This window comes from Ascaphus truei, chromosome 3 (assembly GCF_040206685.1).
Source record: "Ascaphus truei isolate aAscTru1 chromosome 3, aAscTru1.hap1, whole genome shotgun sequence".
NCBI lineage: Eukaryota > Metazoa > Chordata > Amphibia > Anura > Ascaphidae > Ascaphus > Ascaphus truei.
Genome location: NC_134485.1, coordinates 213,498,816 through 213,622,721, shown reverse-complemented (window position 1 = coordinate 213,622,721; position 123,906 = coordinate 213,498,816). Strand labels below are relative to the sequence as shown.

Genomic DNA, 123,906 nt, shown 5'->3' with positions numbered 1-123,906 from the left:
TAAGTGATAGGCTATATAATCTGAGGTAAAATAAAGAGGGGTTATATGTATATAATATATATATATATATTTTTAATTCTCAATATATTTTAATACATAACACAAAAAAAGCACACGCTTCATAGCACGTAACTGTGTACAAAAATGGGTAAATTTAGTAAAAAGAGTGTCCCTAGGAGATACACTTACAAAAGGTTAAAATAACATGTACACTGGAGAGAAACTATATGGGGCGTCATCTACAGGAGGGGGGGGGGCATAGTGATACTGTGCACCGTTGGAAATACAGGCAGAGCAGCTGAAAGGTAACGAGAACACAGGACCTCCTCCCACACGCCCGCCTGAGATGATGTCACCTCGTCTCTACGCGTTTCGTCACGTTGCGTGACTTCCTCAGGAGTTGATTGGTTGATGTGTCATAGCCAGTTTTATAGGGCAAAGTCCACGTAAACACGGCGAAAAAAGCTCAAAGAAGACTGGAATCAGCTCTGCTGATTCAACACACAATCGAAAACGGCTAATAGTATGATATTATTGTTAGAAAAATGATATAAATCAATACTAAAATCGCATAAAATACACTGTGTGCTATACAAAACTAACAAAAACAAACCAGTGTCAATATTAAAAGGTGGATACATTAGTGATAAATATAAAAATAAACACTAGCAATAACAATTGGTGTATATACAATACCCGTAAATATAGCATAAACTAATCTAATCATTAGATCTTCAGTGGTGATAGAAAATAAATGCACTGTGGTATACAGCTACTTGAAGTAAAATTTATAATATTTGCAGTCCACCTACAATCAATGAGAAGCATTGATTTAATTATTATGTCGAGGGAGTTTATGATTTTTCGATTAACTGGGTCAAAGTTACAAGATTATACAAAAATTGTGACAAGTTTTAGAAGTAGATAAAAATGAATCTGTACGTTGCTTTGTATAGGTTTCCTGAAAGATTACGGGTAGATTTGGAACAGATATTAGCACGCATTAAAGAACTGCATCCGTTATAATAAAAAACAAAGAGAATATCCACCCAAATTAATCTTCGTATCTCTGACCAACATTGTGTATATTTGTCAAGAGTTGGAAAACTTCAGAAGAATGTCAAATATCGAAAAGACCCAGAGCTAGATATTTATCCTGATTCCCTTCACCCATGATGTGTTCAATGAAAAGTGTATGACCTAGATCTATATACAGATGAGGCGCGATACAAGTTCCCCGTGCATCACGTGGTGGACCGCGGCTCAAGTGCGGCCAAGCACGATCACAGCCCAGCGCAGAGGGAATTTCCCTAGAATTTTTAACGTTGCTGCCTATATCTATACTGTATATATTTGTTTATTCTCTAATTAAGTTTACGTCATACCACTTATTTTGCTTAGGGAGTGTACAAAATACATATTGGGTGTTATTCATTCAATTGAGATGGAGCCGATAGAGGCACTATGGCACACAAACTCCCATGGATGTCAATGGCAATTTTCACTCGATGGCGCCATTGCAGATGAATTAATAACCCCCATTGTCCCATCTGTAACCCCAGGGGATGCTATGTACAATAATGGTTGTGTTACCACTTATATAGTAATATTCTTTGCAAGTACCTAAGCAACTGAAGGTTCACATATCAACAAAATAACACTGCTGTACTGAAACCATGACGACACAGCACTGGTTGTTCCAAGAACAGTCTGACATTGATTGACCTGCTAAATCTGAAAGGAATTTCAAGATTAACTAAACCCTAGTATCTCTGCCTATGAAAAGTATATGAAAACCAGAAACAGGCACTCAAAACATTAATATTTGACATTTCAGTTACTGTACCAAAGAAATCTTTATCAAGCCTTAATGAATAAGCACAAGCAAAGCTCCCTTCATTACACCTTCTTCAATGTTATGGTTAGAGGTCCAAGAAAAATCAAGGTCTTGGCAATTAAAGATTGAATGCGTAATTGAGAAGACTCCCACCCCCTCATTAAGAGGTCCTTGATGAAAATAAAATTTCACTTAAAAGAAGTTAAAGCAGACACGTTTTAAAGTCTGATTACATTTGTTTAAACAAAGACCATTTCATTGCTACATTTTCATTATACCGCTCAACCCCCTTATAACGCTTTTCTTGGGGCCCAAAGAATCACATCGCGCTATAAGCGGATCGCGTTAGAAATAATGTATAATTGTATGCATTGTACAATAAAGTATTTAAGATATCAATAATCGTGTTAAGTATTCATAAATAAGAAAAGTGGGAGCCACGCTTGCATCGCGGTATAAGCGGATTCGCGTTGTAACGGATCGCATTATAATAGGGTTGAGCTGTATATATGTTTTGGTAAACTGGGATTGTGCATGTAAAGGCAGGCTACAGATTAAAAAAACAATACATTATGAGGCAAAGTAATACATTTTACACCTACGGAAGGGAATGCCAAACCAGTTTACATTCTTGCACCCAATACAAAATCCTTAGAATAATTCAAGGAGAACAAGTTATTGTAAAAAGTATGCCCTCTAACAGCCAGGTATATTTTATGCATCATTCAGTGTTGAATGAACGTGACTTGTTGCTAAATGCTGGCCTTATATATGGTGAGAACGTATAGTAGAGGACTTGCTATACAGGTGTAGTGTGTTAGGATCGTGCAGTAAACGTCAATTTCAGGAAATATAACTTTCTTGCTTTTTTTTGAGAACATGAATATTTTCACAAAATCTGGACATACAAAAACAATAACTATACAAGACGAAGTATTTTATATAGTAAACCACAAAGTTTAATGACAGTTCCACAATATTAACTCACAAAAACATTACATTGAACAAATACTGTATAAAAGTAACCATATACAGGTTTAGTGAACACAACCATACTGTTGAAAATATTTACATCTTTCAGCATAAATGTTGAGATTTCCATAGTATTTGTATAACTGGGCAATCTCTGTTTTAAAATAATAATAAATTTTTTTTAAAAAAAGAGAAAAGAATCGCCACAATATTTAAAATAAGTATGACATTTGGATAAAACGGATCTAAATAGAAATGTTTTTACAATTAAGAAACAGTTTAACTAGACACACTAAGTGGCAGTTAAAATAAAAAAAAACATGTATATTACAGGAATATCCCGTTATCAGTTACACAATTGCCTCGATTAAAAATGTATCCTAACATTAAAACCATGCTTTTCAACTCAACTGAATTTACTTGCTAATTGGAAGTAAAAAAAGGATAAAATGCGGCGAATTCAGATTTCCCCAAATCTGCATTCCAAATCCACTTAACACGTGTTAGTAATATAGCTGGGACTTCCTATCCACACAAAAGGTTTACAGGTTTATTCTCAGTCGGCACACGAAATACGTGTCAAGAATGGAAATGTTGGATTCCGTGATGTTACGGCGCATCTCATGACATGACCAACTGAGTTCTATGACAACATTTTCATGTGCGTATTATAGCTCCTGGGAGATAGGCGATGGAGAGCAATATCCACCTTCACCTACATAAGGGACAATGCAGAAACTGGAGACCTACAGTTGTGGACTCCTGTTGTAAAATGTGCAGATGCTTAATACAGGTGTAGCTAAACTAAATTTACCTATAAGCTAGGAAAGCCACAGGCTTGTGACCACAGCGTTCCCCAGCAGCAGGCATTGATAGTGCGGGGGGACAGATACAAGGAATGAACCATCTCCCACAGGAAGCCGTGGCTTTTACCTTCCCTGGAGCCTAGGGATGTTTGTTTTTTTTCTGCCGTGGCTCCAGGAATGCTAAATTTGCCTACATTTGTAGGCAACCTAAAAGGACTTTAATGATTTACTCTTAGGATAAAATGCAACCAGCAAACGGATTTCTTAAGCATGAATCAGTAAAAAAAATACATATTTCAAAAATGAACTTGCAGTTCTCAGCAGCCGAGTCAATATCTTACTTGTAGCTCAATTTCCTGTAGATGCTAAAAAGAAGAGCAGTATATTAGAAATCTGTAATATCCCATTATTCACAAATACAAAGATATGAAAAAGACAAATACAGGGGGGGTCTCTAATGCTGTCACTTCTTCACCCCCCCCCCCCCCCCCCCCCAGTATCTGGCATTCACTAATCTACCAGGATCTATGGTGCATGTGGTTAACTTAATTTATCATAACTAGAATTTACACAACTTTTACGTTAACCCTTAAGAGAAGTTTCAACAGTTTATACATTGGCAGGTTCTACGTATTCTATTTAAATGTCGTGACTGGAGATAAAAATGTTATACAAATGAGCAAAACTGGCCAATTTTGGGACTTCCGCCACAAACAAATAATTAGTGACAGTGTCAACGTTTTCAAATATTCGCCACGCTTTACAAATGTATTATTTACTACAAGCTCTGGTGAGATGCCATCTTCAGCAAAATGTACGTGAAATTAGTTACAATCTGTAAATTGTAAATACAATCTGTGCGGCACAGAGACAGAAATACACCACATGCCTAACTGGAGTCAGAGTTGGTAGTAATACTGTAGTATTTGTGTATGAATGGGAGTCTTCTGGGCTGCATATTTCCATAAGGGAAACAGTAAAAATCCTGATGAACAATAGGCCTCAGCCCCTAGGAGAGTGCAAGAGAACCTGCCACGCCGTGGCTACTTTTCCCCCACTGCACAACTGCCACTTCAATGTGAGGAGCGGAGGGGGGATGGCAACTGAATGCAGAGGATCTCAGTCTCGCGATCCCTCTGAGCTCAAGCACAGTGCTAGGACATGTCAGTAGGGACCACCACAACCTGTTACAGCCACCAAGAGAACCATATGATGCCTCTAGCACTGATTGACTATATATATCTATATATCTATGTGAACAGGTGGCATTCACGTGTACAAAAGTGATTGTAGGTGCTTGTCCCATAATAAGCAGATAGACAAAAGTATCCTCACCGGGCAGACTTTGTAGCAGGCTTTCCAGAAAGAACGAGACCACACATCAGGCAACCTGAATTCCAAGATGTTTTGCAGGTAAGTGGCACAAACACCCGACGTTTCGGTCCAGTTTGTAGGACCGAAACGTTGGGTGTTTGTGCCACTTACCTGCAATCATCTTGGAATTCAGGTTGCCTGGTGTGTGGTCTCGTTATTTCTGGAAAGCCTGCTACAAAGTCTGCCCCATATAGTTACTGGAGTAATAATTATGATTCAACATTTCATTATTATTCAATTGAATTTATATAGTCACAATATAGTAAATATTGCTTTTGTGTGCGGTATGATGAACACATTTAGTAAGGTTAATACCCTGGTTAAGTTCTGCCTTGCGTCTGTGTCAAAAGCTTAGGTTACAAGTGCAGGCCCATGTACTAAAATATATAAGGGAATGCCGGCTCTCTAATTCTTTATATGAAAATGACAGCTGGGGCGACCAAGACGGATCGCGTGTACTCAGATGTGCTATTCTAAGGGACGTTCTCTCCAAAGGATCCATTAAAACCAGATTTAAATGGAGTTACCATGGGGTTGGTATGTCTTTACAACTACAGGCTAGCAAGAATTAACAAAAAAAAAAAGTGTTTGTTTTGTAGTTTGTGTTGGTGTACAAACCAATGTACGTGGTTGTTATAATGATATTCTACACATTTATACATGTAACAAGTTGCAGATACATTAATTTCACCCTCAAATTACATTTAATATGGATATATCTGAGGGATTATCTGGAATATGATGGTGCTGGTTAAGTACTTGGAGAGACTTATGGAGTCTTTTATACTATGATTAAAGTCGAAATAAATGAAAGTCCTCGATTTCAGGTCATAAATGTGTCCCCGGTCAAGGGATAAACTATCAAGACACACCCCTACAGACTTGTAAAGGTATTTAGAGACCCGTTTTGTGGTTGATCCCTTTCATACACTCAAGCATCTACATGACATTTATCAACATGGCTTTCTTTCTATTGTACTCTTTTTCCATAGGAGAAATTCTCTACCCGCAGATTAGTCAAGTGCTCAGGGACGAGAATGCGGTAAACACTCCCTAATTGGAATGCATGTTATAGGTGTGAAGAGATAATATAATGTGTACAGTTGCATTTATGCTTGTACTGTACTTCTTTTACATCTGACATTCAGCTCTCGTGACATGTTTTACAGGAACATTTATCACGACTCCATATATTAACCAAACTGTGATGGTAATAACAACAGTCAAACCAGGATTTGATACTAAACATTGTGCCTTTAAAAACAAAAAACATAAACAATGCACATTTATGCTTTCAAACAAATAGTTAAGAAATGAATAAACACATGGATTTTTACTGGCTGCTCAACAGCTAAATCAGGTTTCAAATTAAACTAAGGAGTACTGAAGAAAGCTTATGTTACTAAATCCTTTGTTCCATTTTTTAGAAGTTACCGTCATTTCACCATACCTGGTGTTGGTTCTTTGTACTCTTCTAGGTGAGCTCCAGGTATTGGGACTTCTTGGGCTCCAGCTGTATCCCCTCTGAGCCAAAGAACCTTGAAGCAGAATGAAAATTCATATACCGAGATTTGGTCATAGGAATGACAGGCTGTCGTAATTTACTTCTGTTTCAAACATGTTGTTTTCATTGGAATTAGACAGTCAATACACATTTGAAGTGAGATAATATCATAGGTAAGTTGGCAAGAGAAAACTGTGCTGTGATGAGTAGCAAAATAATACCTATAACAGAAAACCTGCTGCACTGCACCTTCCTATATCGATGTTCTCTCTTCGTCATCATATCATAAATATGTCAGTATATCTACTCGTTCCATACTCAAAAATAATTCAAAACGTGTCTGAAGTCTGCTTCTCAACAGGTTAACTACAGATTTGACAATCAATTAGGTAAGATTGTTTTTCTCTGTACCTGTTCCCAAATCTCTGTCACCCAGAGTACACCAAATTATTGTAAAATGAACTTGCACTGCAAATTGATAATGAAATACATTGCTAAGTGTTCTAAACTACTTACCAGAGGCACTTGGACTCAGAGATAATGTACGATTTGAAAGAGCAGGATATTCATTCTGCAAATCAAATAGTTCTATATTAGGCAAAGCACAGACTTATGATTTCTTACCTTAACTACTGAACATTGCTAATAAACATTTGAATTTAAACCGGTCACCAAAAGAACAGGAAATTTGGCATACTTTCTAGGAGCACGTGCCGTCCGACTTAAGAATGTAAACTGGCGATGCAATAAAGATTAAGCAATATAACATTGTCTCTACAACTTTGTTAGCCCTTCACAGTTTAAAGTACAAAATTGAGACAATTGCAACATTAAAAAAAAAAAAAAAAAAAAGTATGCACTCACTATAATCAGTTTTTCTCAACAATCTTCTCAGGACAACTCAAATGTTAGGAATAACAAATTAATTACCAAGCATGTGTGCAATTATATTAAATATGAATGTGTGATGGATATAACCAGCCAATAGCTTAGCTAAGGTGCCCAAGTGAGAAGATTGAGAGAAAGAGTCGCAGACACACACAATTACAAGTTGCTATAAAACTACTTCAGAGCAATTTGCAGTCAGCTCTGAGGTGGAATCCAGCAGAACTTTCTAATGCACTAATTTGCACAGAACGATAGCCTACAAAGTGAAAAAAGATCCCAGCTCTGCAAGCTGAGGCAAAGAGACTAGTAACAGGCACTGGCATTCACAGACCGTTCTACTCCAAAAAGTTCAAATGGCTAAAATTCAACTAAAGCGTATTTTTGGAACAAAGGATCAGAGTTACAGTTTTGATTTGATTCAATAAGGTGGGTGGGGAGGGAGAGAACCCGTACACTGCACTATATCCAGGAGGAAGATTAGAAAACAGACTTTGGCTTAGTCAGTATGCACTCTGTTCTAGAACCATAACAGTAAAATACATTTGCAAGACCAAAAAGGCAGATTGACTTACTGGATAATGACTAGAGTTGCCGTTGTACGAGGCTCCGAAAACACTCTCAGTCATGCCAGTCCTTTCCCACTGGGGACACCGGTTTGCTATATAATAAGATTGTGGCTGCAATGCACCCGACATATGGCTTTCTGGTATACTTCTGTGCCTCTTAAGCTTTGAAAAAGACAGATCATCACTTGCTGCCCTTTTACGTCTGCTTGACACTGGTGAATTGATCAGAGCATTTACAGTTTCTGATACTTGCGTTTCTTGGCTAATTGCGTTTAGGATTCTTCGCCTGGGCAAAAACATCGGATGTGGATCCCCTAAAACTAGTTTCCTGTACACGGTTTTAAAAATAGCTTTAAGTTCTGAACTGGTTTTAGCAGGACTTTTCACTATAGGGAATGTGGAAAAAGAATGCCTTCTTCTTATGGTGCCTTGAATCTCTTTGGGCCACATAATCAGCCCTACATGGTTAGGAGAAGTCTGTGCTGGTGACTTGATCTCACAATTCTCCAGCTTCCTTTGATTCAGCAACGCCGCAGACAACAGTTTTGATGGCGATTCACCAACTTGATAGCTTTCTCTTGGACCCAATAATGAAGAACATGGAAGTACACTTCTGGTAAACCATGCATCACTTTTACGCAAACATTCTGGCCTTGATGCGATGCCGCTCTCGTTACAGATTTTGTTAGTAAAAGTCTGGTCTGTGGGAAGGGTATGTGACAAAAAAGAAACTTGCAGTAGATTCGGCTTGGCAACTTGAAGACTTGGTTCTGTGTAAGGATCTCTGGAGCACAAGCTCCTCTGCCCACGTTCAGCAATACCAGAATTGTTCAAATCGCTTGTATCTTCAGATCTCCAAGGCATGTGGGAATTTGCCTCATAATTAACAGTGCAACACGCTTTCTCTTTCTTAGATCCTGGGCCCAGCAGCGACTTTGAAAGCCTGGATGTGGGAATCTCTCTTTTTACTCTGGTAAGATCTGTCTTGTGCTTGTTAGCGTACCAAACATTGCGTCTGTAGTATTGAAGTACATTAACGGCTGCCCATTTTTTGCTTTGGATTTCCATCAGTCTGCTGAAAAATTGTATCATATTCGGATAAAAGTCAGCAAGAGTGACATCCCCGAATTCAGAGAAATCAGAGTCGTTACAGTCCACAGATTCTGGCTTATCTGTTTCACTGTCCTCCCCTTCCGTAAAACAAAGTGCCTGCTTACATGCTCCTGCTGTACTATCCGACGCCAACTGTCTATTGTGTCTACCAATAAATCCTTTCAGTTGTGTGGCAATGGAGACTTTTAAAGGAGAAGCAAAAGAACGGGAAGCATTGGTACTTTTATGTTCCAGATATCCACGAGAAATATCTTCTCTGTTACCTGGAAATTGAAAATTTATAACGTTATAAATTACATTTTAAAAATCTAAAAAAAGTCAATAATTGTTCAGCTTTAACACTGTGTATTTATTCTGCAGTTGTTTTTGTAACTGGATTGGACGAGTCCCATGACCTGCATTATTTTCAGCTCCGTGACCTCCTAGTTCCAGACATACCTTCGGTGAAGTTACCGCTGTGGAAGCAGGAGATTTAAATGGCCATGATTCCAGCTTCCTATTGGCCTGCGATTTGAACAGACATTTAATTTCCCTGGAGAGGCTTTACACCAGTAATTTGCACCAGCATATAGCAAGATTCAGCTCCGGGGAACTCCCCAAAACTAATAAAAACCAGTCGGGTTTGCCGCGAGATCTTTGATAGATGTACAATGTTCTGTTACGTATGCTGTAGAATAGGGGCTAGTGAATATATTCTGTCATGATGTAACAATGTGACAAAACATTGACATAATGCTAAGTCAGATCACACAAGCTTTCCATCTGCAATGACACACCCTCTGTGAAGTGAAGTAATGCACCATTATAACAGTGACGTCACTTCCATTCACATAAATGAAAGTTAATGCACCATTGATTGTACAGTACAGCACATTGCTTCTGACCATAAAAGAGACCGCAGTTCCTAAACAACCAACTGGACAAGACAGATATCAGATTTTTCAGTGAATGTTTTCCAAATCAACCAATTTCGTCTACAAGGTCCTTGAGCAATCTACCAAACATTACTATACAGATGCAGCCTTGGTCGTATCAGGTAGAATAAACCCACTGAAAGCAGCCATGGTTTTTTCGGTTCGTTCCCCGAGCAGCAGTGTTTTGCTTTTCTTCACACAGCTCTGGCGATAGTAAGACTGGCTACATCTGTATCCAATACAAAGGCAGAGAATGGCGGGGGGAGCGGAGCATTTTTTATTACCGTGTTTATTTTTCATTGGCGAAAATTTTACAGAATAATATTTTTCTCCTGTGCGTTCAACCTACAAAAAAAAAGAAAAGAAAAAGATAATAGATCACGTCCTGACTAAGGCCTCGTCCAGGCTCTTCGCTTGCGTGCTGAGGCGCAGGGAAAGCGTGTGCTTTCCCTGGCCTTGCGGTTGCTTGCCCTGCGCTCCGTCAGGGGGCGGGCCAGTTACGTCACGGAGCTGGTCCGTCCTCATTGGGCGAACCGCTCACTTGACCGGCAAGCGCTTGATTTTTTTTGATTTTTAAAATTGGGTAAGACCTGCGCTTCCGCGAGCTTGCGGAAGCGTAGGCGAGCCCCTACTGAAGCCGCTCTAATTGCGACTGTAGGGGCTCAGTGCTGAACGGGAGCGCGCGTCAGCATGCTTCAGCAAGCAAGTGCTTACCATGGACGAGGCCTAAAGGTGTAATTAGCAGTGACATCTACAAGTCATACTCTACATTTTACTTGCCAATTTCCTATCAAATGGCAGAAAAGCCAATTGGCTACAGATCATAGAATTTAATTAGTAAAAAGTCATTTATTTATAAAGAGATAATATTTAGCAGCGCAGTACAACGGGCTGTGAAAGACCATAACAATAAAATGACATTAACAGACAATAAGCAAGGAGGGCCTTGCTCAAAGGATACAGTCCAAAACGTGAGGGCGTGCAAGTTACAGTGGGGAAGAAAAAAGGAAGGGTGTGTGCCGAGCATGCGCGTTCTAAGTGAAACTTCTTTGTGTTTTGTCACTGACATTGTATTTTGATTGTTATGATTTTGATTGAATTAAAGACTTGAGTATAATTTTTTTTCCTGCAGAAATTTACATAATACCAGTTGGAAAAGATGATACAATTGACTTATAACTAAAGTAAGATATACAGGTAAACCCCGTTATAACGCAGTTTTCACGTGGCTCCCGTTTAAAAAAAAAAAAAATAATAATTTATTTTTAACTTTTTTTTGCACACTGCACGCACGCACGCACGCACGCACGCACGCACGCACGCACGCACGCACGCACGCACAGGACACTGCACACACTCACAGGACACTGCACACACTCACAGGACACTGCACACACTCGCAGGACACTGCACACACTCGCAGGACACTGCACACACTCGCAGGACACTGCACACACTCGCAGGACACGGCACACACTCGCAGGACACGGCACACACTCGCAGGACACTGCACACACTCGCAGGACACTGCACACACTCGCAGGACACTGCACACACTCGCAGGACACTGCACACACTCGCAGGACACTGCACACACTCGCAGGACACTGCACATTGCACACACTCACAGGACACTGCACACACATTCACAGGACACTGCACACACATTCACAGGACACTGCACACTGCACACACACAGGACACTGCACAGGACACTGCACAGTACACACACTCACAGGACACTGCACAGTACACACACTCACAGGACACTGCACAGGACACACACTCACAGGACACTGCACAGCACACACACACTCTCTCCCACTCCCTCCCCCCCCCCCCACACACAGGATAGAATGTCTGTGGTGTAGAGCAGGAGAAGCTATCAGGAACACAGACACACAGACACACAGCTCTCTTCCTAGACAAAGCAGGCTCCCCCGGCGTCCGTGGACATGTGAGTAAAATTGCCATGGAGAGAAGGCTGCAGCCCTGAGCCTCGCACTCTCCAAGCACTGCCTGCAGCTCTCTGACTGCTGGGGAGGAGGGAGGAGTAGCACAGTGCAGCACAGTGCGATGATGCGATCCCAGCTCTCCCCCCTCTGTAGACACGGAACCCCGGGCGCGGCGGCCATTTTAACATTTGTTTAATTAATTAATTTAATTTCATTAGCGCGACCCCGTTTGTAGCGCGGTCGGATCGGGTGGCCCCCGAGGACCGCGCTATAACGGTGTTTACCTGTATACATAATTTGGATTTTAAAGTATCTAAATGCCGATACTTTCAAAAGTCTTTCATTCAATCAAAATCATAAAAATCAAAATACAAATCAGTGACAAAACAAAGAAGTTTCACTTCGAACGCGCGTGATCGGCACACACTTTTTTTTTTAAACTCACTTCTATATTTTGCTTTCATTCAGGATTACCCATGTTGTCCTTAGTTACAGTATGTGATACATTTGTATTTTATTTATTATTCATCCTCATGCTGCTGGTTCTTTTCATTCATAAATTTTCAACACACACACACACACACACACACACACACACACACACACACACACACACACACACACACACACACACACACACACACACACACACACACACACACACACACACACACACACACACACACACACACACACACACACACACACACACACACACACACACACACACACAGTTTTTTCCCCCCCCAATTATCCTTAGACCAGAAGTGTTTGTTTATTTAGACAGTTGCATATATACAATGAATTTAACAGATGGGTGTGTAATATCAATTGTTACTTCTTTATAAGCTCATGTTCTGCTCATTTAGAGGGCTATTGAATCACCTCTGATGAAGCGAGAATTTAACTCACAAAATGCGCCAGGTGAGCCATAAACAGTGGGAACACCATAGCAACGTTTCCCAACATCCAGCACATGTGCAAGCAGCTAAGGCTGTTTCTGCACATGCGTGAAATTGGGAAACCTCTGCTATGCATGCGTGAGGGTGGACGGCCGATTACACGCATGCACAAGCGGCTCTGGCCGTTTCTCCGCATGCGGTGCTGGCCTCTGTTTGTTGTTTCTGCGCATGCACGATAATGGAAAAGTTCTTCAGCACATGCGCGAATGCCATCAGGCGTTTGTACGCATGTGGATGCAACTTTTGCCGCTTCTGCGCATGCACTCTGACTGCTCCTGCACAAGCGGTTCTGATGTCACCTGCGCATGCGGCGACCACCTGCGCATGCGGCGACCTGCGCGGTGCAGCACCAGCAAATTACGTCACTTCCGTTACACATTTTCGCCTCCGTGAAGGAGATTTTGTTCTATGAGAATTTACTAGGGGCCATTAAAGTTTCACTTCAAAAGATGGGTGTGGTTGTAAAGACTACTATGAATCTAGCACAGGGGTGGGCAACTCCAGTCCTCAAGGGCCACCAACAGGTCTGGTATTAATGATATTCCTGCGTCAGCACAGGTGGCTCAGTCAAAAACTGCCACCTGCGCTGAAGCAGGGATATCCTTAATACCGGACCTGTTGGTGGCCCTTGAGGATTGGAGTTGCCCACCCCTGAGCTAATGTGTGTTGTAGTAGAGGCAGGAATAAGCAGAATAACCTAACAGGAGGATGTTGAAAACCATTCTTCGAAGGAAGGCGTTTTTCAGACACCTTATGTGAAGGGTAAGGCAAATTTGATGTTCCAGGGTAGGTAGAAAATGTTTGGACCCGGCAGAGGTTTTGGATGCAGGTGGAGGAATAGGAGACTAAAAAGTGAGATATCATGGAAAATGTGTGTGTGGAAGAGTTGTTTGGAGAGAACTTGCAATGTGTACAGAGCAGGGGTTCTAAAATGTAAGATTCAAAAATATATACTTACGGCCAATGTTTTAGGAATTGCTCTTTCATTCAAGTGAACAATAATATCTACATCTGCAACATATTTTTTCCCAAGCTTCAGATCTGAAAAACGCACTAAAGGAGCATGATCCTGTTAAAAAAAAAAAAAAGATATATATATATATCATTATATATAGTATAGAATAGATCATGAAGCATATTTATATAATTTTTAAAAAAAAGGGAAGAAGGGGAGGATTCAGCACCCACCTTCCGACTTCATTTTGGACAGACCATACTGGGCAGTGATATTTTGTGGATACCTCCCACGGGAAAATAGACCTTAAACTTGATCCAAAAAGTATGGGGTGTCACATAAATGGAATGATTTACTTAAATCTGCAGTTCAGGCTGACGTTTTTTTTTTAATGTATTTATTTTTTCATTCAATATGTGCATCAATACAATCTGCACACTGTCAAGTGATTAGCTAAGCTGCAGATCGATTGTTTCTCCTGTAATCAATCGCTGAAGATTTGGTTTGGGGGTTCTTTACATCACCATTAGGGCAGCAGAAGATTCCCCAAGATGCAAAGTTCTGTGGGAAAGATCATGTGACCAGGCAGGCACTAGATACAATTGGTGCACTGCTAGAGAGGGCAAAAGGGGTATGCCAGAGCGTTTCAGAAGAGGAAGTGTGTGTGACTTTGTAAATGGTTGCTATAGAAACAAAAATGCTTGTTACATTATAATACATTAAAAATGTCTTAAAAAATTGTAAAAAAAAAAAAAAAAGGGCTACAAGTATTTTCTCATTGTACAGAACTGATTTATTAAAACAGACACACACGTAGGATATTGCTTGAACTGCAGCTTTAAACCCGTCCCCTGAGCTAAAATCTCACTTCTTTGTATTAACTAATTGCAACAACAAAATTGAAACAGAAAAAAAGCCCGTCTCTCAAAAACGAATTTTAAATAAAAGGTTACATTGCGCAAACTTGGGAAATTCTGGTGGTCAGTTTGCCTCCAAACTGAAGATGGATCCTGTTTTTGTAAGCAACACATTCCACATCGGACAAAATAGCCACCATCCCTGGTTCAAATCCACGCCTAAGGCTGGGTCCATAGAAGCGGAAGCAGGGCTGGACCGCGCTGACACTGAGGCTCGCCTGCTGAAATCTGCGCGATTTCATGCCCATGCAGGCGAGCCAGCGGGCGCGATCGGAGGCGGGGGGAGACTGAGGGAGGCGGGGCAGTGACGTCGCCGTGACATTGATGCTGCTCCGCGCTGATTGGTTGTTTTCAGCCTACAGCGCTCTGAAAAACAGCTTGGCTGTCGGCTGAAAAATCCAGCGCCTCAGCACGCCTGCGGACTCTCGCGTGAGCCCCCTCTCAAGGCATCCTCATTGAGGATGCAGGGGCTCAGCGCAGAGCGTCCGCACGGCTCAGCGCGGCCTGTCCTTCTATGGACTCGGCCTAAGTCTCTTAATGTCACTGTGGTGCACTGGGCACCAAAATGAGATTGTAACCTCAAACATTCTGGAGAGAGACTGATTGCGCCAACTAAATGTATCTGTAACGCACAGTAGTTTTCTAGCGCTACGTAAAATTATATTTACCTTAAATTCCACCAATTGAGAATTATTTGTGTTTTCAGGCTGGCATTCATTGTAGCTTTCTTCTAATTTGAGAAAAGAGAGTTTTACCAAAATGGACAATGTTTTAACATACTGTACCAAAAAAAATAAAAATCTAATGCCAATAATCTTACCAGAGAAAACATAAGTCTCATTGCAGATGCCTAAATTCACTTCACCATTCGAGATCTAAAAAAAATAAAAAAAAGCATGAATATGTATTAAGAAAATAGATCAGGCAATAAAGCCACCAACAAAACAATGTAATAAGTTAATAATGAATTTCACTGTATCCAATGAGGGAGCAGCAACAACTGAACCCTTTTAGGCACGCTAGATCGTGCGGGTAATCGCTGAGAGTTGTGCATCTTCATCTGCACATGAAAAAGATGCAGGGGTTTGTAAATCTCTGTACACTCAATTATCTCTGAAAAATTCTAGTTGTTGGTTTATTAAAAAATGTATGACAGTCATTGAATCATTTAAAACTATGAAGGAACATTAATACATAGTGACGGAAGAGTAACAGGGTAAGTGCTTTTTGTTTTTGTTTCCTGTCAATATAAATACTAATAGGGATTGGTTCATTGAACTGCTGCAATTAATCCACACTCATTTCACTCCATGTTAGAGTGTTTTTGTCATTGAAGACAGACAGATGTAGTCAGATTGAATGATTAGAAGGACGCTCCCTCCCCATCAGAGGTACACACAAAAGCACCCTAAATAATGTAGTTAATGGGTGAACAATAAAGCAAAACATTCTCATGCAAACAATTTATTAAGCCTTAGGCAGAGGCCAGGCAGGGAGCGGGCGCTCATGCGCGGTGACGTCACTCTCCCTGCTCGGCCGGGAGATTTGTGGCTGGCTAGATGCGCACACTGGGGGCGCGGCCATGACGTCACAGAGCTGGTTCGCCCTCATTGGGCGAACAGCTCACGTGATGTGCGAGGAACAAATTCAATTTTGCTTGCTTTGGCAAGCAGGTAGGCGCCGCTCATGCACTTGCTCACACTGGCCACACACATTGTCGCAATGTGTTTCATCGCGGCCAGCGTGAGCGCCCGCTCAGCGCCACCCTGGCCGAGGCCTTCGTGTTGCATTCATTATCAGGAGCAAATAAATAACAGGCAGTCCTTGGTTATCCAACAGAATCCGTTCTGGAAGTAGCGTTGGATAATGAAAACGTTGTAAAGTGAGTCCCATGTTAATCAGTGGCGGTGAGCGTTGGATAACGCATTCCGGCGTAGAAAAACGGCCCATAGGGTTGCATTGTAAAGCATTGGATATGCCATTCGTTGTAATGTGAAACGTTGGACAGCGAGGACTACCTGTACTTGTGATGGATCCATGTAACTTGGCCACCTATGTAAGGCTTATTTTGGCCAAATGTACTTTAATATCTGGGGGAGAACAGGGAATGTATAATGCACTATGTATGTAAATCAAAGCACTTTATTCCCTGTAAATGCAAGCCCCCAGTTTAGTGAATCAACATTGTTCTGTGATGTGATTTGGGAGTCAGCCCTGTAAAGTGTAAATTGGATTAGGTGACTGTATGTGCTCATTTCTAAGATGACAGACTTGTAATGTGATTTGCATGTGTACATTTCTATAGAGGAGACTCTGATTTAATCAGCCGAGGTTCCTTCAGAGAAATGTATATTGTGACAAAGGCTGGGAACGTGGAGGTGTTAAAGACATTTGGCGAGTGGGAAAGAGTGGTCAATCAGGTCTGCTCTGATTGGCCAGCAACCCGTCCCATGTAAAGGATAGCAACAGAGGGCTATATAAGAGGCACTGCTGATCACACGACCCATCATAGCGCTGACCCTGTGAAACCAACTCAACTGTGGCAAGTAACACAGATCAAGAAGCTTCCTAAAGTGTGCGACAATACACTCAACAAGAGAACTTGGAGTAATGAGGCTCAAGCCTCGGTATCCAATATCACCACTGACAGATTTAATCTGACAGTCAGAACAGAACGGTCAGAGAATCTATCTGAGAGACATTCTGTGAAGGAGTTTGGATCTTGACTGTGACCAGCTGGAGATACATGTTAGAGGGGCTGCTGTGTGATCAGCACTCTGATATCCTGGACGAGAAGCGGACAGGGCAAGCCTTTTTGAAGCAGGCCCCTGCACTTATCGAGGCTAGTCTACTCCCCTGGTCCCCAGTTGGTATTGTATCTTGCTTTGTGCATCTTTGTTTTGTCTGCTGGCGTGCCAGAATAAACCTCATTTTATTCAACAACCTTGTCCTGTTTGGTGCTAGTGATCCCGGTGTAATAGTACTGGTCTCCCGTGACAGTACTTACATTAGAAGATTTCAGTTCGGAATTGCTGGTAATATCTGGATGGCTTCCACTGTCATCTTCACCTTTAACAGAAAGAAAATATATTCTTGCAAACCAATTAATTTAGTATTTTTTTTTTTTAGGGACAGAGTAATATTCTATTCTTCTTACCGGAGGTAACGTAGCTGTCACAGCACACATTAATATTATCTTCAATCGCATGCACCTGACAAGGAGTAAAACGAAAGTATCACACCTTTATTCTAAAAACAGTGAAATAATTACAGAATATGGATGTCTGGTAAATAAAGTCACCCATTAAAACAAATTTCAGGTATCAGCAGTGCATCTTCGTTCGACTTTTTGATAACTCCTATGAACAGCCAGCTGATAAATGCTGGTTAAACCATACTCAAGTTAAAATGATGGAATTGTGAGGCGAGAGAATTTGAGGCCACGCTGGTGAACTGGGAATCTATATTCAGCTACTGTATAAACATGCTTCATAGATAAAATCAATAATCTACTCTACACTCTGTTTTGCCAACACAAAAGGCAAATCACACCTGGCAAAGGGGTCACCCCCTTTATCATTGGAACATGTGAATAACAATCAATAAACCCCACGTATTAAAAAAAAAAAATCTAAATGTAATATCCTCATTACCCGTTAATGAAAATGTTTACGTTTTGAAAACCAGACAACGCATGCATATAATGTAGATATCAAACTTAAGATAAAAAGGATCTATACATTTGTTAAGATATTTCATTCTGAAAGGAGCATTCCATACTAAGGTCACATTTTGTAAATCGGTATGAAGCTGAACCGCATTCGTTTCGGTTCTGCGGACCCCATGCATCCCAAGATACTAACTTCTGTAGTTGCTGTTGGTACTTACTGGATCTAAAACCTCCCATGGCATGTGGGCCAAAAGGATGCAATTTTGTTACCCCAGCAGGGGATGGTACAGAGGGTCACCAGTAGTGGATTTACAAAAACTGCCGGCCATAGTCACTTACCTGGTGCCGCGCCCCTCCTTCTGCAGCATCAAATGAAGCTACAACGTCCCATGGATTCGCGTTACGACGGTAACGTGACGTCATGTTGTCATGATACCGCGATGTGACACGGCAGCACGTTGCCATGGTACCGGACGTCGCTGCGTCATTTGACTCTGCAGAAGAAGGGCGGCATGACGCAGAAGGTAAGACCTTTAGAGGCTCTATTCTCTCCTGCAGCAACCAGTGGGGAAGAGAGAGGGGCCTCTTTATATTGGGGGGGGTAAAGAAATATGCCGCCCTAGGCACAGGCCTAATGGGAAATCCACCACTGGTGGTCAGAGGCAAGTATATCTGCAAGAGATGATTCCCAAAGCTGAAAATAACGCGGTACAGCTCCTGCTTCCAATCTAGGGGGGACAAAAGAAACCCAAGACAGAACAACAACTTCAATGCATGTTGTTGGAAATTCTAGATCTGCTTTGTAAAGCAGTGTAAAAAAAAAAAAAAAAAAAAAAAATTGTGACCACATAGGTAAAATAATAATAATAATAATAATAATAATAATAAATGTACTACTAGAATAAGTATTTATTTGGGCTTTCACTGTGCGTGATATGCTATATATGAATACTTAATATCAGGAAACGCTTGTGATTAAAGTTGTTTGTGTATGGTTATATATATGGACACATTTCAACGTATGCATATGAGAGTATGCATGTGTAAGTCCCTCAGGAGGGTACGGCAGTCCTTGTCACAGCAATTCATTGCTCCAGTTTCATTTTTCTTTTTAGTCAATCCCTAACCGGGTTAGTCTTCAATTTGTAATTGCTGCAGCATTTACTAAAAATGAACATTAACCCATAATGGAAGAAATCACAAGCTTTGGTGGACAGAGCTCTTTTATAGAGAGACACCTAGCTCCACCATTACCTGTACATGTATGTCCTGTTGGAGGGGAAAGGATTACACATTATCTCCATAAAAGACTTTGCACTTATGTTAAAGGGAGTTGAGGATTTATGCATGAAATTTTATGGGAGCATGGAAAACACGGGGCATAATCCAGATGAGGAAGAGCGAGAAGAAACCACCAATGATGTACCATGCGTGTTAGTCCTGGTCTCCCGTGACACATGCTACCGGTAATTATTTGATCTCTGTACCACTCCTGAGCGGTGACGTCACCCTTGAGTGTCTGTGTCGCAGCTGCTCCCTGAAAGGAGGTGATTCCAGCTTAACCTGCTCATCTGAGTGGAGCGTGGGGTGTGGACGCCTTAGGCCTCGGGCATGGTCAGTGCTTAGGCGCTGAGGCGCGCTGCTGCTCGGCAGCGAGCCCCTGCAGCCGCAATGAGAGCGGCTTTAGAAGGGGCTCGCGCACGCTTCCGCATGCGTGTCTTAAGAAAATTTTAGTTTCTGCGCTCGCTGGAGCGCAGAGCCGGTCACGTGAGCGGTTCGCCCAATGACGTCACAGCCCCCCCCCCCTCCCCGACACGCCCCCGGACGGCTAAATTCACTATGGACTTGGCCTTAGACCGGGAGCATGCGATTTTCCAACGGAATGGATGTCCTCGATACTGCAGTGATGGAGTGTATGCTTTGGACCGGGAGAGGGTGCTTTCCCTATCAGAACGGGTATTTCCAATGCTGCAGTGATTGTGTGAATACACCTACCTGCATTGTTACCAATAGCCTGTCTGGGCTTCCTTGTGGGGTCCCTGTCACTTCGGTGTGCCTATGAGGGTCTGGTATTCCGACGACTCCTGATGGTTTTTATACCCAATTGTTTTTATTTTTCCACTGTACCATATGTGTATTCAGTACCTTTTACCCACTAAAATATTTGTTTAGTAATGCTTTATGAGGGTTTGGGCTTGTCTTTTCTATCTATCTTAAGCAAAATAAGACTACAAAGTTGATAAATACCTTTTTCTTTGAACGATTTTTATATTTCGGTTTCTTTTTAATATTTTTATAGCAGCCATTCCATATTTTGGGTCCTAGATTTAAAAAAAAAAAAAGAAAGAAAAGATTGAGTAAAAATGAACACATTAAATAAAGCAGAGAAGGGGAGTCATCCGTTGAGATAATAATTTATTGGATTGCTAGACGTTATAGGTTTGCTTTTTCTTGTCATATTTAATGGGTTAAAAAGTGTCATCACAGTGCTAGGTGAACTACAATGGTAGCACAAATATTGCTGTAGTCTGGATACCCAACCAGGGAATGCTTGCAGTAGCAGCTGTTGGTATCAATATCAGGTCAGAATTAGGCTGTAGCCCGAGATGAGAGAAATGCTGGCAGCTACAGAGACTTGCTCTGAACCAGTGGGCAGAAGTAGATTAAAAGAGCCAAAACATCTGAGAAGACATCTACTGAGATAGGTAGGAGTGTGAAATGAACAACTCAAGGAGCATAACGGAGAGATAAGTGGATGGCTGAATAAAGATGGAAAGTATTGCAGACTTGAGGAGAGAGAAGTGGATCGTGTTCAACTTTCAATTAATGAAAGGAGGTCCCAATATGAACTGACACGAACATCTTCCTACACTTACTAATAGCTACAAAGAAATGATGATCAAATCACGTGCAACCGGAAATTAATTACATGTTCTGTCCAAAACGAAGCCATTGATCTTTGCAACACTGGACACATGTCTAATTTTTTTTTAATATATATATACAGGCATCAACGTATATAATGGGACCAAAGCATGTATGTTATGCGAAAATGTACTTAAAGTGAAGCACTACCTTTTCCCCCCACTTATCGATGCTTCGGTACAGGTAGGGAGCCGGTATTGCTGTTCAGGACGTGCAGACAGGCGCATGCGCGAGCTGCCGTTTGCCTATTGGGCGAGGGGAATCAGCGCATCACTACTACGGCGGTCTGTAGGGCAGAATAAGTGTCCGCACTCGCGAAGCAAGCGTATGGACACAGAGGTATGGTGCTATTGTAAATATGTCTTTACTCGCGAGTGTACTTAAAGTGAGTGTCCTTAAACTGGGGTATGCCTGTAAGCAATTAATTCTTTGACATGATGGTTAATGTAAAAAAATATGAAGCAGTTAGATCTATTCCCACCTTTCTCCAATTTCAGCGATGCCATATTGCAATTATAGAGAGGAGTGCCACCATAAAAAAAGCTGACACGCTTGGCTACTACAGTGTAATCGGGACACCAAAACAGCAGCACTGGTTTAATTGCCTGGGTACTGCAGAATCTGCAACAAACGCCACTCGCAAATGAATGTTCCAAGTGTTTAATTAAATAGATCAATCTCTGGTCCCGATGGGATCTTTAACACTTGCAACATTCATTTGAATGTGAGACACACATTAAAATAATGTTACAAGATATAACAAGCCAGAAAATGAAACCGTACAATTATTATGCATACAATCATACACATCACTTGACATTTCCTGGGGTTTGTTTTTTTTAAAGTAGTAAGTTCATTTGGAAATATAAACACTTTACATGTCCGTGCTATTGGACCAGACTACATTTCTTGGCTCCAACAATTAACCGATTAAAAGAACAATTTACCCACTCACATGAGATTTCCCATGGACTTTTATCGGTTGCAAATACTTCCTTACCATTTGGGGTATCATAAGTTAAACTTGCAATATCTATTAGTAGATCATCTTCAAAAGGCTTGTCGTACTATGTAAAAAAAAAAAAACAGACATGAAAAGGCGTTGCGGCAGTCACTATTTACTTTGTAGCAGACAGAACCATAACAACAAATACTTTCACATTATTCAGCTACACCTCACACTTATCTGATACTAGCTGATATACCCGGCGTTGACCGGGCGTGGAAGGGCAGGGGGCAGGGAGCAAAAGGCAGGGAGGGGGGGGCAAAGGGCAGGGAGGGGGGGACTCAATCCCCCCCCCACACACACACACACACAATCCCCCCCCCCACACACACACACACATAATACCCCCCCACACACACACACACAATCCCCCCCCACACACACACACAATCCCCCCCACACACAATCACACAATCCCCCCCCCACACACACAATCCCCCCCCCCCCCCCCACACACACACACACACACACACTCTCTCAATCCCCCCCACCCCCCACACACACACACTCAATCTCCCCACACACACTCAATCACTCCCCCCCCACCATCACCACCACCACCACACACACTTAATCAGTCCACAATGTCACCTGGGGGGGCGACATGCTCCGATCCCCCAACCCCCCATGCTGCTGAAAAAGAGAAGCAGACAGGAAGAGAAGGAGGGCTTGTCTGTGTGCAGAGAGAAGCCCCGCCCCCTCTGCAAGCACAGACATAGAAGCAGCAGCACGGATCTTCTGGCCCCGCCCCCTCTGCAAGACACAGACATAGAAGCAGCAGCACGGATCTTCTGGCCCCGCCCCCTCTGCAAGACACAGACAGAAGCAGCAGCATGGAGCTTCTGGCCCCGCCCCCTCTGCAAGACACAGACACAGAAGCAGCAGCATGGAGCTTCTGGCCCCGCCCCCTCTGCAAGACACAGACACAGAAGCAGCAGCATGGAGCTTCTGGCCCCGCCCCCTCTGCAAGACACAGACACAGAAGCAGCAGCATGGAGCTTCTGGCCCCGCCCCCTCTGCAAGACACAGACATAGAAGCAGCAGCACGGACCGCCCCCAGGTTTCCCTGCAAGCTGCTCACGCCCCCCCTACATAATCGTGCGCCCCCCAAGCTAATGTATGTAACACCCCCCCCCCACCTAGTGTGTGTGTGTGTGTGTGTGTGGCCCGTCACTCCGTCTCAGGCCAATGAGAGGTGTGCGGGGGCGGGCGGCCCAAGGGACCAATGAGATTTCCCCTAGGGACACCGGACATCCAGACAGGCATACAGTGCTTTCACTAATATAGTATATAAGAAAGATGGAATGTCGTGGTGGTGTGTGTTGGATACAGATATAACATTCACTGCTGGCTGTACTGCAGCACACGATCTGCTTTTTCAGGTGCTCCACTAAAATTATGGTTGAAGCAGCATCCCCCACCAAAATAATATATATAAAAATAAAATAAAAATCAGAACCCAAAACAGTTAGGTTGTATTGTGCAGATTTTTCTTGTTCTATTTAATTTTTTTTCAAAAAAACTGGTTTACACAGTTTTCACCGGTTTATTATTGCACTGTTAAGACATCCCCATGCAAATAGCTGCTTTGAAATGTTTGTGGGTGGCAGCAACCATTTTTATTTCCCTCAGAGGGGAAGAAAAATAAAAATCATTTATCCAGAATGCCCTTACAGAATTTAGAAATGAAATAAACATTTATTTTTATTGCGAGCACAGGAGATTGTCACTTTATATGGAATACCAACTTAAAGTAGCCTGTGAAAACACATGCACAGGTGTACCAGGTGTGTTCTCTGTACTCTTGTACAGGCTTTCAAACCCATGTACTCCTTTCCTCTGACAGACCTGAGAAATGTCTGCGAACCCCCCTGATGCAGATCACATCATAAATAATATATAGCACAGGCATAGGCTTTAAACGGTTAAATGAAAATATCATGTAAGAAACATCATTCCATACATTCATGGTAGAGCGATACGGCTCCTACCTTCATTAAAATCATTGTCATTTTAGCTTGGAAGACCTTCTCATTTCTGTCCAGTTCACTGTTCAAAACGCCGCTTGGGTCCAGAGGCAATTTCCCGGAGGACAGGTCAGTGAAGACCTGGGTAGGGTAAAATTAAACACGAAAAATCAAGTCTTCCGAATTCACCGACAAAGGCACTCAGGGTAGGGCTTTAACTTCTTAAAATGTCTCACTAATGTCATTGTTGTAGTACAGAAGAAGGGGCAACAAACAAGCCAAGTTCACTAACTAACTATCTAGGAGGTCGGTTACCTGATGTTTAACCAGAACCAAGCATAATAGGATGGAAGACTAGTGCAGGAACTTAATTTCAACATTACTGTTTGATACTCAAGACAGGTTAAAAATCAGCAGCTCACGATGCTATACATTTTTGGTTCTTATTTGGTTTATAACTTACTTGGAATTGGGTTCCCCTAGAGCTGATCCATGGTCCTCCGACCTTCAATGGACCATTTAATTCTTGAGATATTTGTTGTTTTTTTGTGTGCTTGTTTTGACACACACAAACCCCCCCCCCCCCCCCCTACAAATAATAGCCATTTTATGTAAACCTGGCAGTAGTTCCTATAAGCTTAGGTATTCTTGCTGGGTTCAGGTAAGCTTTAAATAATCAAAAAGTGAAAATTGTCACTTTTTGGATCTATCACAGAATTTTCAGTTTATATTTTATATTGTTATACAGTATTGAATAATTCTCTAAGCATTTTCTTATTTAAGAATTGCACTTATATTTGGTTTTGAGCACAATTACACTGATAACACTGTTTTCTTCAAGCTTTAAATGATGTTACACTGGTGAGTTCTCTCCTTATAATGGGGCGGTTTATGAATCACTGAACCAAAATATTACACAAGGTTGTCTCTGCACTTCACTAAAAAACAGTATGAACCGGCTCCGGACACGCGCGACAGTGAAGATAACGGGAAGGAGTGTGGGAATAGGCTCGGGTGACATTTCCAGCGCACTCTGCAGTCAGACCACTACTAGAAGCATCCAGTATATACAGCTGCAATGCCTTCGAGGAGAACTACCCACTTTTCTGATGAACCCGCCGATACTTGTGAGTGCATTGATGACTTTACGTTGCCCCACTTAAACTACTGCACAATGCAATCACATTCATGAGTGACCAGATGTTTTGTCCACCAAAATGGTCTCAGGGTCAGCATTGCCTCTGGAGCCGAAATAGAAAGCTCCAACATAATTTCGCTTTTTGTGGGGAGTGAAACATGACCAGTTGTCACGTTTGTAACTATTGTCAACGACATAATATATATACATACATATACATATATATATATGCAAAAACAGAGCTCCTCATACTTCCTTCCAAACCTGGCCCTATTCCCTCCTTCTACATTACTGTTGGAAGTACGATCATTCACCCAGTAGCCCAAGCACGCTGCTTAGGGGTCACACTCGACTCCTCTCTCACATTCTCCTCTCACATTCAAAACGTTTCTAAAACCTTTCGCTTTTTCCTCCGCAATATCACTAAGATACGCCCGTTCCTCTGTTGCTCGACTGCTAAAACTCTGACTCAGTCCCTCATTCTCTCCCGTCTTGATTACTGTAACCTCCTGCTGTCCGGCCTTCCTGCCTCTCACCTGTCTCCCCTACAATCTATCCTAAACGCTGCCAGAATCACTCTACTCTTTCCTAAATCTGTCTCGGCGTCTCCCCTGCTGAAATCACTCTCCTGGCTTCCGATCAAATCCCGTATCACACACTCAAGTCTCCTCACTTTTAAAGCTTTACACTCTTCTGCCCCTCCTTACATCTCAACCCTAATTTCTCGATATGCACCATCCCTACTCTTGCATTCCTCTCAAGGATGTCTTCTTTCTACCCCCTTTGTATCTAAAGCCCTCTCCCACCTTAAACCTTTCTCACTTACTGCCCCGCACCTCTGGAATGCCCTTCCCCTCAATACCCGATTAGCACCCTCTCTATCCACCTTAAGACACATTTGCTTAAAGAAGCATATGAATAGCACTGTGGATTATACTGGACACATGATACATAAAGCTTGGCCCCTTGCAGACGCACTTACCAGAACTCCCTCCTACTGTCTCTGTACGTTCCCCCTACCTAACAATTAGACTGTAAGCTCCTCGGAGCAGGGACTCCTTTTCCTTAATGTTAGTTTTATGTCTGATGCACTTATTCCCATGACCTGTTATTTATATTATCTGTTATTTATTTGATTACCACATGTATTACTACTGTGAAGCGCTATGTACATTAATGGCGCTATATAAATAAAGACATACAATACAATATACCCGAGATACCTGGAGAATATATGAATTTAAATAATTTGCATAAATAAATTAGCATGTTTCCCAGGAATCTCAGGGGTGTTCCTTTATGTGCACGTCTCTTTCCACGTTGTATAAAATGGTGTGTTTTGGGAGGTATGTATAGCACTTGGTCCTCTAGTGCAGGGGAGCGCAAACTTTTTGTGCTGCGCCCCCCTGTCACTCTGCCCCCGGCTCTCGCGCCCCCTGCCTACCTTCATTCGCGTCAGATGACGTCACACGCCCACGCAGCGTCAAGTCACATGGTGCCGCGGCGTCTATTGACGCCGCGTTGCCATGGCGACGCAACACAGACGGCTGAATCCCGGTAAGTAAACAGTTGCAGGGGCCTCACGCGATCCCCCGGCATTTAATTTAAATGCCTGGGGGAAGAGCGCGGGGCCTCTGCAACTGCCCGCGCCCCCCCAGCACAATCTCCCGCCCCCCCTGGGGGTCGCGCCCCCCACTTTGCGCACCGCTGCTCTAGTGATAAAGAGTCTCAGCAAAATGTATGAAGTTTGTCGGTGCGAACTCTAGTGGCGCAAGGTGAAACTGCATGTTTTTGCACAAACTTTTTATATCAAACTCTTTGCACAAACTTCCACGGATTTGCAAAGAAATAGTAATGTGCGTGAGAATTCGCAGACTGAACACGCTCGTCCATCTCTAATAACGTCGAAGCCATACTTTCTCACGTCTACCCTTAGGGACACCAGAGAGACCAGGTTTTTGTGACTAACCAAAGTATGCAATATACAACGCGCTGTGTCAAGGCCCTGGAGTCCAAACCAAGGGGGAAATGCAGGCAACCATAGAAAGCTTTATAAAGAAAACACTGCTGTACTGTATTAACGGACCGACATTAAGATCAACACACAATACACACCTAAACGCAAATGTAAAAAAAGTGTGCAACACACACACCGACCCACTAAAGCGATAGTGAGACATAGGAAAAGTCATAAGTGACCCGGCAGTAGCAAGCCTTATGCTACGTTTATAGTGCCGGCGACGCGACCGTCAGGTGACGGTCGCTGGAAAATCAAATAGAGATGACTTCCAGCGATCGCGACCAATCCGTCGCGCTTACTATAAGCACACACGACGGCGGCAATGTATTTGTTTTGCCGCGACGTCGCCAGCACTATAAGCGCAGCCTTAGGCCTCTCCATGTTGATCAATGTAAATCCATTGGAGTGTCCATACGGTGTGTGCGCGTCTGTAGGCGCGATTCGTGCCGAGACAAAAATTGTCTGTAGCGCGATAGGCCGGTCACGTGCGTGGTTCAGCCAATGAGAGCGAACTGCGCACGTGACATCACAGGCACACCCCGAGCAAGCCGCCCAGTCAGTGCATGCGCGCATATGATCAAGCGCGAGTGGTGACTACATTCTGAGAAGTCAAGAAATTTGACTTATGGTGCGGCCAAGCGATGGCCACGTCACGGTGGCGGTTCAGCCAATGAGGGCGAAGCAAACACATGAGATCATGGCTGCGCCCCCGCCGCCCCAGATCGCTCAGCTGAAGGCCATGAGCGCCACTAGGCACTCCGTTGCTTGTGCACGCTCACTGGCGCTGTAGCTTTAAGCTTAAAACCACGGGAAACTCTTTGTGAGGTTGAGGTAATAATATAGGGACATGGTGATATGATAATATAATATTGTTGCTTATGCATTCCTGTGCTTGGATTGTTTTCAGGCAAAAATCCCTGCACTATTAACCTTATAATGTAACATTATAATAACAGAAGTTGAGGCACAAGGGGACGTAAAGTGACTTTACCCAGGACGTAGGCAGCAGACACTGGGTTTTTAACGGTGTTCACCCACATTACCACTACTGCTCCTGGCGATTGCGTTTCACTCCCCCTCAATATTTGGGTGCCCCGGTCCGTGCCTCGTTTTAGCGCTGGCCTTCCTCTGTGAGTTTCAGTTTCGATAATAAAAAACAAAAAAAATCCTTAAAATAATGCCAACTGATATGGGTTACTTTAAATGTCCAAAAGTAACTGCATTATTGCCCAATGTTTCATTAATGGTTCCTAAAATCTGGTCTGCTTGGGTTAGATTAAAGGCCACTGTTCTACAATAAAACCCAAATCATATGGGAAGCTCATTACCAACACTACAGCGGTAATGTTCCAGCATATAATAGAGGGTTATCCTACGCCCCATACTTGGCGTGGGCCTCTCGTGAAGCAATGTGTTCCAGAGCAATGCCGCGGTATTAATGGCAAAGAAACAACTGGAAAAAGCAATAAGATCATGGCATACATAATCTATAAATAAAAAGATGTCCTTAGAATTCCAGATGAGATTTAACCAAGACATTGTCAGGCAAATAAGGTGCCCCAAATAGCGCTTCTGCAGAAGTAAACAAAATGATGAAATATAGAAAGATGTTGGGGGATTACTCTGCCCATCTGCTTTACTGTAAATCTTACACACCGTTTGATCTCCAGCTTCAGAGCAGACACAATAGGACATGCCTGTTCCTTACAAACCATGTGATCCTGAAAATGTATTTCTTCTACTGTCTAACTGTGTACGATTAACACAAGAGCAACATACTCTACGCTTGGATTTACCTGGAAAACGCTAAAGCCCTCCTGGTCTTATCTAGCACTTAAAAAGGTCGCAATGCAGGTCGAGTGTGCATCGTGCCCTACCATATTTCCTCTATTCCCGTGGTCACTGAAAGATCGCAACCAAAGGGTTAAACATTAAAGTATAGAGTATAGGCAGAACTCTAAAAATAAACACATCTATGCAAAAGCGCAATGGTGGTGCAAGTGGAACAAGCGAGGGACCCTAAAACCCTTGAAAATATCCACATGAAAACCCACTCAAGTTCCCAGCACTGAAAGATAAATGACGAGTGTCAAATGGATATGCCAAAAAAACTTTACTTAATTACAAAATCATAACAAAAAACAAAAAATCAAAACAAAAAACACTAATGAATGAACAATGTAGTGTGTGTATGTGTATGTGTATGTGTATGTGTATGTGTATGTGTATGTGTATGTGTATGTGTATGTGTATGTGTATGTGTATATATATATATATATATATATATATATATATATATATATATATATCAAAAAAATAAATAGATGATACCGTTCTGTGGCTAACGAAATGCTTTTATTTGTGCGAGCTTTCGAGATACACTGATCTCTTCTTCCGGCGATGTTACAATGAATGAAGCAAAAGGTAAACTTAAAAACAGTGTCTCTTGGAATGTTATCTGTGCTGTTCCTTCCCCTGGTGTGGATGTGTTTTATGGCTAGAGGTGTCAAAAGGTTACTGTGAAAGCAAGTTAAGAAAGAGTGTGTATGTGTATCAGTGTGAATAAAAATGAATGGAGAGACCACAGTATATACAGTGCTTTACACAAGGTGTGTGTGGAGTGGGACTGGATATAAATGGTGTGGGTGGGTGTGGAAATGTGAGAGTTAGTAGCACAACTAAAAGTGTGTGTGGATACTTAGTGGTCCCTATTGGTGTATAGGGATGGAAAAACAAGGAGTATTAGTATGTGTGAGAGACAGCTGTGTGTGCAAACATATAGCACAGTATGTACAGACATGGCCTTTAGCGCTTATGGGACGAGCGTTCACTACTGTCAGTAATGACTCATAAAATTTCGATCTCTGTTTAGGCCACTGCTAAGTGTCCCGAACAGTTGCATAAATTTGTATTCATGCAACCGTCTCTCTTTCGGGGTTTTAAGATTACCTTTGAGTATGGCAACCCTCAGATCGTTCATCTGATGGCCAGAGGCAGAGAAATGTTCGCCAACAGGACTGTCTCTTGTACCGCGTGTGATGCTGTGGCGATGCAGGTTCATTCTCTTGTTTAGCCCCTGCCCTGTCTCACCTATGTAGTAGCAGCCCCCTGGGCATTTCATGCACATGATGAGGTACACGACATTGCTGGAAGAACAGGTGAACCTTCCTCTGATTTTGTATTCCCGATTCCTGTGTGGTATTTGTATTGTGTCCGCTGTGTAGAGCATTGCGCAGGTTTTGCATCTTGGGTCCTGGCATGGTTTTGTCCCGCATTCAGTTGTACTGCTGAATACTTTACTCCTCACCATAATATTCTTGAGATTATGGGCTTGTCTGTATGATAATAAGGGTGCTTCAGGGAAGACCTGTATATACCACCATTTATATCCAGTCCCACTCCACACACACCTTGTGTAAAGCACTGTATATACTGTGGTCTCTCCATTCATTTTTATTCACACTGATACACATACACACTCTTTCTTAACTTGCTTTCACAGTAACCTTTTGACACCTCTAGCCATAAAACACATCCACACCAGGGGAAGGAACAGCACAGATAACATTCCAAGAGACACTGTTTTTAAGTTTACCTTTTGCTTCATTCATTGTAACATCGCCGGAAGAAGAGATCAGTGTATCTCGAAAGCTCGCACAAATAAAAGCATTTCGTTAGCCACAGAACGGTATCATCTATTTATTTTTTTGATTATTGAAGCTCGGCTAACACGGTACTGATACCTCTACATATATATATATATATATATATATATATATATATATTGTTCGACAAACCTATACATTTGCACGCCCCGGGCGAGTGGATTTAACATCGTGGCGAGCTCCTATTGGCCCAAGCAGCACACGTGTGGTACTAGGTGGCGAGTAGATTTTTTTTTTTTTTGTTCGGTAGATTTTTTGGCGATTTGTCGACACACACATTACCATCCTTGCGTCCGGCAAATAAGAGACAGCACTCACTTCCAGGGGAAAGAAAATTTGTATTCAGGCATGTGTGAACAGACAACCGATCCCGACGTTTCGGCTCCGGAACGGAACCTTTCTCCAGGGGGGTGCAACATACAACAAACAGACAGGGTATATATACAAGGGAAACATACAAAAATCAACTGTGTATCATTACCTAAGTGTTGTAAGCCCGCGAAAATCAGAAGCAGCTTGATGTGAGTGCCGATCCGCCATCTTGGAGGGGGAAATCGCACTGCGCATGTGCAGTACAAAAGCAGACAACTGGAGATGCCATTTTGGATGTGGCATGTCTATCGCGCCTGTGCAGCTCTGATATACACCATCAGCATACCTAAACGGCACAGGAGTCAGAGGGAGATGTGACTGTTCCCTCTGTCCAAAGCTGATAGTCAGCACATGCGCAGAGCCATTAGTCCCTCCGTGGTGGCTGCATATATTGTAGTGCACTATAATAAATAAAAAGAAGAGCACAATAGTAAGAAAGAAATAATAAAGGCGGAAAGAATAAATATATATATATAGGAGACACTAGCCAATCAGCTTTGGACAGAGGGAACAGTCACATCTCCCTCTGACTCCTGTGCCGTTTAGGTATGCTGATTGTGTATATCAGAGCTGCACAGGCGCGATAGACATGCCACATCCAAAATGGCATCTCCAGTTGTCTGCTTTTGTACTGCACATGCGCAGTGCGATTCCCCCTCCAAGATGGCGGATCGGCACTCACATCAAGCTGCTTCTGATTTTCGCGGGCTTACAACACTTAGGTAATGATACACAGGTGATTTTTGTATGTTTCTCTTGTATATATACCCTGTCTGTTTGTTGTATGTTGCACCCCCCTGGAGAAAGGTTCTGTTCCGGAGCCGAAACGTCAGGATCGGTTGTCTGTTCACACATGCCTGAATACAAATTTTCTTTCCCCTGGAAGTGAGTGCTGTCTCTTATTTGCTGGACGCAAGGATGGTAATATGTTTTGTTTATTTTTATGGGACTAGCACCACCATTGTTTTTCATTATATAGAGTGCCAGCTGCTTATTTTTGTTGAGATATAGATATAGATATAGATATATACAGTGGTTGACAAATCACCAAAAAAATCTACTCGCCACACAAAAAAATCTACTCGCCACCTAGTACCAAACGTGTGCTGCTTGGGCCAATATTTACTCGCCCGGGGGTTAAATCCACTCGCCCGGGGCGAGCAAATGTATAGGTTTGTCGAACACTGGATATATATATATACAAAAATAAGCAGCTGTATATATACACACACACACAGACACACTGATAAAACAGAGTAGTGTGTGAACAAAATATGAACACAAATGATTCCAAAACAAAGTACAGTGCACACAAGGGAAATACTACACAAAAGAACAGATGACCAAAAAAGGGGGCAGGGAGGAAATCTGAATTTGCAGCTATACGGTTCTTCGGTTCCTGCATCACATACCATTAGCCCTACTGGGGAATATTTAGTATTGAGGACGCTTATACTTGGAGCTCTCCAGCGTTTTGAACTTTTGCTTGTACTTAGCTTTTTTTTTTTTTTTTTTTTGCACAAGTTTTGGAGCTCTGTGGGAAAGGGGGAAGGGATGATACTCCCGCATCAGCCTAAGTACCATATTTGCCCAAATATAGTGCGACCTCGTACTTACAGTATAAGGCCGCGCTTATAGTGCTGGCGACGACGACAGAAGACGTCACCAGCGAAAGTTATAATTTGATTTGAAGCGACGTCCCTGATTGGTTTATAGACAGTCACATGTGGCGACTGTCTCTAAAAAATCAAATAGACCCGGCTACAAAATGTTTGGTTGCAATGTCGCTGCGTTGCGCTTACTATAAGCACTTGCGAGGTCGTCAATGTATTTGTTTCGGAGCGACATCACGTCACCGCCGCGGGCATTATAAGCGCAGCCTTAATATATTGATTGATATGTTAACACTGGAGGTGCAATAGGGACAATATAATAATGATAAACAGAACAAGAAAAGTTTCCCTGTTGAACGCACTCACTGTATGAGTGCATTCAACAGGGAAGCTTTTCTTATTTTGTTTATCACTGCTAGAGGACATACCTGTTTCTTGGGCTATTACATAGGCCAGGCATTGTGCAACTGCTTTCCCATCGTTGGGACTACAGTACACATTTTATATCTGTTCTTTGCCAACAAGGGAGGGCCTAACTAAGGCCTCGTCCATAGTGAATGCGTGTGCAACGTCACGCTCGCCTGCAGCAGGAGAGATTTCTCTCCTGCAGGCAGAAGCGACGGGGAAGCGTGGCTGTGATGTCACAGAGCTGGTTCGCATTCAGTGGGCGAACTGCTCACGAGAACCAGCATCGCACAGCAAATTCAATCAAGGTTGTCGCGCGAAGCACCTGTCGCGCTTGTGCACGCGCTCACACTATACACACTTATAATGGCGCCCTAGTGTTTGTTTTCGGCGCAAGCGACGTCACTCACGCCGTCTCCTGCACAATGTACGCAGCCTAAGGGTCTTAAGGGAAGTGCCATGGACCTTTCGGTGGTAACAGATTTTCATTGTGTTCTTTTCCTTTGCATTCCCCCCCCCCCCTTGGTTATCTGTTCTTGTGTGTAGTATTTCCCTTTTGCGCACGGTGTTTTGGACTTGTGTTCACACACTGTGCTCTGTTCTCTCTCTATCCGTGTGTTCTTGCATGTATATATACATACAGTGTCTAAACTGTTCATTCATTCGTGTTTTTTGTTATGATTTTGTAATATGGGTAAAGTTTTTTTTGGCATATCCATTTGACACTTACTCATCATTTATGAGTGCTGGGAACATTTTTTTTCTTCAAAGGGTTAAACATCACCATCAATAGCAAATCAAAGCTTTGCTGTCAAAGTACTCGGATTCCTTCAGTCACAGGGCCAGCAATAAACTTCAGTGTTTCTGCAAGCAGGTTAGGGGTTAAATGAGTTATTTATAAAAATGTTTTACCAGGAAGTAATACATTGAGTTACCTCTCCTTTTCAAGTACTGTATGTCTTGGGCATAGTTACAAAAATTACACATGCAGTGTTGCATGGTTTCACTATGTAAAAAAAATGTTTTAATGAATTTTTCTGCATATTTTCAATACATTAAAATGTGGATGCAATTGCGTAAAACAAAAAAACAAGAAAGCCAATAATAGCTTAATATTAACGCTTTGCTGTTCTGTGCAGTGTTTTTTTTTTTTACTACAGTAAATGCTTTAATCAGGACTGCTGGACACAACAATCGTGTAACGCGTTTTATTGTTAACAAAAAAAACCAACTAGGTGTAAAAGCAGTAAAATCTGAATTCCTATGATAAAAAAAATAATACTTGGGGGGGGGGGGGGGGGGGGTAACACGCAGGCAGTACACATGCAGTAACATTTAGCCAAACCATTGCTAACATGGTGATGCACTCCTGCCCCATCCCAGATGTCACCACAAAAACCTGCAGTGTCCTATGCTGGGAATGAGAGAGGAATTGTATGAACGGATGTGTAAGGCTGGTGAGATAGGGCCAGTGGGTAATCCAACCACAGGGCCCTGCAGAGAGCTGTCACTCCAGGAAGCAGACACTCTTCCCCTTTGCATATTACTGCCTACCCGGCCCAGAGTCCGGGCTCTTTCACCCTAATCACGGACTTCTGAGCACGGCTCTTCGTGCACAAGGCGCTCTTTACCCAATTCTCTGCCCGTGTGTTGCTTGCCACCCTGGCAGCGCGTGGGGTAACCCTGCTCAGTGCCCTGCCGGTGGTTACCTCGTTGCACGGCCGCGGATCTGCAGCCTGCCCGCTCCTTCCTGCCCTCGCGCCCTGCATGATGCCGCCGCAGACACCCCGTTCTATGCCACCAAACCAGCGCCTGCAAGCTATTCAAACTGACTCGCGCGCCACTTCTTCCCGGCTTCCCATTGGCCGGGTGGTGAGGGCAGGCGTAGTGACGTCACTGATAGCCAGCACGCCAGCCCTAGTCACAGTAATAACACTGTGCAGCACTGAGGGGGCTGGGGCAGCAGTCTCCCTAGCTGAGGCTGGGGCAGCAGTCTCCCTAGCTGGGGCAGCAGTCTCCCTAGCTGGGGCAGCAATCTCCCTAGCTGGGGCTGGGGCAGCAATCTACCTAGCTGGGGCTGGGGCAGCAGTCTCCCTAGCTGGGGCTGGGGCAGCAATCTCCCTAGCTGGGGCTGGGGCTGGGGCAGCAATCTCCCTAGCTGAGGTGCGCGTGTTCTTTGTGTTCTTGTAAGAATGTTACTCTTTCTGTTATTAAAGCAGAAATCATGTTGAAGGAAACCCGGATATCAGTCTCCAAGGCCAGAACATGAGTGACATGTGGGTGTTCTGGACCGAAAGTGGCCTTTTCATTTTCATCAAGAAGATCTGATTGTATTCTACAAGCCTTCTTAATTCAATATGCTGTGAAGGTGCTTTTGAGTACTGGACAAGATTGTAGTCACATTAGATTGGAGCTGATCTCATCTCCAGCCAGGGAAAGGGGAACAATTTAACAGCATAGTACTGTATATAATTACAGGCTGTCCTCGGTTATCCAATGGAATCCGTTCTGGAAGTAGCGTTGGATAGTGAAACCGTTGTAAGGGCTGTTCTATTGAGGGCACGCTTGCTACGTGATTGAGTGTGTGTTGTGTCTGTCTGTGTGTGTTGTGTGTGTGTGTCTGTGTTGGTTGTGATATGAGTATGTGTTCTGTGTGTGTTGTGATTATGTGTGCTGTGTCTGTGTTGTGATTGAATGAAGCAGTGCGTAAACGGGGGGGGGGGGCGCAAGATTATCTATGGGGGCGCGTGCAGCGAAACCTGGTGTGCGTGGGCCGGCAGACACTGCATGGGAGGGCCAAGAAGATGTGCGCGGACAGGCAGCCGAAGATGCGCGCGGGGCGAACAGGATAATGCAGGTGGTGGCCACGTGATTGTGTGCGCGCATGCGCGAGGGCTTCGGAGGTACGGGGAGGAGCACGCCCCAGCGCTGTAATGTCAAACGCCCCTCCTTCCGGTGTCTGCCCTGCAATAGCGCTGGGTTCCTGCTCTCCTCCGCTGGCAACCTGCTTCGCTGCGATCCTCTGCAAGTGAAAGGGTAGGCTGCCACTATATCAATCATACTATGAATGTACAGAAATAATTAAAAATAACACAACATTGAAAACGGAAATAAATAATACATAATACTGTAGGTAGGAGTGTGGATGACACTGGGGATAGCAAGCTAAAGAGCAGGGAGAATAAAAAGGCAAATGGGAGAAGGAAAAAAGGGAGGGAAGGAAAAAAAATGGGGGAGAGAGGAAAGGGAGGTAGCAAAGAGATGGATGAATGCCCACCCTAAAGGATTGCCTTTGTGCACGTACGCTCTCCCAAGCTTGGCGCCTGGGGAGACAAACAAAATTGTCTTTGAAGCAGTCAATGCACACAGCCACACACAAAAATAGCCCCGATCCCGGCCCCTCCTCCCTTCCGCTCGTGCTTGCAAAATTATGTGACTCATGCTTGGAGATGTCACCGCTCTCAGCGGCAACGTGGACGCAGCCTAATTTTGCAAGCACGAGCTGTTGAAATATATAAGTATTTAGACATTTGTATTTACATTGTATACCGTTTAATAAAGGTTTTTTTTTTCCATACGATTTTGATTACATCAGGCAGGGGGGACCCGAGAAAGGTCATGGGTGAAAAGGGGGTCTAGGCGTAAAAAGTTTGCTCACCCCTGGCGATATGCCATTCGTTGTATAGTGAAACGTTGAAGAGCGGGGACTACCTGTAATGGTATGATAATGCACTATTCATTTATATAGCACTCTTTACACAGCTTCCAGGCACTAGTCCTCTGCCTGTGTTAGGCCGCGCGTATAGTGACCGCGACAGCGACACGTGACGTCACCCGTCGCCACTAGCGAAAGTTGTATTTCGCTTTGCGGCGGCGGCGCGGGCAACCAGGCCACTGATTGGTTCAGGGGCTGTCACACGAGGCGACAGCCCCTGAAAAATCAAATATTCCCGGCTGCAAAAAATTGCGTCGCCCCATCACGCTTACTATAAGCGCACGCGACGGCGACAATGCATTTGTTTTCGGGCGACGTCGCGTCGCCATCACCGGGACTATAAGCGCGGGCCTAAAGCTCACTGTTTAATTATTGCGCCACTATACAATATGCTGTGAAACTACTTTCCTGCACTGGGGAAGAGAGCAGCTCCATTTAAACAATAGGGACTAAAATATTTTCTTGCACAAAGAAGCGGCTCCACAGCATGTTACATTAGGGCTTTGGAGCTTAAGGACAAAGGAGACAAAGTGACTATCCCACAGTTACAAGGAGCTTGTACTGCTTCAAATCCTGTTTACCCACTTCACAGTTCTAAATGCTTTAAAAGAAATTCTATTCTTCAGCAACCACGCACCAAGCCACAGCTTTTATCAAATGCACTCCCACCACTGTCCATAGTTTGTTACCAATCATAATGCTCATTAACCATTGTAAGATCTAATAGGACATAGCCTTCAACTGAAGCGGAACGCAGGGAAGCAGCTTCATGAGGACAGATTGGGGGCTGACAACAAAGTGAGGGCTGCGGATGCTGATAACTATATCAGACATGTCAATGCCCATTGATTTTCTCCATATCACTGATTCTGAGTTCGTCACTGATTTTTAGCATGAGCGGTTTCATAGACTTCAATATAGTCTGATGAAAGTCAGTCTGGAACAAGTTGGACACTGAACCGAGCCTTCTCCACAATATCTAAGGCCGTGCCTATAGTGCCGTCGATGGCGACTCGACGGGTGACGTCGCCACCGGCGAAAGTTATGTTTCGCCGGGCGGCGGCGTTGCGGGATTCCGGCAATTTGATTTGTTCAAGGGCCGTCACGTGACACAACAGCCCTTGAAAAATCAAAATTTGCCGGCTTCCAGTTTTTGCGACGGCGACGTCACTCCGTTGCTTTGTCGTGCGCACTATAAGCGTACGCGGCAGCAATATTTGTTTTCGGGCGACGTCGCGTCGTCGGCACTATAAGCACGGCCTAAATTGATTGCTGGGGCAGAGCGCGGGGCCTCTGTAACGACCTCTTACCTTCTCTCCGGCTTCTCATAGCGATGACGCATTGCCATGACAACACAGCGGACATCAAATGGTGACACATTTCCATGACAACGTGATGTCGTATGATGCTGCGATGTCACAGAGATTCCGGGGAGCAGGTAACAGAGCAGGGGAGGCGCAACTTTAAAACATTACACACCCCTGATATAGAACAAGACACCATGTTTCTCTTATCGTCAAAGCATTTAATTAACATTAAAAATTGCCAAAAAAATATATATTTGTGTTAGAAATGTGGATACATGCTTTGCTTACCTAATTCCATTTCATTCACTGTCGATATTTCAGTTATACAACTCGCGTAAAAACTGGCAGTTGAGGAGGGTTTTATGCCAGAATTAAAGATGGACGCCGTAAGTGCAAGTCCTCTCACGTTACCATAAGACCTCTGTGGGTTACTGACAGCACTACCAAAAGTATAAACAACAAATCCCTCTGCATGCATTTTACGTTGGGGAAAAAAAAAGGCATGCATTTATTTGCAGAAAGATCACAACAGTTCAGAGAAAGATTCCCTATGTCAGGTGCAGTGAGCAAGTATAGTGCTCCCCACTCTCTTAAATAGTATGGAGGCTGCAAGACCACCACTTAAATTTCCCACCACGCAAATAATGACATTACCGTAAAGCAGGGGTGCGCAAGGTTTTTTTTGGGCCGAAGAAGTCTTCCAGCGATCGCGTCGACCCCATTATGGGCACCCGCGATGGACTGCATGTACTTGCTACGGCACTGCGCAAAATCGCAGTCGCCAGTACTATAAACGCAGCCTTAGGCTGTGCTTATGCCGGCGACGTTGCGGCAAAACAAATGTATTGCCGCCATTGTGTGCGCTTATAGTAAGCGCAATGCGACGTGGCGGCGCGAAATTTGGAGCCGGTCAAATTTGATTTTTCACAGGCTGTCGCCACATGTGACTGCCTCTGAACCAATCAATGGCCAGGTCGCTTGCGACGTCGCTGCAAAGCGAAATACAACTTTCGCTGGTGGCGACGGGTGATGTCATCCGTCGCGTCGCCGTCGCACGCACTATAAGTGCAGCCTTACTCTGACACACACACACACATCTCTCACACTTTGAGAGTTGCCGGCGCATGCACTCTTGACTGATCCTTCCTCTCCCTCCTGTCAACCGGTGGCTGCTGCTGCTGAGCTCGGGAGACGCCGGTCACTGCTATGTGGGGTTCCGCTGGGCCTGGGGCAGCTGGGAGAGTTGTCCCAGCTCTCCCCCCTTGGTGACCGCAGAACCCCCGAGAGGAGCTCGCAGAACCCCGGTTGAAAATCACTGATAAAGTGCTTTGTATTACTTCTATATAAGTTCACATAATGTATACATGATATTTAAAAATATTCAGTTTATCGTTGTATATTTGAATTTGCCTGTATTCACTCATCACTTCTTTGTTTGTTTTATTCCAGTTAATCATTACAGAAGATTTATTACTTTATAGAAATTAAGTGTTTTTTTTTTTCATATTTCTTATACAATTGATATAATCTTTTTTTATATATTAATTTAAAGTACCACTCCTAGGGACAATTTGTTATAATTTTTTTTAAATAGGATGGAAGCAGGAGGTAAGTATCCTGGAAAGGCAGTGGGTCCTCAGAGCTGACCTGGTTCAGCGCTGAAAACATCCCTACTTCAAGCCTATTTTTTTTTTTTTTTTAATTACTAGGATTGCCTCTTTAAGACATACCTTCTGTAAACAATATTCTTTTATGTGCATAAAGAAATATTAAAATATACAGGATATACATATATTTGTATTAGATAGATTTGATGGCTGACATCCAATATATTGGATCGATATTTACTTTATAAGCATAAATGCCCTAAGGGTCTTTGTAAGACAGTAATATATACTAGTGTCACAGTCACTACGATTGTACAAATGAATGAGCTGCTGAAAGATGTAGTACTAATATGTGTTTTCTTTAGTAATTATGCCTAAATTGATTATGGCAGTTTATCTCTGCAATATTATTGCCTGCACAGTAACACGTGCTGCTAGTATCACACTGTCATACATGATGTTCAGTGGATGAGCCTTGTTGCTTAGTTGCTACTTTTATTTGTACAAACACAACTTTATTGCTTTCTCTGTTGTGCTGTCAGCATAACCACGTTAACATATGACCACGAGTGATGTTGCCTAGTTACCATACATACATTTTTTCATTCTTTTGTACAAATGTAACTTTATTGACATTCGAGTCACAATGTGTTTAGTGCTTTACGGTAATGTCATGATGATTTGCGTGGTGGGAAAGTGAAGGGCTGGGCTTGCAGCCTCCATACTGTGGGGAGCACTATACCGGACAGGTTTTTATTTATTATTTATACCTGTTGGATATGTGCTGGGCATTTTCCTGGAGTAGCCCTGATTCCTGACTGGCACTGGAGCAATCTCTTTCAATCTAGAAGTGAGTGCTATTTCTTTCTTAACTCCATTTTCTCTCAACTGACAGCACTATCCTGAATGAGAGGAGCAGTGTTTCCACTTAGCCGAAAGATTCCCGGGAAATGTCACCCCTGGCGCTGAGTGCAGCACAGTGACCATAGAGATGAGGCCAGAGCGCCCCATACCAGCTCCCTTCCTGTCCTACAGATCAGTGACCCCTGGTGGGCTCCCCAGCAAGGTGAGTGTAAGCCATGCTGAGAGTTTCACGTGGAGTGCTGGCTGTGGAGACTGGAAAGCAAAGTCGGGATAATCACCCCATGGACCCCCCCCCCCGAGTCAGTCCCTCACTCTTGTACTATATGTCAGGTTATACTATGTGTTGGTGCAGGGGTGCGCAAACTTTCTGCACTGCGCCCCCCTGCCTGATCTCTCCCAGTGTCGCGCCCCCCCCTCCTTTAATCCTGTGTCAAATGATGTGGCGGGGTCATGTGACATCACATTGCTGTTGCCATGGTGACGCATCACCCGAAGCCAGTTGAATTCAGGTGAGTTAAACAGGCCTCGCCCTGAACAGTGCGGGGTCTCTAACTGCCGCGTCGTCCCCCCCCCCCAAAAAAAAAAATCTTGTGCCCCCGCCCCCAGTTTGCGCACCCCTGTTTGGTGTATAGTGCTGTCAGATTATATTCTTGTCAGTGTATAGTGCAGTGTGGTTATCTACTGTTAGTATGTACATGTACACCGAGTATAACTATACTCCACCACCAAGTCACAATGACCACAGTCCTGGGTACACCTCCGGATTTATTTATTGTAGATCACCATGACAAGATGGGGCTAGAACATGCATGTCACTCACTTTAAGTTAGCCAGCCCCCGGGGTATGGAGACAGACTCGAACACTTACTGCTGCAGAACAGTCAGAGAGAAGGGAATCGAACAGTGCGACGTCTCCTGCTCCTACAAGTTAAAACTGCTGTTAAATCTGCCTATCGCCTTTTGAACACGTTTTTGGACAAAGGCATTTGACCAGGACATTTGATCTGTTGACCCAGGAAATTTAGGTTGAAAGTGGAAACTCTGGTTACGTGGGCAGCAGAGAGTTAAGCAGAGCTCGCGGGCACAGTCTCTGGATCCCTGCAGCAGCATGGCCGGGAGCAGACTGGAGAAACTGGGCACCGTGTTCACCAGGTACCCAGAACAAGATGCAGCTAAATGTCTTTTTGGGGTTCTAAACAAAATACTGTAGAAAGTTGGTTCCCCTGTCAATCGTGACATACAGGATCTTACTAGCAAATGAGCACCACCTATTGGCAATGTAACACGTGCAATGTATTTAAGACAAAGCTCAGTTTATCAATAAAACACGTATTTGGGGGATTTATTTTCATATACTAATATATACATACAAGTACTGATAACCCCCCTGCTGATTACTGATTAAATCAGTAACGGATTTTCAAGCTCCAGTAATTTGCTCAAGGTTCCGAGCATTAAGCTGTAACAGACACTGGAGCTCCACAGCTGACAGGTACAGTTTGAAGGTCTGCATTTGTTTAAGGGGTGATTACAGGCAATGGTTTCCTATGTGAGTTTGTGCCCCTCAGTGTTGCAGGGGGTTGTATCATGTCCAAGTCTATCTCCATTAAAACTACATCCACAAAATGTTGACCTGCTGGATCAAGTTTAAGGGGGAGGTGTAAACAGCTCTTGTGATAATGTCACTAGGTGGGCATCAGCCATCTAGTAACACCCTCAAGGGTAACCTCCTTAGCATTGCATTTATAAAGGCAATTCAATGGTAAATAATTGGGAAGGCTGAATTCTGCCATTTTTAGTCTGCCCAAGCATCATCTGCACTTGTCTAAGGAACAAGATTTGTAGCTATTACAGTATTACCATGGCCTTGTAATAACCTAATGTGGATAAGGCACTCACAAAAAAAGATGCCTCACTGTGTCTGCATCACCCAAAACGAGGTTTGTCGCTCGTGATAGCTTGACTTGGGTGCCTTACTGAAACAACATGTTGCTAATGTCTGAGGAAAGACTGACACGTAAACTTCATATTCATACAGTTTAATGCCATTGTAGTCAGATGTATGTCTTTATTTATATAGCGCCATTAATGTACATAGCGCTTCGCAGTAGTAATACACGTGACAATCATATAAATAACAAATAATACAAATAACAGATCATGGGATTAAGTGCTTCAGGCATAAAAGTAACATTTCGGAAGAGGAGTCCCTGCTTCGAAGAGCTTACAATCTAATTGGTAGGTAGGTGGAACGTACAGAGATAGTAGGAGGGTATTCTGGTAAGTGCGTCTGCAGGAAGCCATGCTTTATGTATCCTGTGTATAGTATTAGCCACAGTGCTACACTCATGCTTCTTTAAGCAAGTGGGTCCTAGAGAGGGTGCTTGTCGGGTATTGAGGGGAAGGGCATTCCAGAAGTGTGGGTCAGTCAGTGGGAGAGGGCTTTATATACAAAGGGGGTAGAGAGAAGACATCCTTGAGTAGAACGCAAGAGTCGGGATGGTGCATAGCGAGAAATTAGGGCTGAGATGTAGGGAGGGGCAGAAGTGTATAATGCTTTAAAAGTGAGGAGAATTGAGTGCGAGATGCAGGATTTGATAGGAAGTCAGGAGAGGGATTTCACCAGGGGAGACGCTGAGACAGATATAAGAAAGAGTAGAGTGATTCTGGCAGCAGCGTTTAGGATAGATTGTAGGGGAGACAGGTGAGCGGCCGGACAGCAGGAGGTTACAGTAATCGAGACGAGAGAGAATGATGGCTTGAGTCGGAGTTTTAGCAGTCGAGCAACAGAGGAAAGGGCGTATCTTTGAAATATTGCACAGAAAAAAAAGCCACAGGTTTTAGATACGTTTTGAATGTGAGAGAGGAGTAGAGTGTGATTCCCTATTCAGTATGCTTGGGCTACTGGGTGAATGATAGTATTTCCAACAGTAATGTGGATGGAGGTAGTAGGGCCAGGTTTGGGAGGAAGTATGAGGAGCTCTGTTTTTGCCATGTTAAGTTTGTCGGCGGAGGGCCTTCCAGGATGATATCGCAGAGAGACATTCAGAAACTTTGGTCTTTACAGCAGCAGGTGTAAGTTATGGGGTTGAAAAGTAAATGTGTGTCGTCAGCATAGAGGTGATATTTAAACCCAAGATATGTGATTAGGTCACCTAGAGAAAGGTGTGTACAGAGAAAAGAGGTACCAGGACAGCCCTGGGGTACCCCACAGAGAGATCGATAGAGGAGGACGTGTTAGCAGGAGATCCAGGATAGAGCTTTGTTACGAATACCAAGAGTATGGAGAATGTGAAGGTCAATAGGGTGGTCCACGGTGTCAAATGCTGCAGAGAGGTCAAGTAATATGAGCAGAGTGTAATGACCTCTGTTTTTGGCAGCATGGAGGTCATTTGTTATTTTAGTGAGGGCTGTTTCAGTGGAGTGAGCAGTGTGAAAGCCAGATTGTCGAGGGTCTAGGAGAGAATAGGTGTTGAGAAAGTGGAGCAAGTGAGAGAATACAAGACGTCCAAGGAGTTCAGAGGCAGGAGGGAGACAGGTCGATAGTTAGAAAGACAGGTAGGGTCAAGCTTGCTGTTTTTGAGTAATTGTCTAACTGTTGCGTGTTTGAAGGAGGAGGAAAAAGTACCAGAGTAGAGGAAGGAGTTAAAAATGTGTGTGAGCATAGGGATTATAGTAGGAGCAAGAGGTTTTAGGAGATGGGAGGGAATACGGTCAAGAGGGCAAGTGGTAGAGGGAAAAGAGGAGATCAGCAGTGGCACATCCTCCTCTGAGACAGCAGAAAAAGAGTCAAGGAAGGCAGGAGGAGAGTTAGGAAGCAGTGTAGGATGGGAGGAGGAAACAGAGGGGATGTTCTGACGTATGGATTCCACTTTTTCCTTAAAATAGTCAGCAAAGTCCTGTGGTGAGATGGAGGAAAAAGAAGAGGCAGCTGAGGGTGGTCCGAGTAGAAAGTCAGAGAAAGAGAAGAGTTGGCATGGACTAGACTTGTGCTTGTTGATTAGTGAAGAAAAGTAGGTTTGTTTAGCCTGAGAGAGGACTGAGTTGAAACAGAATAGCATACATTTGTAGTGAAGGAAGTCTGCAAGAGTGTGAGATTTCCTCCAGAGGCGTTCAGAGGAACGCAGCATGCCCATGTGGGAATTTAGCCAGGGTCTGGCGTTAAAAGGGCGAGGATGTCAGAGAGAAAGCGGGTCATGTAGTTCGAGAGGAGAATAGGGCAGAGTTGTAGTTCCTGATAAGGTTGTCAGGGTCTGGAGCAGAACTGAAAGAGGAGAGGAAGGAGCGTAAAGTGGACTCAATGGCTGGTAGCTTAATAGAGTGCAGGTTTCTGCAGTAACGAGGGGGAGATGGGGAGAAGCGAGAGAGAGAAGATGAGGTGATGGTCAGAGAGGAAAGGGGGAAATGGAGAAATTAGAGAGAGAGGTGTTTAGTGAAAACCAGGTCTAGGTTGTGGCCATCCTTGTGGGTGCTGGCTGCAGTCCATTGTTGGAGGCCAAAAGAAGAGGTTAGAGAAAGTGGTAAGCCCAAGGGTGAGAGGGGTCATCAATGTGGCAGTTGACGTCCCCAAGGAGAAGAACAGGAGTCGGAAGAGAGAAAGAAAGAGAGCCAGGATTCAAAGTGATAAAGGTAGAAGGCGGAGGAGTAGAGGTAGGTGGGTGATATGACTGCCATGTGGACAGGAAGAGAGAAGATCTGGACAGCGTGAGGAGGGAAAAGCAAGAGAGGGAGGAATAGGAAGGGTACAGTAATGGCAGAGGAGAGGAGGAGCCCCACGCCCCCACCCCTGCCATCAGGGCACAGTGTGGGAGAAAGAAAGGCCACCATAAGAGGGCAGCTTCCAGAGATGAGTCAGACTGAGTGAGCCAAGTCTCAGTTTTATAGCAAATAAGAGCAGTGAGTGAGAGAGAAAGAAGTCGTGCACAGAGGGGAACTTGTTAGAGAGGGAGCGAGCATTCCTAAGGGCACAGGAGAAAGGGAGAGAAGGGAGGTTGGCAGGGGATGGGTATGAGGTTGGATGGGTTGACACCAGAATGAGTAGAAGTTGCATTTGGCAGGCGAGGACGAGAGCATGTAGAAATAAGGCAGGGACCAGGATTGGGAGAGATATCCCCAGAAGCAAGGAGGAGAAGGATGCGACAAACATTATTGCACCGATCAAAGAATTAATGTTGTAAAAATAACTTATTAAATGACGCTCAGTGGCGTCAAATCTTGCTTTGACGCACAAGCTTAGACGCAGAGTGCTGCCTTGTATTGCAATACAATGGATTACATTTGTATACTACATGAAATAAGACTATTAAAGTCCATGACCGTGTGAGGTGGTGGTCTTAATAGAATACTTTTGTTGGTTTCAGTTTAGCCTTGGCTCTTTACACTCGGTCTGATTTGGGGAAATTCACTTTACCTGCTTTTAATTAGTAAAGTGATATTTGTCACGTTACTGCAAATATGCATTTGTATCTACGTGACCAAGTGTTTTTAAGTGCCTCCATTACTATACTGTTCTACAGTGCCTGTGATTAATAAAGGATAATGTAATTGTTCATTTTGCCTCCTTTCTCTTAAAGATTCTTTATAGTGAGCAGGGAGACAGAAATGTACTCTTATTATGTAATCGCAAATAAAAAAAATAATCTTTCATATGTATACTACGTACTGTATATACAATATGCTGTAAAATGTAACAATAAAAACTTATTCGCATTATTTAAAGGCAACGGAGCCCATGAGTTCTTTATTGTATTTTGTTTTGAAGTGAACATCTATTGCTCCATTGTCTGTGAGACTATAAGTATATTATAATGAGACGTGTCTGCATGCTGAATGTGTTGTGCACAATTTAGTGTCGTCCTCAGGTGCCACACAAATAATCTTCCAAAAATAATAGTCCAAAAAAAATCTGAAATGTGGATTCCAGGCAGTATAGCGGGTCCCTGAGTACGTAGTAAGGCCCCAAACTGCACCTTGGTGTGGGTGGTATAGCTGTCAATTACAGCAGAAGCTGTCACAGTAGCAAGGCATTTTGGGACGTGACTTTGGAAGCTCCTAGTTACACCCATGCTGTCTGCACACACTGAGGTGCAATTTGGACCATATTGAGCGTGTTTTACAAACCCCCCCCACCCCTTTCCCTAAGCTCAGGACACTATACTGCATGGGATCTGCCAAACAGTTTTGTGGCAATGATGATCTATTAATTAGTGCTTTGTGAAACAAATATTTTCTAGCAGGGGGTGCCCAAAGTAAAGAACCACTGATCTAATGCATTAAGTAGCCGCCTGCCATTCCAATTAATCCATGGATTTACTGCTTTCCTTTCAAATGTTTATGTACTGTATAGTGTCTCTTTAAATTTCTCCCCCTTCCCCCCCCCCCCCCCCTGTTTCTGCTCCCACAGAGTACGAGATCTGTTGCGAGCAGGGGTAATGAAACCTGACCAGAAGCCTGTCTGGTTTGACATATATGCTGCTTTCCCTCCAAAAAGAGAGCCACTCTATGAAAAGCCTGCAAAGCGCATTCTGAATCCACCTGACAATGTGCCTGTCATTCTGTACACTGAGGATGTCATCCGAGCGTGAGTCTTCACGTCTTCTGGTCTTGTATTGATGCCCAAGCACACTTACACAGTCAAACAAATGTTCCCATTGTTACATTTTGTAAAATACAAAACATGAATGCATGTGGATCAACAAAAAAATATGTTCCAGCACACACTGTCTAATAGAAAAATCACAGAAACAAGGAAATAAGCCAAAAATGTAACACTGATTTAATAAAGAACGCACAAGATGTAATCTAAAATTGAAAATCAATGTGAAAACCACAACAGATATAAATGACCCAAAATTGCAAACACAAATGTAAAGAAAAAGGGGGGAAAACACAGGGGAGGGGAAAGGGACAAGGAAAACCCCAACTGGAAAAAGAGGGAGAGGGGGGGAAAAGGGGAGGGGATATAAGGGGGCAACGTTTCTGGGTAACGGCCCATTCCCTCAGGTCTCAGGGGACCAAAGGTACTTCCCTAACCCTGAGCAATACCCGGTTGGAACAGCAGGAGAGGGAGAGAAAGATTTGACATATCACTCATTGAGGACTCTATACAGGTGGATTCAAACTTTTTTTTGCTGTTTCTGGATGTTATTGATCATCTGTGCATTTTGGCACATACATCACTATACCTTCGCTTTACTTTGGGTTTGCATTTTATTTTGGGGTACACAGGGTTAGGGAGGTACCTTTTGGTCCCTTGGGACCTGAGGTAAAGGGTCGTTACCCCGAAACGTTGCCCCCTATATCCCTCCCCCTTTTCCCCTCCCTCCCCGTCTTTTCCCCGTTATGGTTTTCCTTGTCCCTTTCCACTCCCCTGTGTTTTTTCCCCCTTTTTTCTTTACTTTTGTGTTTGCAATTTTGGGTCATTTATATCTGTTGGGGTTTTCACATTGATTTGCAATTTTGGATTACAGATTGTGCTTTTTTTTTTTTTTATTAAATCATTGTTACATTTTTGGCTTATTCCCTTGTTTCTGTGATTTTTCTATTAGACAGTGTGTGCTGGAACATATTTTTTTGTTGATTTATTGTTTAGGAGGAAATAGGGTCCTCCTTGTTCCTTTTGCACCCTGCTTATCGGCTTGCATCATAGTTTTGTTGTGCTGTCTATCCTTTCTGTTCTATGAATGCATGTGGACATACGTCAAACCAATTAAAAGGTCGGAGCACTGGTTGTAGAACCCCAGTTACGAATCCAGCATAATAATCTACTAAAAGAATATACATATATTGGAGGACTTGTAAACCAGAGCTGGATTTACTACCCAGATGGCAGAAAAACAACCACACAATATAAAAGCAAAAACTCCCTTCCAAAATATACATGTAAAAAAGTCCACGGATATTGCAAGATGGGTCACACAACATTTCTGGGCTGAAGTATTCTTTTGACGAATAAACACCTTTTTCAAACAAAGTATGGGTAGAAAAGTCAGGAATAACAACATAATATACTTCAAGCTGCAGTTCAGTCTTTTTTTTTTTTTTTTTTTTTTTTTTTAAATTGATATTTTTTACTTCAATAGTTTCATGTGGGCAATCTCTAATTACCTAAAGAACTGCATAGCTGCCGGTCAATTCGTTCTCCGTCTATTGATCGGCAATGTTTGGCGACATCTTTAAATATGGGGAATGTAAATGGTTGCTATAGGAACAAGCATGCTTGTTAAAATAGAATAGAAGAAAATTGGTCTTTCAAAGTTGTTTTTTTTAAACAGAACTGATTTATTAAAAAAAACACACATGCAGGATATTGACTGAACTGCAGCTTTCAAGGGCCGCATGTACCACCCCATAGCATTGAAAAGGGTAGCATGTTTCAGTTAGATAGGATGTTGCAGCCGTGGGTATGATTTTCTTTTCGCCTTCAGTCAGCTGCTTAGTACAGGTGTGCTGGTGAATAGTGTCCTGCTCCTCTTACACTGAGAACTAGTGATTAGCAGGGGGAAAGCCAGTATTCAATAGCAATCACACTCATTAAGTAGCTGGGAGAAGCTACTGTCCATGCAAACAGCTTCTGTCTGGGGGAGACGGGGATGGGGGGGAGTGCAAGTGAAGTCCTGAGGGACGCCTTTTGCCTATTAATACTTAATATAATGACAAATTGGTATAGTGGGTGGGTCGGAAAATGCATAGGACCCTAGCAAACCTTCCACTTTCATACATGTGTAATTTAAAGCTTCTTTTTATCATTCTCACTACAACATTTCAATGACTTAAGCAGAATACATTTTGTCCAGATACCGAATTAGATTATTCATTATGTTTAAAAATAACACATTCTGTTTCCCACAGCAAATTCTACGAAGCATATGGCAGCGGTCCGAGAGTATTTGATTTGTCCCGAACAAATTTCAAATCCACATCTCAGAGGTAAGACGGTGTATCCGCATACAGTACTACAGTCTATGTGGGTGTGGAAAGAGAAATCAGTATGTAGTGTATGTGATTAACATTTCCAGGTGAACGAAAAATACTAAAAGCTGACTGTGTTATGTGCTATAAACCACCAAATGGATGTTAACCAAACTGTCAGCTTTTAATTCTGGTTGATTTTGGCTACCTTGCCATTAGCGATACAGATAAAGGAACTCAACTTCTGTATGCTATTAGAGTTGAGGGAACTGGCTAGAATGGGGCAATGTTGGAGATGACACAGAAATATTAACACATCTTAATGAGTGAACATTTGGGGATTAGTAAACATGATCTAATTTATTTATTAGAGCATTATTTGAAACAAGTAAAACTCTGCATTTTAGACGTGCAGACTTTAAGGAAAAAACATTTGTAACTGGCAAATGTTCGTTTGGTTTTTAATTAGTTTTCTGTCCCTCTGGTTAAAAGTAGTACTGTATCAGTGTAAGAAATAAACAAAAGGTTGAACTGGAAGGTCAAATTCCATTATTAGTTGAGAACACAGACATGCATAACCTTACATTCTCACCATTTTGGCTCTTAGGGAGAGCATCAATAAGGTTCGTTATGGGTTAACACCCCACGATTTGCGTTTACCTGCATTCATGTACATTTAAAAAATATATATATATATTTATAGCAAAAGATTAAAAAAAAATTAAGTCTGAAAAATCAGTTCCAAATTCAGAATTCTTTAGATACCTCCAGCTAAGAGCTTTCTATGATAAATTTCCCATTCGAGCTCAACGCACTAATTTTGAACAGCTCTGTTCTACTGGAACAGGAACCAAGGGACTTATCTCTACGATGTACAAGGCGGTAGTCTGACCGACTCCTGACGCCGACGTGACATTAAAATATAAGAATAGATGGGAAAGAGATCTAGGGGACACACTAGAGGACGAGGACTGGGACTATATTGTCTTGGCGGCAGCTAAGAGCTCAATCTGCATGACATTGAAGGAGAACGCGTATAAGGTCCTGATGAGGTGGTATTTGACCCCATTACGATTATCAAAGTTTGTCAGGGGCTACCCTCCATTGTGCCCTAAACAATGTGGGGAGCAGGCAGACTTGCTGCACATGCTGTGGGGTTGCACCAAGATACTCCCAATCTGGGAAGATATCAGAAATTGGCTCCAGAGAATTCTCGATTGCGCGATCCCTTTGGACCCCTGGTTGTTTCTGCTGGCCAGACGCACCCCGGGGTTAAACAGGTCGGAGCACAAATTAATTGCACATTTTGCAACTGCCCTGAGGTGCGAAATCGCAGCATTGTGGAAGCAGCCCGAACTACCAAATATCCCAAAAATCAGAAATAGAATTTGGCATGTTTGCCGGATGGAACAGTTAACGAGTCTGGTTAACGACACCAGCACAAACTTTCTAAAAGTCTGGGCTCCATGGTTAGCCCTGAACGATATCCCAGGGATCAATGCCTCCAACATACTGCTTTAATAGCTCTAGACGCGTTCTCCTTGGATGAGTGTGGCTGACGGGGAGACATAGAATACAGTCAGCAAAGAGGGACAACTAAATTCGGTAGTAAAGTGAGTGAGCAGGGGCTAGTGTACACACTCGCGGACGTACGCAAACATTAAGATAGCAGCTAGCCCGAGATCTGACGGACCTGAAGTCTTCAAAGCCCAAATGATCCGGAGCCTTTCTGTGGCCGTAATCTCCAGGACGAGCCCATCTGATCCGGAGCCTTTCTGTGGCAGCCCCCCCCCTCCCCACCTCTTCCCTTGAGTAGTCTGGTTGGTCTGTGCGTAACCCCGGTATGTCTTTTGTGAGTCCAAATACAAAATGAGTTGTTATGTGTACTGTTATATACGACAATGGGTTGGTAGAGTATGTGATGATTGTACCATACACGCAATAAAAACTTTTTTGGTTGAAAAAAAAAAGATTAAAAAAATAAAACTATGTGCCACTGCAATACACACATTACCTAAACCCACTAAAAAAACATTAACCAGCTGTTTTTACAAACTTCTTTGTTGTGAATGTTAGGTTAGTGACTATTACATATTTCTACATTAGAGGCAACATGTTTTTTAATTACACAAATAAAAACGTCATTAATAAAATTTAGGATTTTTATTTAAAAAAAAAAAAAATGTTGTGTCAATTTTAGGTTTGTGGAAAAATTCAGTGAACTTCAGAAAGTAGGAGAAGTGGATGAGCAGAATTTGTTTGAAGAGACAGGGAAAGCCCTCCTCGCCGAAGGCATTATTCTAAGGAGAAAAGGAGTGCCTGTGGTAAGAGCCATATCAGATTTCACTCCAGGACTAGCACTTTTTGTGCCAATAGAGATCATGCAAAACCAGTTTCCGTGTAGTTGTAGCCCATGTGGCTAACATTTGTAATTACCTTTGCACACGTAGCTTTGTAGTTACTCAGTATTGTAGCACATCTGTCAGCATTGTAATACCTGACATCTGCAGGTCTTCGGCCGCGCTTATAGTGCCGTCGCCTGCGACGCTGACGTCACGCTGGAGAAATCAAATTGTGACTGCCAACGATCGCGACCAAGCCGTCGCGCCTACTATAAGCGCACGCGACGGCGTCCATATTTGTTTTGACACGACGTCGCTGTCGCCGGCATTATAAGCGCAGCCTTATCAAGTCTTCACATCGCTGTCTGTAAAGACAACTGGACAACGACTGAATCATTGACAGGAGTTGTCACAATTGACATGCTATCTTGATGCTGTTTGACTTTATGTAGTGGGTGGATTTTCTATTTGCCAAGTATTTGTGATCTATAAATCAGGGCACGCTCTTCCCCACAACATTTAAACTGATTGCTGTGGGGGAGAACACGGGGCGTCTTAGGTGCCGGCATCTCCACCTGCTATCACGCAAAGACACAACAACACAACGTAGCAACAGGAGATGCTGATTAAGGTAACAGGCCTCGCCATACTCCCACTGCACTGGGCTCTGCCCAACTCCCAGCTGGCCACCCACCCACAAATACCTACCCCCCCTGTTTTCCAGTATTCTCCATGTGTCTTTTCCCCTTTCATTTGAAGTGCTGCACTTGCCTTTTGTGACTTGTCAAGCACACAGAGGCAAGTTGATACCACTGGCGGTGTAAATGATGTCCTTTCTAATAATAAAGTTTGCATTTTATTGTGTAGGTACGGCAGCAGCCACCTCCAGAGCCTGAAAATCGTGATCCGTTGCTGAAGAATAACTTGAAGAATATTTTTGAGGAGATGCAGGAGCAGAAATCCTCTTAGATTGAAAGACTTTCCACACCTCAGCTGTCATGATAAGACCCCGGGATTCAATACAGTTGATAAACCACTTGGGGAATTTGCCATCAGTTTTAACACCCTATGCTGGGTAGTGTTGCGATGCATTGAAGCTGCATTGCATATTTTGTCATTAAAGTTTGGTAAAGCATCAATCATAGAAAATCAACTCAAAAATATCATTTGTTTTCCGATTGAAATGGCTGTTCGTAAGTTTTAAAACCCTACTTTTTGTATGTTTTGTGGCATTTTAAATTCCTGAGGTACAGGGAACGAAGAAGCATGGTCTCAAAGATAAATCGCTCTGGCGGTCAGGGATTGCCATTAAAATTTTTTTTTTAAAAACGCCATATTGAAATAGGAATCCCAGTTGTTTGTTTTGTTTTTTTTTTTTACTACATCCAGGTAGTGAGCTGGGGTGTCCCGGGAGCTGAATCCTATGTTCAACTCCAGGGGGCTCCCTTTTTCCCATGATACACTGTTAGACAAGGTATCAGCGTTCTCCATGGGAATCAAAATTGCGGTTTAAATCTCCTGCATCATGCAGACCAACAGGAAGTCATCTTAGTATTGGGCGACCATTAAAATCCCAACATAAACACAGGGGAAGGTATCGGTATCACTTCCTAAGTATCGGAGCCCATATGTGGGCAACTACTGTTGGTGTAAAGCAAGCATGTCAAACTTAAAGGCTAACACGGGCCAAATAAACAAGGTTTAAGTTTATGTGGGCCGCAAAAAAAAAACTTAAATTTTCATAGAAACTTAGGTTTATTTCGAAAAGTACAGTATAAAAAAAGAACGATAAAATTAATGTTTTTTTCCTGACACTTGGCATCTCTGACTCTCTCTCTCTGACTGACTGACTGACTCCCTCTCTCTCTCTGACTGACTCCCTCCCTCTCTCTTTCTGACTGACTCCCTCCCTCTCTCTTTCTGACTGACTCTCTCTCTGACTGACTCTCACTGTCTCTCTGACTGACTCTCTCTCTGACTGACTGACTCTCTCTCTCTGACTGACTCCCTCTCTCTTTCTGACTGACTCCCTCCCTCTCTCTGACTGACTCTCTCTCTCTCTCTCTGACTGACTCTCACTGTCTCTCTGACTGACTCTCTCTCTGACTGACTGACTCTCTCTCTCTGACTGACTCTCTCTGACTGACTCTCTCTCTCTCTCTGACTGACTCTCACTGTCTCTCTGACTGACTCTCTCTCTCTCTGACTGGCTGACTCTCTCTCTCTCTGACTGGCTGACTCTCTCTCTCTCTCTCTGACTGACTCTCTCTCTGACTCTCTCACACACTCACTCTCTCCCTCTCTCAGACACACACACAGACACTTTATTATTAACCCCTTCCTTTGCCAGAGATGGGCCAGCACTACCCACAGTGATGCATGCAAGGAAGACTCATCAAAGGGGATGAGACAAATGACAACTAGCCCAACCAATATATTAAGAACACAGATGTTGTGTATAAAGTTGTTGAAGAAAAAAATTGACTGATTCTCTCTCTCCCAAGCCCACGTGTGCAGCCAGGAGAGCTGACAACGCGATACATGGCTTTGAAGGCGGGCGGTGGTGTTAGCAGATGGGAGAGCTCGCGGCACACTGAGCTTCTTGCTGATTGGCCTGTGCTGTGGTTTGACGAGAGTGATACGGGGGGGCCCGCTTGCTGCAGGCCAAAAAAAAAATTCTGGCAGCGTGCCAACACGCGCCAGCCAATCAGGAGAGGGGGGAGGTTCCCACCCCCCCTTTGCAGAGAGCGCGCGTTGCCTGGCACATCGCGAGCTGGGCTGCAAAAATAATCGTTGTGGGCCGCGAGTTTGACATGCTTGGTGTAAAGTAATATGTGGCTAAACCCTGTTAATAGGGTTGCCAGGTATCTGATATTGAACTGGACAGCCCGGTATTTGGTTACTCTGTCCGGTAAAAAATGTGGTAATACCGGACATGTGGGGGGGCAGGGAGACAAGTACGTGTGGGGGGGGGGGGGGAGAGAAACATGTATGTGTATGCAGGTATCACTTCTCTGGACTTAGTAACCAATCGTGGGATTTCCCCTGAGAAGGGATAGAGCAGGGCTGCTGCTAGGGGGCTGGGTAGCTTCCTCCATCCTGACTGGCTGCTTTACACAGCAGCAGCCAATCAGGAGGAGGTGGGAGGAGCCTGGTAGGTGGGGCCAAAGAGCAGAGAGAGAGGGGAGCCTGTGTGTATTTGTTCTGTTGTGTGTGTGTTTTCATTTTCTCTGGCTGTCCTGTGGGGGTGATAATGACGGAGGGTGGGGGGAGAGGATGAAGGGTGGGTGGGGGGAGAGGATGAAGGGTGGGTGGGGGGAGAGGATGAAGGGAGGGTGGGGGGAGAGGATGGAGGGTGGGGGGGGATGAAGGTAGGGGGGTGAGTGGCTGAAGGAAGGGAGAGAGGGTGGGGGGGATGAAGGTGGGAGGGGGGGGATGAAGGTGGGAGGGAGGGGGGATGAAGGTGGGGGGGGAGGACGAGAGGATGAAGGGAGGGGTGGGGAAGAGGGTGAAGGGAGGGAGGGGGGGAGAGAGGGTGAAGGGAGGGGGGGAGAGAGGGTGAAGGGAGGGGGGGAGAGAGGGTTAAGGGAGGGAGGGGGGGAGAGAGGGTGAAGGGAGGGAGGGGGGGAGAGAGGGTGAAGGGAGGGAGAGAGGGTGAAGGGGGGGAGAGAGGGTGAAGGGAGGGAGAGAGGGTGAAGGGAGGGAGAGGGGAGAGGGTGAAGGGAGGGAGAGGGGAGAGAGGGTGAAGGGAGGGAGGGTGAAGGGGGAGGGTGAAGGGGGGAGGGTGGAGGGGGGGAGGGTGAAGGGAGGGAGGGGGGGAGATAGGGTGAAGGGAGGGGAGAGAGGGTGAAGGGAGGGGGGGAGAGAGGGTGGAGGGAGGGAGGGGGGGAGAGAGGGTGAAGGGAGAGAGGGTGAAGGGAGGGAGGGGGGGAGAGAGGGTGAAGGGAGGGAGGGAGAGAGGGTGAAGGGGAGGGAGGGGGGGAGGGAGAGAGGGGTGAAGGGAGGGTGGGAGAGGGTGAAGGAGGGAGGGGGGGGGGAGAGGGTGAAGGGAGGGAGGGGGGGGAGAGGGGTGAAGGGAGGGAGGGGGAGAGAGGGTGAAGGGAGGGAAGGGGGAGAGGGTGAAGGGAGAGAGGGTGAAGGGAGGGGGAGGGGGAGGGAGAGAGTGTGAAGGGAGGGAGGGAGGGGGGGAGAGAGGGTGAAGGGGGGAGAGAGGGTGAAGGGGGAGAGAGGGTGAAGGGGGAGAGAGGGTGAAGGGGGAGAGAGGGTGAAGGGAGGGAGGGGGGGAGAGGGTGAAGGGAGGGAGGGGGGGAGAGGGTGAAGGGAAGGAGGGGGGGAGAGGGTGAAGGGAGGGAGGGGGGGGAGAGGGTGAAGGGAGAGGGTGAAGGGAGGGAGGGGGGGAGAGGGTGAAGGGAAGGAGGGGGGGAGAGGGTGAAGGGAGGAGGGGGGAGGGGTGAGGGAGGGAGGGGGGAGAGGGTGAAGGGAGGGAGGGGGGAGAGAGGGTGAAGGGAGGGGGAGGAGAGAGTGTGAAGGGAGGGAGGGGGGGAGAGAGGGTGAAGGGGGGAGAGAGGGAGAAGGGGGGAGAGAGGGTGAAGGGGGAGAGAGGGTGAAGGGGGGGATAGAGGGTGAAGGGAGGGAGGGGGAGAGAGGGTGAAGGGAGGGAGGGGGGGGAGAGAGGTGAAGGGAGGGAGGGGGGGGAGAGAGGGTGAAGGGGGGGAGAGGGTGAAGGGGGGGAGGGGGGAGAGAAGGTGAAGGGAGGAAGGGGGGGAGAGAGGGTGAAGGTGGGAGTGGAGAGAGGGTGAAGGGAGGGGGGGAGAGAGAGGGGGAGGGGGGAAGAGAGGGGGGAGAGAGGGTGAAGGGAGGGAGAGGGGGGAGAGAGGGTGAAGGGAGGGAGGGGGGGGAGAGATGGTGAAGGGAGGGAGGGGGGAGAGAGGGGTGAAGGAGGGAGGGGGGAGAGAGGTTGAAGGGAGGGAGGGGGGAGAGGGGTGAAGGGAGGGATGGGGGGAGAGAGGGTGAAGGGAGGGATGGGGAGAGAGGGTGAAGGGAGGGAGGGGGGAGAGAAGGTGAAGGGTGGGGGGGACAGAGGGTGAGGGGGGGGGGAGAGAGGGTGAAGGGAGGGAGGGGGGGGGGGAGAGGGGGAGGGGGGGGGAGAGGGTGAAGGGAGGGGGGAGAGAGGGTGAACGGAGGGGGGGGGAGAGGGTGAAGGGAGGGGGGAGTGGGTGAAGGGGGGAGGGGGGGAGTGAGGGTGAAGGGAGGGAGGGGGGTGAGTGGGTGAAGGGAGGGGGAGAGTGGGGTGAAGGGAGGGGGAGGGAGAGAGTGTGAAGGGAGACAGGGGGGGGAGAGAGGGTTGAAGGGGGGAGAGAGGGTGAAGGGGGGAGAGAGGGTGAGGGGGAGAGAGGGTGAAGGGGAGAGAGGGTGAAGGGGGGGATAGAGGGTGAAGGGAGGGAGGGGGGAGAGAGGGTGAAGGGAGGGAGCGGGAGAGAGGGTGAAGGGGGAGAGAGGGTGAAGGGAGGGGAGGGAGAGAGTGTGAAGGGAGGGAGGGGGGGAGAGAGGGTGAAGGGGGGAGAGAGGGTGAAGGGGGGAGAGAGGGTGAAGGGGGAGAGAGGGTGAAGGGGGAGAGAGGGTGAGGGGGGGATAGAGGGTGAAGGGAGGGAGGGGGGAGAGAGGGTGAAGGGGGAGGGGGGGGGAGAGAGGGTGAAGGGGGAGAGAGGGTGAAGGGGGGGAGGGGGGGGAGAGAAGGTGAAGGGAGAGAGGGGGGGAGAGAGGGTGAAGGGAGGGAGTGGAGAGGGGTGAGGGAGGGGGGAGGGAGAGGGGAGGGGGGAAGAGAGGGGGGGGAGAGGGTGAAGGGGAGGGGGAAGAGAGGGTGAAGGGAGGGAGGGGGGGAAGAGGGTGAAGGGAGGGAGGGGGGGAGAGAGGTTGAGGGAGGGAGGGGGGTGAGAGGGTGAAGGGAGGGATGGGGGGAGAGTGGGTGAAGGGAGGGAGGGGGGAGAGAGGGTGAAGGGAGGGATGGGGGGAGAGAGGGTGAAGGGAGGGAGGGGGGGAGAGAGGGTGAAGGGAGGGAGGGGAGGGAGAGAAGGTGAAGGGAGGGGGGAGGAGGGGTGAAGGGAGGGGGGAGAGAGGATGAATGGAGGGAGGGGGGAGAGAGGGTGGAGGGAGGGGGGGGAGAGGGTGAAGGGAGGGGGGGAGAGAGGGTGAAGGGAGGGGGCAGAGAGGGTGAAGGGAGGGAGGGGGAGAGAGGATGGAGGGAGGGGGGGAGAGAGGGTGAAGGGAGGGAGGGGGGGAGAGAGTGTGAAGGGAGGGTGGGGGGGAGAGGGTGTGGAGGGGGGGGGAGAGAGGGTGAAGGGGGGGTGGGGGGGGTGAGGGGAGGGGGGGAGAGGGTTGAAGGGAGGGAGGGGGGGAGAGGGTGAAGGGAGGGAGGGGGGGAGAGGGTGAAGGGAGGGAGGGGGGGAAGAGAGGGTGAAGGGAGGGGGGGAGGGAGAGTGTGAAGGGAGGGAGGGAGGGGGGAGAGAGGGTGAAGGGGGGGAGAGGGTGAAGGGAGGGAGGGGTGGAGAGAGGGTGAAGGGGAGAGGGGTGAAGGGGGTGAGAGGGTGAGGGGGGGAGAGGTGAAGGGAGGGAGGGGTGGGAGAGGGTGAAGGGAGGGAGGGGGGGAGAGAGGGTGAAGGAGTGAGGGGGGGAGAGGGGTGAAGGGAGGGAGGGGGGGAGAGAGGGGAGGGGGGGAGAGAGAGGGGAGGGGGGAGAGAGAGGAGAGGGGGGGAGAGAGGGGGGAGGAGGGGGAGGGGGAGAGAGGGTGAAGGCTGGAGGGGGGAGAGAGGGTGAAGGGGGGAGAGAGGGTGAAGGGAGGTGGGGGGGAGAGAGGGTGAAGGGGGGAGGGGGAGAGAGGGTGAAGGGAGGGAGGGGGGGAGAGGGTGAAGGGAGGGAGGGGGGAGCGAGGGTGAAGGGAGGGGGGGAGAGAGGGTGAAGGGAGGGGGGGGAGAGGGTGAAGGGAGGGAGGGGGGGGAGAGAGGGTGAAGGGAGGGAGGAGAGAGGGTGAAGGGAGGGGGGAGAGGGTGAAGGAGGGGGGGAGAGGGTGAAGGGAGGGGGGTCGAGAGGATGAAGGGAGGGGGGTGAGAGGATGAAGGGAGGGGGTGAGAGGATGAAGGGAGGGGGGTGAGAGGATGAGGGATGGGGGGGTGAGAGGATGAAGGAATGGGGGGGTGAGAGGATGAAGGGATGGGGGGGTGAGAGGATGAGGGATGTGGGGGTGAGAGGATGAAGGGATGGGGGGGGTGAGAGGATGAAGGGATGGGGGGTGAGAGGATGAAGGGAGGGGGTGAGGTTGAAGGGAGGGGGGTGAGGATGAAGGGAGGGGGGTGAGAGGATGAAGGGAGGGTTGAGAGTGGAGAAGGGAGGGGGGATGAGAGAGGATGAAGGGAGGGGTGGGAGGGAGAGAGGATGAGGATTGGTGCAACAATCTTGGAATTTGAGGGAGGAGCAGTAAGATCAGTATTGCTCGCCATGTACAGTATGACCGCAGATCAGTTATTTATAAATGATCTGACCATTACATCATTTATTCTAAATATCACCCCAAGCATGCATCAATTTGCACTTTTTCATATTCTATTTCCTAAAAAAATCCTCGGAAGGGCGCTCCCTCTCAAGACCACTCCCCAGATTTTTTTACGACAGAATATAATGTGGTGCAAATTGGTGAATACTAAAATTTAGATTAAATTACGTAACAGGCCATTTATAAATAACATTCTTCCTCACCAACGATTCTCGCGCATGTTGCACCTTTCACCATTGTGTCCAGTATTTTTGGACAAGCCACCTGGCAACCCTACCTGTTAAGTGGTATAAACAAAAATGGAGTAAACATTTACAAAACTACTGCATATTAATCTTTTATTTATTTTGTATTTTTTATACAAACAATTCACAATTTAAAACTTCGACAACTGTGTACAGTGGGGCAAAGGGTTTGACACACTATATTTAGTTTTTCCGTACAAATTGATCTGTGTCCTTGTACTACTGTAACTGCATGTAAGTGGTGTGGATTTTTTATAATTTGGTTCTAATTTTAGTTCTCCTATATTACAGCCATATATGCTGTGCATTCCTCTGGAGCCATGCAATTTACATTTTGTAAATATACATATAGCATAGCCTCCGGACGCTATACTTCGGTTGGGACCTCACAGTATAAGTCCTGTTAGGTACAGGCACTGTGAAGTTTAAATTCTCTCATGAAGGCCTAGCTTGCTATTGCAGCCTGGACGCATTGTTACTGTATGCGGGCCTAGCAACAACCTGAGAGTGTCATCCTCGGGAGGATACTGGTTGGGTCACATGCAGTTAATGTGATGCCTATCAGTATTATACCTGCCCTGTTATGGGGCAGGGTTACAAGCCCATCCCCTGGGTATATACTGACACTGTCCCAGAAGTCAGGGCTCTCTTCCCTCCCCCTGTGGAGTGGGTAACATCTACCCTTTATCCCAGAAGGGAGTAAAGGAGGAGCTGAAGAGGAGGCCTGTATGGGCCTAAAGCCTGGGGGTTCCCTGTCAGGGATTGAGGAAGCTGTTACTTCAGTTTTTGTTACAGATTCATGGAACCATCCATCTGTGTGGATCAATGTCTGGGTCACAAAGGAGTTACCAGCATGGACCATCCTGGTCATCCCAGGATCCTCGCTGGCTGGAGGCGCTGTAAACAGAGATGAACCACCCTGAAAACCTGTCCTGATATCTCCCCACACCACTGCGGAGCACTCAGAGCCTCCTGTTCCAGCCAAACAGGTACGCACCGCACCAGCAACACCAGGTAGCCGGATGATCTCATTTACGGTGGGGGAACAGGTGCTAAATACAATACAGTGATAATAGCACTGGTAATTAAATTGTACGCTCATAGTGTGAAAAAGAACATTTAACAGGTTTTTTTTGTCCGCCCAAAGTGTAACAACGTGAGATGCTGCTGCTGCTCAATACCTACTACTATGACTTTAATGGACTCAGCTAAAGACGCAATCTGATCTGCCAATTTTTTTTTCCCACCTCTCCATGGGGGAAAAAAAAATATATATATAGAGCTGGTCTGCCAGAGAACAACAACCTGGGTCTTTTATTAAACAGACGCCGAATGTTGCTGCTATTTGCCTGTTTTCCTGGCATGACAATCTATAATATGGCTGCTTCTGAGACAATCAATAAGGACAACACTGCTTTGATCGCCAACTTGGGCCATGCTAGTTTACTAATGCTGAAATCTAGTGAGGAATAAAGTGGCTGCAGTGTGGGTTACCCGGAGGTACATCTAGGAGTTTGTTATGCTCTGGGTGGCTTTGATGCGTTGGGAGCAAGTAGCATTTTCAATGGACACAAATGGCACAATATTCACATGCATGGTTAGAGAAGTCTCTGTAAACCCAAAGTAGTTTAAAGAAGGTGGAGCAACATCACACATTCCAGTACCCAAATTAAAAAAACATCTGTTTATAACATGTTGCAAACAATTGAAATAACCAGATATCAGTGGGGAAAAATGACAATTCTTATTATGACAATGGTCCACAAATTATGTTTTTTTTTTTTTTTTTGTAACTTAATTTTTTAATTGATTTCAGACAAATAGACATATTACATTTAATCAGAAACCGGCATATAGAAACAATTCTTAATACAGTAAATAATAAACATACAGTATATCACCAAAAAGGAAAAGGGTGGAGAGGGAGGGGAGAAGGCAGAAGGTCCTTAAAGCCCAGATTTTGTGCTAATGTAATTTCACGTTGCCTTACGACACTATCCAATCTACCGGTCTCCTGTGTGGTCCCGCGCCACCAACCTTGGAGTTAAGTCCTCGTTCCTCTTTTCCAGAGCTCTTACATCCAGTCAGAGGATCTAGTATCTATCATAGCAGCACTGTGGTGATATTCAATCCCGGGATGTCTGTTTGAGCCAGCCATGCTAGCCAAACTTTTAGAAATGTATCGCCAGTGTCATTAACCAGACTTGTCAATTTTTCCATCTGGCACACAAACCAAATTCTGTTCCGAATTTTGGACAATGGAGGAATCACCTTTTGTTTCCATAATGCTGCGATCTCGCACCTCGTTCTCAAGTGGGCAACTTGTTTGTTTTCCAGTCTCACTAATCCCTGTGTTGGCCTATTTACCAGAAATAGCCTTTGATCCAGAGGAATATTGAGACCCAAAATCCTCTGTAGCCAATCTTTAATTTGTTCTCATAAAGGTACCACCCGAGGGCAGGACCACAGCATATGCAACAAGTCGCTGGCTCTCCGCACTGTTTGGGGCACGATGGGGAGTAACCTGGAACACATTTTGCTAACTTTACCGGAGTGAGATACAACCTCATAAGGACTTTATATGCGTTCTCCTTTAACGTCGTGCAAATTGAGCTCTTTGCCGCTGCTATGAAGATTCCTTCTCACTCCTCCTCTTCTAGCACCTCTCTTAGATCTGCTTCCCATTGAGCCATATATTGCATTTTACGAGAGTAGTCTACGCCAGAACAGGTCACTTCCTTCCTTGTACATTTGAGAAGTTAGTCCCCTGGTGTCTGTTTCTAAAATACAAAGCTTTTCAAAATTAGTCAATGGGGGTTGGGGTATGAATTTATTAAAAAATGCTCGTATCTGGAAGTATCTAAAAAATTCAGAGTTGGGGATGTTTTTGTCTGACTTAATCTGTTCAAAGGTTGTAATATTATTCCTAACCTCCAGAACGTTAAGTCTACAGAAACCTTTCTGGTTCCAAACGACAAAATCCTTGCTGGTCAGGCCCAGAGCAAAGTCAGGATTATCAAATAGTGGGGTCATTAATGAGTGTTTAGTGGTCAACGAGCATTTAAATTTAGAAGCCTCCATACTGCTACTGAGTTGGTCACTGAAGAGAGCGATTCACAAATGGACTTAAGAACCCTTTTAGTAAACCACATTAAATTGTGTAGTTCCAAAGGCGCAAAGATCCCTCCCTCTAGGGTACGTGTGCCACTGCGACATGTGACATAATTGGGCCGCCTTGTAATATGATATCAAGCAAGGTACCGCCAGCCCTCCCTCTAGTGTCGTCTTCTCATGATCCTACTCTTGAATCTCGGCCTTTTATATTTCCATATACATTTAGAAATCAGAGACTGAAGAGAGCAAATGCCCTTAATCACCACAGGCACTGGTAGAGTTTGAAAAAGATACAGAATTCGATGGAGCAAGTTCATTTTAATGCACTTATACCTATAGTCATTTGTAATCTGTACTCCTGGATATTTGATGGCCGGGGGTTGCCAATTAAAATTAAAGTTGATAGCTATCAATTTTTCCATTTCTTTGGGTAGATTGATGTTTAAAGCCTCGGATTTTGTTTGATTGATCTTAAATCCCGAGATTTTATTAAAATTCCCTAAGAGACTGAATAAATTGGGCAGAGAGGTGAGAGGTCTCGACAGCATCAAACATGATGTCGTCTGCATAAAGAGCCACTTTGTGTGTTTGATTGTTACTTTGGATTCCTGAAATATTTGGATTATTCCGTATCTGCGCTGCTAGTGGCTCCATGCATAAGGCAAATAAAAATGGTGAAAGCAGACAACCCTGTCACTCTTAATTTGGAAAAGATCTGAGGGGAAGCCCTGATGTGCTACTCTCGCCGCCGGATTTGAATACAGTGCTGTGATTGCTTGTAAATTCTACCCCCAAAACCAAACACCAAACGCTCCAAGCGTAGCTCTTCAATAAGGTCAATCAATTCTATCAAATGCTTTCTCAGCGTCCAGACTTAACGCCATTTCTTGAATCTGTTTTATGTTGGCCACTTCTATTAAATCCACGATTCGTCTGCAGCCTGCCTACCCTTAATAAATCCCACTTGATCCGGATGTACTAATTTGTTAGCTAACATTTTAGAATACATTTTGATATCCAAGTTTATTAAAGATATTGGTCTATAGCTTTTGCAATTTGTCAGATCTTTTCCTGGTTTGTAAATCAGGGAAATAGACGCCTTGAGCATCTGTTGCAGGAATGGTGCACCCACCAGCACTGCATTGAACATGCGGAGAAGTTGGGGGGGCTAACAGTTTGGCAAATGTTTTATAGTAAACATTGGAGAATCCGTCAGGGCCTGGCGCTTTAGAGGGTTTCAACTGTTCAATAATTTGTAGTAATTCTTCAATAGTAAAGTCCTTCTGTAGCTCCTCTCTCTCCCCCTGCTCAGTCTGGGAAGGTCTGACTCTATGAGAAAGTCCTTCAGTGCTTGACTCCTGTTTACGTTATATGTGACCTTTTCTCCATTATAAAGATTTTCATAACACTTCTTAAATTCTTCTACAATAATTTTAGGATTGGAGGTCACTGTCCCTGTCTTCAAACGTGTTGCTTGTATATTATAATTAGCCTGTCTATTCCTAATCTTGTTTGCTAGCATGGTATCTGGCTTGTTTCCTTTTTCACAAAACTTCCTCCTTGACCAACTCAGTGACTTCGCAGCCTGGGAGGTAAGAAACAGGTTCAATTCTATTCTGACATATTTTAGCTCTTTTAATGTGTCAGTCCTCCCGTTGCGTTCATGCGGGGCCGAAAGCTCTTTCAATTTAGCTTGTAGTTTGCTTATTTTTGCCTCCCTCTCCTTCTTTCGCCCTGTCGCAATATTGATAAGATAACCTCTGATTGTCGCCTTATGGGCTTCCCATAGAGTTATCTGGGACTTCACACTACCTGTGTTTATTCTGAAGAATTGATCAATCTCTGTGTTAACAGTCTGCAGCACCTCTGGGATTTTTATAATTGACTCATTTAATTTCCAGTTTGCTCCTGGTCTGTCTAGATTAATTTGAGAGCACCGTAATTCTATTGGTGCATGATCAGACCAAGAAATATCATGGATCCTCATCATGCATAGCAGAAGTCTTTATTTAAAGCTGAATTATTTATTGTACTTTAGATATAAATGAATATATCTTTGCTTAGGGTTCTAGAACATGAGAATTTAGGAACAGTTGAGATTGATGGACATACAGTATGTCCTTATCCACCTAAATTATTGTTACTACTGTATTATGTGTATTATGCAAAGGTCGTCGAAAGCCAATGATAGATCCAGTTATATAATTTATATTTTCTCATGACGGTGGTAGGGAGGCCGTTATTTATTTAAGCCTCCACGGACTGTTGTATACACTCCAATATATATAATGAACTGTAATCTTTGCACTGCTATATTACCTCTGCTAAGTGGAAAAGGTCTGATTTCCCACAGCATTTTGAAGGTTCAGGGCTGTTAATCTGTGAAGTATTTGAAGATATCTGTGAGTAAACAAAAAGACAATGATATTTAAATACCTTGTGTTATTCTTCTAACATAAACAGTGCCAGAGATTACATACAGAACACCCATCATTTGCAGCTGTGTGCAGTTTGTTTCTGTATACATACACTGATGTAGCAGGCGTTATTGTATCTGCGGGCGTGAGCTATTACTTTACACTGGTGTCTGCTCCCCTCCTGCTTTGTGTGTGTATCTCGCTGCGACGCACCAGGGAGAGCATTAACGGCTGCTACATCTGCATACTGTGCCCAATCCAAGCAAAGTGAATATGATTGGTAATTAAAACAAATGTAAAATGTATGATATGAAGTCCATGAAACTCCTGTAGCTGCCGAGTACAAGAAGCAGGTTTTTCAATTTTCTCCAAACCCTATTTGAGAGTCAAATCATAATAACAAAAGTAGTGCACAATGTATGCACTTGTTCTTTGCTTTTGCAGACTTTGTCCTGTAGGGAAATATAGATAATCAGATATACAATACAAGACTGCAATGTATGGTTATAACATGATAGGCAACATTATATGCAAACTCCTTTCCATACAGATAACCAACATAAAAGTTTGGAGCTTCTGAGAACTTTTACCTTCTAATTTCATGATCTGTTTATTACACTGATACCTTTAGAATGGATCCAAGCAATAGGAACATAAGAATAACAAGTCTACTTTTACAGTGGTCGAACGTTTCATTTATGTCTATCCACATCCTCTATCCCACGTGTCTATCCACATCCTATATCCCACGTGTCTATCCATATCCCATATCTTTGTTGATAATGGAAGGGGTGTATTAAGATCCACGTATGGGTCAATGTTATGCTGGTGCCAAGGGGTTCATTAAGCAGTGATAGTGCCCATCTGGGCACTATCAACGGAAACTACCACTAAAGTCAATGGGAGTTTCCGTGCCCCGATTGACGCCTTCACATTTTAATGAATGACCCGCATAGAATTCATTTCCTTTTGAGAACCTTTACGAAAATTTACTAAGGGGCTTTGCTCCAACGCTTCAAAGAGCTATCTGGGAAGTGGTTATAGAAGCAGTTAGGAATTGTTTGGAAGAATATTATAATGGGGTGTGCTAGCCTGAGTGTATCTATGTAGAATATTATATTGGGGTGTGCTAGCCTGAGTGTATCTATGTAGAATATTATATTGGGGTGTGCTAGCCTGAGTGTATCAATTTATACTATTATTATGGCGTGTGCTAGCCTGAGTGTATCAGTGTATACTATTGTAATGGCGTGTGTTAGCCTGAGTGTATCATTGTATAATATTATAATGGGATGTGTTAGCCTGAGTGTATCATTGTAGAATATTATAATGGGGTGTGCTAGCCTTAGTATATCATTGTAGAATATTATAATGGGGTGTGCTAGCCTGAGTGTGTCATTGTAGAATATTATACTGGGGTGTGCTAGCCTGAATGTGGAAATACAGAATATTATAATGGGGTGTGCTAGCCTGAGTGTATACATGCAGAATATTATAATTGGGTGTACTAACCTGAGTGTATCAGTGTATACTATTATAAAGTGGTGTGCTAACCTGAGCGTGTAAATGTAGACTATTATAACGGGGTGTGCTAACCTGAATGCCCATAATGTTGCTTTTTTTTGTTCCACTGGCAACATCATATGCGTTCTGCTCAAGGATGTCTTCTCTCTACCCCATTTGTATCTAAAGCCCTCTCCCGCCTTAACCTTTTTCACTGACTGTCCCACACCTCTGGAATGCCCTTCCCCTCAATACCCGACTAGCACCCTCTCTATCCACCTTTAAGACCCACCTTTAAGACCCACCTTAAGTCACATTTGCTTAAAGAAGCATATGAGTAGCACCATGGCTAATACTATACACGATACATAAAGCTTGGCCCCCTGCAGAAGCACTTACCTGAATGCCCTCCTACTGTCTTTGTACGTTCTCCCAACCAATTAGATTGTAAGCTCCTCGGAGCAGGGACTGTCTGAAGCACGTATTCACGAGAACAGAAATCCCTATAGCTCAGCACTCTACCTCTAATATTAAATAGTACATATACAGTAATAGTTTATTGTTTAATGAAAAGAAACAAAAAAAAAGGATTAAAACCTAAATATGCGCTTCGAAATCCTATATACTCTGTACAGACTAAAACCTGACTGGTTTTAATCTTGTATATTCTGCTGTATATCTTTGTAGGGGTTAACGCAGAAACAACAGTTGATATACATATGTGGGCTTAATGCAATAAATCGGCATGCTCCATTGATCTCTGTGGTGATGCAGGAGTGATATTGCACCCTCAGCCTCTTGTATAGGGGTTAACAAGTGAAATCTGAGACTTGCCTAACAAGTATAATGTCAGAGAAGGTAAAGGATCCGTGGTCCATCCGCTCCAGGAGAAAAAAGGTAGGAACTCACCAGCAAGGGATGTTAAAAACTAATTAATTGGGCTACATAAAAACAAAAAATAGACAGTAACAAACTCTCCCACGCCCACTATGGCGCTTTCTCAAGAGAAAGCGCCATAGTGGGCGTGAAACGCATGGGAGAGTTTGTTACTGTCTATTTTTTGTTTTTATGTAGCCCAATTAATTCGTTTTTAACATCCCTTGCTGGTGAGTTCCTACCTTTTTTCTCCTGGAGCGGATGGACCACGGATCCTTTACCTTCTCTGTCACTGTTGCGAGGATCAGCGTTCACCACCGGAAGCGGAAGCAGCCGCAGACACAGAGGGAGACGCTTCTCAAACATAGGACTGGAGCTGGAAGGAGGAAAGCAGAGCGGTGATTCTTGTGAGTCGCGTGGACTCCACACCGGGCGGTCAGCCAGGGCCAGGGATTGAGTGAGTACCTTTTCATCTTCCCGTTACTAGCCCTCTCTTGCGTTACCCGTTACTTACCTTGCTCCATATTACAGTCCTACCCGATATACATATACCCGGTGTCAACTCCAATTCAATTGACTTCACACTGATATTGCCCTGCCTGGCATCTCTGTCTACGCTCTTTGAGCTCTTACACGGTTATTTTTCCTATAACAAGTATAATGTGACTGTCAGATGCTCTCTTATAGCCGGCCTCAGGGGCTGCAGGCCACATGTTTCCAGGCAACCAATAGGGCTGAGAGATGCATGGCAGTTAGAATTCTGATAGTTGGGGTTCTGACAGTTATAGGGACTGACAGTTGGAGCCAGGACAGAGAAAGGGAAGATAGGGTCTGGGTGTCAGTGGCATATAGACTAGGCCAGATTAACCCTTTAGGTCCAAGATAGGCCCCACACACCTAATCAGATTGTGGCTGCTACAGGGAACCCCCTAGCTAGGGACATTTCCCCCGTAGCTGTATATAGCTAGTGTATAATGCCATTTGAAGATGCCACACAGCGATTTGCGGACTGTGGTCTGGGGCAGGACCACCACCGCACTATCATAGACTATCAAAAGGTGAGACCCTCCTACCGGAGTTCACCCCACGCAGAGGCTTCGCTGACATAGACGTCGCTGGATCTTTGGATCCCTTTTGCTTTTTCGACCATACCCGGGTGCTGGAGCACCTGGGCAGGAACCTCACAACGTTCACCAACTACAACACTTTCAGTACTGTGGGCAGTGCTGTTTCACACATTAGGTGGGTTGGCTCTTGTGGACACCAAGGAGGTTGGGTGCCCAGGGGCCCCTCAGTACTTTGGGGAAATCCCATCAGGGGTGGACACTATGGTTGGAGGGCACGGTGGGGCTATGGCCGTGCAAGGCCTATATTGTACAGTATGTGGATTAATTATATATCTAGTTGTACATGTGTTCAGTAAACTGTTATTAAATACAAGTGTAGGATCTTATTGCATTGGGTCCTGTGAAGGAGTTATCCGGCGCTGTCAGGATCCCTCACAGGTGGAGGCGCTGTCACCAGATGGATCAGGTACACCCGGGCTCCCAGCAGCGGAGGATCAGGCCTCCTGTGAGCAACAAGTAAAGCACCACACACACACACACACACACACACATTAAAAAAAAAGTGAAAAAACAACACAATATTTATGTATATATACACAGCTGAACCCTGTTATAACGCGGTGGTTGGGGTCCACATAATGACGCAACCTGCTTCATCAGGTTGCGTCCATGTGCGTGGCGAACATCTTTTAGGCGATTTTTTTTATAACATTCAATGCTTTATTGCTAACGGACACACACACAAATAATTTAAGCTTTCCATGCAGGAATCGAACCTATGACCCTTCATACACTAGTGACGATTCTTTACCTGCTACACCGTAGGATTGGTGTGATGTCATTGACTCTATTATCAAACTTAACTATGCAGTATAAGTTAAGTTTGATAATAAAGTTTGATAATAGAGTCAATGACATCACACCAATACTATAGTGTAGGGTGTAGAGAATTACTACCAGTGTATGACAGGTCATGGGTTCGACTCCTGCATGGTATGGTAAAATTATTTTAATTATAAATGATTATTTTATAAGGGTCATGGGTTCGATTCCTGCATGGTATGCTAAAATTGTGTGTGTGTGTGTGTGTGTGTGTGTGTGTGTGTGTGTGTGTGTGTGTGTGTGTGTGTGTGTGTGTGTGTGTGTGTGTGTGTGTGTGTGTGTGTGTGTGTGTGTGTGTGTGTGTGTGTGTGTGTGTGTGTGTGTGTGTGTGTGTGTGTGTGTGTCCGTCCCCGTCCCTGTCCCCGTTGGCAATAAAGCATTCAATAATAAAAAATAAAAAAAAACTTGGAGATGTGGATGTGAGGAGAGAGCTGCAGATGCCATGTAAATCATTGCACAGCGGCCATTTCGCAAAAAATAAACTTGGAGATGTTTTTAAATCGGGAGCCACGCTCAAGCCACGTTACATGCGGATCCGCGTTGCAGCAAAAGGAAGAAGGAAAAATACAGAGCAGCAATGAAACCGACAGCATCAAAAAACAAATGGCACCCAGGTTAGTGGAAAATTATAAAACAGCTTTATTTGGACATACAAGGGACGGCAGAATATTAAAAAAAAAACAAAAAAAAAACATAGCGCCACTTAGGCGTGAAATCTCTTGGATTATGGTAGAGTGGTGAGTTAACATATATAATGGTTTGACTCTTTAACTGTGATCGATATTTATTGGTCACATCTGTCTCCAGACCTTTCTCATGGGTTTCTGTACACACACACACACACACACACACACACACACACACACACACACACACACACACACACACACACACACACACACACACACACACACACACACACACACACACACACACACACACACACACACAATAAAGTTTCATACCTCAGCAAATTCAAATAATGCTGACTTCTTACTGGGTTGGGAAGAGTCCGACTCATTCGACTGACAAGGGCTTGAAGAAACCTACAACAGAAAGAAAAAGAACCACCACAATTCCCTATACGTGCTACTTGACTTGCTTGAAGATTTTCTGGAGAACTCGCCTGTGTTTTTTGGTTGAGTTTTTTTTCAAGCTAGCTGTAATACTAAGGCTGCGGTCCCAGTGACTGCCACAGCGCACGCCTCTGCTTGCACTGTGCGAACTAGCACCGGCCCCCCAGTCACTCAGGGCCGAGTACATACGTTGGCGCACATTCAGCAGCCACGCTGTACTGCAAGATTCCACACACTCAAAAAAATTGTGTGTGGAACTTGCGACGGAGCAGTGGCCACGCCCCCACCGGCGGTTCAGCCAATGAGGGCGAACCAGCCGCGTGAGGTCATGGCCACGCCCCCACAAAACCCGACGTTGCCCCCTCCCGTCGCAACCTCTCCCTCCTGAAGACCGCAGATCGCAGTTAGTGCTGTGCACATGCCGCCCCCCCCCCCGCCGGGCGCGAGTGTCACAGTGATGACTGGGACCGCAGCCTAATGTATTGCTGTTTGCCGCTTTGTCGTCGTGCCTACATCATAAATTAATTGCTAAAATTACCCCCTTTTCCTTTAGACCTGTGGCTTGACAAATCAGTTTGAAATTGCATTGGCTTACAACAAAATGAAATAAAGTAGACAGGGTAACACTCCATTTCCTGTAACCCTGCCTGACCCTCTGCTTCTATATGGTGGATATGGTTATCCTAGCTACAGTAGAAGGATGACATTCATTAATTCAATCCAGCATTTTCTCACACAGGGTCACTAAAAACACATACAAAATAGTGAATTATATGGTACTGTCATGGAATATTCATATCAGTCCATTTCAACTCGAGTGAACAAAGAAAATCTGCTTTTCTATTGGAACCAATATCTGACGAAACTAGTAAAAGTATCAAATGAGCCAGTACGATATATAATCTAGAAGTGTTTAGGTAACACTGAAAACCGACCAGTTTCTGGATGCACACGTTAAGTGCACCACTTGCAGTAAACTGAAAGGACCTCGCTAATCATATATTTATTATCCCGCCATTTGCTGATTCTGTCCAAACACATTCTACGGATTTTTAAAATGGATATCTTTAACCTAGAAAATCCATGATGCATATCAAAGAAAATGCTATCACCTACAAAACATCTCCCCTTTTCACTGCTAACCTCGTTCTTCAATTGACTTAAACCTCTGCCACAAGCGAATATGGTGTCTGATAAAACTACCTACATGTTATCAGGTATACACAGATGCATGTCAGTCTTCACAGTTTGATCCATTTTGTTTCCAATTGATAGAATCTACTATTTAGTGGTATCATGTAACACACACTGCTCACCTCTTGCTTAGTTATAGAGTTTTCTCCTTGTGCAGCCCCCACAGCGTGATCCCCGTGTGCAGTCAAGGCATGCTCACCAGCTAAAAGCAGCATACTAAGTCCTCCCATTTGTGTGGGATCTGGTAAAGACACACGTTACATTATCAGGTTTCCATGTTGGAAATAAAACATATGATAACAAATCATCTTATTGACAATTTGAAGTTATAAAGTTTTTAATATTAGCATTTTACAGCGTTTCTTGTAAATACTCTATACGTCACTAGTTGGGCTACAATCATATAACTCAAATCAACTTGACTTTTGGGGGCATTAAGATAACCAAGAACCTGCAGTGTGAACAAAATCAAGAAGGATTTGATGAGGAAAATGAGAAAACATGAAGTTTATTACTATTATTTATTGTGGTTTATACATACATAGTACATGCGTACAGACGAAGCTAAATTATATGACACACAGCATACTTTCTAAGTTACAAAACTATTTTTATTGGGCAATTTGGTGCAGAAATATGTATGACACACCGGTTAAGGCCTCGGACATGGTGAAGGGAAGAGCGCTGAGCAGCACTGACGCTCATGCCCTCCTGCTCAAGCAGGAGCTTTTTTGTGTCCATGCATGAGCGTCAGCGTGCGCGCTTGTAAAGCTGTGTGGGAGCCGGACGGAAGGCGGGGATAGTGCGCCACGTCACAAACTGCCATTGGCTTTTGGCAGTCACGTGACGGGCCCTCCGCGGCAAAATTTAAACTTGCCTGTCTCCTGCATTTCCACACGCCTCCGCACGCATGCGAAAGCGTGCGGAAGCGTATCCTAAAGCCGCGTTGATTACAGAAGCAGGGGGTAAGTGCATCTGCTCAGCGCGGCTCAGCACAGTCTTTTTGACCATGGCCCTTGCCTAACTTTTGCTAAACTTTGGCTCCAAAAAGGTCTGTTGAAGCTGCAGACCAAGCAATATCCTACGTGTGTTTAAAAAAAAAAAAAAAAAATCAGTCCTGTACTATGAGAAAACACTTGTAGCATAAAAAAAACAAAAAATCTCTGAATTACATATTTAATGTATTATAATGTAACTAGCATTTTTTGTTTCTATAGCAACCATTTACAAAGTTACATCCCCTTCCTCTTCTGAAACAGTCTTTGGCACACCCCTTTTTGCGCCCTGCCCTCTCTCTAGCAGTTCACAAATTAGATCTAGTGACTGCCTCGTCACATGATCGTCCACACAGAACTTTGCATCTTTGGTCATCTTCTGCGGCAAGGCAGCCATTTAGTGAACCCCCAAGCCCAATCTTCGCTGATAGATCACAGGAGAACGGATCGATCGGCAACTTAGCTATTTACTTATCATTCTGTGGATTGTATTGATGCATATATTAAAACAGCAGTCCAAGCTTCTGTCCCCCCCCCTTTAATGTGCATCAATACAATACACACAATTAGAAGTAATAAGCCAAGTTGCCGATCAATCCGTTCTCCTGTCATCAATCGGCGAAGTTTCGGCATGGGGGTTCACTAAATGGATGCAGAGTAGTATTCTGCAATCAGTGGAATGCATTTGCATATTAATATGACAAAGTTCTGTGGGCAGGATAATGTGACCAGGCAGTCACTAGATATAATTGGTGCTAGAGGGGTGTGCGAGAGCTTGTTTCAGAAGAGGAATGGGATGTGACTTTGTAAATGGTTGCTAAAGGAACAGAAAATGCTTGTTACTTTATAATACATAAAAAATGTCACCTAGAGTTGTTTAAAATAAAAATAATAATGCTACAAGTATTTTCTCATAGTACAGAACTGATTTATTAAAAAAAATAACACATGTAGGATATTGAATCAGCAGAAGTTCATTAAAGGAGTCATTCTCGCATGGTTCCCCTTCTTTTTTTAAATAGGCATGCTGGGAGTCCCCAAAGCGGATGCCTGCTAATTTCAGCTCCAGGGATTTCCTCTGATTCCCGGGATACATAACCGGTACGGTCGTTTATACCAATGACAAATTAAGATGCGGCTTCCTATTGGCTCGTCTAAAGCGGCACATTTAAACGCCATTTTGTTTCCCCTAGTGGCAACGCTACAAGAAACACCTTCCACGGATTGTATCTTGGGAACCACGGGGTCCTCAGACCTGAAATTAACGTGGTTCGGCTCCAGAGAACCCCGGCTTCCTACCTATGTAAAAAGAAGAAGCTGGGGACTTAGTGTTACGTTAGTTAGATCATACCTATAGTAAACTTGGCATCACTTACAGTGTCTGGATAGGTGTAACACCACTGCTAGGTATGCATTAACTAACATAGCCTTATTGCCCTATCCTTTCCTCTCTTTCTCAAATTGAGTTACAGTAAAGACCTATTTAGGATACGGATCAGAGTACCACCAAGACATACTAAATGTCACTTTGTTAAATGATAATGCAACATTATGCTACAATAAAGTGATGTTAAGCCTATGCTAATGAGCTGTATGACAAACGTTGTTTCTGCATATACAGCTCAACCCCGTTATAACGCGATCCGTTACAATGCGAATCTGCTTATAACGCGATGCAAGAGTGGCTCCCAATTTTTGTATTTATTTAATACTTTACAACACGATTTTTGGTATCTTAGATACGTTATTGTACAATGAATACAATTGTACATTATTTCTAACGCGATCCACTAATAGCGCGATGTGATTCTTTGGACCCCTAGCACAGCGTTATAAGGGGGTTGAGTTGTAATTAGCTTTAAGGATACACATTAACCTCAGGGGACATAACGTACTAAGTTCTAGTTGCACAAAGTGCACCTGTTGTAGGTAACGTTGCACTTTATGTATTTAGCCCTTTCTATAGCATCTTCATTAGATTAAGGAATGTGGATCTGTACATACTATACAGAAGTACACGTACACATTTCCTCAGTTGCAAAAGAAAATCACAAAAACGTACTAAACAATGCAGCAAGAATAACAAAACTATTTGGTAAAAAAAAAAATCTCTTATAGTTTAGGATTGCACTAATATCATGATTCTATTCAAAGAGAAAAGCCTATACATTGTAAGTCCTGTCAGTAACTATTAACCAAATAAAACCTTTGCTTTTCATGATTTGTATTTCAACAGGGCAATTCTTTCTCCGTCTGCCAGAAATTAAACTGTCTACTTGAGCACATTAAAAGTTATTGTTTGCCGCCTAGAAAAGTATGGTCTGTAAGGAGGTTTGTTGCAATGCTTTACATAGGACTGAACACTTAAAGAAGTATCTGTTATACATCTTTCTGAAGATGAGACCTATGAGCTCTTGAAAAGTGCATAATACATGAGGCATGATCACCATTTACAACAAACCTACATACAGTTAGGTCCGGAAATAATTGGACACTGATACAAGTTTTTTTTATTTCGGCTGTGTACCAAAATAAATCCAAGTTACAGTTAAATAATGAATATGGGCTTAAAGTGCAGTCTATCAGCTTTAATTTGAGGGTATTCACATCCAAATTGGTGGAAGAGTTTAGGAATTACACTGGCGACACACTTTATTCGATCTCGGCTAGTCCCACGAATTCGGGTATACCCGGGTGTATTGAGGTTTGTGACTGTTTTCTGCCCAAGTGCATTGAGTTATTTTCCGGCAGGGATTGAAGCATTTTATTCCCGCTGGCTGCAATACTGCACAGTACATATATATATACTGCATTACAATTCATGAATTTATGCCATCTGGTAGACACGCGAAGCATTGCAGCCTATTAAATCCTAATCATTATCATTTAACAGATCAGCCGCCCATCAGCCAGGCATGAACCCAGGCTGGGAAGGCAAATGCAACGGGGCTTGTCAGAGGTGAGGAGCGGCGCATTCCAGGTATCTGCCAGGTACATACCGGGTATTTGCTCGAATAAAGTGTGTCGGTGCAGTACATCTCTTTAATATGTAGCCCCCTCTTTTTCAAGGGATCAAAAGTAATTGGACAATTGACTCAAAAGCTGTTTCATGGACAGGTGTGGGCTATTCCTTCGTTATTTCATCATCAATTAAGCAGGTAAAAAGTCTGGAGTTGATTCCAGGTGTGGCATTCGCATTTGGAAGCTGTTGCTGTGAACCCACAACATTCGGTCAAATGAGCTCTCAATGTAAGTGAAACAGGGCATCCTTATGGCTGGACACCGCTGGCTACTGCAGCGCCCGCTGTGGCGGACGCTGCAGGGATGAGAGCCCTCCCCTCAATGGCGCCGGGCCCCCTGCGAGGGGGGGCCGCAGTGCTGTGGCGCGAGTTGCTCCTGCTCTCAACAGAATTGAGAGCAGGACTCGCTACGGAGCGCTAAGCCATGCCCCCCGGCGGTTCAGCCAATGAGGACGAACCTGCCGGGTGACGTCATGGCCACGCCCCCATCACTCCCTCAACACCCCCCCCCCCTGGTCTTTTGGTCTGCAGCTCCCTGCAGACCGGGGAATCAGCTGCACGCGCCGCCAGTCTCGCGGGCGCGCGTGCAGCGGAGGTACTGGGGCCTCAGCCTTAGGCTGCAAAAAATAAAGGAAATCCATCAGAGAGATAGCAGGAACATTAGGAGTGGCCAAATCAACAGTTTGGTACATTCTGAGAAAAAAAGAACGCACTGCTGAGCTCTGCAACACAAAAAGGCCTGGACGTCCACGGAAGACAACAGTGGTGGATGATCGTAGGATCCTTTCCATGGTAAAGAAAAACCCTTTCACAACATCCAGCCAAGTGACGAACACTCTCCAGGAGGTAGGCATATAATTATCTAAGTCTACCATAAAGAGAAGACTTCACGAGAATAAATACAGAGGGTTCACCACAAGGTGAAAACCATTCATAAGCCTCAAGAATAGAAAGGCCAGATTAGACTTTGCCAAACAATATCTAAAAAAGCCAGCCCAATTCTGGAACTGCATTCTTTGGACAGAAGAAACTAAGATCAACCTGTACCAGAATGATGAGAAGAAAAAAGTATGGAGAAGGCTTGGAACGGCTCATGATCCGAAGCATACCACATCATCTGTAAAACACGGTGGAGGTAGTGTGATGGCATGGGCATCAATGGCTTACAATTGCACTGGGTCACTAGTGTTTATTGATGACAGAAGCAGCCGGATGAATTCTGAAGTGTAAAGGGATATATTGTCTGCTCAGATTCAGCGAAGTTGATTGGACGGCGCTTCCCTTTACAGATGGACAATGACCCAAAAGATACTGCGAAAGCAACCCAGGAGTTTTTTAAGGCAAAGAAGTGGAATATTCTGCAATTGCCGAGTCAATCACCTGATCTCAACCCGATCGAGCATGCATTTCACTTGCTGAAGACAAAACTTAAGGCAGAAAGACCCACGAACAAACAACAACTGAAGACAGCTGCAGTAAAGGCCTGGCAAAGCATCACAAGGAGAAAACCCAGAGTTTCGTGATGTCCATGCGTTCCAAACTTCACGCAGTCATTGCCTGCAAAGGATTCTCGACAAAGTATTAAAAATGAACATTTTATTTATGATTGTGTTCATTTGAACAATTACATATGAGCCCCTGAAATGAGGAGACTGTGTATGAAAATGGTTGCAATTCCGAAACGTTTCATACAATATTTTTGTTCAACCACTTGAATTAAAGCTGAAAGTCTGCACTTCTATTGCATCTCGGTTGTTTCATTTCAAATCCATTGTGGTGGCGTGCAGAGCCAAAATTATGAAAATTGTGTCAGTGTCCAATTATTTCCGGACCTAACTGTATATCTTGGACTATATCTCCATGCAACACCATATAAACGACCTGGAGAAGAATAAGTACAACAACTTTGACATATCAAGCAACGTATCACTTTTTGGATGCCTGCAAAATAATGTTAATTCAGGACCCATACTGTAAAAGATCACGGTCACAAATAGCGGCAGTTTTGCATAAACCACTTTGGAGTGATTTTGTGGCATTTTGCATCATCATTCAGCATAACTACAGCAACAACATTTATAGATCAAGATCTCAAGCATACATATTCATTGTTACAATGACTGCCCTTTAAGTTAAGCCATCCCTACAAGTCACTATTAGTAGACGGCAGACATTCATCATTTTAATCATTGTTAGAAAGCAACAGCATTTATAATGTCCCCCAAACTTTAATCATGTTAGTCTACCGCATGTGAAGCAACAAGTCTTCAAAAGAGAGGTGAGCACCAGAGAAAATAAACATAAAACAATAATTAAGATGCATGCAAATAATACTCATAACACTGGGACTCACAGCTATATAATATTTCAATGAATATAACATTGTAATGTGATTGTTTATCCAATCCCACATAATTATACCAATGTCACAATTAGGCTACAATCCCAAACTCACCTGCTATACCAAAATTAAGTTGCGGCATTTCCTCTGCTTTTGACAGTTTCTTGGGGCTTGAGATGTCTTTGACACTTTCGGAAGGCAAGGCCCAAACCTTTTTCCTGGTTGTAATAGTCGGCGAAGGGGTTTTCACGGGTTTGTTAGTTGCAGGGCACCATTTGTAGCCAGGATTTGCTTTCATAAATGCATCCTTGTACTTGGAAGAAAAACAGAATAACAACAATAAAACAAACAAAGATACATAGTGAACATTATGATAAGCTACATTTGAAAAACCCTTGTACTGTAGGCTACACACTGATGCATTCACTCGTTCTCATTTTGGTTCTGAAAGTTTTTCAGGATTTGGTTCTGGTTTTACCCAAACTCCATTTCTTTCATTTTAATTTAGGATAATTTCCAAATTATGGAAGAAAAACAAAAAGTGAGAAAAAGCAGGAAGATGCTAAAATAGCATAATAAAGTACTGTATGATAAATGCTTAACATAAGTTAATTAGAAAACTAAAGTAATAATGTGAAAAAAGGGAAAATTATTTTAAAAAGATATGGCAAGACAGCTAGAAATGGGTACTAGGCCTGGTGTTCTGGTTTTGGTTCTAAATGGTTAAACAAATACATAGTTACATAGTAGATGAGGTTGAAAAAAAAGTAATGTCCATCGAGTTCAACCCATGCTAAATTTAGATGGATTTTATATTGATCCAGAGGAAGGCAAACAAAAACCCTAGTGAAATATCATCCTATTAAATCTCATAAGGGGAAAAACAAATTCCTTCCTGTCTCCAGTGATGGCAATCACATTTCTCCCTGTATCTGCCATCACAGACTCCACGGGTAATGGATTCCACATTCTAGCTGCCCTTACAGTAAGGAACCCTTTCCTTACCTGCTGGTGAAATCTCCTTTCCACCAATCTCAAGGGATGACCCTGTATTGTTTGTACTGCCCTTGGGATGAGTAGTTGAAAGTTCCTTTTATTGACCTTGAATATATTTATAAATAGTTATCATGTCCCCTCTTTGTCGCCTCTTTTCTAATGCAAACAAATCTAATTTAGCCTTTACTGATAGGAAATGTTGTGTCTAGCCTAAAAAATACTAAGGACTTGGGTTTTGTAATATAAGGTTCCTGTAGGTTCACAATCCAGCTTTCTGGTTTCTCTGATAAAAGATATCTACTATTAGGAAAAGATTGCTTGTTGTGAAAAGTGTGTAAATATAAACATAATTTCCCTAATCAGTCTTTCTTAGAAAAATACTATGGTCACACTCTGTACATGACGTCTATATTAGCAAGTAAAGGATTTCCACTTTGTCATATAATGCTCACGAAATGCTTCCTATGGAAAATTGGAAAAAAGAAAGAATGCTCAAATTTTCCTGCATTGTCCAAAGTAATTTTTTTTTATAAATAGGTTTTATTTCACAACTCCTGAGACAGTAAAGCTATGGGCGCAGTCAGTGCGCGTGTGCGTTGGAGCGCCTGGCGGGGTGTCCACTCGTTTCAGTAGACTTCTTATTGCTCGCAAAGGGGGGGGCGGAGCTGAATCGCTGCCGTGACGTAGCCATCACTCGGCCGCCGTGCCAAAAGACAAATTTCTTGTCTTTTGGAAATGTGGTCGCGCCATCGCGCTTTGAGCATGCCCCTGCACGTGCGGACTGTAGCCGGCCCCATAGAGGGCCGTCTATTTGTTCGCGCTGCGCACGCCGTCGCGATCACTGGGGACGAGGCCTTATATCATAGCTGAATATAATTTTACCTTGCTGATAAATGAAATGATTGATGGATGAAGAGACGGTTCTACCAATTACAATGTACAGTACATATGTAACTCACACCACTGGCCGTGCCAACATCATATATAGCGGCAAACAGTATAGATATGGAAAATGTATATTTGAACTGTATGTTTTGATGAAATTGCTAACTGGCTTGTTGACATTGAAAGCATGAGCAGGGACCCATCTATCTGAAAGAGCTTCTAGTTCCCTACACTCCCATTCGCTCACTTCCATCTGCAGATGAAGGACTCCTAACAGTCCCCAGAAATTCCTTAACTTCCTTTGGGGCCCGAGCTTTTAGCCACACTGCTCCCACTCTTTGGAACAATCTGCCTCGTACAGTTCGAGAGGCCCCCTCTGGAACTCCATAAAAACAGGCTCAAGACCTACCTGTTTACCCAGGCATTTATTTAATGAACCACAACCTGTCCAGCATTTAATAGCTACAGTACCATCTCATCCTGTATCTTTCCTTGTGTTTGGTCTTTTTTATAACCTTAAATGTTTTCTTTTTTTTTTCCCCACTGGGAGCAAAGCTCTATTTAAATAAAGTTATTATTACAATTATTATCACTGGATAATATATGTATCTTTGATAAATCTATTCAATTGAAGCAGGTAATTATTAATGATTGATTTCCATCTCTATAGCTATAATGATCAGTGTCAATATAATGATTGAATATATATATATATATATATATATATATATATATATATATATATATATATATATATATATATAAATCTTTTTTAATAGGTAGCTTCCTACTCTAATCAGTACTAATGCTAGTTTCGCATTGTTACTAATACCAAAGAAAGCCCAAAATACAAATCTACACACTACATCTACACTACCAACCTACCCTTTGCTGTCAAATCCTGGCTCATACATGTAAAATATGGCCCATTTGGAATTCCACTAAGTTATTAGTTCTGTTTGGTTGTAGAAAATGGCAGGATTACAGAAAAGATCAATGGATATGTTAGGTCAGTGGTGTCCAACCTTTATTTGGTTAAGGAACCCCAAGTGAAATTCTGAAGAAGCCCCAACCATCTCGAATAGCAACTCTGTGACCAGATGCATTGTAAAGTCTTCTGTATTTGATACAATTGTCAAATGACCAGAAAATTGCAGGGAACCCATTAAGAATGCCCGGGAAACCCAAACGTTCCTAGGAACCCTGGTTGAAAAACAATGTGTTAGGAAGTTTAATCAAACCTGCCTGTCATAGATAGATTGGAGATGGCTGGGTATCTATAATGTGCACTTGAACTGAATCACACAGTCCACACATGCTTCTAAACACAAATATATATGCAGCATTTCTGTCCTATAGACCAGGGTTGCGCAAACTATTTGAGCTGCGCCCCCCTTGCCTGCTGCCCCTCATGCTCGTGCCCCCCTACCTCTTTTGCCGGGGTCTTGTGATGTCACTGCGTCGCCATGGCAACCGGAGGCAGATGACACCGCAGGGTCATGTGACCGGACCCCGCAGCAGCATTTTTTGACGCCGCGTTGCCGTCACACCAAGCTTCTGAATCCCAGTAAGTGAAGTTGCAGAGGCCTCCCGCGATCCCCCAGCATTTAATGCCTTGGAGAAGTGCGCGGGGCCTTTGCAACCACGCCCCCCCAGAAAAGTCGCACGTCCCCATCCCCCCCAGTTTGCATACCCCTGCTATAGACCATCCAAAAATTATTACTTTTATTCTGCCAAGTTTTCTCAATTTTTTTTTCTTTCAGATGATACTTTATGGCTACTGTATCCATGTTTCTTTGACTCTGATGACATCATAATGTCAATGTCTGTTGTTAAGATGAACACACTAAGGCTGCGTCCAGGGTCAGCGCATATGCTGAGGCACGCTCATGCTCAGCACTGAGCCCCTGCAGCCGAAATGAGAGCGGCTTTAGCAGGGGCTCGCTTCCGCTTCCGCAAGCGTGCGGAAGCGTAAGTCTTAGCCAAATTTTAAATTCAAGCGCTCGCCGGAGCGCAGGGCCGGTCACGTGAGCGGTTCGCCCAATGGGGGCGAACCAGCTCCGTGACATCACTGGCCCGCCCCCCCGACACGCCCCCGGACGGCACGCGGACCAAGACCTGGGAAAGCACCCGCTTTCACGCAGACTCCGCGCGCCTCAGCACGGCTGCAGTCCTATGGACGCAGCCTAAGAAGTGGGATCTGATTGAAAAAAAAGTTTAAACACCCCAAGCCCCTTCATCTTCTGAATTAAAATAGTTACCAACATACCTCTTTAGCCATATCAGTGTATTTCTGCTTCTCGTTTGGATCCAGATAAGCCCACCAATGTCCCAAAATTTTGGTAGCACCGCGGTTATCCAGACGGGGATGCTTCTGACACACTAGAGAGCGATGACTTTTACAGAAAAAGAGAAAAGCGTTCATCGACCTCCGAGCTCTTTGCTCTGATGAATCATTGTCTTCTGCGTCATCAACATCATGTTCTAGACCATCAGCATCAAGACGTTGGACCTACAATGAAGACCATAAAAACATGAAATCATTTAAACATGCATGAGATCAAGTATCAGGATCCATGTAATAGTTCACAATGTAATGTATTTATTTCATAGTACAAAACTCAAGGTACATTTCAAGTTGAATTTATCAACTTTGCTCCATGATTATGCCATCTGTAGGCGGACGCTCACAGAGGTATGCAAGGGAGACTGATTATAGTGAAATTAAATAAGCCTTTTATTGCGCCTTTTCCTTAACATCAGGAAACCATCCAAACAAGGGGTAAACAAAGCTTCTATTCACTTGGGAGTATTTCTAGTAAAATACTATGCAGTTCACAACTCCCTTAGATAAGCATGTCTCCCAGCCCCAAACATATAGCATGAGATGAACAGATATAAAAAGTCTTGTATATGAAAGTCTTATCTGTTTGTAGTGGTTTGGAGGGAAAATCTTCTCTGTCCCTGGTTCAGCTCCCTTTTCTTCAGGGTTTGTCAGCATTCAGGGTTAGAAGTTTCCCCTGTGTCTTGAAAGCAGCTCTGCTGTTTCTTCTGGCAGGGCTCAAGACAAGTCTCTCCAAGTTCAGCTCAGGTGTGAGCTAAGGAGTCTCACTTCCTGTCTCACAAGACAGGCTTTTCTAAGCAATCTAATCAGGCAGGTGGTGTTTGTTAATTGACTACCAGCAGTTAACCACCACACTGCTGGATTAGAGGCACATTACTTGAACAGGGATAACTCCCCTGTTACATACCTCCCCTGTTTGTGGGAAGCTCGGGCTTGCCACTGCCAAAGCCCATCCTTCCACTCTCATTCTACGTATCTCTGTGACTTGAATGAGAGTGGATGGAGGAAGAGAGAACCCTCAGTCCTGCTGGGATTGGAGCCCTTTCTCCAGTTTATTCGTGTCTCCTCCTGATTGAGCTTGAGATCAGCACCCCTCAGTCGCTCGAGGAGGACTTTTTCTAAGTATAGTCTTTTTGCTACGTGCGCGGTCATGAGATTTCCCTCGCGTCGGGTGCTCGTCTTATTGTAGGCATACTGTATGGCAGCAGTTGCAGAGCGTTTAAAAACTGCCCTTTGAGTTTTCGGCTCTTGAAGCTGTCTCTCTGCCCTTTTCCCACTCAATGAGGTTGCTAGTTCAGCCTCTTTGGGGTTAAGTTGCAATTCCACACCCACTTCCAGAGAATGTCCCATCTTTTCAGCTTCATCAGCTAAGGATTCTTCTGGTTTTGATTCAGCACGTGTACCTTCGTTTGTTGCCTGTTGGGTGGCTGAAGGTTTTGCTAGTGCTTGTTTAGGTGGTTCAAATTTTGCAACCTTGTCTTTCAGATGAGCGGTATTCCCAGCTCTCACTGTACCCTTGTCTTCATGGGTTTTTGAGGCTGTGGGATACTGACGCTTAGTCAGGGTCAATACTTGTCCTTGTAGGACTGTAATCTCATCCGCGAGAGATCCCTGTTTTTTGAGTGCATCTTGCAAGTCTCTTCTCAGGAAATTTATCTGCATGCTTTGCTTTCTCTGAGCTTGCTTCCACATTTTTATTGCATTATGAAGCACTATGAATTTCTTTGCTCGGGCCAGGGTTACTTGTTTTAGTTTCTGGACCTTCTTGTGCTCCCTTTTGTGCCGGGTCACCTGGGTTCTAAGCTTGGCCTCTAGCGATGCTTTGGTGACGCTCAGGGTAGCCTTCAGTTTCTCATGCTGCTTTGCGGGGACATACTGGGTCATCAGACGTTCCTGCAGCACTTGAATTTCTTTAACAGCCTGCAGATTGTCATCCTGCAGAGTTTGATGCTTCTCCTCGGCCTTCTCGAGGTGCGTACGCAGACCTTGCAGTTGGTTCTGCAGTCGGTGCTCTGCTTCAAACTTCTCACCTTCCAAAAGTCTATTTATTTCCTTAAGCTCGTGTATCTTTTCATTCTTTTCCTTGAATTCGTCTGTCAACTGAAAATTTTCTTCTTTGAGTTTTAAGTTTTTTCTTTGTAATCTTAAATTTTCTCCTTTTTCAGTCTCTGTACTATTCAGGGCCTCTTTGCAGTCCTCCTTCCATTTACGCACATCTGCTTTGAGAATGACAGTCTCCTGGCGTGAGACATCCTTCTCTAGGTTGAGGGTCTGAAGCTCCTTCTGGGAGACTTGGAGATCTGTATTAAGATTGACAATCGTTTCTTTATAAATGTCCAGCTCCTCAGTGAGACTGTGTAGTTCCTTTCTGGAAACTTCAAGGTCTGTGCGGCAGCTGTTGGTCTCATGATGTGAGGCATCCAGTGCTCTGCGGAGTGTCTGAACCTCTTTCTGAGATACGTCCACCTCTATCCGGACACTGTTGACCTCCTGTTGTGAGGCATTCAGCTCTATGCAAAGAGTGTGAACCTCTTGCTGGAAGACTGTCATCTGCTTCAGTGCCTCCTCATACTTCCGCTTTAGCGTAGCCACCATTTTATCAGATTGGCTCTGCTTTTCATCCATGGCGGAAATAGTAGCATTTGCAGTATCTAGCTTAGTCTTGAGATCGTCCAATTCTGTCCTGGCTAAAGAGTAAATTGTGAGCACATCTTTTTGTAGCCTCACGTTATTTTTCTGTAGCTCTGTGTAACCATCTTCCTTTTGTTTCAATTGTTCACAGAGCATATCACAGTCATGCCTGGCAATTTTCAGGTCATCTTCAGGGCTGGTCAAGGGATCGTAACTCACTGGTTCCGGCTCCACTTCCTTGGGATGGTTGATTGAGGGTTCCTCACTGTTGGCACCGGACAGACACTTCTTTGGGGTACACGACTTCTACCTTGGGCCCTCTGGATATTCGGTTAACCGCGGGACGAATTCTCCATTTTCTCTAGGCTGCAGGGCAACTTGGTCCCCCTTTTCCTCCACAGGATCTGCGGACGTGTCTGTTCCTTCCACGGTAAGTGAAGAACCGCTTTTCTTTTTCTTTTTCCGCTTTTTTGTTTTGGATGACTCCGTCCCATCCAGAATACTGGGGTCTCCTTCTTTATTTGGCACTTCAGAAGCTTCATTATATACGCCAGGCTTTTCCTGCAGTTGCTTTAGCTGACAGAAATATTGGGTGATCTGCTGCTCCCGCTCTTTCTCTTGTCGACCATATTCGTCATCATAGAGGGCGGTCTTTTCTGTTTGTGCCGAGTTCAGGCACCCCCACCATTCTTGGGGTGTTTTGTGGATGTGACTCGGTTCGGGTTCCCCGTAAGAGATGTCTTCCTCTTTATTGGCCTGAAAGGCCACTAATTGACCACCTGTGCAAGTTTTCTGAGATCACACCCTTACTCAAAATGTTTCTGTGGATGAATCATTAGTGATTTATATAAAGGCAGTACATTTCCCCCAAAAAGCTATGGAACCAACCTGTACAAATTTAGTGAGCGTTCACTGGTGTTTTCTAATTACTTCCGCATATATGAGAGAAAGAACAATTAGATCCTCCTGGATGCCCCCTGTGACTTTCCTTCACAGACAAAATAGTATGGGAACTAATAAATTCCTTATTAGGTTCTGGCGACCACAGTAATGTGGATAATTTTTAATACCAGCATAACGTTTTCTGAAACTTTACTGCCTTGTCAGTAAGGAAAAATAGAAAAGGATTGCCAAAAGAACAAATGGCAAAAAAGCGGAAGCGTAGGGACATTTCTGCACTGTGTTGCAATTAATTGCTGGCACTGAAATATACAGAGTCCACCCTTGCTGTGCTAGTACGTCGTACCAATGCACGTTAACAAGCCCTGCTGTGTGCTAGATTATAACAAGCATATGGGTGGTATGGACAAAACAGACAAGATGTTGATCCTTACAAGGCCAGTATAAAAAAGTTGGCATTGTATATAAAAAAGTTACCATTTATATGGTACAGATTGCAGTATACAGTACAATTCCTATATTGTATATATAACAGCAGTACCAGATGTAAAATATTCATTCTAGAAACACCAGCTAGAGCTCATTTCTCTCCTGCTTTTTGAGTTGGGAAATACCAGAAGTTCCTAGCAGTGAGAACATTGGTAGACACTTCATAAGACGTGAAAGCAAAGAAATGCTGCAGGTTTACTATAAAAGGGGGATTAGGAGAAAATAGAGATATTATTGCCTTTAGTGTCCAACTGAACCTGCTCTGTGCCGAGAAGGATACTTTAAAAAGTATCAGACGCTCCAGAATGACTAAGCTACAGCTACCTTACCCTGGGAAAGTATAACACTCATGGATGGCAAAATGGGCTTCATCCACAAGGATCCTTTAAATCAGGGCATATAACATGAGTTTATCTAAAACAAGAACGGGCGTTATGTTCCCTTAAAGCTACAGACCAAGCAATATCCATGTGTTTTTTTTTTTTTTAAATAAATCAGTTCTGTACTATGAGAAAATACTTGTAGCATTTAAAACAAAAACAACCGTGAATTACATTTTGAACCATTTACAGGCATACTCCGCTTTAAGTACACTAACTTTAAGTACACTCGCGAGTAAGTACATATCGCCCAATAGGCAAACGGCAGCTCACGCATGCGCCTGTCATCACGTCCTGAACAGCAATACCTGTACCGAAGCTGTGTGCAAGCGGGGAGACTATAGAGCCTGTTACAAATGCGTTATTTACATCAGTCATGCACGTATATGACGATTGCAGTACAGTACATGCATCGATAAGTGGGGAAAAGGTAGTGCTTCACTTTAAGTACATTTTCGCTTTACATACATGCTCCGGTCCCATTGCGTACGTTAATGCGGGGTATGCCTGTACTAAGTCACATCACCTTCCTCTTTTGAAACAGGCTCTGGCACGCCCCTTTTTGAGCCCTGTCCTCTCTTTAGCATTGCAAAGCTCAATTGTATCTAATGACTGCCTGGTCACATGATCTTCAACAAAAAACTTTGTCATATTACAATGCAAATGCATTAGACTGCAGAATACTCCTCAGCAGCTTTTTAGTTAACCCCAAGTGGAATCTTTGCTGATCGATCACAGGAGAACAGATCGATCGGCGATTTAGCTAATTACTTCTCATTGTGTGGTTTGTATTGATGCACATATTAAATGGAATAAATGGCAGCTGGACTGCTGCTTTAACACATATCCTAAGAGCTAAATATATGTAAAAACAACAGTTGTTTTATGTTATAGGCTTAATATTCATACTGTAGGCTTAACATCACGTTAGTGCCGGTGAAAACGACACGACGTAGTGGCAAAACAAATGCATTTCCGCTGTCGCGTGCGCTTATAGTAAGCGCGACGCGATGGATTGGTCGCGATCGCTGGAACTCATCTCTATTTGATTTTCCAGCAATCGTCGTGTCGCTGTCACTATAAACGTAGCCTTAGGCTTAATGTGACGTTAAGTTAACGAAACGTTAAGTGACTTAACAGGGCTTTGCAAGTATCTTTGATTCTATTCATTGTGGTGTGCAGCTTTTCCTATTATATTTATTTGTATAGCGCATTATTCTTATTTTTCAGCTGTCTTGCTAATTTGGAGCCGATATTGGCACACAAAAAAAAATTATGCAAACCTATACATATGATGTAGTGGTAAACCCAGAAGACCTGGGACAATAACATCTACTATTGCTGTCCATGATTAGACTGAACTTCTGTAAGCTATTTTGATGCAAACCTATGAGAAAAAAAAAATGAAGATCGCCATTTTCAGAAGAGATTTCCAGCCCCACACTTTTGTGACGAAAGACGTTTACCCGTGTGTAAATTCCTTGGGGTTTGTACTTTCAGAAAATATATTAATGCTTTTGTGGGTGTTTTTCTATTATGTAGGGGTGCCTAGCCTTGCCAATGATGGGGATTGCACCTTTTCAAATTTAGCCCTAAAGAATTAAGATTTGAAGAGGCAGTTTTACTGATTTGGGGCTTGTATTTGCCGAAAACATTATGTAAACCTATACATACAGGTATCTGGTATCAGTGTACGCAGGGCAGTAACATTCAGTATCTTTCCTTGATTGCAATGAGCTTGTATGAAAAAGATTGATTGTAAATCTAGAGTTGGTATAAATGTATAGGAAAATAAGAAGACTACTTCTTGCAGAAAATAATTCCTGGTTAGACATTTTATAAAGGGGGAAGACATGTTAGCCATGTTTAAATACCTTGGGTGTGTACTTTCAGAATATAAATACTTTTGTGGGAGTATTTTTATGCTAGGGGGTAGTTTTGCCTTGCCAATGATGGGGTACGCCTTTGCACCCAGTTCTTAAAAATGCATATCTATATTCACATGTAGCCGACTTATTGTCCCCAGCGTCGCGGGCAAAAAAGCAAATGGCTGCTGGAAAGTGTCTGCCGCGATCGCGCTGCGGGAGGTCCATACTTTCGGATCTGACTCCCCTGCACTGTTAATTCATCCTCCCCATATACTGTACAGTATAGTTTTCACAGTTACATCTATGTTGTCATGGGAATCATGGTTAAATAAATGTACAGCAAAATATTGAAGCTTTGCTTGGCCTCGCAGGTGAAAACTTGGCATAGAAAAGGTTAAACTTTATAGCCATAGCAAAATCAGAATGAACATCAAAAAAACACTTGATATCCCTATTTTCTAGCAGCTAAACAGGTACGGTATATACAGCAGAAGCAGGAGCCTAGAAGTGGAGAACAGCATCTTTATTTCATATGAATCAGTATTCTGGTTGGGAACCTGAAAATTCTCTAAAAGGCAGGTTTACAATAAGTTATATAAGGTCCAGCCACCCCGGAAGAGATCAATGACAGGACAAGCAGGTATCAGGGAGTGCAACACCCGATGAGTAGAACTGGTTCCAGATCCTCAAAAGGGTGCTAAGATTTAGCACACTTTAATACTCTCATTCATATCAATGTGGGAGTAACGGCGTGTTAAAGCTTAGCACCCTTTTGTGGATCTGGATCTTGGACTGTAGGGTCCCATCCAAAGTACTAAAATCTATTTAAATGTACCAGATACCAGGCAGGGCATCTTCACCATAATTTCCAAGGATAGGCGGGAGGAAGACTCAGCACTACTTGGCCCGTTAAACAATTTATTTATAACTCCCCACATTGATGTCAATGTATTCATATATCTCTGTGTTAGTCTCTTTAACTGACCAACCAGCATCCTCACCTTTCAAAGAACACCATTCCAAGGTAACCCTGACTGTACCAGCATCACACACACACACACACACACACACACACACACACACACACACACACACACACACACACACACACACACACACACACACACACACACACACACACACACACACACACACACACACACACACCAGCATCTCACATACACACTGCAGCACACACACAGCATCTCAAATACACACAGCAGCACACACACACAAACACACACTCAGCATCTCACACACACACAAATCCAGCAGACGACACACTGTACACACACCGAGCACACACACACACACACACACACTCCCATATACACACACACACACTCCCATATAAACACACACTCCCATATACACACACACACACACTCCCATACACACACACTCACTCCCATATACACACACACACACACACACACCCCCATATACACACACACATACACACCCATATGCACACACACACCCATATACACACGCACATCCATATACACACACACACATCCATATACACACACACACACCCATATACACACACATTCTCTCCCATATATATACACACACACACACACACACACACGCACACACACACACACACACACACACACACACACACACACACACACACACACACACACACACACACACACACACACAGCATCTCACATACACACAGCAGCGCACACACACACACACACACAGCATCTCACATACACACTGCAGCACACACACAGCATCTCAAATACACACAGCAGCACACACACACAAACACACACTCAGCATCTCACACACAGACAAATCCAGCAGACGACACACTGTACACACACCGAGCATCTCACACACAAACCCAGCATCAGACATACTGTACACACACACAGCATCTCACATACACACCCAGCATCACAAACACACACACACACACACACACTCCGAGCATCTCAAATCACACACAAGAACCCAGCATCTCACACACAAACATACACACACAGCTTGATTGCTATGTTCAAATATAGCGTTCCTTAAACATTAATTGTCATGCATTCACATAATGGCACTATGAATGGTGTGCTGCTTGTCAACACCGAATATCTTTGTTTTGAAATATTCTAAAGGCCAGTAACTTTCCTAAGAAACATTTGAGTACATATATTGTGTTCTTGATATTGTTCAAATCAGTATTGAGATTGTTCTCATGATGACAAAGCGTCTATTGCTTAATTCAGCCCTTCGGTAAGCCAACAGGATACAGAACAAAGTCACATCCTGACCCCTAGCGTTTGTTTTATTTTTCAAAGTTAAAGCTGCAGTTGTACTTGTCACTGTAATTTTTCGTAGATTTAAACCCTATGCTTCTGTTCTGCATTGCAGGCCATTCGTGCAGCAGTCAGGCTGATCATATATGTACATGATTGCATCTTTCCTAAATGAAATGCCACATTATACAGAATATCTGCACACAAAAAAAAAAACACTTGCCGACAAACTTTTAACAAGCATTTTCAGGTTTGATATACCACATACATTTATCTGAGATATAATTTGACGACCTGTATAAGATTACCAGAATTAAAAATTGAAACGAATTAAAATTATTTAAAAAATGCTTTTCAAGCTTTATTTTTTGCAAATGTCTTTATTGTTGAAAAATGTATTGTCCACGCAACGTCAGAATTTATGCTTGGAATTGATAGCCCATTTAGCCTCTTGAGACATTGCAGATCTGTTCAAATTCTTCACTCTCTTCATAATGCTAAAACTTCACTCCGCAGAAGCAACAGAAGCGGGTAGACTCAAAAACATTCCAAGTGCTACAAACAAATTTGGAAATAACTCAATTAAATTAGTTTCAATATGTTCTGTAGCAAATTCACTGGAGCTGGCTCTGAATTAAAGTTTGTTCTGTAATATTTTTTTTCTTCATAAAAACAAGTTTGTCGCATATTTTGTGTGAAAATTCCTTAGCATATCTCTTGTAATTTTTGTGGCGAGGCTTTTATTTGTTCGTCAATTAAATCCTCTAAAGTCCATAGGATTCCAAATAAATTGCAGATTTTGTGCAAGGATTCAAAACACTGTCAACCCAGATATAACCGAATTAATAAAAAAAAAAAACAAAATGCAGATTCTGTAATGTTTTTCGTCCTGGGCTGTGTTTTAATGCTGCGGGTTGTTTGAAACTTTATTCAAATCTCAGAATTTCCTGCTATTTCCTTTGAATTTAAAAGTAATTTTTGAAATAAGGTTGTCTACGGTTTTTATCTCGACATTCATGGTCGCATTACAAGCTTCAATTAAGATACAGTATTTGTTTGTTGCAATAAGGTTAAAATTGCAATCCACATCGTTGAAAAAAGAACACATTAGAATATATCCAAATATTGATTAATAGACTGCAATTCGGTACGTGCATGTGGTCCAAGGTTTAGAAAATTCCGCCACATCTACAGCAGCCTGAATGGTGGGTAAATGTTTTGTAACAGACGTATTAACGGCAGTGATTCGTGCAGAACACCTTGTTTCCGATATGGAATGAAGTGAAACTGTTACAGGTTTCATTAAAATCTCCCATTTCTGTGGACTGCTGCTAAAGAAATGATACATTTAATGAATTCTTCCAAAGTATAATATCGCCTCCTTGCATGTTTCCAAACTGTCAACTCCTACAGGATTGAATGTATGATTGCCGCCGTTTGAAAAAACGCAATTAGGCCGCGACTATAGTGGCTGCGCGACGCCGGAACAAACTAATGTAGACCAATGAAGACGCACATAGTGCGCACACGATCAAGCGCTACGGAGCGACAAATAACAGAGGAGACAACGGAAAATGTGTTTGCAGCGCGATGGCCGCCTCACATGATGTCACAGCTACGCCTCCCTGTCACCTCCAGCCTAGTTTATGTTTCGCACGCATGACATTACGCGCTCGGTCGCCACTATAATCGCGGCTTTAGGATTACGTTTATGCAAACCCGCTTGTACACCATTATACATCCTGCCATATTAGCCCCGTTATCATATGCTTGCCCAATACATGCATTGAAATTAAGTTCAACATTTTTTTAGAACTTCTAGAAGTCGTAAAGCTATTTCCTTCCCTGCCTTTTGTGTGAAAGAATCAAACTTGATGAATTCATGAATCATCTCTTTCTTTCTTTATCTGTTCTCCATCTTCTTCTCAATCGTTACATAGTCCAACCCTCCCTTCCCCTTTAACTGTTGATCAGTGCTTATTTGCATCAGGGTTATTTCTTTAATATATAAGAATAAATATATTGAACACATAACCTTTAATTAGAATACATATTTATGTTCCAGATGGTCGGTCTGCATAATCATAAAAGTTATTTGCATTTAGAGAAATATGTCTCTGTCAGAAATAGAACTCTCTCCAACAGTGGGTACACTTTTACTCTAAGATAGTTGGCTTTTTTGTAGTGCATCGGAGGGAAAATTACTTGGTTTACACAAATCTTTACTTGAGTAAAAACACAAACAAAAAACCCAGTTGTGTTAGATTATCGCTAAATAGAAAGACAGAATTTGGAAACACCATTAGAGAATTTTCTTTGGCAAAAGCCATGCTGCAATAATGTTTTACACTTCCAACACTTGCTACATGTAGAAATATGTTGGGGGTATTTATACAAGTGCTTTAAAGACAAACAAACTATTCTACCCATATTGAGTAAGCAGCACTTTCAAAAAGTGTAAAAGAGAAAAAAAGAAAAAATGTGCTCACAGCGCTAATGATAAATAATTAATGACCAATAGGGCCAAAAAAGCATGTGCTGAATACCTCATATATATAAGGATAGGCAGCCTGGAAAATTCTAACCGATACATATTAGAAGATATGTGACATAAAAAAACAATACAATCCAGCGCCTAATGCTAAAATACAAAAAATCACCAATATGAAGTGTGAGTGTTAAAAGAATTGAGTGTGTTTGTATCTGTTCATTTGTGCATTATAGAGTCCAGTAAGGTTGTGAGTGTGAGTGTGAGTGTTAGGCCATCATTCATTATATATCATATTTTTTTTTAATCCATATTCCTTTTTCTTTAGTGAGGGTAGTTTGTGGTTGTGAGCGCCTGTTTCGATATACACATTTAGGTGTGTATATATTTATTGTCATTTATTATTTCATATTTCATTTCATTATTAGTTGTCTGTTTCTATTTGCTATGATGCAGTTCCAGTTTATCAGTGTTGCACTATGATGTTCTTTATGTTTGTTTCCACATGATTTGAGTCATCTATCAAGACGGTTCCGGGCACATTGGACTTTTATAGGATTGGACTTCTATTTGGTCAGGATTCACATATTGGTGATTTTTGGTATTTTAGCATTAGGCGCCGGATTGTATTGTTTTTTTACTTTCAAAAAGTGTGTTACAGTACTTCCATCCAGTCATTGAAACAATGCTTAGAGATGAGCAAGAATATCAACCTCTTGCAGATACTGAGACTTAATAAGAACCCAGGGAGGTTTCTAGTACCCGGCTTAGCTGAGCTTGCCAGGGGTTAGTAAGGTTATAGCAGGCAATGAAGTTTAAAAGGAAGTTCAAAAGAAGTGAGGAAGAAGTGGACACCCCATCTGGCCCTGATTCCTGCATTTGAACTACGCTGGAAAGGAGGATATCATCAATACCAGACTGCATCATTACTGCTGTGGTGCTGCCTTTACCATTTATATTTGCTGTGACTTTACTTCTTCTCAAATTATGCACTTCTTTTTACTAGCCTCAGTATGTCTCTAACTCTATTCATATATCTCCATCTCTCCTTCCTTCACCACTTCTCTGTTCACATGAACTCCTTTCTTACCTGCGTCCTCTGACACCACACAGCTATATCCCCTGCACTAAAACACACCCCTACAAATCATCCTCACACATCCTCTTTCTATCCATGCTTCTCCTCCTTGCTTCTGGGGATATCTCTCCCAATCCTGGTCCCTGTCTTATTCCTACATGCGCTCATCCTCACCTGCCAACTGCAACCTCTACTCCTTCTGGTGTCAACCCTTCCAACCTCATACCCATCCCCTGCCACCCTCCCTCCTCTCTCCCTTTCTCCTGTGTCCTTTGGAATGCTCGCTCCCTCTCTAACAAGTTCCTCTCTGTGCATGACTTCTTTCTCTCTCACTCCCTGCTTCTCTTTGCTATAACTGAGACCTGGCTCACTCAGTCTGACTCTGCTCTGGAAGCTGCCCTCTCCTACGGTGGCCTTTCCTTCTCCCACACTTCGCGCACTGATGGCAGGGGTGGAGGCGTGGGGCTCCTGCTCTCCTCTCTCTGTCGTTACCGAACCCTTCCTATTCCTCCCTCTCTTGCTTTTCCCTCCTTTGAGGCTCACACTGTCCAGATTTTCTCTCCGCTCCCTGTTCATGTGGCGGTCATCTATCGCCCACCTACCTCTACTCATCCCCCTTCTGCCTTTCTCTCTCACTTTGAATCCTGGCTCTCTTTCTTCCTCTCCTCAGACTCCCCTGTTCTTCTCCTTGGGGACTTCAATTGCCACATTGATGACCCCTCTCTCCCTTGGGCTTCCTGCTTTCTTTCTCTAACCTCTTCTTTTGGCCTTTTTGGCATCTCAGAACCTCAGTCTATCATCCACAAACAGATGGTTTAGTGGAACGGTTCAATAAAACCTTAAAGAGCATGTTACGAGGAGGCGTGCACGACAAGGAGGTGAATGGCAGCTTAGAGTGTGAGCTCCATCCCCTCCGGCGTTTCAAATCGATCTAACTCCAGCAAAAACACAGCAACTGCATAATCCAGTATCTGCAGAACGTATCTAAATATACAGACATGGCATCAACTAAGACTTTAAGAAAAAAAACACAGCCGGTGTCTACTTATTTTAAGAGCAAAGAGGCTGCCAGGGCTGACGTACCTGAATCTCCAGTGCAGACAGCATCAGCAGACCCAGAATTGGACTCCGCACCTGAAGAACCAGACGATATGGATATAATGAGACGTAAAGACATGAAGGAGTTTTGCACCAATATGCAACAATTCTTTAAGTCTGAGCTTTGGGCACTTCGGAAGGATGTGGACGCAATAGGGGAGCGTACGGCCGCTTTGGAACTCAGGGCAGATGAGACAGCTACATCCACAGCAGAAACACAGGCTCAAATATCCGCCTTAAAGGCACAATTCACTTCCCTAGAGGATAAAATTGAGGACGCAGAGAACCGCGACCGGCGCTGTAACATTCGGCTGAGAGGGGTCCCAGAAGCTATAACTGACCCAGAGGAATTTACCTCGAGGTGGCTGGAACATATATTTCCAGACATGGCTGCCAGAGACCTAGTTCTTGACAGATGCCACCGGGCGCTGAGGGGACGACCTCAGCAAGGAGACCCCCCAAGGGATGTGGTGCTTAGATTCCACTGTTACCGCACCAAAGAAAAAACTTGCCGAATAGCAAGGGAACTGAAGGTAGTGGAGTTTGAGAAAATAAAATTTCAAGTGTATCAGGATCTGTCACCTGCCACACTAGCAAAAAGGAGAGCAATGTCCCCAGTAACCAGAACGCTAAGAGATCAAGAGATTAGATATCGCTGGCTGTTCCCATGTGCCCTCATGGTCTTCAAAAACGGAGTGACACATATCCTCAAAAATATGGAAGACACTGAGGGATTCCTTAGGAGGGTCCTGGGATCAACTCACAGCTCCCCTCGCCATGCGGCGGCTAAAGATGGCGCCCCCGCGCAGCCATGAGCTAACCCACGACGGATACACTGAGCCCTGCATGAAAGACCCTCCACTAGCCACAACCGCCAGAATCTACGGTATGGACCAACCCCAACACTGCCCCTCATGCCCTCGGGACCGTTTGGGACCCCTTCCGTAGCCCTCACCAGTCCCTGGAGAGGGGAATCAGCGCCCGACAACGCAGCAGGTCCTACTCACATTTTTTGCCGGCAGCCATCTTCCCCTGCTTCTTCCCTTGCTCCTTCCCCGAGGCGCGCGGGAGCTTCACTGATCTTCGCGGGCTTGTCCAGTGACGTCATCACCCCGCACCGTCTTCCCGCGAGAGCTGGATCCCGGGCGCCTGCGCAGTAGAGGGGGGAAGCGGAGGCGCCTGCTGCCTTCTCCAAGATGGCCGCCGAGGAGTGCTGCCACGAACGGGACCTCCGGCACCTGCACAGAAGAGGGAGGAGGCAGGGAAGCTTACTGCCCCTACCAAGATGGCCGCCGAGGAGCGCTGCCACACGCGAGATCCCGGCGCCTGCGCAGAAGAGAGAGGAGGCGGAGGGGCTTGCTGCCCTCACCAAGATGGCGGCCGAGGAGCGCTGCCACACAGAAATGAGGGGGCTGACGGGGACACAGGCATAGAGGAGCTCTAGGCGCGCTGCAGAGAAGTGTGCATGGCAGCCTCCGCCTGTGCCTGTGCCCCAGAACTGTGGTCCCCCATATGCACATACAGCATTCATATACACACATATAAAACATTCAAACAATAAAAAGGATCTAAGGGAGGAAGGAGGAGAGGGGGGGGAGGAGGAGGGAGAGGGGGGGGGAGGAGGAGGGGGAGTGGGGGGGAGGGGGAAAAGGAGGAGAGGGGGGAGAGGAGAAGAGGGGGATGGGGGAGGAAGGAGGAGAGGGGATGCAGATGTACACATAATAAAAAGGATCTAAGGGAAAGGGGGGTGGGGGAGAAAGGAGGAGAGGGATGGAGGAGGAGAAGAAGGGGGGTGGGAGAGAGGAAGAGAGAGAGATGGGAGGAAGAGGTGGAGTGAGGGGGGAGGGAGAAGAGGTGGAAGAAAGAGGAGGTGAGGGGAGGAAGGAGAAGAAGAAGGGGGGGAGGAAGAAGAAGGGCGACTGGTTGGGTAAACAAAAAACAAGCCAATCCCACCACAGGGTTCATAATATAAGGTTTAAAAACAAAATAAAATTTACTTAAGTCCCTCGACCACGGTCTAGAGAGACTAAAGCCTATCTCTCCCTATAAAGCGCTATCTGAGAAGCTAGACTCCTGACCTGAGATACCTTAGTGATGAGTACAGGAGCCGCTAAGATGCTGAACAACGTAGCCTCTGGAGGTATATAGATAGCGCAGGCATAAGTGGGCAGGGAGACAGGTTATTTCCGCTACGTCTGTGGCACATGCACAGAGGGATCTCTGCATAGGGCTACTGGAAGACATGCAGCTCCCAATCTAAGAGGGGACAGGCTCTTTGGAGGGTATAGACAGACTGACGAGGATTAATCACTTGATATGTTAAGCTCGGATTCACGGAGGGCAGGGTACATCTGTTCATCAGTGTAGATATCCTCATACATGGTAGAGTTACCCAGAAGAAAAGGGCTGCTGTGGACATGATCATCTCAGACTGGAGGTATATGAGTTAACATTCTCCACGGAACTAAGTAGATGAGCTCCAAATTGGTAACGTGGTTCAGGGAGGGTGACAGAAGGTTAGACACAGGGCAAAGTTTTTCGTTATGTTTAGGAGGTGTTTATTGATATGCAGTTTCTGTTCCAGTTTCCATCGTTGAAGAGTTTAACGGAGTTACATATAGTAGCTGATTATGAAAAACACGCCGGCGGGATCCCCCGTATTGGCGTGCATGCATTTCCACTTTCGATCCCTGAGAAAGAGGGATCGCACACAAGTCCCAGGGAGGTCGGGTCCCAGCAAGACGGAGAGATCCCTCTATAAGACTGGACCAGGAGACCAACCCCATGGGCGCAAGAGACACACTCGGGGGCTCCCGAGGTGGATTCTTGTTTTTTTATTATTTGATGTCTCTGCAATATTGACGTTATATATGCATGTTATTTTTTGTTTCCCCCCTAATGTTTTTACCTGCATGTGGTCCCCCATCCCCCGCCTTCCCACCCTCCCTTCCCCCCCTCCCCCTCCCACCTCCCACCCTCCCACCTCTCCCTCCCTTCACCTCTCAGGGGAACATCGTCCACACCGTCAAAACACACAACAGATGGTACAGATGCGTCTCAGCACTACGGACCGAACATGCTCCAAGGATAGATTCTTGGGTGAGTCCAAAGATTTCACGAAGCTATCACACACACACTTTAATAAATGGCGTTGATACTTATTTCCCATAACGTACAGGGCTTTAACAACCCAACCAAACGGAAGTTGGCCTTTACAGACTATAAAAGGAAACATGCTGAAATCCTTTTTTTACAGGAGACACACTTTAGTAAATCAAGTACCCCTAAATATCTTGACAAAGATTTCACCCAGGTTTTCACATCAGCAGCAGCAGTCAAAAAACGGGGGGTAGCTATACTATTCCGGAACAGCATTCCGTTCGAGGTGCAGTTAACTAAACGTGATACGGATGGTAGATACATCATTGTTGTAGGAACAATTAGGGGGCAGAGAATCACGTTGGCCTGCTTATACGCTCCCAGCGAGAAGAACACGATCTTTTTCGATAAGTTTTTCAGAACCCTGAACTCAGTAGCCCAAGGGAGCGTCGTGCTCGCGGGTGACTTTAACATAGTCATGCAACCGCACATGGATAGGTCAGGGGTCGTGGGTCAGTACAACAAAGGAGCGGGTGTATCTTTGCGCAGGGGCCTCAAGACCAACCAGTTGTCAGATATATGGAGGGAACTACATCCGGCAGACAGGGATTACACTTTCTTCTCTCACCCACACGGCTCGTACAGCAGAATTGATTACTTTTTTGTGTCCTGTCAACTGGTTCCTAAGGTTACCCGAGCAGGGATCCATGATATTTCATGGTCAGACCATGCACCAATAGAGCTAAGGTGCAATAATATCCGAACTGATAGACCTGGGACGAACTGGAAACTTAATGAATCAATCTTAAAAATACCGGAAATATGTGATGTTATTGGCAACGAGATTGACCAATTCTTCAATATCAATACGGGCTCTGTTGACTCACAGCTTGTCCTATGGGAAGCCCATAAAGCAACGTTACGCGGCACGTTAATAAATATCACAGCCAGACGAAAGAGAGAAAGAGAGTCCAAAATTATCAATCTCCAAAACAAATTACAGACTTTCTCCTCTAACCATAAAAAGAATTTAGACCCCAAAACCTTACAAGAGGTAAAAGATGTCAAAATTGAACTTAACATGCTACTAGCTTCCAGAGCTGACAATTCACTGAGTTGGTCAAAGAGAAAATTTTACGAGAAAGCGAACAGGCCGGATACAATGCTGGCCCGCATGCTAAAGGACAGGCAAGCTAAGTATAACATCCAAGCTATACGCTTAAAATCTGGTACCCCCACGTCTAATCCTCAGAAAATTGTAAACGAATTCGGCTCCTTCTATGAAACACTGTATAACGGTGAAAAAGTGGCACATAACTCTACAACGAGCGGTGCCCTAAGAGATTTCTTAGCCAGCTCGGAACTAGGGAGATTGACGGACACTGATAGAGCAGTTCTGAATGCTGACTTCACTATGGAAGAACTATCTCAGGCCATTAAAGAACTGAAGCCATCAAAGGCCCCTGGGCCTGATGGATTCTCAGGGCTTTACTATAAGAAATTTATAAAGCTGCTCGCCCCAAGGTTGCTCCGCATGTTTAACGCTATTTTAGTGGGAGCCCCCATCCCCAAGGAGATGTTAATGGCGTCAATATCACTAATTCATAAAACTGGGAAAGACCCGCTAGACTGCAAAAGTTACCGGCCTATATCATTAATTAACACTGATGTTAAATTATACGCTAAATTATTGGCCAATAGACTTAGTCTCATCCTACCCAGACTTATACACCCAGATCAAGTCGGATTTATCAAGGGCCGGCAAGCAGCGGATAATACACGACGATTTATTGATCTGTTGGATTTGGCAAATAGTAAGGCAACCCAAAGCATGTTGTTAAGTCTGGATGCAGAAAAAGCTTTCGATAGGATAGACTGGCCATATTTAAAAGAGACGCTTGCGACATTTGGCTTTGGAGATCGGGTGAGTGAGGCGATTCTATCGCTGTACTCTAACCCCACCGCCAGGGTCATACACCAAGGCTACCCCTCTCTGCCATTCCAAATAAAGAGTGGCACGAGACAGGGCTGCCCATTATCCCCGCTTTTATTTGCCCTATGTATCGAACCACTGGCGGCACAAATCAGAGGAAACCCAGACATCTCAGGGTTAAACGCATACTCCCAGACCCATAAAGCGGCCCTGTATGCGGATGACATCCTCTTGATTATCACAAAACCCCTTACATCGCTACCAAACCTCTTCGACCTACTAGATCGATTTTCTAAGGTCTCCGGCTTCAAAATCAATCAATCCAAATCGGAAGCCCTCAACATCAACCTCCCTAGACACATGGAGAAATTACTAAAATTAAATTTCAAATTTAATTGGCAACAAAACCACATAAAATACCTGGGTGTCCACATCACCAAAACTGTAAAAGACGTGTACAATGCAAATTACCCCAACCTGATTCGGACCTTAAAATCTGATTTACGGAAGTGGACATCCAAAAGGATATCCTGGATTGGACGTATCCATAGTGTCAAAATGAATTTACTCCCCCGTTTATTATACCTCTTCCAAACTCTCCCAGTGCCACTCAGTTGGAGGGACTTGCACTCACTTCAATCTGAAATATCCAAATTCATCTGGGGAGGTAAAAAACCGAGAGTAAGTAAATTAAATATGAAAAGAACTGTGGCGGCGGGCGGCCTGGCTGTACCCTGCCTGGTATCATATTACAAGGCGGCACAATTAAGTCAGATTGTACAATGGCATTCTAACCCAAAGTTAAAGAGATGGGTGGAATTAGAAAATGCTGCATGTGCACCTCTGGAACTGAGCAGCTTAATTTGGTTACCTAAAACGGCGCGAAAATTTACCGCCATGCCGCTCTCCTCGATGACCAACTCAGTGTCAATTTGGGAGTCTACGAAATTTCGGCATTCCCTTACGACAAAACATTCTATGGCAACACCCATTTGGAATAACCCTGATTTCGCTCCAGGTCTATCAGTCAGTAATATCTCAATCTGGAGACAGAGGGGCTACAATCGGATTAGAGATCTGGAGGGTCACGACAGAAAAATCAAAACATTCGACCATATCAGGGAAGAAAAAGAGATCCCTCACTCAGAATTCTTTAGATACCTCCAGATCAGGGCATTTTATAACAAACTTGCCCCATACCCCCTATTAACATCTTTCGAAAAGCTCTGTCTGGCTGAGACCGACACGAAGGGACTTACATCTCAGCTATACGGAGAAGTGATCAGTTCTGGTGAACATGAGCAGCGGATACCCTCATTCCGTTCTCAATGGGAAACAGATCTGGGAGAAAACTTAGAAGATGAAGAATGGAGCGCCATATATATGGCCACAGCGAAGAGCTCCATATGCACCACGCTCAAGGAGAACGCATATAAAGTCCTAATGCGATGGTACCTCACCCCACTGAAATTATCAAGGTTTGTGCCGGGTTCCTCTCCCCTGTGCCCCCGCCAGTGCGGAGGAACAGCCGACCTGTTACATATGCTGTGGTCTTGTCCACGGATCTCTCCACTGTGGGAGGCGATTAGACATTGGATACAGAGACTGTTCGATCTCACCATTCCCCCAGACCCGTGGTTGTTCCTACTGAACAGGCCATTGACGGGCCTTTCCAAAACAAATAACAAACTAATTGCCCATTTCGCAATTGCAACGCGGTGCGAGATCGCAGCATTATGGAAACAATCTGATATTCCAACCATCCCAAAGATTCGGAATCGAATTTGGTTCATTTGCCAGATGGAAAAATTAACGAGTTTAGTTAACGATACTGGTGACAATTTTCTAAAAGTCTGGACGCCTTGGCTGGCACAGACAGATATCCCGGGGATTGAGAGGTCCTCAATATGGCTCTGATAACAGTAGGTGCGTTCTCCTTGGGAGGGGCTTACAGGAAGTATTCTATTCACCCAGGACCCCTTATAGCAACATTATAACATAAGTAATAAGAGAGACGACTCAGCTTGCAAACATCTGTGATGCTTAGCACGGAGCCACGTGTCGCACCTACTATCAACACACTCCCCCTACCTCACCCCCAACCTACCCCTTTCCCCTCCCCATCCCGCCTCAACTTTTTTTTTTTTTTTTTTTCTGTATGTATTGTCTCCCCTTTTAAGTTGAGTTATATGTGTCTGTTTGTCCATTTAAGTAGAGTCGGCTTGGACTATATAGTCCACACCAAAGTACCCGGAAGGCCGGGTTCCGAAGCACAGCAGGACCTCGTTGTTACTTATATAATTGTTAAAATATTGTTTGCATACAAGACAAAAGTATTCTGTAATGTATTTTATGCTGTCTTGATTCAATAAAATTTAAGTTATAAAAAAAAAAGAGCATGTTACGCCGGGCGGTCGATAAGGATGGGAGAAACTGGGATTGTTTGTTACCATACCTGTTATTTGCCATTAGGGAAGTTCCCCAATCATCCACAGGCTTCTCCCCGTTTGAACTATTGTATGGCCGACACCCAAGGGGCTTACTGGATATAGCCAAAGAGACTTGGGAACACGAGGTTATCCCTTAGAGAAGTGTAATTCGCCTCTTGCAGGGCTGCATTCGTCTGTTGCTGGTTTGCATTAGTCTCTTGCTGGGCTATTAACAGCTGTTGCTGGGTTGCACTCGCCTTTTGCAGGGCTGCATTCGTCTGTTGCTGGTTTGCATTAGCCTCTTGCAGGGCTGCATTCGTCTGTTGCTGGTTTATAAACAGCTGTTGCTGGGTTTCGTTCGCGTCTTTCTGGACAGCGACATTGAGTACCAGCGCACTCACCACGTCTTCCATCTTGTTTGGAGAGAAAAAAAAGCCTTTTTTGTCTCTTTTTGGCTATCAGGATCCCCTGGTCTCCATATGTCTACATACTCTCTATGGGACAAGCATCTGCCTCCTGCAACAAAACCGTGAGTGCTAATCTCCATACCTGATTATATATATATATATATATATATATATATATATATATATATATATATATATATATAAAAACCTTCACATCCTTTTAATTCTGGATACAGAGATCTTTACCGTTCCTCAGATGAGTCATTAATCGAGTTGCCTGGGCAGAATTAGGGTATCATGCAGTAAGCAGCGAAAAAATGCATTAGCCAGTTTAGCAATTAGCCATGTTTTTGGTGTGTTAAACTGGCTGTATGCTGTAAGGGACGAATCCCTGGCGAATGAATTAGCCACCAGCATTTGATGAAATGGCGTGTAACCGGTGCGGGACGGCTGCCTGGCGAGAAACTGCCGAGAAGCTGTCCCCTGCCGAGTTGTGTTTGCAGCAGAGAGAGATCCGCTGCTCTCTCGGCACAAACATCAGCACAATAAAAATTATTTTTAAAACAACTTTTATTCATAGTGTACATGTGCAGGGGGTCTCCGGAGATGAACCGCATTGGTTTCAGGTCGGTGGACCCCCTGCTTCCCGAGATACAGGCCCCTTTATGAGGTCCCAGTATCCCTCTGCATTTAAATGTCCCGATCACGTGACCGCGGAATGTAAACAAAGCAGAGGGATACCGGCACCCCATAAAGGGGTCTGTATCTCGGGAAGCAGGGGGTCCCCGGACCTAAAACAAAAGCGCTTCAGCTCCGGAGACCCTCTGCACATCTACACTATAAGTAAAACACACATATCAATAAAGACTCGTTCCTTACCTTACAGGGTATTTGCTATGGTAGCGAAGCAGCATTAATATTTATTTAATAATACTGTACAGTGAGCAGGGGGTCCCCCGAGCTGAACCGCATCACTTTGTGGACCAGGGACCCCCTGCTTCCCGAGTTAGAGGCCCCGGTATGTGTGATCGGATGGGCAGTGTCGCCGCCATGTTTATAGCGTCCCATACGCTACGTGCCCGCAACAAACATGGCGTCCACACTGTAACCGATGCCCCAAACCGGGGCCTGTAACTCGGGAAGCAGGGGGTCTCTGAGCCACAAATAAATGCGATTCAGCTCAGGGGGCCCCCTGCTCAAGCACAATATTATTAAAATACATTAATGCTGCTTCATTACCATAGCGGATAGCCGCTAAGGCAATGAAGGGGTTAATGCATAATAGCATGTTTATTGGGGACAAATGCCCCCAATAAACATAGCAGCAATACACAACATACAATACAGTAATGGGCAACATTACTATTATCCACAAATGGATAATAGTGCATGAGTCCATTTAAAATACATACAGAACAATACATAATAATAATAATAATAAAAAAATAAAGACATTAAATACATATAGCACTCACCCATGTCCGGCTGCCACGATGAAGGCCATCCTCATCTTCATACTGCCCATGCCCCATCCGCTTCTGCAAAATAGACACAAGAATAAAAACATCCAATGTAATGTCCCCTAACCCCTTAATCACCATAGCGGTTATTAACCACTACAGTCATTAAGGGGTTAACCCACCCTCACCCACATACCCTCCCCCACTAACCCCCCCACCCCCTGAGGCCTAACCACCCTCACCCACTACCCACAAGGGAGGCCTACCACATACCCTTGGGGCCAATACCCCCTCCCCCCAACACATACAGACCAATAATGTGCCAAATAACTATTATCCACATAGGGATAATACATTATTTAGCCATTATTAAACACATTAAATACCGTAGTAAAATAAAGAAAATTCTACTAACCTCATCAATAAGAGGGCTCCGTCGCCAGCATCATCCTTGGGGTCTGTTGCCAAAATAATAAATATCCAATACATATCAATGACATTAACATACCAATGAACCCCTTAATCACCTTATCGGGTACTAACCTCAAAGGTAATTAAGGGGTGAAGCCATCCTGCAATGGCAACACCACTTATGCATAACATATCAATGAATTAAAAAGCAATTTCCTAAACAAATCTCATGTAATCATTCAATCTGAAGCCTCAAATGCCACTTAAAACATTGCATTTACAGTGTATACATGTAGCATTACATGTATACTACATGTACATGCTGCAAATCAATGTTAACAATACAATAATCCAACTAAAATAGCCTGACATCACAAGAAGTATATTATGTAATCCAATAAAGTCACCATCAATGAATTAACAGACATGAATTACATCCCTAAACAATTAAAATACCATCCATACCAATTACACAAGTAACTATCGTTACAGAGAACAAGTTCAAAACATACAAAAAAGGACACCAAAAATTACAATATACTAAAGCAAGCCTCTCCATAACCTACAGTACAGCATAGAAGCCCAAAAATTACATCTCTGTAATAATAAAATACATTTAACACACATCTATGCATAGCAGCATAGCCACAATCATTTACAATACAGTAAATCAAGCTTTTACAACACTATCATTTCTTACCCTGTATGTATATATCTCTCTAGACATACATACATACATACATACAGTGGCAAGAAATGATATGCATAAAAAAAAATTAACACATGAAAAAGCAAAAAAAAAACACAGTTACATTAAATACATTTCTTTATTTAACTTACCATTACTTGACCCCACCGACTCCCGTTGATCAGCTTACTCACGAACCAATCCACGAACAGGAACCCATAAAATAATAAACCAGAAAATAATAAACATTAAAATAATAAAACACGACAATCCAGGGGTCTTCTGTTACGCCGGTGCTGCCCGCAGACCAGACCCGTCCCCTGTGCTGAGGTGGGACGTAGGGATACACGCACCCGCAGCAAAGGGAGCACGTCCGGAGTGTGGTGTTAGTGTTGCCAGGCCAGGTATAGTAATGAAGACAATACTTGCCGGTACCGGTAGTAGAGGAGGAGTAGTTATTGCCGTTGCCAGGATCAGGGATAGGAGAGTTGCGGATGATCGAAGGTATAAGCCGTGTTACAGGGATGCCAGAAGTTACGAAGTCCAAGTAGAGCCGAAGTCGAGAGCCAGAGGGGGTAGTCGTCTAATCCGCGTCTATACCTGAGGAGTCACTGAGAGAGTAGTCAAATGCTTCCATACAGAGACTATGTCGAGCGACGAGTGATGGGAAGCACAGGCATAATAAAGCTGGACAGGCCAATGGGAAAAGGGGCAGGCCTGGAGGACTGCAAGGAGTCTTCCCTGATAGGAGGGAGGTGTTACAGCCCAGCTGAGTGTAATCCTTGATTTGCATGGAACTGTGTGATGCTTGGGGGCGACGCCTCACTGCAGGAGCAGAGGTTAAAAGTGCTCTGTTAGGCGTGTGCTCTGTAAGCTGGGAATGCATGCACATAACGTCTGGGGCTGGCATGCGTGTAGGTGTGCGTGCAGGAGGGCGTGGGCGCGCCTGGCGCTGAGCAGAGAAATCGCAGAGGGGAGTGGCCGGACTCACATGGTACGGCAGCCAATCAGAGCGTGGGTAGTCTATCCCTACTCTGATTGGTTCAAGTACCATGTGACAGGCTTTCAATGACGTCATATCATGGTCTACTAGAGCCAATCAGAGTAGGGATAGACTTCCCACGCTCTGATTGGCTACCGTACCATGTGAGGGCGGCCATGTTTCTTTTCATGACGTCATCTTAAAGGCAATTGAAGCAAAGCCATTCTGATTGGCTGTGCTTTCTTTGCCATTAAGTGACGTCATCATTTTTTTTTTACATCGGCCAAAACACATGGTTTTCACGGCCCAATCAGGGCCGTGGGAACTATATGACGAAAATGTGACGTCATAGGCCTTTAAAAGCCTATGTCGTCTCATTTTGAAGCCAGACGCCGAGGAGGAAGGACCTCCTACTGAAGAAAGAAGACCAGGGCGTGGCACCAGATGGGAAGAAGACCCCGGAAGAAGGTAGAAGAATACAGATGAAGATGGATTACAACTAGAAGACCCCTGGATTGTCGTGTTTTATTATTTTAATGTTTATTATTTTCTGGTTTATTATTTTATGGGTTCCTGTTCGTGGATTGGTTCGTGAGTAAGCTGATCAACGGGAGTCGGTGGGGTCAAGTAATGGTAAGTTAAATAAAGAAATGTATTTAATGTAACTGTGTTTTTTTTTTTGCTTTTTCATGTGTTAATTTTTTTTTTATGCATATCATTTCTTGCCACTGTATGTATGTATGTATGTATGTCTAGAGAGATATATACATACAGGGTAAGAAATGATAGTGTTGTAAAAGCTTGATTTACTGTATTGTAAATGATTGTGGCTATGCTGCTATGCATAGATGTGTGTTAAATGTATTTTATTATTACAGAGATGTAATTTTTGGGCTTCTATGCTGTACTGTAGGTTATGGAGAGGCTTGCTTTAGTATATTGTAATTTTTGGTGTCCTTTTTTGTATGTTTTGAACTTGTTCTCTGTAACGATAGCTATAGTTAATTGTGTAATTGGTATGGATGGTATTTTAATTGTTTAGGGATGTAATTCATGTCTGTTAATTCATTAATGGTGACTTTATTGGATTACATAATATACTTCTTGTGATGTCAGGCTATTTTAGTTGGATTATTGTATTGTTAACATTGATTTGCAGCATGTACTGCACCGACACACTTTATTCGATCAAATACCCAGTATGTACCTGGCAGATACCTGGAATGCGCCGCTCCTCACCTCTGACAAGCCCCGTTGCGTTTGCCTTCCCAGCCTGGGTTCATGCCTGGCTGACGGGCGGCTGATCTGTTAAATGATAATGATTAGGATTTAATAGGCTGCAATGCTTCGCGTGTCTACCAGATGGCATAAATTCATGAATTGTAATGCAGTATATATATATATACTGTGCAGTATTGCAGCCAGCGGGAATAAAATGCTTCAATCCCTGCCTGGAAAATAACCCAATGCACTCGGGCAGAAAACAGTCACAAACCTCAATACACCCGGGTATACCCGAATTCGTGGGACTAGCCGAGCTCGAATAAAGTGTGTCTTCAGTGTACATGTAGTTTACATGTAATGCTACATGTATACACTGTAAATGCAATGTTTTAAGTGGCATTTGAGGCTTCAGATTGAATGATTACATGAGATTTGTTTAGGAAATTGCTTTTTAATTCATTGAGGATGTTATGCATAAGTGTGTTGCCATTGCAGGATGGCTTCACCCCTTAATTACCTTTGAGGTTAGTACCCGATAAGGTGATTAAGGGGTTCATTGGTATGTTAATGTCATTGATATGTACTGTATTGGATATTTATTATTTTGGCAACGGACCCCAAGGATGATGCTGGCAACGGAGCCTTCTTATTGATGAGGTTAGTAGAATTTTCTTTATTTTACTACGGTATTTAATGTGTTTAATAATGGTCAAATAATGTATTATCCCTATGTGGATAATAGTTATTTGGCACATTATTATACTGTATGTGTTGGGGTGAGGGTTTATTGGCCCCAAGGGTATGTGGTAGGCCTCCCTTGTGGGTAGTTGTTGAGGGTGGTTAGGCCTCAGGGGGTGGGGGGGTTAATGGGGGAGGGTATGTGGGTGAGGGTGGGTTAACCCCTTAATGACTGTAGCGGTTAATAACCGCTATGGTGATTAAGGGGTTAGGGGACATTACATTGGATGTTTTTATTCTTGTGTCTGTTTTGCAGAAGCGGATGGGGCATGGGCAGGATGAAGATGAGGATGGCCTTCATCGTGGCAGCCACACATGGGTGAGTGCTATATGTATTTAATGTCTTTATTGTTCTGTATGTATTTTAAATGGACAACTGCACTATTATCCATTTGTGGATAATAGTCATTGTGCCCATTACTGTTTTGTATGTTAGGGGGGTATAGGTGTTGTTGGGGTCATATATATATATAATATATATATATATATTTATTTAGTTAGTGTGGGTCTGGTGTGTGTATTTTTTTTTGTGGGTAGTGGGGGTGGGTGAAGGGGGTATTAGCCCCAACGGTGGTTGTATAGTGCTTGCCGGTGGGTAGCGGGAGGCCTTAACCCCTTCATGACCGTAGCGGTATTAACCGCTACGGTCGTGAAGGGGTTAAGTGCACGCGCAACCCCCCGCAAGCCCTAAACAAACAACAAGGGCCAAATACCCCCTTCACCCACCCCCGCTACCCACAATAAAGCTGGCAAGGCTGTTTAACCCCTTCATTACCTTAGCGGTTAGCCGCTAAGGTAATGAAGTGGGCTTTAAATGCATTTTTCCTGCCTCGGCTGCATGCCGGGGGGGTCCGGTGCTGATATTAATGGTATCAGCTCCGGAGACCCCCGGCATCAATCCCAGCCAGGAAAAAGGCCTGAATTTTTTCTAAGTGCAGATCCGCCGCTCATCCGCTGCCTCTGAGCAGCAACTTGCCATCTTTTTCTTGCGTGGTTGATCCGCCAGCAAAACGCCATTCTAGAGTGGCGAATAGCTCCGCTTAGCTACTCGCCACTACTAGAATACAGCGTGGCGGAAAAAGTTGGATTTTTAGGCGGAAAGTGCCTTCTCGCCTCGTCACCGGCGGAAAAAAAAAACCGCCAACCAAACTGGCGGTTTTTTTTAATCTCGCCACTTTCTGGCCCCTTTCTGAATACGGATAGGCTTTTTAGGCGGGAAAGTGGCGAGAAGTGCCTTTCCGCTGCTTACTGCATAGAGCCCTTAGTGTCTGGCACAATACTAAGTATTTAAGTGCCATGCTTTTTTTTTTTTGTGGGGGTGTTCTGTCCGTAGAACACATGGCTGTGCCAGACGTTTCTTAGAGAAACACAAGACTACATGAACCCAGAACAGTCAGACTGTTAATTGTAGAGAAGTTTCTTTACATTCATGTACATAGCGCTTCACCGCAGTAATACACGTGATAATCATATAAATAACACATAATGGAAAGAAGTGCTTTCAGACAGAAAAGTGACACCCAGTATAGGAAAAAGGAGTCCCTGTCCCAAAGATCTTACAATCTAATTGTTAAGTAGGCAAAACGTACAGAGACAGTAAGAATGTGTTCTGGTAAGTGCGTCTGCAAGGGGCCAATATTCCCTTTTCTACTCAGTTGTGCACCATCTAACAATGTACCATAATGAAGTGATATAGCAGTGAGTGCTAAATGAGCTGGCAGGGGACAGGGCATGCTGCTGATAAGACCGGATGCATAGACTGTAGGGGGAAAGAAGTGGAATCAATTTGTTGCGCTCATTATAGAAATATGATTTCTAATCTAAAACTGCTCATCTGCTGAAGTTGCTTCCAGCTGGGAGGCTCAGGACCTGGGCATAGCCCTGCCACAGGAAGATTTGGGGGGATTCAATGAGACAGGAAGATGAGTAGGTTAGTAAAGTTTAATACCTGCAAAGCAAAGAAAGCACAACATGCCCCATCGCACAGCAAAAGCCAGACATCAATGCATATTTAACTGAACGCAACTTAAATCAGTCATTTGGAAGTCCATCACGGTTTCCTTAATGATGTTAGAACTATTTTTTAATAAAGGTTAGTTTCTTAGCATATCCCCCACAGTTCAGCATTAATTATGATCTTTCCGGCAGTGGTTTTATCCGATGCTTTAGTTCTGCTGGGTAGCACAGGTTAATAGATTCTGCTTTAAATCAATGTCCACTGTTTGCTTCAGATGTAACAACTGATTCAATCTCCCAGGTTTTTAAAATGTGGATCACAAAGTCCTGAGGAGAAATCTTCAATTTAAAAATGTAGCTCTTAATTCAGCCTTTGGCAGTCCTTTAAATAAGGAATAGACAAAAAGAAAAACATAATTCTGTCGGGCAGCTGGGCTCTTTTTCATAACTTACATTACTTATAACTTATGCATTTGTGTTTTGCAGCAACTCATCCCTTAATCACACCACGTACAGTTTTAAACATATATAAAATGAAAAGTCCATATATAGACATCTGCTAAGTCAGGGGTGGCCAACTCATGTCCTCAAGGGCCACCAACAGGTCAGGTTAAGGATATCCCTGCTTCAGCACAGATGGCTCAATCAGTGGCTAAGGGTAAAGCCCCGCTCCCTCAGTCAGCGCGCCCGCACTGCAGACAGGCGGGGCGCTGACAGGCACAGACCGCGATATGCGGTCTGTAAGGAGCCGGAGCGGGAGGTTGGCGGGAGTGGGAGGGGCGTGGCTTGAGCGGAGGGACCCGCTATTCCCCCCCCCTCCCTCCACGGGCTCGGGCTGCAGGAGTGAGCTGCAGCTGGTAGGTAAGCAAAAGCAAACACACACACACACTACCTTGCTTCCTGACAGCTCCCGCCCCCACTGCTGATTGGCTCATCAGCGCACCACGTGATGCGTCGCTGCTCGGGATCACAATTTTCTTGCATCCCCTGCCGGCTGACGCGTCACAGCGCGTAGTGAGCCAGCAGCGAGGGGGGGACTGGGACCCGCTCGGGAGAATTCCCCTGCTGGTGGGGAACACTCACGCGGCCGCCCGCGCTGCCGGGTGCAGCGGGTCCCAGCCCAAAGAGTTAGTCACCCCTGTTCTAAACAGTTCTTTAACTACCGGTTTCGGTTCAACACTGCTCCTTTAAGCCCCAGGTGAAGGAGTAAGAAAAAAGGAGTTTAGATACCCCACAGCATTATATAGGTTATTTTCTGCTATTCCTAAGGGTGCAGTCCGCTCCCTGCGCCCCTTTTCTCATAGCTGGGAAATAAAGGGGGCTGGGTGGCTTGCAGCTGAACATTGTTAGTTTCAGCTTGGGACCGCCTGCTTCCTGATACACATATTGGGAAAGGCAACAACAATACTTCCGAGTAGTTACATCCCCCTCCTCATGCGAGCCACACTGGCCCGTGTAGGTAGGAGATTTAAACTGCCATGTTGTTTACCCTGAAGGGGACGGTACCAGTGCTACCTTTACATGTGTGTTTCTCAGGAACCCGGGGGTCTCCGGGAAACCCCCTGCATCTCATCCATGTCAAGGAGAGAGGGTGGCATGAAAAACAAACACAAACAAACAGTGTCCTTGTAGATTTAAGTGGAGCCCAGCTGTTAAAAATTACATTTTGGAATCCCAGAAATTACAATTCTCACTTTCATTCCTTGGAGGTTGAAATCGCTGCAGCTTATGCAAGCCAGTAACTTATGTTTGTTACCATGCAGTAAGATGGCCCAAGGAATGCAGCTGTGGTTACTGTGAGAGGCCAGTTTCCTATTTTGCACTTGGAATCTCCAGCTGACTATCCATCTTTCATCCACAAGATGGCGCTACAAGATCTTAGCTGTGTTTTTTTTTTCCAGGCTGGAATCAGATGGCTATTGTGGACTGATGTTAACAAATGACTGATGTAGCCATTGAACCAGTATTAACTGCTGTTGCCAACCGTAATTGAGATTCATAACTAGGATCCTTTCCACTTTATCAGTACATCATACAAAGGCACTCAAATTAATTTGTAATTGAGATTGCATCACCCAGGATCACGGGGTGCAGTTTGTGGTTCACCAACAAAGCAAAAGGAGGTTACACTTTAGATTTCAATCCTGATTTGTACATGTTAATAGATATTTAACTCCTTACCTATAATGATTTGTCAAGTGATACATTTAATACGCTGTTTTACTTTCTTGACCAAACATTTTGGAATTGCAACATTCTTTCCTAGCTTTAAATTTGAAAACAAGCCTTACACAACAAGCATTATACATTGTATTTAATTCTGTGGTATTTTTATTGTGCTCTGCTCAGCTAGGATTTCGGGCCTAAGGAGGGGCTTATTCCGGCTGTTTTCGGTCAAAAAACAGCCAGATCGGCCACTTCAGTGGAATTAGAACGAGTGCCTAAATGTACAAAACAACATGTTCTTTAAAGCATCAATCCCTATGAAGAACTTTTTTTTTATTAATACCAATTGAACTGCAACATCTCTTTGTATTTGACACCTCAAATGATACCTCATAATCATGAGCTTGCCAGTCATCAGCCTTTCTATTTTAAATGATAAAACAACCGTCAAATATGATAGATAATGCTTTATATAGTTAAGTACTCTCACTTTACAGCAAACTACATGTAGTACCCTATAGTGTATGGTCTAAATGCTGTATACAGGCATAGCCAGAATTAACGTACGCAATGGGACCGGAGCATGTATGTAAAGTGAAAATGTACTTAAAGTGAAATACTCCCTTTTTCCCACTTACGATGCATGTACTGTACTGCAATCATCATATACGTGCATAAGTGATGTAAATAACGCATTTGTAACAGGCTCTATAGTCTCCCCGCTTGCGCACAGCTTCGGTACAGGTAAGGAGTTCAACTTTGCTGTTCAGGACGTGCTGACAGGCGCATGTGCGAGCTGCCGTTTGACTATTGGGCGATATGTACTTACTCGCGAGTGTACTTAAATTGAGTGTCCTTAAAGCGGGGTATGCCTGTATAGTGCAAAAATAAACACAGAAGCGCACCAAGGGTCAACGTCAAAAATAAACACAGAAGCGCACCAAGGGTGAAGGTATATAGTGCAATACCAAGATTGATTAGCTTGTTACGCTATAAGGATATGCCCTGTAATGCAGTCAAAGACAAGTAGCCAGAGGACTACAATATCAAAACAAGGGGTGGACACAGGTCCTTTTAGAGTACCAGAGGTGCTCAGTAGTTAGGCCCTGTGTCTCAATCTAGTCCAAGTGTTGTCACAAGGCCCACCCTAATAGCAAAGTTTGGGCTGTTTTCAATATTTTGGAAATGATTTACAAGTTGAATTTCTTCAGTGCCTTTAAATGGAGAAGCGTTTTTCAATCGAGTGTTATTTCCACTCTCATTTTACCCTGTTGTTATCAGAGAACCAATAAAGGTAAGGGCAGAGGTGGGACGGGACTTGCTGAACACAGTGACTTCACTCAAAAGGGAGCAGCCAGAATAAATCAAACCCCTATCAAGGCTATGAGACCTATTCGGGTAGGTTCGATAACATCACTGCCATATCGAACGGTTTGGCTTGACCTACCGACCAGTCTGACGTTTGTGTTATCATGGTATTCAGAGAGAGTTATCGCAAGTCAGATACTGTTCAGTAGGAAAATGCCATGCCATTCCAATAACAGTGTCTTTAGCTGTGTCTTTTTCTAAGTTCTTACAGGCGATCGCACTGTTTTTATTTTATTTTAATAACACAGCATTGAAGCAGTGGGTGTCGGGAGCTGAACTGCATTCATTTCAGCCCCAGGGACACCCTGCTTCCCGAGTTACAGGCCCAGGTAGGGGGTACAGGTATCTACACAAAGTTTAAATGTCCCAGTCACGTTACGCGGGAGATTGAAACAATGCAGGGAGGTGCTGGCACCCCATACCGGGGCCTGTAACTCAGGAAACAGGGGGTCCCCAGCGCTGAAATGAATATGGTTCAGCTCCGGTGACCCCCTGCTTATTAAAATAATTAATCTCCCAGTAAGGTCCCTGTAAATTCACTTTTCACTTTAATTACATACATGTAAGTATCTTCACTGGTATATAACAGTTTTTAACTGCACATAGTTACATATGCTTATTATATTCACCCCTTCAGGGTATATTTCACAGAACATTAATATGCATTTAGCATAGGGACCTGCTATTGAGACTTACCTTGACGTTGGTTAGCAGGCTTGGCATTATTTGATCAAAGGATGTAACCAAAAGTCTCCTTTATCTTATAAATGTAGTTTTCACTATGTATATTTATTATCCCATTTATTGCTATCCCAATGGGAGAAGTGCAGGGATTAACTTTCTGTTTTTGCACATTTGTATGGCCAATCCTTTCACCAGCAGCATGCTCCTTAAATGGAGAAGCATAGTGAATGTATATTTATTTTAAAATAGAGTACCTGGTTTGTTGGGGGAAGAGGGGGTGGGGGAAGAGGTGGTGGTTGAAGGCAGTAGTTGCCCCAGGTCAGGTGGTTAGGCCTACAGGGAAGGTTGCGGGAGGGGTTACACCCTTCATAATGTAGGGGTTAATCCCTCCCACTAGCCAGCCGAGAAGCTTAACCACCCATCCCGGGGCAACTATCCCCTTCACCCACCCCCTACCCTGAATAAACATTAAAATACAATACAACAACCAACACTATCCAGTACACCCATTGATTGCTAGTGTGGTTACCTATGCCCTCAATGGGAGAAATGATAACCCCAATGGCAATGAATGAGCACCCTACTACCCACCCCAACAACACCACCCCCTCTATCTCAAACTAATGCCCCTCCCCCAACACATACAGTACAGTAATGGGCAAAATCCCTATTATCCAGATCCGGATAATAGCGCATTTGCCCATTGAAAATAAAACATTACCTAGGCAGCATATAGTAAATTAAAGTTGCACTTATCCCTGCCAGGATGAAGGCCACACTCATCCTCCGAGTCTTCCGTGGGCAGTGACATTAAAATTAAAAAACAAACTACTGGCCACTAACCCCTTAATTACCTTAGTCGTTATTAACTGCTACAGTAATTAAGGGGTTAACACTGCCAGCTACCCACCCGGGATGTCTAACCACCCTCCCATGGTCGACTACCCCCAACCCCACACATACATATGGGCAAAAGCACTAGTAGCCAAAAATGGCTAATTCCACATTTTCAAAACAAAATAAATACACAATATAATAACATTTACATAACAGTACAATACATTAGACAGTAGCCAATAAATCCATTGATTGTTAAACCATTCCCACAAAATAAAATACATTGCAATTCAATAAAAACAAATATTTGCCAGAAAATGCATTGATTGTCAATGTGGTTATCTATACCCGCAAGGGCATAGATAAACACATTACCAGTCAATGGGCATGCTAAAACAAAATTCACAATTCAATAAAATACAATCAATGTGTTTCTTACCCTTGCCGGGATGAAGATTCATCCTCCTCATCCAACAGCGGCACCAACTCTTGCCCCACGACGCAATGATCCTCATCAGCATTATGCAAAAAAGTCCATGATCCTCAGTTGCTTGAAGAAGAGGCCCCGATGAGTAGTTCGTTCTTTTTTTCTTTCTTCTCCAACAGCTCCAGGAGAGGTTGATTCGACGGCTTCTTGGGATCAAAGGACATGTGACAGACCTTATATAAGGCCTGTTATGTCACATTTGACAAATGGTACATCCACCAATCTAATTGGTGGATGTGCCACGGGATGGCTTTCATTTTTTTTAATGATGAAGGGAGGAAAGAAAATGATACCTGATTGGCTGGCTTCCCTCCCTTTAAGATGATGTCACATCATAAAAAAAAAGAAAGAAAGGAAGCCATCACATGGTACATCCACCAATTGGATTGGTGGATGTACCATTTGTCGGTCAAATGTGACGCCACAGGCCCAATATAAGGTCTGTCACATCTCATTTGACACCAAGTAGCCGTCGGGGCCTCCTCTTCAAGCAACTGAGAATCATGGACTTTTTCGCATTGTGCTGATGAGGATCATTGCGGCAAGAGTATTTTTTTTTTAGGATGTCCATTGACTGGCAATGTGTTTATCTATGCCCCTTTGCGGGTATAGATAACCACATTGACAATCAATGCATTTTTTGGCAAATGTTTGTTTTTATTGAGTTGTATTGTATTTTATTTTGTGGTTGTATTTAATTTTTAGGTTGCCCATTCGTTGCCATTGTGGCAACAATCCATGCGCATATGGTGACAATCAATGGCTAGGGGGCGGGGGATAGGGGTTGTTGGCCCTTGGAGGGTTTTTAGGCCTACTGGGTGGGTAGCGGGCACATTTAACCCCATAATTACTATAGCAGTTACAACCGCCAAGGTAATTAATGGGTTAGTGGCCAGTTGTTAGTTTTTTTTTAATGTTGCTGTCCATGGAGGACAAAGATAAGGGCAGGCTTCATCCTGGCAGGTGTAAGTACAACTTTAATTTACTATATGCTGGCTGGGTAATGTTTTATTTTGAATGGGCAAATGTGCTATTTTTCAGACCTGGATAATAGGGATTTTGCCCATTACTGTACTGTATGTGTTGGGGGTGGGGTCGGGGGGTGGTTGTTGAGGGTAGAAAGGGTGGATAGTAGGGTGCCCATTCATTGCCATTGGGTTTATCTTTGCTCCTATTGAGGGCATAGGTAACCACGCAATCAATGGGTGTATTGTATAGTATTGGTTGTTGTATTGCATTTTAATGTTAATTGGGGTGGAAGAAGGTGGTATATATCCCAGGGTAGGTGTGTAGGCCTACCGGGTGAGTTGTGAGAGGGGTTAACCCTTTCATTACCTTAGTGGTAGTAATGACTACGGTAATAAAGGGGTTAACTCCTCCCGCAACCCTCCTGGTAGGCCTAAACACCCAGCCTGGGGCAACTCCAACCTTCACCCACCCCCTCTACCTCCAACAACCCCTTCATTACCTTAGTGGTTAGCCACTACGGTAATAAAGCTGCCTATAAATGTATTTTTATTAAATAGGATGGAAGCAGGGGGTCTCCGGTACTGAAATGTATGCGTCCGCTCTGGAGACACCCAGCTTCAATTCGATGTAGTAAGAATACATTTTTTCCATCGGAGTCACATCAAGGATCCCATCTCGCCACAAGATAAGAATGTGTGAGTTGCAGCCACGATGTGAATCTCCGAGCTACCTGAAGAGCTCGATTTGTCAAAAAATGTGAGCTTGAGCATTTTTTGAGCTCCCACTCAGTTTGTCTGAGTGGGAGCGTTACCAATCGGGAAGATGCAGTTTTTGAGCGAGTTTGCAATGTTATCAGAGCTTTCTGAATAGCTATACATGCAAACTCGCTGAAAGTTCTCAAACCCGTCGATAAGTCACTTATCAAAGCGACCTGAATAGGCCCCTATGTCATATTTGGGTAAAAAAAAAAAAGTATCAGTTACCCAGATGAGCCCTCTTAAACATGTCACTGGAATTAGACGACTTGGTCCTATGAGGGATAGCCAATTTAAACTTGTCAATTTAAACTATAAAAAATTATATTATTGAACCAGAGGGTTATGACTGACTGAGTCTTTGTCTCCTCTTTAATATGGTGGGAATGTTGGTAACATTGTCAATGGACATTACTGTTTTGTTTACAGTGCATTACCACACCTCTTAATATTGACTAGGGGTCGATGCGCAGTTCTTTTGCACTGAATAACTTTGTAACCCGACTACACTACAGCTGAAAGAAATTATAAATATATATATTTTTCAACGTAATATTGTAACCAAGTTTTCTGAAAGGAACCATTGTATAAAAGTAAGTTGTAGGGGGCATGCAAGAACACTATTTTTTTTTCTTCTTTAGATTGACCCAGCAAAGTAGACAGCATAGCAAAGCACGCAGAATAATAAGCTGACAAGATGTATTTGTCATGTTAATGGATGCTGTATAACCCCTATTGCTTTGTGCATGCAACTACTGCAGTCTCCGCCAAAGATGATGAAATAAGATTTTGGCTCGAAGATAAAAAGGAGCCACAGTTGATTGCCTAAGCTAGGCATGTCACCAAATCAACAAGTGTACAGCATTATACTGTACATACAAATTATTATTTTTTTTTAGAGCCCACATGTGACATTTCACCTTTTCCTTCATACGCCAAGGTCATATCCTAAAGCTCCAGGTTTTAAAGCCTCCTTTAAAGAATCTTAATTAAGTTGGACTTAAGTTAAAATGAACACAGCCTTTAATGTCACTGCCAGATAGTTAAACCAGCAATATGCAGCTGCACTCTTGCTTCTGATAGACTGGTGTGGTTTCCTGGAGATATTTGCTGGGTTTTAGGCCTTCCACAACTCGGAGAACAGATCAGAGAACCAAAAAAACGTACTTTTCATTAGTTTCTGCAAGTTGCATTAACTTGCTTATGTCTGTATTAGAACTCTGCAATCACATGGCTCTTGGAACAGAGTTGTAACACAGACATAAGCAAGTTAATGCAACTTGCAGGAGCTAATGTAAATCTTTTGATACTCTGATCTACTCTTACTCTGTACAGTAAGTACTTAATCACATGTGAAACCCTTTCATATGTAGGGTGACTTTCTGGAACACCACAAAAAAGTTATTGTGACTTTGCCCCAACCAATTTATCCTACAGTATTTATTTAACAATAGTATTGCTATGGAGCACACTTTTACTTCCTAAATAAAATGATAGCTTCCTGCATTTTAAGTAATTGATAATATTATAGTATATATAAAAGAAAAAACTCCCAACTCGGCGAGGAACAACAACATATGCAAGCACTCCCACTTATTAGCGACACCAGTCTCACATGGACGAGCTCCTCTTCACTCATTCTGCTGCACAAGAGTACATCTTCATAAAGTCACAGCTATTCAGGTAGATGGAACATCAAACGTAAAATTATATATATCTTCATAATGGGAATGCAGAATATAATAACGTGGTACAAGAGGGTGACAAAATAAAAAAAGAGAGCTTTCTTGTACACTTTTAAAACTCCACGAGACCTACCGCCCATCCGGTTTATAATATTATAGTATAACATTAAGGATATTTTTTAATTATTACATTTATAACATGGCAAAATATAATTATTTGATCTTAAAGAAAAAAGTGTCAGACATTACCAAATTTGGTCTCGGGAAACCCAGTGGATTCTACGAAACAGGGGTTAGAAACAACGGAACTATTATGTGGTTTTATCTCTTCTCTTTGGCTTCACCTGCTCCTGTAGAAGAAGTTCATGGGAATAGAAAATACCTCTGTAGATATCGTATCTGTCTGACAGAAAACACAGTTATGCTCTATTTAGTCTTGAGAAGACTCTACACAGATAAAGTATCTTGTTTTTTTCTTTTTTTTAAGTACAGTAGGACCCCTCTTTTTGGCGCTCCGCTTCTCGGCATTCTGCTCATACAGTGTTTCCTAATGTATACCCATATTTATTAGGTTCGACGCTTGTTCCATTTTTCTGGCATGCCTCACTCAGCAGCTGAGTATCCGGTGGTACCGAGAAGGGGGCCGCCATGTCTGCGCATAAGCCAAAAATCTCCGGCTCTGCTTTTCGGTGATTTTCGCTTTGCAGCGGCGCCAGGGAACAGAACCCACCGTACGAGCAGGGTCCGCCTGTATAGCATCGATTTATTTCTCCAAAACCAGTAATCCCACCTAGCCATATATTTTTAAATATTGATATATATATATATATATATATATATAAATAAATAAAACAACATTACCATTCTCACGTCCGGTAAAGGAAGACTGCACTCAGATCAGTAAAGGCAAAAAAAGTCTGTATTAGGCATCAGTACAAAATGAACAGGCCGCCCAATCTGACGTTTCGGCACCCCCCTTGAGAAAGGTTCCACTCCGGAACCAAAACGTCGGATTGGGCGGCCTGTTCATTTTGTACTGATGCCTAATACAGACTTTTTTTTTGCCTTTACTGATCTGAGTGCAGTCTTCCTTTACCGGATGTGAGAATGGTAATGTTGTTCTAGTGCAAATGGGTTGGTGCAACGCACAGCAAAAAAAGGGGGTGATGGCAGGTCTGGCAAAAATATTTCTTTATTGGGTGGACATAAAAACAGAAGGCTGCAACCTTCTACACGTTTCGTGCAGACAAATTGCACTTTATCAAGAAGTGTATCAACATGGTATACATCAGGTATATATAGGGGCACAGTCTGCCGATTTTGGCGCCAAAACTCACTAATTACAAACCTCAAGCCCCTTAAACTGCTTAAACAATTAGTGTATATCTGTTAGGGCATGTGGGGATGGCTAATTACCTGTTGGCACTCGCAGGAGAGCCGCCTCCAAACACCCAGCTCGGTGACACGCACCGCACTGCAATGGAGGGCCAAATCTCGCGAGATGCGCCTCATGCTAGCCACGTTCGTTCCGCGCATGCGCAGAGCAAAGTATGTCATGAAGCAGTCAGGAATCACCAGGGCAATGCCCACAGAGTACTATGTGCTCGCGCATGCGTCCCCATGCCCGTTGGTGACTGGTAAAATGTATAAACCCCACCACATAATGAGGATGTTGATGGAAATGCCTGTAAACATATTGACACTAACATCAATTATCCAAAGTGCAGTGGGGGGGAAAAACAAGAGGAGGGGTAGGGAGGGGGGGGGGGGGGAAAGGGAAAAAGGGGAAAAAGGGGAAAATGGGGAAAATGGGGGGGGAAAAGGAAGGGTAAGAGAAAAAAAAAGAACAAAAGAAACGTAGAAAAGAAGAAAAAGGGAGAGAAGGAAAGGAAAGGGAAAGATAAATAATGGGAGAAAATAGAGTTGAGGGGGAGGGGGAGAAGGGAAAGAAGGAGGGGGGAAGGAGGGAAGGGGAAAGGGGAAGAAGGAAAAGAAAGAAAAGAGGGAAAGAAAAAGGGGGGGAGGGAGAGGGGGGGGAAAGGAAAAGGGGGAAAAGGAAAGAAAAGAGCTGGGGGGATGAAAAGAAAGAAGAGAGAAAAACAAGAAGAAGAAAAAGAAAAAAAGAGAAAAAAAGGGGAAAAAAGAGAAAATTATTTGGAAAAAAAATTATTTGGAAAAAAAAGAGAGGAAAGTAGGGATGGGAAAACTCAATATTCTAAAGTGTATGCATTGTTCATGTTGGGGGCCAAATTGGGCAGACTGCACATCGCCTATACAAAACATACAATGATTGTGACCTTAAAAACAAAAGATATACATATATAAACATAGTATAACATTATTGTGAAATTCTAACTTATACCTATATTAAAAACATATAAGCAGCCTTCCAGAAGAACAAAGGATGACTAATAAATGGAAAATACATATATTCTGTTTTTTTTTTTAAATTTCTTAAACTGTGTAAGGAGAAAAGTTGCATACATTAACACTTGTTCAGTTTATCCAATAATTGGGAATGTGGTTAGACTTAAGTTGCTGATAATTGCCCCCATAATAATTTCAGTCCAAAACATTCTTTGAACATTATAGATTACTTGGTCAAATACAAAGACACAAAATTTTCTCTTTTTTCCCCTTTTTTCTCTTTTTTTCTTTTTCTCTCTTCTTTCTTTTCATCCCCCAAGCTCTTTTCTTTCCTTTTCCCCCTTTTCCTTTCCCCCCCCTCTCCCCCCCCCCTTTTTCTTTCCCTCTTTTCTTTCTTTTCCTTCTTCCCCTTTCCCCTTCCCTCCTTCCCCCCTCCTTCTTTCCCTTCTCCCCCTCCCCCTCAACTCTATTTTCTCCCATTATTTATCTTTCCCTTTCCTTTCCTTCTCTCCCTTTTTCTTCTTTTCTACGTTTCTTTTGTTCTTTTTTTTTCTCTTACCCTTCCTTTCCCCCCCCCTTTTCCCCTTTTTCCCCTTTTTCCCTTTTCCCCCCCCTCCCCCCCCTCCCTACCCCTCCTCTTGTTTTTCCCCCCCACTGCACTTTGGATAATTGATGTGAGTGTCAATATGTTTACAGGCATTTCCATCAACATCCTCATTATGTGGTGGGGTTTATACATTTTACCAGTCACCAACGGGCATGGGGACGCATGCGCGAGCACATAGTACTCTGTGGGCATTGCCCTGGTGATTCCTGACTGCTTCATGACATACTTTGCTCTGCGCATGCGCGGAACGAACGTGGCTAGCATGAGGCGCATCTCGCGAGATTTGGCCCTCCATTGCAGTGCGGTGCGTGTCACCGAGCTGGGTGTTTGGAGGCGGCTCTCCTGCGAGTGCCAACAGGTAATTAGCCATCCCCACATGCCCTAACAGATATACACTAATTGTTTAAGCAGTTTAAGGGGCTTGAGGTTTGTAATTAGTGAGTTTTGGCGCCAAAATCGGCAGACTGTGCCCCTATATATACCTGATGTATACCATGTTGATACACTTCTTGATAAAGTGCAATTTGTCTGCACGAAACGCGTAGAAGGTTGCAGCCTTCTGTTTTTATGTCCACCCAATAAAGAAATATTTTTGCCAGACCTGCCATCACCCCCTTTTTTTGCTGTGCGTTGCACCAACCCATTTGCACTGGATTTCTCCCTAC

At 44.0% G+C, this 123,906-nt stretch overlaps 2 protein-coding genes and 1 long non-coding RNA gene across 7 annotated transcripts; 1 reads left to right on the top strand and 2 right to left on the bottom strand.

The window, feature by feature from the left end:
- Window positions 1–2,790: 2,790 nt before the first annotated feature.
- LOC142489407 (uncharacterized) lies at window positions 2,791–35,367 on the bottom strand. Of its 3 annotated transcripts, none has more exons than XM_075590064.1 (14): window positions 35,254–35,367; window positions 24,356–24,472; window positions 22,359–22,425; window positions 20,681–20,754; window positions 17,921–17,975; window positions 17,771–17,832; window positions 15,584–15,638; window positions 15,432–15,493; window positions 13,850–13,960; window positions 10,259–10,319; window positions 7,954–9,323; window positions 7,010–7,064; window positions 6,440–6,527; window positions 2,791–3,980 (listed from the first exon to the last, which is right to left on the bottom strand). In XM_075590064.1, the coding sequence occupies exons 1-14, from the start codon at window positions 35,311–35,313 to the stop codon at window positions 3,953–3,955; spliced, it is 2,265 nt and encodes a 754-aa protein (XP_075446179.1). In that variant the 5' UTR covers window positions 35,314–35,367; the 3' UTR covers window positions 2,791–3,952. The 3 variants fall into 3 exon arrangements, with proteins under 3 accessions (XP_075446179.1, XP_075446180.1, XP_075446181.1); XM_075590065.1 differs by having other exon boundaries at window positions 15,432–15,490; XM_075590066.1 differs by lacking the exons at window positions 24,356–24,472; window positions 35,254–35,367 and adding an exon at window positions 22,956–23,049.
- Window positions 35,368–40,823: 5,456 nt separating this feature from the next.
- On the top strand, window positions 40,824–53,428 carry MRPS23 (mitochondrial ribosomal protein S23). Of its 3 annotated transcripts, XM_075590062.1 has the most exons (7): window positions 40,835–40,922; window positions 41,069–41,239; window positions 42,054–42,189; window positions 47,441–47,617; window positions 49,888–49,965; window positions 52,148–52,271; window positions 53,157–53,428. In XM_075590062.1, the coding sequence occupies exons 3-7, from the start codon at window positions 42,146–42,148 to the stop codon at window positions 53,256–53,258; spliced, it is 525 nt and encodes a 174-aa protein (XP_075446177.1). In that variant the 5' UTR covers window positions 40,835–40,922; window positions 41,069–41,239; window positions 42,054–42,145; the 3' UTR covers window positions 53,259–53,428. The 3 variants fall into 3 exon arrangements, with proteins under 3 accessions (XP_075446178.1, XP_075446176.1, XP_075446177.1); XM_075590061.1 differs by lacking the exon at window positions 41,069–41,239 and having other exon boundaries at window positions 40,825–41,023; XM_075590063.1 differs by lacking the exons at window positions 41,069–41,239; window positions 42,054–42,189 and having other exon boundaries at window positions 40,824–41,023.
- Window positions 53,429–71,863: 18,435 nt separating this feature from the next.
- LOC142491016 (uncharacterized) lies at window positions 71,864–82,774 on the bottom strand. The gene is made up of 3 exons (XR_012800224.1): window positions 82,716–82,774; window positions 78,680–78,878; window positions 71,864–72,450 (listed from the first exon to the last, which is right to left on the bottom strand). It is a non-coding gene; the product is annotated as an uncharacterized LOC142491016 (long non-coding RNA).
- Window positions 82,775–123,906: the final 41,132 nt, after the last annotated feature.

Bases quoted from the DNA above. Each gene is read 5' to 3' on its own strand.
- MRPS23 (XM_075590061.1), top strand. From the start codon at position 42,146: ATGGCCGGGAGCAGACTGGAGAAACTGGGCACCGTGTTCACCAG. The intron at 42,190-47,440 runs GTACCCAGAACA...CTGCTCCCACAG, and splicing joins CTGGGCACCGTGTTCACCAG to AGTACGAGATCTGTTGCGAG. The intron at 47,618-49,887 runs GTGAGTCTTCAC...TGTTTCCCACAG, and splicing joins ACTGAGGATGTCATCCGAGC to CAAATTCTACGAAGCATATG.
- LOC142489407 (XM_075590064.1), bottom strand. From the start codon at position 35,313: ATGCAGGGCGCGAGGGCAGGAAGGAGCGGGCAGGCTGCAGATCCGCGG. The intron at 22,426-24,355 runs GTAGGAGCCGTA...TTTTTTACATAG, and splicing joins TGACAATGATTTTAATGAAG to TACGACAAGCCTTTTGAAGA. The intron at 6,528-7,009 runs GTAAGTAGTTTA...TTCTGCTTCAAG, and splicing joins TCTGAGTCCAAGTGCCTCTG to GTTCTTTGGCTCAGAGGGGA.